A 138,749-nucleotide genomic window follows, 5' to 3' on the forward strand; every position below is an offset into this window, starting at 1 on the left:
GCAATTAAAAGTCTGTTGGTGATAGAACACATTTCATAGTCAGGCTACAATCACTAAAGTTTACCTCAGCTTATACAAAGCAAATTATGGCAATGAATTACTCAACTAAGATGTAGATGAGTTCTGCTGTGCTTTCTCACAGGTGAGAAAATTTTCATCCAATTTGTACAATTTTTTTTTTCCAAATCCTTTATTAAAATGTAGGTATGCATGATATATATTTTTGCTTTGTATGAGAAACAAAAAACAAAAAAATGTACAACATTTTTAAAGAAACATCCAACAATGCAGCAGTGGTAAAGTGTTTTTTTTCCCCTGTGGCTTGAACATCAACATAAACAGTTTTTAGCCTGAGGTGATAGCCATTAGGAAAGCATAGTAACAAAATGAATGTAAAGGTGTAACCATATCTAGGTCATAGTTAGGGAGAGACTGCGGGTAGAGAAGTATGGGAGGCTATAAGGTGTCACCTCTGTATACCTGCTTTACATTCTAGTCAATACTCTTCATGTCCATCCATAAGGCAAGACTCTCACAAATGTATCAATGTTTTTGCCAGCTACTCAAGGCTTCCCTTTTAATAGATCCAATTCTTGTAATATAACTACTGATGGTAATTATCCCAGGGTATTAAATGAGCTTAGCTCTGTGATTGCTTAACATCTTCACTTTTCAGGATTGATTGAGGTCTGCCATGGTGCAGAGGGACTGGCAAAGTGCTTCCTTTAATTAAAAAGGGATCCCGTTCTCAGCCTGAAAACTATAGGCCTGTTAGTCTGGCATCATCAGTAGTTGGAAAGTTTTTGTAAGGGGTAATAATACTTGAAAACATTGCAAATCACAACACTATGGGGCACATTTACTAATCCACGAATGTCCGAAAAGCGTCCGAATGCGCTTTTTTCGTAATGATCGGTACTTTGCGACTTTTTCGCGAATTACGACGTCGTAATGGCAATGAAAAAGTTGCGACAATTCACGAAAGTTATAATGGCAATGAAAAAGTCGCGACAATTCTCGAAAGTCATAATGGCAATGAAAAAGTCGCGACAATTCACGAAAGTTATAATGGCAATGAAAAAGTCGCGACTATTCGCGCAAGTCGTACCGGTGATGAAAAAGTCGCGACAATTTACGGGAAAGTCGTAACGGCGACGAAAAAATCGCAAAAAATACGAAAAAGTCGCAAAATGTTCGTTTTCCAATCCGAATTTTTCTCATTCGGATTCGTGGATTAGTAAATCAGCCCCTATAAGTTTGTGCCAGCATGGTTTTATGAGTAACTGATCTTGCTAGACTAAATTAATTGCCTTTTATGAGTGAGCAGGCGGAATGGCAGTGGATGTCATCTACTTGGACTTTGCTAAAGCATTTCATACAGTACGACACAGAAAGTTAATGATAACATTGAGAAATATTGGCCTAGAACATAATATTTGTACTTAGGATAGGGAACTGGCTGAAGGATAGAGTACAAAGAGTGGTGTAAATGGCATATTTTCTAATTGGGCCAGTGTGGTTAGTGGAGTACCGCAGGGGTCAGTCCTTGGTCCTTTGATTTTTAACTTGTTTATTAATGACCTGGAGGTGGGCATAGAAAGTACTGTTTCTATTGTTGCTGATGATACTAAATTTTGCCAAACTATAAGTTCCATGCAGGATCCTGACACTTTGCAAATTACACACTAAATGCTAATGTGTTGGAGGGATCCTTAATTGAGAAGGCTTTTTGGGATTTTTGTCTAATGCCAGGCAATGTCATTCTGTGGCTACTAAAGCAAACAAAGTACTGTTTTGCATAGAAAGGGCATTGACTCAAGGGATGAGAACATCATTTTGCCCCTTTATAGGTAAGGTAAGGCCTCACCTTGAGTATGCAGTGCAGTTTTGGGCTCCACTACTTAAGAAGGATATTAATGAGCTGGAGAGAGTGCAGAGACGTGCAGTTATGAGGTTAGACTGTCAGGGTTGGGGTTGTTCTCTGGAAAAAAGGCACTTGCGAGGGGACATGATTACTCTTAAAGGTACATAAAAGGGTGTTTTAGACAGTTAGGGGATGTTCTTGTTTCCAATAAAAGGATCAGCACGCCAGAGGCCACCCCTCACTGAGCAGGAAAGTAACTATAGGACCATTGGGACTTACAGGTCCCCTTCAAACCAAGTAGTCAGATTGTTCACCAAAATAGAAAGGACTGTAGTGTACAGGCAATACGTCACAATGTCATGTACCAAAAAAGGGTCATGCACCAAGGTTTGCCCATGAGCTCATGGGCCTTTAGATAAAACCTTGTTAGTAAACAACACTACAGCATTATAGGCTTGTATGTAACAGGTGCTCGACCAATTGTTTTGTTTTCAACAATTTTTAGTTTTATTGCTTGTCTGTACCAGTACAAAGCAAGTGCCTTTTAAGTGCAGTTTATGCTACATCTAAGGAATGTACAATGGAAAGATAGACTTCTAGGGTGGAATGGGGTCAGAGAGGTCTGCAGTTATGTTCGATAGTTGCTTACCTTGTTCACTTCAATAGCCAAGACAGCTGCTTTGAAAACATGTGATCTATACAGGGCCTTGAAGGGAAATGTTGACCTAGTGGCTCTTTCATACATGGTTATGCATGGACAACCTGCTGTATATGCATCATTGACATTATTAGCATTTATATTTAATATTATTTATGACTCTACTTTATGATCACACAGTAGATAAACAAAGACAGTTGTCCAACATGCAAAACTTCAGAAGTTGTTAAACTGCAAGTTCCAGAATCCCTTTGACAGCCAAGTTCTACAAGATGTAGAGGCCCACATGTCAGTCATCTGTGTTCTAAAGGTTTTGTTGTCCTCTTTTGCTTTATTTATCCTATATTTACTTGCTGTTACTAAAACAAAATTACTGCCGGCTACAAGGTTCTTTTTAATCAAATAATTAGCTTAAAAGGAGTGATTTTGGCTATTGGTTATACACTGTGCCAATAACAGAAATGTGCTACAAGGCCAGCCTCAACAGTCTCCTTGCAAGAGAGTCATGCCAGTCCTGCACTTCTGAAAACATGCTTACCTGTGATAGCTGTGAATGTGACTGGATAAATTGCCCACATACGCGCCACATGGATAACTAGTGCTTTAATTTTTTATATACCTGTAGGGATAGCACCTGTCCTGTAAATGATACTTAATGCCAATGTTTTCAATAGTGAAGAAAGATAACATTAGATCTGGATTTTCTTTCTAGGAAAGCTGGCAACCCTTTCTATATGTGTAATAAATACCAGTGGTACAGATATGTTATATTCTGTGCTATTCACTCGCTACATTTTATTAGTGTCTGATGGGTGGTTGGCAGATGGCTAACACAGGAGCTATAGACATTGGCTAGACAGAGACCTAGTGGAGGGTGGATGTGGGTCCTGTAACAAATGGAAATTGATTGAGCTGGGTAAAAAACTGAAATAGCAGAGTACAACAATGGGTTACAAATGTGTGATCCAAATGTTGGCCCAACATGATATCAGAGGGAGGTAAAGAAGCAGCCCCGTACATATAGTTTAAAATAGGGATCCCCGACCTTTTATACTTGTGAGCCACATTTAAATGGAAAAATTGTTGGGGAGCAACACAAGCATGAAAAAGGTTTCCTGGGGGTGCCAATAAGAGCTGTAATTGGCTACTTAATAGCCCCTATATGGACTGGCAGCCTACAGAAGGCTCTGTTTGGCTTTATACTTGGTTTTTATGCAACCAAAACTTGCCTCCTTACCAGAAATTCAAAATAACCTCCTGCTTTGAGGCCACTGGGAGCAACATCCAAGGGGTTGGGGAGCAACATGTTGCCTGCAGGCCACTGGTTGGGGAACACTGATCTAGAATGTGCAGGCACCCAATAACTCAAATGTTGAGGGGTTAATTAAGATTAAAAATCTTTTTTTATTGAAATCTACATGTCTATCAAAGAGTTCCATGCCTCAGCTAACATGAGATCACCCAGATGTGGCCCATCATTTGCGTGGCCAGACTAGAAGATCTCCTTGTCTGGGGATTCATCATTCTGTGTGTGACCAATTGATTGCAGGATTGCTATTCTGTTATGGCATCAGATTTTCAGTGAGTCTGTTTTGGGTACATAAAGCGACAGAAACTTCCTGCAGAATATAACAGAAAAAAGTCGGTGAAACAAATTATAATTTTTTTTTTTGCCAATTTTTAAATTTAACATTATCAATTTTGTCTGTGTTTAGAGAAAACGTAAGATGGGCACAGACACGCTGTAGGTACATAAAGTACATTTGTTTGCTCTCACACATACTGGACATTAATATGACTGAAGTTTGTTCCTGTTCAGGGAAATGGGCTACAGGCTGTCTAGCAGCAGTTGTGGGGTTGTACATTGCCTGGAATGGCACAGAGAGAAGAAAGAAAAACTTTATTTTCCATGTATTCCACTGAAATTCATTCTGTGGTTTGCGAGGAGAAAAAAAATGTGCTTTATATTTTGTGAGTGGAGTCACATGACCTGGGTTATGAATAGCAGATTGTAATGAGTTGGTAGTGTAAGTTTGAGAGGAGGCGAGAGCACACACACACACACACACACACATACACACGCTGTCTGTGCAGTGTGACCGACACAGACTCTAACACACACACTGCCAGGTACGTGTCGGGATCTTTTCTGGTGGATGCGCGGCTTGTGGACAAGGTGAGTGTCCTGTGGCTCTCGCTTCAGGGTGATGGAAAGAAGCGGGGTGGTGAGGGGGGGGGAGGACTTCTATTGTTTTCTTTTAGGGGATTTTAAAAGGAGGAGGAAAGAGTTCAGATCTCAGGAAGTTAGAAGAATTTTTTTTTCTACTCTAATTGAACCCGGCTGGTGCCCTTTCCATCTCCTCCCTGTCCTGTCCTCCCCTGCTCGCCGGTCAGTTGCGCTCTCCCAGCCCGGGAGCTCAGGGGCGCACACTCTCCTGACACGTTGCTTTTTTGTTTGGCTGAGGGAGGGCAGAGGTCAGCACTGTCACCGCTCTGCCTGCCCGGCTCTCTCTTTCCTGCTCCGCTTAAAGGGAATATAAACCCAAACAAAAGATAATTAGAATCTTTCTCAGAGTCCTCCTCTGAGCGCTATTCATTAGCTGACATATTAGCGCTTCCAGGCTGCTGATAGAAGGCTTCCAGCACTCCTAGGGTTAACGTGAGTGCCGGCTGCGCTAGGGTCGCTGACACTGGGAGAGTTAGCTGCCTGGGATTTGCAGTGTAAATCTCAGAAACTACCCAAATTAGAACATCAGTGTAACTTGCAGAAGCGCCCAGAAGGGCATGCATGAGGTTACATTCATATTCTGTGTGGGTTTAGATCTCCTTTAATTTCTATCCCTGTGTCTCCCTGTGCTCCATTCCTTCTCCAGGCTGGTAGCCTCTTTACTTTTTTCCAACATAATACTTCTTGTTGTCATTTATATTTTATTTTCCTCCAGTGTTTTGGACAGTTTGCCTGTCTGTCCTTCTCCACTTTCTGCATATGAAGATACTTTTTCCCCCCAAGTAATTGAAGTGCAGTTCCTGGCTCCATGTAATTGTTCAGGGCAGGGTGGCAGTGGGAGAAGGAACCAACATGGTTCAGGTCAGGGTGGCAGTGGGAGAAGGAACCAACATGGTTCAGGGCAGGGTGGCAGTGGGAGAAGGAACCAACATGGTTCAGGGCAGGGTGGCAGTGGGAGAAGGAACCAACATGGTTCAGGGCAGGGTGGCAGTGGGAGAAGGAACCAACATGGTTCAGGGCAGGGTGGCAGTGGGAGAAGGAACCAACATGGTTCAGGGCAGGGTGGCAGTGGGAGAAGGAACCAACATGGTAGGTGCCCAGGGTCCCAACATGTATCCACTTGCAGCCACTCGCCTTCTCTCACTACTCACAGTGTAGTATAGAGTCAGGGCTGAAAAGGGGGCCTTTTTGGGGGCACTGTGGGAAATAGTTTTAACCAGTAAACTTGATCCCTCCCCTGCTGAAGTTAAACTGCAGCTACCAGATTTGTTGGTCTGTGGGTGCCGGTAGCTGCAGTTTAACCACAGCTGTGCGGCAGCAGGTTGGGCATCCCTGATTTGTGTGATTTTTTATTCCCTCAGTTGGGGGCCCCAACCTTCCAGCAGTCCGCCACCCCCCAACCCCCCCCCCCCCCCCCGTCCCCACTTCCCTCACTTTGGTCTGGTATTTAATTGTAGCAGAACTGTGCAATTACTTCTCCCTTTCCCTTAAATTCTATTTAATGCTCTCCTTTTAACTCTTTATATGCCAAGGAGGCCGATTTGCTCTTTCCTACATATCACCACTCTAACCCTTTAAGTGGCAAAACCAGCAAAATATGTTGTGTTTCATAGTGGTCTATTTTTCAATTATAAAGGGGGGTCTGGTAAGGCAGCGCTTAAGGATTTTGGGGTGCAACGGGGGATTAGATGTAATCTAATTAATGATATTTGAAAATGTTGTATTTACATATTTATTGTTTGTTGAACTACCTAGTGACGCATGGTGCCAATTACTGACACAAGGTGGGGAGAAACTACACAGTATTTATATAGATTATGACAGAAAGCATATTAGCACTGTCAGGCATCGGGCATCATTTATTTTAGGTTTCTCAACGCACTTTCCATGTCTGCCAGTAGGAGTCCCCACTGTCATTCATCATTTTTCCATAGGCTTTAATATTTTTTATGGGGAGGAGTGGGTAGAAAGGGGTGTAAGGTTGGGGGATCGAGGTGAGATGAGGTGAACTCAGAGGAGGGGTTGGCTGCAGGGTAGTAAAAACAGCACCCTTTCCTGCTCCGCCCCTTACCCCCTGGAGCTGTGTCTGACTGTGGCTCTGTGATTTTCTGTGTGGCACCGTGGGGAGGATGGCTGCCAGGGGAGGGGTACAAGAGAAGAGCGCTATTGTGCGCTGTGATGTGGTTAGCTAACCACAGCATTGGTTTCTGTGCAGAAGATGCTGAGATTGTTAAGTGGGTTATAAAAGTGGTACAAGATGCTGGACTGCATTTTTGTAGGGCCAAATTTTCCTAAATTGCCTATTATTGAAAAGATTTACTAAGACGCTTCCATGCATATTGAATTACAAATGCTCCTAATGGTATTAGTGCGATTCATTCATCAATACTATTTCGTTCTTGGGGTTTTTATCCTTTCATTTGCCACTTCTACTTTATAATAGGGGGTGCACAGAATCCAGAATTTGGTCCAGAATTGTCTTAAATCCCAGCAGTTTTTAAAGGATTTAGAATTTTCCAAGCTCTTACTGTTTAGCTGTATTCAGTCCGAACTCTTTAAATCCTATGAAGGGGGTAATTTATAGGAATTTAGCTGAGATTTTAATGCACAATTTGTTTTTTTTGGGGGGGGGGGTAGAATTGCTTGGCACTGAGTTTGGGCTTACATTGCTATTATACAATATAATATTAATTGTGTTAATGAAACAAAGCAAGGTGTGGTGTGTTTAAAAGACAGGCGTTGGTGCAGATACAATGTTAATTGTTGGATTAATGATGGGGCTTTATTGTTACTCAATCTTTGGATTGTTCTAAAGGGTGCCAGGTTCATTAGCTTTCTATCATTTCATCAGTGTTGGCAGGGAGAAAAACACATTAATACTGTTTCTGTGTTATACAGATAATTAAATTGTGTGGTAATTACATTCTGGTAGGTCTGTGCCAATTGTGCCATTCAATCTACTTTACTGCTACAACTCCCAGCACCCCAGTATTAGCTAAGAAGTGGAAGGGGTGCTGAGAGTTCTGCAACATCCAAAGTTGATACTCTTCTTCATCAATTTACAGTGTACGTTTTGGGTTCAAAGCAAGGATCTTTATACAATTAAGAGAAACCGGATATGTATATTTTCTGCATATAAGATTAACTGTAGAATTGAAATGACCGATTAGTGTCAATGTATTATTTTAATCAAGCAGAGTAAAAGAAAGCCAGAGTAGGGTGCCGGCTGTGCCACAGGGTATCACTGAGCAATGCAGTTGTGTCTTTGGCACCTCATTAAATATAGAAGCACCTATCTAATTTGCACTTAGAACACTGGAGAACCCAGTTCTGATATCTGTGTGAGATCCATTACACTGGATTTAAGCATGTTACCTTATAAGGCAAATGTCCCACGGAGCAATTTAGTCCCGTGATAGATCTCTGCTACTGCGGGTGACCAATGCTGCGGAATGCCTTTCCACTGGCAACAAAGGCAATCGCCAGTGGAAAGGCTTACACTTTGCTTCAGTTGCACAAAGTTTCCTGCTGCAGGCATCTTTGCGCGACTTCGGAAAACCAAAGCAATGTATAGGCCTTTACACCTGTGGTGCCAGTGGAGATTAGTCACCTGCGGTAGCAGAGATCTATTGCATATGACTAACCTCTGTGTGGCACATCAGCCTAAATCCTGTTCTCTAATAGTGTCATTAGAGTCACTGTCTAATTTAGCGTACAAGTGATTGTCTTGGGAGTAGCAAATGTGCAAACTGATTTTAATTAAAGAATGACTTCTAAGACTTTTTATTAACATTTTACATTTTTTTCCCAGGGGACTGCTGTCTCAGGGGCATAAAAAAATAATAAAAAGAACATTTTTGCAAGTAATTAAATGATATATCACAATATATAGATCACCCTGACCACAAGGCATATTTTGTTATCTATACCTAATAATGATTTAATGTTAGAGAATTAACATATAGTAATAATTAAGTATGATAGGTGCTAAACTGCTAAAACTAAAGGTGGCCATAAATATTGCAATTACTAACGTTAAGAGCTGAATCGTCAGATATGCATGTAGAAACAAAAGAATTCTACCTTTATCTGACAATTTAGCATTTCGCTGATGTTGAAGGAGCCCAATAAAAATTTTACATCCTGTCCGATCAGCATGACGACCAATATCCAAGGCTTTTGCTGATATCAGTCGCCTCATCTCCCACCATACATGCACTGAATACCATACAAAACCTTGTTTGGTACGATTATATGGGTTGGTGTATGGCCACCTTAACTGTTGCTAGAACTGATAATAGACTATGCTAGGCAACTCGTCTTCTGCTATTTAGCATCTGTGTTCATAAATGTACCCTTGTAACTTCTCTGAATTCACATATGATGGACACAGGCCCCACATACTTGTGCATTCCAGGTTTTAATAGACCACACAAACATTGTTTTGCCTTAATTATAATTGTTATTATGTGCTTTTATCTTAGTGTTAGCTTCTAGTAAACATATGCTTAGCTTTCCATATTGTTCTGTCCTCTCTTGGGTAAGGCTTCTTAGTGGCATCTTCCACCCTTTAACCCATCAGATTTCTTTCTGGTTGTTCTCTTCCTCTTTTTCCTGCAAATGTTCCAGCATAATGGCGCTTCCAGTATATTGGATCTTCTAATAAACCCAATGACGTCATTACTTTTCCAATCCTGCTTCTTCATTGTCTAGTTTCCCATTCATAAAGAGGTGCAGTAAATGGCATAGCCTGGACAACTCTAATAACTGTGCCTTATATGTTAGTATAGTTGAAAATCTTTTTAGATCTTTTCTTCCTGCTTCTCCTGTGTGCCAGTGTTCAGCTTATTTCTTGACTGCCGGATCCTTTGTTGTTTCTGATTGATCCAAAGAGGAAAAATCTGTCAACGACTTCTCTATCCTCACCATCAACTCTAAAGTTGGCCGTCATTCCTGCTGCCATAACCTTTGTCTTCTTCACATTTAGCTGTAATCCCATATTTTTACTCTGTTCCTTAAATCTCCTTGAAAGGGACTTAATATCTTAAGTCTGTTCTGTCTTTAATTTGTGCATTATTAAGGTCAGTAGACTACTGTCTAGAGGCAAAGTGCAACCTGGCTGCTGTGCAGATATACTGAATAAACCTTTGTAGCAGTTTATGCCCACAACATTACTGTCACTCAGTTTGAGAAATATGATCCCCTCCTGTAAAGTTTTCTTTTGATTGCTATGAAATAGGACCTGGGGTTTTCGGATAAGGGATATTTCCATTATTTGGATCTCCATACTTTAAGTCAACTAAAAAATAATTTCAACATTAAATAACCCAGTAGGATTGTTTTGCCACTAATATCGATTCATGAAGCTTAGATACCATCAAGTACAAGGTACTGTTTTCTTATTGCAGAATAAAGGAAATCATTTTTAAAAATTACAATTATTTGATTAAAATGAAGTCTATGAGAGATAGCCTTTCTGTAATTCTGGATACCGGATCCCATAATTGGCTTTCCTTCTCTTGAATTTTCCTTTGTTCTATGTTTTGTTTCTCTTTTTATTGAGATAGTGTTGATTGGCAATGTAATGACAGTGGAGTCAGTGCTACATATTAGCATATTCAGCATGTATGTATGTATGTATGATGTGTTCAACATCCATTCATATATAATTGTCAGAGACCTATAGAAAAAGTTGTGACTAAGTGCATGCCTTGAATTAGCAGTACTAAATGTGGAGGGAAAATTAATATCAGAACATAAGTTTGGATGCATTCCATAGTGACACTGAACCTCTAGTGAATATCCAGAGTAAGCTTTTAGCTAACACAATGGACTTGGCTTCATGACATTTTCAGCATAGTCCATTTGCCCTTCTAGTCATATTCAGAAAGAGCCAGTGATTTCTATGAGAATCTTAGTAGACAATTTTGTTATCATGCAAGCCAGAGGATGATCACAGCTGTAATGGCTATGTATAAAGACCCTCAGCTTGTTAATACAATTCATTTATTCTAGATTTTATTTGATTATGTCCTGAGCATAAATAGACACCACCATTGAAGTCACTACTTGGACTTTGTCACAAGCACCAATGCACCCCACCACTCTGTTTGGATGAATCACATGCAGGGCACCTATTGATACTGGGGAAACCTGGACTTAGCGCCTACAACAGCCAGTTTCAGTAGACACAGCATACTTGTATCTAATAGATTAGGAGCAGACATCATTTTGACACTGAATCCCAGAAAGGAAAAAATTATCTTCTTTGTCCAGAAAACTGCAAATACTATGACCCATAGTGTGTTGTTTTTTACTTACTACCCTTGTCTCTGTAATGCCTTGCCCTTTAATGTTAATTTACCTTGACTAGACCTTTGTCTAGTGCTGTTTAATAATATTAGCAGTTTTAGGGCTCTGGCACACGGGGAGATTAGTCACCCGCGGCAAAACTCCCTGTTCGCGGGCGACTAATCTCCCCGAGTTGCCTTCCCCTGCCATCCCACCGGCGAACATGTAAGTCGCCGGCGGGATGGCAGACGCGGCGGCTCTTTTTCTGCGATTTCCCGAAATCGCCCCGCCACGTCTGCCATCCCACCGGCGACTTACATTGTCGCCGATGGGATGGCAGGGGAAGGCAACTCGGGGAGATTAGTCGCCCGCGAACAGGGAGTTTTGCCGCGGGCGACTTATCTCCCCGTGTGCCAGAGCCCTTAGCCATGGAGTCACTTATTATGGGATGACCCCTTATCCAAAAAACACCTATGGTTTTAAGAAGTCCACATACTAGATCCCACATTCTGTGAGCAGAATAATTCGCTCTGATATGACTGTCTGAAAAATAAATAAATGAAATAAAGAGAGAGAAAAATGTTCTTTTTGACATTTTCTATTTGACATTGCCTTTGGCTTTTTTCCTGCTTTTGCAGACAGATCTTACTAAGGTGCTGATTTCCAGCTATAGCTAGAAGGAGAATTAATTATAGAAATGTGCCAAATCTCTCTGGTTTGATGCTTAGCCTCCTAAAATCCTTCAGCTTCATTATAGTTGTATTTTTATAGTACAGGTATGGAATCTATAATCCAGAATGCTAAGGACCTGGAGTTTTCCTAAAAGGGATTATTCCATAATTTGGATCTCCCTACCTAAAGTCTACCAAAGAATAATTAAAACATTAGTTAAACCCTATAGGAGTGTTTTGCTTCCAATAAGGATTAATTATATCCTAGTTGGGATCAATTAAAAGGTACTGTTTTATTATTACAAAGAAAATAAAATTAAAAAAAATTAAATTATTTGCTTATAATGGAGTCTATGGGAGATGGTCTTCTCACAATTCAGAGCTTTCTGGGTAATGGTTTTCTGAAAAACTGATCCCATACCTGTTCTTGAATGTGCTATATACATGATGTTCCTGGAATTCCCCCAGTCATAAGGCTGATGCCACACCAGGCGTAGGGCTGATTTTTTCGGCAAGCGGAAAAACGCTTGCCGAAAAAATCAGCCCTACGCCTGGTGTGGCATCAGCCTTAAGGGAGCTATTGGCTGATTCTTGGCCTCAGCTCAGGTTACATCTTTCTGCATCTACGCTACTACCATGGCCATTCCTCTCCACTGCAATGCCCTGTTATACAGAAATGTAATTCTATCCAACTGTCCCATACACGTATATTTTAAAAATCCAGTGGTTTTAAAGTTATGTGCAAATGTATTTGCTGCAGATAGCAGTATCCGTCTGTCGTTTTATTCTCTCTGCACTTCTGATTATGACTTGTGACACAAAGTTGCAAGTCAGCTGATAAAAACACCAAGAGGAGAACTGGCTTTATGTTGCATTGTTTTAGGAGTCAGACCCATGGGAACTAAAAAGGATAAACAAATACTGGTTACAAATTGAAAATATATTTACAAATAACTCTAAAATCATTGAAAGTTGTATTATGAAAAGTATATTGAAAAGTTGATATAGGAATCTATAGCACTCTGCAGCTCCAACCTGGCCCAAGGAAAGTCTCCCATAGGGCTCAATGGCACTCTGCAGCTCCAACCCGGCCCAAGGAAAGTCTCCCATAGGGCTCAATGGCACTCTGCAGCACCAACCTGGCCCAAGGAAAGTCTCCCATAGGGCTCAATGGCACTCTGCAGCTCCACCCTGGCCCAAGGAAAGTCTCCCATAGGGCTCAATGGCACTCTGCAGCTCCAACCCGGCCCAAGGAAAGTCTCCCATAGGACTCAATGGCACTCTGCAGCTCCAACCTGGCCCAAGGAAAGTCTCCCATAGGACTCAATGGCACTCTGCAGCTCCAACCTGGCCCAAGGAAAGTCTCCCATATGGCTCAATGGCACTCTGCAGCTCCAACCTGGCCCAAGGAAAGCCTCCCATAGGGCTCAATGGCACTCTGCAGCTCCAACCTGGCCCAAGGAAAGTCTCCCATAGGACTCAATGGCACTCTGCAGCTCCAACCTGACCCAAGGCAAGTCTCCCATAGGGCTCAATGGCACTCTGCAGCTCCAACCCAGCCCAAGGAAAGTCTCCCATAGGACTTAATGGCACTCTGCAGCTCCAACCCGGCCCAAGGAAAGTCTCCCATAGGGCTCAATGGCACTCTGCAGCTCCAACCTGGCCCAAGGAAAGTCACGATAACGAATCTTGAATGAATCCGAAACTTTCATACTCGGCGCGACAATACGATTTTGTCGCACAAATTTTGTCTCAAGTACGAAATAGTCACGCAAAGTACGAAATAGTCACGCAAAGTACGAAAAAGTTGCGAAAGGTACGAAAAAGTTGCTGAAAATACACCCGGAGCGTTCGTGGATTAGTAAATGTGCCCCATTATGTATACACACTACACACAAAAACAATTTATGTAACTTCTGCAAAAACTACCTAGAAAACTACGTAACTTGCCTAGAAACTTACGTAACTTGCATATCAAGCAAAAGCCAATGCAGAAAAGTTTTGCAGGGACAAAAAAGACTTAAGGTAAATTCCACTGCCTCCAATGAACTGACTTATTAGCACATTAGTTCATTTTAGCTATTTATATGAACTTATTACAGAGTAACATCAGCTGATTATACTGGGATCCATTTACTGAATTACATGAATTTTCCATCAGGGGAATTACTGGTAACTAGGCCCCACAGCAACATCATTGGGCCCCTATGCTTATATAAATTATGCAAAAACTTACGTTACTTTCAAAGAAAATTACATAGCTTACGTATAAACTCCACTGACCCCCCAATTAAAATATTGACTACAACTGAATAGTTATTGGGCTCAACAGCAATATCATTGGGCCCCTAAACTTACACAGTTTAGACAACTTGTGCAAAAACTTACGTAACTTCCATATCAAGCAATGACAGCACAGAGCAAGGGCAGGCATTGGGAAGGGGTTAGAGTTAGGCTGATGGCAGACGTGGCGTATTCTCAGCAAGCCAAAAAACGCTTGCTGAAAATACACCCCACTACTGTAAATGTGTCCTATCTGTGCCTGCACCGAATGAATGAGATACGCTCGGGTGCAGGCACATGTAGCCGAAATATGCATAATAACGCAAGACTTTGGATTCTGCACCCAAGCGTATCTCATTCATTCGGGTGCAGGCACAGGTAGGACGCATTTACAGTAGCGGGGCGTATTCTCGGCAAGCGTTTTTCGGCTTGCTGAGAATACGCCACGTCTGGCATCAACCTTAGGGTATACTCCACTGACCCACATTAAACTGAATTACTTATTAGCACATTAATCAATTAAACTTTTTATTAACTGCTTATTTTAGAATGACATCAGCTGTTTATATTGCACACACAAGGGTGTGGCTAACATTTTGATACTGTACACTTGTGTTCATGGGGGGCCTCATATAAATAACTTGCGTGGGGTACCAATTTTTTTTATGGCGGCACTTATAATCTTTTAAAATTTAAATAATCTTTTAAAATTTGAATTATTTGATTAAAATGCAGTCTGTGGGAGATGGCCTTCCTGTAATTCACAACATTCTGAACTGGTTTTTAGATAACAGATCTTTAGACCTGTATAGGATGAACACAACATTAAGGGTACAATCAGACCAGACTGGTTCTTGGCCTGCGGATAAAACACAGACCAAGAAATAGCCTGATCGCTCACCTCTGCTCCATGCATGCTCCAGCCTAGGTCTGGGTGGAGACACACGGAGCAGATTTTGGATTGTAAATGCTGTGGAATGCATTTTTGTGATGAAATGTGTTCTATTTGTCTGCACCCATGCTGAGGCACAGAACTATCATGAAGCAGAGTTGAACCTGGCCTGATCACGTCCTATGTGGTTAAAGGTGCCACAGACATAACCCTAGTGGCAAAAACCTTAATGGAACAATCATTGAATTCTTGCCTTGTCTTCACTAGACCTGGTTGTCTTTACCCAACTTCCCTTTCTGGGTGCCCATCCTCTTGTCCTGGGCAAAAGTGTGCACATTATCAAAACCCCCAAACACATACATTGTCAGTACTTAATTTCTTCACCATCGGTATATAGTGTACTGGAGAGAGATGGAAGTGACAAAGCAAACCAATATGGCGGCTGCAATGGGTAGAGAGCTAGATAACTTCTCTTGATCAGTAACTGAGTATAGAGAAGATTTGTGAATTAAAGATATAATTCTCTGATAAGCATTTGAATGTATTTGTACCTTTCCATCTTGTTTAAGAAAGAAATTATACATTTTTGACCCATCACTCTTCATTCAAAACAAGTTTGGAGATTTCACGCTTAGTATATGTTCTTTTCTTGATCCCTTTGGGGGACTGATGTTATAGTAAGGGAATTATGACTGGAGGCAATAAAGTTACTTGGTGGTCTGAGTGTGACGGTATTAGAAAGAATTTGCTAGTAGCAAGATGAATATTTTTACAGACTTTTTTGTTAGTGAACAAATCCATGCATTCCATTCTACTAATATCCCAATAGTGATGTTGCATTATGTATAAATTAATATTATATTTATTGTAAATTATCTTTCTGCTAAGCCTCATTCACTGGGGGTGCCAATCTATTAGGAACCCCAAATGAATTTACTAGCTTACTTTTTTCTGTGTATGCAGGGATCATTTGTGTGTCAGTTAGACTGACTAGAATTGCATATTACAGTAAATTTTCTGACATATATGGTGTAGCACAAGGGCGTCTGTGATTTTTAACTAACAGCTTAGTGTTGCTAAATTGCCCTAAAAAGTCAGTGTAGAAGAAAACAAACAAATGCAAATGATTATAACAACCATTTATATTTTTTATTGCCCCTGAATGTCTAACAATCATTGGTGATTTAGATAAGGACCATTCATCAAATCAATATTGACTTCTAGGATCCTGTGGCTGCAGAGAGGTGTCATGAAATTGATTTCCTTATGCCTGTAGTTTGCTGCTCAGCTTTTCACTTTCCGAAGCATTAGAGCTAAACTCCATGGGAGGTTCTGTAGGATGGTGTTGGATCGACAAAACGCATCCTACAAGTTGGATGTAGTTGCATGGGTCAAAATATTATGGGACTGGTACAAAAATCTGATGTGTAAACTACATGAAAGATTTGCCATCCGGCACAACATGCCTGTTCACAATGCTATTAGTTTGTGCCAGCATGGTTTTATGCGTAACAGATCTTGCCAGACTAATTTAGTTGCCTTTTATGAGGAGGTGAGCAGGAACCTTGATGCTGGAATGGCAGTTGATGTCATCTACTTAGATTTTGCTAAAGCGTTTGATAAAGTACCTCACAGAAGGTTAATGATCAAATTGAGGAATATTGGCCTAGAACATAATATTTGTAATTGGATAGAAAACTGGCTGAAGGATAGAGTACAAAGAGTGGTGGTAAATGGAACATTTTCTAATTGGGCCAGTGTGGTTAGTGGAGTACCGCAGGGGTCAGTCCTTGGTCCTTTGCTTTTTAACTTGTTTATTAATGACCTGGAGGTGGGCATAGAGAGTACTGTTTCTATTTTTGCTGATGACACTAAATTGTGCAAAACTATAAGTTCCATGCAGGATGCTGCCGCTTTGCAGAGCGATTTGACAAAATTGGAAAACTGGGCAGCAAACTGGAAAATGAGGTTCAATGTTGACAAGTGCAAAGTTATGCACTTTGGTAGGAATAATATTAACGCGAACTATCTACTGAATGGTAGTGTGTTGGGGGCATCCTTAATGGAGAAGGATCTAGGGGTTTTTGTAGATCACAAGTTGTCTAATTCCAGGCAGTGTCATTCTGTGGCTACTACAGCAAATAAAGTGCTGTCTTGTATAAAAAAGGGCATTGACTCAAGGGATGAGAACATATTTTTGCCGCTTTATAGGTCCCTGGTAAGGCCTCACCTTGAGTATGCAGTGCAGTTTTGGGCTCCAGTCCTTAAGAAGGATATTAATGAGCTGGAGAGAGTGCAGAGACTGCAACTAAACTGGTAAAGGGGATGGAAGATTTAAGCTATGAGGTTAGACTGTCGAGGTTGGGGTTGTTTTCTCTGGAAAAGAGGCACTTGCGAGGGGACATGATTACTCTGTACAAGTACATTAGAGGGGATTATAGGCAGTTGGGGGATGTTCTTTTTTCCCATAAAAACAATCAGCGCACCAGAGGTCACCCCAATAGATTAGAGGAACAGAGCTTCCATTTGAAGCAGCGTAGGTGGTTTTTCACGGTGAGGGCAGTGAGGTTAGGGAATGCCCTTCCTAGTGATGTGGTAATGGCAGACTCTGTTAATGCCTTTAAGAGGGGCCTGGATGAGTTTTTGAACAAGCAGAATATCCAAGGCTATTGTGATACTAATATCTACAGTTAGTATTACTGGTTGTATATATATAGTTTATGTATTTGAGTGTATAGATTGGTTAGTATAGGTTGTGTGCTGGGTTTACTCGGATGGGTTGAACTTGATGGACAATGGTCTTTTTTCAACCCTATGTAACTATGTAACTATGTTGGAAGGGAACGCTGCTTACCACATCTTCATCCGACTAGATAAATTCTGATGGTGTCTCACAGACATTTTTCTTATTGAAATACATTGACTGTCAGATGTAGGAACAAAACACACCATCTGACTTTATCTAATCCAACTTTACATTATAGCCTATGGATATCAGAGTTTAGCCCTTAGCATTGCAGGTCTTCCAGCACCAGTGGGTTACAGCTTAAAGATGCGCCATGTACAGGCCCAGACTGGCAATCTATGGAATGTGGCAAATGCCAGAGGGGCTGCTGTAAGATACCATAGGCAGTCACTATTTAGTAGGCCTCTGTGTACTTAAAATGTCAGTGTCTATTTAAAATCCCAGTCCGGTCCTGGCCACATGTACCATTGTCTTAAATTAATCAAGCAGAGGGGTCACTTATCAGCTGCCTGAAATGTCAGGCCAATGTTTCTTACCTGCAATGTAGCTTTTTTTCCCATAAGTCCTGAGCTGTTGGAGTCAGCCAGGGAAGCTGCTCTTGACCCAATTGTGCTGACAATTCTGAAAATGTCTGATTGTTGGCATATTTGGCATGAGAGTGATGTGTGCACGCTATTGTTTTGAAACAACTGTGCCGCAGAGATTGCTGCAGGCTGTTGTGGGAACCCTGGCACTACCACCTTCACGGTCCCCCTTGCGTCAGTAGGTGCAGCTGCATGAATTTCAGAGCAGGAGGCTGGAGGAAGGCAGTGGCGCTAAGCGAAACTAGTGCAAGGAGCGCAGTTGGACACAAGTACCTTTAACAAATTTGTTTTTGTTTTTTTCATTACTAATTGATGTAGTTAAACTTAGCATAGCTTTGATGTGTAAATAAAATCTATTTTTCTTGCATGATACTATTTCTTCCATAAGTGATTTGCTCTTTTATCATGGTTTTCATTTATATTCCATTCGTTCAGGAAAGCCTTCCCGACAGTATCTGTCTGGGGCAGCAGGGTATCTATACATTTGCAGACGAGGGCAGGACAATCCTGTTCTCTCCGGCTGCTCCACTGTGAATGAAATGCTGGACTAATGAACCCTCTTGCTTGGGGAAAACGAGCTTCCTGAATTGCTTTCTGTGTGCTAACTTATGACAGTAGTGCCAGATTTATAGGTTTAGTTGCCCTTTACTAAGCGTTGGGCTCTTATACTATCTTTTTTTTCCTGCTATTTGAGAATGTAGTTTCAGATGCTCCTGGTGCTGTGTAAGTGCTGTTTGCTCTCCCTGACGGTACATCCAGTATGTATATTACCCCCCCTCAACCCCTGTTAGGATCTCCATGTCTGGAAATGCAGATTTTTTCCCTGCTCCCTGCCTAAGAATATTCCTTTTTTTCTGTGGGTGCCTCTTATTGCCAGCCCATCCCCCTACTAATAGCCCTTCTGGAAATCAGGATATGGGACCTCCCTCTCCCAAGCCAGACGTGAGCCACTAATGAGCAGCGGGTCTGGACTTGCCTGGAAGAAGGGAATAACGAGCATATATCACTTTATTTTATTTAACATAAGCCAAACATAAGAGAAATTGAGAGAGGGAGGACTTGAGTGAATAGGCGCCTTGTTCATTCAAGCCCCGGGGTTTATTTAAAGGGGGGACCTTGGACACTGAACCAGAGAAAGAAAAAGAAACAGATTTGCAAGTGTACCTGTACGTTGGTGTGTGCGCCCATTTATGCAGTACAACACTGCCATTGTTATTCAGACTTTTATACAATTAGGAAAATCTAAACCTATAAATGAATTTTGTTTTCAGAAAGCCTTTTTTTTCTGCCAGTGTAACCCCCCCCCCCCCCAAAAAAACCTCTAGATTGCTGGAAGAATGATGTAAAGTTTTCCTAAAAAGCCAGTGACCCATTCCTTTAACTGCATGAGGTAAAGAGACCAATCCGGCTTGGCGGAACATAGAGCAATCCTCTGAAATATGGTGTATCTCGTGCATTTCATCCATAAACACCTTTTTTAAGAAAAAAGTTTATGATTCATTTAATAGTATTACGCTCTCTGCACATCAGCACAAAGGAACCAATGTGAGGGAAGAGCCAGGCACTGGGGTTCTGGTACTGTAACAGCCAGGTCTTGCGCCAGCTGTTGAGGGAAGCGCCAGGTGATGCTTCACTTGGCATTAGTCAAAGCTTATTAATAATCATTGGGTCCAGAAAAAGGAATTTATGGCCATGGGGCTTTCTGTGAAAGCCTGAGCAGACTGAGGAGGGTGCTTTCACCTGTATGTAACTAGGGCAGACTGGGCTGGTGAGACACAAAAAAAACACAGTGGGCCCCTAGTGGCCAAGCCCACTTTTCCCACTCCCCCCGCGGGAACTGCACGCATTAACACTCCCCCAGAGCTGCATGTGTTGGCGCTGCCATCTCAATTGCTGAGTAGGGTGCAGTACGTGGCATGGGGGGGTAGAGGGGGGAGCGACTTGTGGTGGGGGGGACTGCAGGCGTCAGCCCCAGTGGCCCCTGACACCCCAGTCTGACACTATATGTAACAACTGACATGGGCTGATATAAGCTGCAAACTTGGCCGCTACAAACTGGGTTGCCGCTTATTGGCTGTGTATTGGTATCCTCTCAATGGCCTATCTGACATTTGGTGAAAAATCAGTCACGTATCTATTGTGCAGGTTTGAAAATCCCATTGGCTGAGGAACTAAGGGTCTGTTGTATTGTGGTTACACCACTGCGTGTAACAACATTATATCTGGTAAATGTTGGGCTATCAGAAACTGCTAAAAATGCAGTTGGGGAGGTAACAGGGGCCCCCGTGTAAGGGGGTTATTGATTTAAAAATGGGAGTGGGGGGTAATTAGTTCTCTTTTAAGAACTGGGGCCATGGCATCTGGAGCATTTTGTCTGCCACTGTCATTTGGGGAAAACAGTGGTGGAAAAATACCCCTCTGAGTCTGTCACTATTCCTAATGCTATACAGTGACAAGTGCCAAGGTCTGTCTATGTACTTTACTTTAGGACTGCAGCAGATAAATGCAGCAAATACACCCAACCTAGACATATTTGGCAGAAATACTGCCATCACTACAGATATGTCCATGTCAGTTTAAGAAGAAAATGTAGAGACTTGTCATAATTAGGGTTCTAGTGCACTTTTCTATCCTGTATATAACCCATTTGTAAGCTTTACATTTAAAAATGATTTTAAGATGCTTATATCAACACAACATTTTTCATTTTTTATAACCTTATTTAGCTTTGCACACAGACTTAAAAGAACAATAAAGAGTAAGTGAAGGTTTTTTTTTTTTAATAAGGTAACCGGGAAGCCAGCCAAACATATATAAAATATCCTTAAATGTTACGAGCCAGGAGAAAAGTTAAGGAGCTGTGGTGACTTTGCTCCTGGAAACTGCTGAGCCCTATGTAAGGGCATATAATGGAATTCACAGATTTATATGAAACCAGTCATATATATATATATAAATATATGTACCATAAAAATATAAAATAGAAATTCTGCTTAAAATGCAGAACTCATTTCAAAGGTTTCCTCAGCTGAAAATAGCGTAGACAATATCATATATTTCGTTCTAACAACTTGTGGAAAATGTTACATCTATTTTTGTGATTGACATGCCAGGCACTCTGAGTGCATGGGCCCTAATTTAAAGGAAAACTTTCAAATAAAGTAGGTCTCTATAAAAATATATTGCATAAACAGCTCATATGTAAAACCCTGCTTCATCTAAGTAAACCATTTTCCATATAGGTTTTTAGAAATATGTGCTAATGGGAACCCCTAAATAGAAAATTGCCATTTTAAGAATTAAGGGCTGCCTCCTGGGATCATAGGATTCACAGTGCACACAAACAAGCCAAGGCACACATACATGCTAGGCCCCATCAGCCAATTAATGGACAGAGTTCTGCCTTTTGTTTCCACACTTCTTCCTGTTACAGTTAGAGCTGCATCATTTCCTGTCAGGTGATCTCTGAGGGATTTTTGGGGTGGGGAATCTCTTACTTTTTTTTGCTGAGAAATGTTTGGTATTGGAAGGTGTGTGATTATTTGTAGTCTTTTAAATTATTTTTGCTATACCTATAAGCAGCTAATTACCACTGTATGATTAAACACTCTGGTGATTTACATTCAGGTGATTTGTGGCTACTAAGCATCTCAGTTGGGCAAGGGGTGTATGTATGTGCTTTCTGGCTCACTTTGCACAGCTCAGTTTCATAGCTCTTGTCTGTGTTATTATCACAAAAATAGCATCTCTACTATTGGGACCTGTTATCCAGAATGCTATGGACCTGGGGGTCTATTGGCGTTGGTCTTACGGATAATGGATCCCATTCCAGTACTACATAGGCTTGCCACCTTTTGGCGGCCGTAACTCCAGGCAGTGATGTAACATCACTGGGCAGGGGCGTAAGTTCATGGGCCGGGGCTATGAGGTGGCAATCACAGATTGGCCGATTGTCTCGTCAATTTTGTAGAGTCCTGTTTTGACCCAGTCAGCCCTTCTGAAAACCAGGCTGTATGGGTCAAAACCATACAGGTGGCAACCCTAGTAGGTCTCATTCTCCAGTTAACAGAAACAAACCATTTGTTATTCTTTTAGTGGATGACTTGTCCTACGAATAAAATGTTCTTACAGATTTGTGATTATAGAAGGGGACCAATTACTAGGAGAATATTGGGCTTTCTAACCAAGAAAAAAACTATTGGGACCTTTTATACCCTCCCTGAAGGCTGCCTTAAAGAAGTGTTGTGGAAAGCAGGCGAAGCTGGTCAGTAGACAAGCCCCAGGATGTTCCAATGGACTTAGTTATACAATCTTTAAGCCCATAGGATAGCAAAGGACAACAGAGAAGCTTTATATTTCTATCAGCATGTAAGTGTTGTTTAGAAGGTACTGCTGAGCTTGTGTGTGTGGCAGAATAATTATCCCCTGCTTTGTATGATGTTACAATATTCAGGTGGGGGAGATTTCCTTTTTTAAGAGTCTGACTCTTCCTGCAAAGCCATTATTCACTCTTATCTACCCCTCCTCTCATTGATTTAATTGATTTAACGGGCAGATTTGTCATGTAAACAGTTGGTCAAACAGGTTTAAAAATTGCAGTCGTGAAATGATAAAATCTGTGGATTGGCTCTGACATCACATGCTATAGCGGCTGTGGAGAGGTAGGCAATGAACTACATATATGGTGGTCATGTCCCCTAATATATGGACATCTTCAAACTCAGTCAAATGAAGATCCATCCAGATTCCTGACTTGCATTACTATTCCGTAAACCAGAATTTCTCACCAAACAAGAATTTAAGATATGCTCCCAAATTTGCCTAGCCACCAGATGCGGAATAACCAAAAAATGGAAAACAGCCCCTCTGCAACTCTCTGATATTGTAACCAAAATCTGGTGGATATCCACAATTGGTACACCACAAATTGAAAAACTAAGAATTGAAGAACCTTTGGTCCCCATGGAACTTATGGACTGAAAACCAAGACACCCAGAAGACATCTGATCCCAACACTTCAAAATTCACAATCACACAATCAACTTAAGTGATATATACCTGCTACCGGTTAGACACATATTATGCTCTGGAAATAAAGAAATTTAGCAAATGATTCAAAAATCAGGCAAGAGTCCACCTCCTCTTTCCATCTCACCTTTCCATCTACCTTCTTCCCCCCTTTCCCAGTATCTGATCCTTTCTTTTCTACATTGTTTATATGCAGTTTAAACTGTTGGAAACTAATCAATATAAAAAAAGATCTCTCAGTAGATGGACAAATAGATCATCATCGTTAAATGCTCATTCACTGTGCATGGCTTTATTTTGAATTGTTGGGTTAAATGCGGAAGTTCACAAACACACGTTCATACCCATGCTACCGAAAAGTAATAGCAGCCAATACAAATATACAGAAGGCAGACAGACAGGTTAATTTTTAACTTTAAACCAATTAATTTTGCCATAAAAAATATAAACATAAAATAAAAACACAAAAGTGTTGTAAACCATAGCAAAGTATACTTGAATAATGGCTATTTTGTGATTCTATATACTTATACTCTATACTTATTCAGTGGTAAACAAACATCAACATCCATCAACGACTGTACCGGTTATGATAAATACGTCTCTTCCTGTTTCCTGTACTTACTGCTTCCGCCATGACCTGATATTGTATTGTGGATGTACAATCTTTTTGTACCTTCTGACAATGAACCAGTGTTCAAGTCTGCCCGTGTATGGCCACATTTAGTGAGGTAACATCAGGTGGAGCTTTGCAAATTGGAAGCAGAAAACTGGGGCCCTTTAAAAAGTTTTATTACCACAGTTTCAGGTTAATAAATTGATATTTGGAAAGTAAAGGTATATTACTACAGAAAGATTTTTGTCTTTCTTAAAAGTCGTTCTGTGTCCCACAGTAAGGAGATCTGTACCAGGTGCTGTCACCACTTTGTGTATTGTTTAGCCTTCTACTTCAGATTCTCAGAGGCCACGTGTTATAATTTTCAACAGGGATGTAACTACAAATATTTTTCCCTGGGCTCTACCCTCTCCAGCTAAATAGTGGGTGACCCTCAACATGAAAAACACACAGGTTACCCACGATGCACAAAAAAATTGGATGACCACCCCCCCAATTGTTTCCTCCTTGCGGATCACCTTTGGGCCTCCCTACAGAGGAAGCAGCCCCGCGGCAAAATATCATCTGCAAAGGGAACATGTTGCAATTTTGTAGCTGTAAATGTCTGGTAATGTCGAAGGTACATTGCAAACCTCTACATTTTATCTGAAAGAATGACAGAAATCCAGATTCCAAGGGAACAGAAGCACAGTGAACATGAAGAGTTGGAGGAATGCAGTCAATGCGGCTGGTGCAAAGCAGAAATATGTAAAAATGCTGACCACTGAAAAGGACTTATGTGCACAGAGGTTTGAGGAACGGTGAGTGGCTACAGTTGCTGCATTCAACATAAATGAACTCTGTACCAAAAGTATCTGAATTTTAATATAAAGTTTGTCCTCCTTAACTCTATTCTTCTGGGAAGACTTTCCAGATGGAAGTGAAACATTGTTTGCTCCATTCAGCTACAAGAGTATGAATGAATCTGGGCATTGATGTTGAATGATCACACTAGGCTCACATTTAGGGTTCCAAGTCATCCCAATGTTGTTCCAACATTTGGTTTGAGCACCTAATTCTTTCTTTACCTCTCTTCTATCCCTTTGGACAGAAGCCTCACTTGCACCACTATTTGCCAATTTTTTCATGCTGTGAGCTGGTTACCTTTCTGGAAGAGTATATATGCTGAGGACTTCCCATACCAGTCAGTTGAACTGAAGAAGCTGCTCGGATGAGTAGTGAAACGTCTTCAATGATTACCAAACAAGTCCAGTTGTTTTAGATTTATTTATACTAGATATACCATGAACTGGATGAATGAAAATCTTCATAGACATCTTACCTTTCTGCAGCTGATAAAGCCTGATCCCTTATAAATGGAGTCAGTATATTTGTGTCCTAAAAGAAGATCTTTTAGTGTTTTGATAGCAGCTGGGTTTAGCTGCCCATACAGTAGCCTAAGTAATTGTTAATGGGCCCCAAAATATTGGTGAGTTGACCACTTCTACCAAGATATATTGAAATTTCTCCTTACTGGGCTCCCTACGCTACTGTGCCTCCCTGCAACTGCAAGGTCTGCTTCCTCTGTAGTTACACCCCTTTGCCCATACATGCACAGACTATCACAGATGCAATAATGCCAGTGGACTGTCATTGCACCAAAGTTGTTTACAGCAATCTGCTGTAAACTGGCATTTTATTGGTGAGTTGAATAAAGCATAGATGTGAATGAGCTACTATGTGACTGAACAGTCTCACTCAGCGAGTACCTTCCTCAGTCTAGGAGTAACATATGCTCACTGACTTGTCTCCAAGATATCAGCTCCATGGGGCACCCTGGGTGGCGGCAAATTCAGCCCCAAGCTCAACTCTTGATTAGATAAGGTTAATGCGTCAGAGATTTTTATTTGTCTATATTTGTACTGTACATCACTTAATTGCAGCTACTGGTCATATGCATGCAACATTATTACATTTAGCTGACGTGAGCGTCTTGTGCCACCCGGGAGAATCTTAGAAATCTGGATTCTAAGAATACCAACAGAACAAAATACAATTTTATATAGCATGACACCCACAGGAATCTGCAAACTACTCTCCATATGGCAAGGTTCATCTTCCTTTTAAACAACATTGTGTTAGTGAGGATGACAGCTTCCTTAACTATCTGTCTATCTCTATCTATCTATCTATCTATCTATCTATCTATCATCTATCTATCTATCTATCTATCTATCATCTGTCTATCTATCTATCTATCTATCTATCTATCTATCATCTGTCTATCTATCTATCTATCTATCTATCTATCTATCTATCATCTGTCTATCTATCTATCTATCATCTATCTATCTATCTATCTATCTATCTATCTATCTATCTATCTATCATCATCTATCTATCTATCTATCTATCTATCTATCTATCTATCTATCTATCATCTATCTATCTATCTATCTATCTATCTATCTATCTATCTATCTATCTATCTATCTATCTATCTATCTATCTATCTATCTATCTATCTATCTATCTATCTATCTATCTATCTATCTATCTATCTATCTATCTATCTATCTATCTATCTATCTATCTATCTATCTATCTATCTATCTATCTATCTATCTATCTATCTATTTATCTATCATCTATCTATCTATCATCTATCTATCTATCTATCTATCTATCTATCTATCTATCTATCTATCTATCTATCTATCTATCTATCTATCTATCTATCTATCTATCTATCATCTATCTATCTATCTATCTATCTATCTATCTATCTATCTATCTATCTATCTATCTATCTATCTATCTATCATCTATCTATCTATCTATCTATCTATCTATCTATCATCTGTCTATCTATCTATCTATCTATCTATCATCTATCTATCTATCTATTTATCTATCGTCTATCTATCTATCTATCTATCTATCTATCTATCATCTGTCTATCTATCTATCTATCTATCTATTTATCTATCATCTGTCTATCTATCATCTATCTATCTATCTATCTATCATCTGTCTATCTATCTCAGGGCTGGAACTAGGGGTAGGCAGAAGAGACAGCTGCTTAGGGCGCAACGCTTGGGGGGTGCCAGGCAGCCTCTCCTGCCTACCCCTAGTCCGCGCTCTTTAGTCATTGCCCCCGACGCTTGTCCTTACGCGGTGGGGGCAATGATGAATCGCAACGCGAACCCTGCGTTCAACTGCGCATTCGCGCCAAAGGGGGGTGGGGGGCGAATGAGGAAGGTGCAGGGGCGAGGTGGCCGATCGGGTTGCCTATGGTGCCCGGCCGCCCCTGATCTATCTATCTATCTATCATCTGTCTATCTGTCTGTCTATAATCTAATCTATCTATCTATAATTAATGAAATCATATAAACCACTGGAAATATAACTGTAATAAATCTGGTAAACAGGAATTCAGAAATATAAGGTAGTTTCCTTTTAAGGAAATGTATTATTAACAAAATATATGATGGAACATTATTAAAAGTCTGTTACTGATGTATGATTGAAAATCACTGCTGTGGGTATGGGAGGTCAGCAGATGAAGGGACACCTGCACCAATGGCCCCATAATTTAAATTTTTCAAATTTCAAAATGCTGAAACAATAACAATTGTTCTTATATTTGCTTAATGCAGTGTTGGACTGGCCCACCACGATACAAGAAGAACCCGTGGAGGGCCCCCCTGCTCTTAACCATTTGGCCTATTTAATGGACATCCATTTTATATGTTTGGTAACAAAGAGTCTAAATTGATGTAAAGGTAGATAATAGTAGGTAGAGACAAGGATAATAAAGAAGTTGAGTGAGGAAAGGAAAAGAGAGTGGGTCTATGGTATAAGGATTTCTGGTGGGCCCTTGGTATCTCAGCCCAACACTAGGTTAATGGATGTAAATATAGTGTGCATACTGGCACTTATCAGTTTGCACAGATATTTATAGAGTCACTAAGCCACCTCTGTATACAAATAAACAAACCTGTTTTGGCCTTTTATTCATTCTCAGCAAAGGTTTCTTTTGTACCTAATGAAAGTAAAAGAAGCCATGTGTAAGGCCTGGCCGTTAGAACAAGAGATGAACCAGACTGAGTCTGACACATAATAACATGTAATATTACATTTCTCATTTCTGCTTTTTATCTGTAAATGCGGTATAGCACAGGGGTCTATCTATACGGTACATTAAACTGTATATGCTTTCCATACAATTGTGGTTATTTAATGAATATTATCAAGTCAGGGCCCTGCATAAGTGTTAACTTAAAATGTAATTTATTATGACTTGGCATTGCTGAAGTCTGGGCAACCGTTGCACAGGGAGATAGCTGAAATTATTCATCACACATGTTACATTGAGATATATCATTTTCTGTGTCTATTTTCATTATTCTTCTGTATTGGAAGTCCAAGAAAAGATATTGGGGCTAATTTTAAAATAAGCAACAAATGTAAAAACAGCATAAATTATTAAAGAGACTGCTTAGGTGGCGCGGCCTGATGCTCCTTGGGTCAGTTAGGAACAGCCACACGCTGTGTGTACAGTTTCTGGCTTTTATCATAAACTTAAGTGAATCATTTATAACAAATTTGGTCACATTGAAAACTTTCTTGTCTATATACTGTCAGGGCTGCAAGGCTGTCTGGACTAGAAAGTATTGACTAAGAAGGAATCTGGCGCTAGGGAACAGACAAAACAGGCAAAAGTCCACCAATGTGGGAAAACAGAATTATAGGCTGAAGTTCAGGCACAGGCAGGCAGCAGTCAGGGTATACAGGTACAGGCCACGACTCAGTAACCAAAACAGAGACCTACTATTGGGCATTGCACCTGTGTGGCTTGTTGAGTTTGACACCAAATTGGAGCAGCGTGGCCCAGTGACGCCACAGTGTAACACAGATGCTATGGCATCAACTCCTATTTTTAAGTCATGTTGATGGCATGATTAGATTAGGGTTGCCACATGGCAGGGATTTCACAATACTTTATGACTATTTTGCCATTTTGACACTCCCCAAAACTTGCTTATATTGTTATGCTTATAGGGCAGTGTGAAAAGTGGGTTCAACTCACTCTTTACTATTTTATTAAAATGTGATTTATTTAAAGAGATACTGACATGAGAAATTGAACCATTTTTTTACATCTATTATAACACTTTATAATTTAGCCCAGTGTTTTTACATTCCCTATCTGATCCCCCATGTTCCTCTATGAGGGGTGGCCATATTTGTGCAGCAGTAGGCTGTTAGCATTAGAAGCTGTAACTGACAGCTTGAGAAGAAACAGTCATGTTGGCAAAACAGTCAGGTTTAGGAACATCAAGTAACAATTTCTTACAAAAGCTGACCTATCAGTGAAAATTGATTACCATGACCTATAGGGAACTTTCAATGTACATTAATATTTTGAAGAGTAGTTGTTTTGTGTTAGTATTGCTTTAAGAAGTTTTCCACTAGGAAACTCAAATGGTGCTAAAAATATGGCTGCAAATTGAGTCAACGCAACCTTTCCATAAAAGTTGGTACAGGTATGGGATCTGTTATCTGTAACTCGTTATCCAGAAAGTTCTGAATTATGGGAAGGCCATCTCCTGTAGGTTCCATTATAAGCAAATAATCCTATTTTTAAAAATAATTTCATTTTTCTCTGTAATAATAAAGTAATAAAAGATATGATTAATCATTATTAGAGACAAAACAATCCTATTAGGTTTAATTAATGTTTATATAATTTTTTATAAGAATCCCCTTATCCCAGAAACCCCACGTCCCAGGCATATTGAAAAACAGGTGCCATACCTAAATTTCAATTTGGTAAAGCATAATTTCCAGGTCTATTATAGTTTTAAGCTCCTCCATAAATTAAATTAAATAAAGATCCATTGTCCATGGTCACTTGCAAAAGCTAGTCAGTTGATGTATCAGTACTTGTACTCTCACCTTGCCTTCACAACAGTCTCAGTCTCAGTCCCCCCAAGAGACCTGTTTAGCTTATTAGTTAGAATTGTAAATGCAGATGTTGCTTGTTAAGTTTTCTGGGCTCTCTGCCAAAAGCTTACTTATTTAATTAAGTGTGAGAAACTTTGTATCTTTTTTAGCATTGTGTGCAGGAGATCAAAGAGAAATGAGGGACTGTACTGGTCTGAGCTGTTAAAATAGGGACTGTCCCACGAAAATCGGGACAGTTGGGAGTATCCAAAAGTATTGGGATGCATCCAAATAAGTACTTGGAACACGTGAGCAGTCTGGAGGCCATAAAAAAGTATTTGGCTTCAATCGGAAAGTGCTGCCTTAATGCTTCAGTTCCACTTTGTATCTAGATACCAGTAGGTCAAACCTTTAAAGTGGGACATGCCACCACAGAGTAAAAAGAGGGGTACATCGTGGAACAGATAAGCAATGCACACATTCTTTTCGCACTTTATTTAATCACTGTGTAAAATTAAATGATCTAGTACACAGCCCCCATAGGCTAAGAGAGGCTGGCCCAAGCCAATTCTAGCAATAAACTGGGAAGATATTTAATTTAGCAACATAAAATTCAGTAACATCTGAATCCGGCATATCTTAGCAAAAGGTATACATTTTTTCCCCTTTCAAAATACTTTCTTTCACTTTAAGGGTCGCTATCCTTTCCAGAACATTCTGGCTGGGGAACAGGTGAGTCAATTGCTGTAATTATGGTTTAGGCTGCCCTCTAATTGTTCAGTCAGTAAGGAACCTGGGGTTATATAAGGACTAAGTCAGAATTGATTTATATTAATATAATTTTAAAAGCTTACACAATATAGTACCTGTGCTGCATAATTGTAATTAGGTGTTTTCTTCCTAGTTTGATACATTCTGCTAACTTTTTATCACAATAAGTTGCAGGAGAAAGTAACCTTGCAGCTGGTGACAGATTTTCTTCTGGGGTCCGCTATGTAAACAACATGGTTGTTTGGACTGAACTGTTCTGGTCTGTCTATAAAGCTGGTGGTATCAGCATGATATTACCTAGGAGAAATGGAAGGGTTAGTGTACAAGTGGGCATGTTGCACTGTCTGTTCATTGGCCACACTGTATATTCATTGTCCACGCTTTACTGCAGCATGTATGGGTATGGGTATGTACTAAAGGTATTCTACAACGCTTGGCCAGATCTTTGATGCCCCCAATAAGCACACTATTGAATGGGACATGATCAGGGTGAGTAGCAGGTTTGGAATCCTGCACAAATAGTAGCAATCAGCGAATGCTATTGTACCATGGCCACAGACAATATTGAGTCCAACAAAAGTCTCACAACAACACAGCAGAATAAGAAACACATGACAGAACAAATGGCCAGCGTCTGCAAAGTATTTTTGCTTTATGAAGTATGAATTCTGTTCAACTGTTGGCATGATGGTATCACAATGTACTCAAAGGATCATATGTGTATCTTACACACCCCATAAATCTTTGATGCTTTAGGTAAATTTTATGTATGCGCAATGTAATTGTAATTCAATTGGAACAATGTTTATATATTTTACTGCAGTGCTCTTAGATATTACTGAGATACAAAATGCTCAGCGTCTGAACTGTACTAAAATGATAATGTCTTATAAAGATGTCAGTGAAGCCCTTACTTAGTTGGAGGGCCCAGAAAATCTACTAGTAATTATTGCATCTGGACCGCGGGTCTCCTGATGGATGGCCCTAGTTTAGTGGTTTATCACAAAAGGCTGTATCATCACTGTACCAACATCATCAGCACTGGTGCAGTTGTGATGAGTCTGGGGTGTCTAGTGGCGCCCCTTATTGTTGTCCATGCGAGGGGATCAGCTGCAAGCTGCAGGAATTTGTCATGATGATTATTGATATGATTTTTTAACAATATTAAAGAATCAGGCAATTTTTGGCGGAGAATGGACCTGGCTTATGACACTAGACATGGCTATCTGCAGATATCCCTTAAAACCTCGTATTTTAACCCTCTATACATACTGTAATACATAACATTTGTGAGAGGAATGCAGCACTGCTGGTTTGTGGTGCCACTTCTATATTTAACAAGCCAAAGGAATGGAACTACTGGGTTGTCCTGTTAACCCTTCACTAGATGATGGCCCATCAAAAATTGCTTTCATGAATGCATAGTTGAAATGGTTGAAAATGTTGTGCATGTTGATGCATGTCATTAAAGGTACCAAACCCACTGCTTCCAAGTATAATTGAACTAAGCAACATTGCATCCATCTTGCCTTTTGCCTCTGCTGAATCCTGCACAAGTTCACCAACTGACACTGGAGAGCCCTGTGGCACTACCTCCACCATGAACGTGGAACTAATCCCAGGGTTCCCATGCCAGGTTGTGGCAGTAGGTGCAGCAGACTTGCACCAAAAGAATCATCCGCTTATGCCGTTTTAATGTCACGTGCACACAGTAATGCAATCCCACCATGTAAATGTTAGCCGCAGCTTGTCTGAGTGTCAGATTCATGCAGTTGCATTCGTTTTGATGCATCAGGCGCAACTAGGCTTTAAATGTCATGACTACCTCTTAAGGTAAGCACACAGGGGGCAATTGTGTCTTGTCTTTACCAATATTATAAGGAAAATTGTGGCACAACACAATGCATTTCGAAGGATCAATTCCCATTACAGGCAGCAGGTCTGGTCTGGGATTCAAAATAGGCCCTGGCGATTAAAGGGCATAGAGGCACAAACAGACCCTTGCAGGTGCAATAAATGGTGATTATCTATGGCATCTTACTGCAGCCACAGCTTACAGAACCCACAGATTGCCAGCCCAGGACTGACAAGTAGAGGTGTAATGTTTGGAACACGGGCCTTTTTGGATAGAGGGTCTTTAGGTAATTTGGATCACCATACCATAAGGGAACTAAAAACATTTACAAAGTAACCTAAAAAATCTTTAAAGAATAAATATAGATTTATGCAGCATAGTTACTCTCATGTACAATGTGTTGTTTTATCATTACAGAGAAACAATTATTGAAAAATGAGAAATCGTTCCTTAAATAGAACATAATGGAAAATGGTATTTTGGTTCTTTTCAGATAAAGGGTTTCCAGATAATAGATCCCATACCTACACAAACAGTATCAGTCTATCACTTGGAATTTGGTAAGATTTAAAACTTAATATATAGTATTTTGGTTGCAATCAGGGCTGTGTATATATATATATATACAGTATAGGGTTGATTCACTAAAGGTCGATTAGTTTTATCGAACTTTTTTTTCGTTAAAATTGATGCAAAAAAATGCGCGATTCGCTAAAGTATTAACGCAGGGATTAAGTCGCATATCGAGTGCGTTAAATTCCGCGCTACCGCATGCGTTAATTTTTATTTTTTTTTTGCGCGCCGAAATAATACTAACGCATGATTCACAAACACTTAAGACAGACTAAATGTCGCATTTGTCTGTGCAAAAAATAACACCTACTTGAGGCAGGCGGTAATTATAGAAAAGTACAGTTAATGAGCTTTTGGCAATAAAATATGGACTTTGCAGTGGGATTTATTATGTTTATTTAGTTTTGTTATTTAGTATGTGTTGGCCCTAGAGTAATGTAGCCTCCAGTTTGCAGGGAAATGGTCATTTTCATAAAAGTAGTTTTACGAGCGTAATGCCATGTATGGCTAATATGGAGTGCGTTTTTTTCGCATGTGGTGACTATTTGTGCGCGATGCGTTGATTAGCGCGCGTTCTGTCAAATACCGCACGTCTTCGCGACTTAAATAACGCAAGCAGCATCGCTAGTATGTTTTTAGTGAATAGTGCGTTAAGACACGAAAAATTAGACGCGATAAAATTTTTAACGCATGCTATAAATGGCGCACGTTTTAACGCACTTTAGTGAATCAGCCCTTATATGTCTATATAGTATAAAGCCAAGAAGTAGGGACTCTCAATAATAAATGTCTATAGTTGCCTGGGTGCAGTCATAAAATGTCACCGAATAGATATTATTCAAACAGGAACCGCTTCACGCAGGTCTTATGAAACACAAACGTATTTTATTGAAGCATAACGAGATTGACGTTTCGGCTGTTATACCAGCCTTTCGCAAACTTACAAAACCAGTGGAAAGTGACCCCTATATACAGTATTTGGTGAGAAGCATAACAATGTGATGTAAAGTCATGACTTACATAAAGATATGTACATCACGACTTTACGTCACATCCTTATGTTTCCCCCCAAACACTGTGTATATGGGTCACATATATATATGAACTTGAGTCAATTTTTAATCAAATTCAATATGGATTAAAATTTTAAAAATGATTTCATTTTTCTCTGTACTTGATTCTAACTAAGTTTTCATAAACCCTAAATGTAGGCAAACCAATCCTATTAGGTTTTATTGATGTTTACATGATTTTTAGTACACTTAAGGTATGGAGATCCAAATTATGAAAAAGATCCCTTATCCAGAAAACTCCGAGCCCTATGCATTCTGGATAAGAGGCCCCATACCTGTACTATGCATACACAGATCAGTAAAGTGTGGCACTGTTGGCAGTCCGGTGCTGCCCTAGGCAGTGGGTGCTGGCTCCCTAGTTATAATGTGTCACTAAGGTGGCAGGAAGCATTAGGTGTTTAAATACAGCTAGGCAGTAATCATGCAGGGGTTGGGGGAGCTATTCAGAGAAAAGGAACAAAATTTTTGAGGGTTGGTGTCACTTCAGCATGCAACACCAAACAGTATTTTACGGCAAATTCCAGAAATGCCTTGTTTTACTGTGTTTTGCAAATGAATCTCTGCTAAGGCAAAACCGCAGACTTCAAATGACAGAGTGCTATAGGAAGAAATAGATAAGTTAGAAAGGGGAAAGTACACATATTAGGGGGGTTTAGCTGGCATTAGAACAATATTGTGAGAGCCATGCTTTGCAAGACATCATGAATTTTTGTTATTTTGGAGTTTGGACCCCTTCTGACATAGTTGTGGCCCACTAGGGGGACAAAAAAGGGTAGCACATAATGCAGAAGAGGAAAGCAAACAAGCAGAAAGTAGAATATGGCACAGAGTAAAGCTATTCTTTAATAAAATAATAAACCAATGAGCAAAACGCAGCACAGAATTGCTATAGATTGAAAGTGAGAAGGAGAAATGAGGGATATGGAAAAAAAGAAAGAGCCAGGGAAGGAAATTGCAAGGGGGGAGTGTGGGGTGCGGGTGACAGACAGGGTAGGGGGTGGGAGCGTAAGGACGGCACAGGGACAGAGCAAGCCTGTTGTGAGTTAGGAGTGCGGTTTTGAGTTCCATGTGGAATATCTGAGCTCAGTTTCTGCCCTCGGGGTGGTACAGCCAAAGCTGCAGCTCTGTGGGAGCCAAGCCTGCCCCAGCGTTGGCAGGGAGAACATAAGCGCTATTTATCTCACAGCCCAAAAAGACTCCTGATTTAAATCATATGGTGCGTGCGGCACACATTTCCACCAAGTCTGGACACGGCTCAAAAAAAGAGGGGAGAAAAACACACACACACAGAAAGCAGATCCACACCCTATTCTCTCATTCAGCTGCCGCCACTGCCGGGACTTAACCCTTCTAGCAATCAGTGTCTGGAGAACTTTGCTCAAGAACTCAGGGCCAGAGTAAAGAGGGGGTGCCTGGCATTGCAGGAAAGCTGGGGCCTCAGTCTGGAGGGGGTTGGAATACATTATTCAGAGATATTCAGCTTCCCGGGGCAGCCTCTGCTTGTTGGTGGATGCTGGGATTTGTGGTTTACCAACAGTCAATGGTTGCGGTTTGGACGTCCCTGTGATGTGAACAGTGAAAATATCAAACATTAATATGTTTACTTTGTATATATATATATATACAGTACATATATATATATATATATATATATATATATATATATATATATATATATGCTTGTAGGCCCTTTAAAGCTACCCTTTAAAGAACTAGCCTCCTTGTTTTAAGAAAAGACTGTAATAATTAAGTCATTTGGTAGGTGGTTCTGCTGAGTTTCATACTGATGGCTTATAATGGTTGGTTTTTGTGCAGTCCTACAAAATAATAATTTGCTGTTTTCTCCAGCAAGGAAACAATTAGCTGATAATGTTTGCACAGAAATGAAATAATTACCAGTACTTTTGCTGTTCCCCTGGGTATGACCCATTGGGGTCTGGTTAGGGGTAAGAGTTCATTGGCACTGTGTAGTTAGGGGTTCAGCACAGAGGATGAAAGACACCCAGAGATCCCTTATCACATACACAGGTGGATAGGGCGACTCCCCTTTTTCACTCAGAATATGAGTAGCTTCTGCTGAGAACATGGAAAGAGCACTGTCATATCTTTTATAAGCTGCTACCATGCAGTTTTATGGCCCAGCAAATTTTTTATTTTTTGCTTTGAAGAGTTTGAAAAAAAAAACATGTAAACCCTTCATTTTCCTACCATGTATATAAGTTGGGCACATCTTCCACACCCAAACAACACCATTTGTATTGCATATATATATATATATATATATATATATATATATATTCCTAAAACAAATAGCAGCTTTCACCCGGTTGGCCATTCAAGCATGCAGGCTTACACAGGCATAACTTACTTTGATAAAAAGTTCTGCTTGGATTGAAACAGGCAAGCTGAGCTCAGGACAGGAGGTTAGGAGACAAAACATGTTTCTCCAGCACAATGCACAGCTAGAGCAGAGTTTCTACGGAAACGAGCAATGCCTTCCCTTCATTGGCTGCTAGACTGGAGGGTGTGTTTGAAAACCTGAGTTAAGAAGTGAGCATGCCCTGTTAGCCAAGAGCCAAATTCAATTCCTAAGAGAAGGGCCGAGATAATTAGAAGAGGAGAAGGAATACTAAGTGATTAAGGGGATGCTGCAGCCTTACTATTAACCTTTACACATCAGGAGTGGCAGGTAGTTAAAGATTTCAAAGAAGCTGTTCACTGATTACATTTTTTGTGGGTGTGGTTTACATGTCTGTAGGGACCCATAGGGTTAAATGGCCCCTATGGCTTTAAATCCCTACAGGTTCAGTTCCTTTAGTTGCTGGGCAGAAGGGAATGTATCTAAGTGAGTTTATTTACATGTGTGCTATTGGTTAGAAGGTATGGCGACCACTTCCTTCCTCACTTTGCTGGGAAAGTAGTGGCATCTTCCTGTTTGCTTCCACCTGAGGAACAGGGCGGATGTGTGTTGAGAGCCCGGGGCACGGGCCCAGGCCCAGTTGAAGTCGGGGAACAGGACCCGTGAATGAGGCAGTAGATAGTGGCAGGTGTAGCTCCCTTTATAGTACACTCTAGGAGTGTAAGGCAGTTAGGGTTGAGCTAGAATGAGCAGCACTGAGCTCCTACATAGGACTTGCAATTTTGGAGATATCTCTCCCAGGCCACATTGCCTGTAGTGTAGGGATCCAAGTGAATAGGGAATCAGGAAAGAGAATTCCCTGAGGGATCCACTACGGGCTGTGTCGCAGAGGTGAAGGGAGATTCCTGCCAGTCTGCCGCAGGGGAGTGTCAGATTGTATTACACTCGGTATGTGTTGCCTGTACCACTGGCCTCTGAAGCTGCATTGTGAGTAAACCCTGTGGATGTTCAATAAACACTTATTACTTTGTAATTTGCAAGAGCCTCTGGCGCCCTCTGTTTTAATTTTTCTGCATAGCAGCAAGAGAGGTGTAGTTGCACAACACCCTCACCTTCCTCTTCCACTTAGCGAAGGCCCATTCTGGGTAAAAGAGTACAGTGTAACCCATGTTCTACTGGTACTAGTCCGGGAAAGCAGCTATTGAGCTGAAATAGAGGTTACATGTCCTTTCTACTAAAGCCTGTGTATCAGCAGCTGAAATGGTGTCATGCTTAGCTGCCTGAAGCTAGACACATGCCCCATGTTTCATGATGAATGCTAATATAAGCATATGGCTTGAGGAGGTATACTTGACTTGCAGCTCACTGCTGTGCTATGGGTGTAGTAGACCAAGAGCAATGTAGATCTTATAAACTGTGCCTAGCGATGTCATCAGTTACAATCTGTGCTTAGTGATGTAATTACTTACATAGGACTCACAAAAAGCTGTGTGTATATGTATAAGAAATAATGTAGCCAGTGTTGTGAAATATAAGGATATGAAAAGTCACCTTGGAGTTCCATGACCTCTATAAAAGCTTATCTAGTAATGGAATTCCGAGGTGACATAGAATATCCTTAGACAGGTGTGGGATCCATTATCCGGAAACCATTATCTATAAAGTACGAGAAGGTCATCTCTCAAAGACTCCTTTATAAGCAAATAATCATAATTTTTACTGTAATAATAAAACAGTACCTTGTACTTGAACCCAACTAAGATATAATTAATCCTTATTGGAGGCAAAACAATCCAATTGGGTTTATTTTATGTTTATTTGATTTTTTAGTAGTCTTAAGGTATAGAGATCCAAATTAAGTAAAGATCCCTTTTCTGGCAAACCCTAGGTCCCAAGCATTCTGGATAACTGGTCCAATACCTGTATTTTACAATATGGGGTACATTATTCTCTATATTATATAACACTACATGAGAGATGGATTGCACTCCATTTCAGTCATATATGGTTCTGGTGCCACCATAAAAAGAATCAATAAAAGAAAAGAATTAATAACTAGAAATTAATGGAGCACTCATGAGGTTTTATAAATGGTGAAAAATTCAGAAAAAAACGTATTCAGGCAATGTTTTTGTCTCATGGGAACCTTCCTCAGTAACAAAAAACAACACATACAACTCCCTGAAGGCTTTATAAACACTCCCAGTGCAATATATTGGAATTTTTATAATAATTACATTGGGGGTAAGCCTCGGGTAAATTGAATGTGGTTTGTCTTGAGGAGGGTTCCCTTAGGGAACAGAAATGATGACTAAATAAAATGGATGGATATTACAAAAGCAGTTGCTGAAGGTCACTCACAGTTTTTTCTGCTCTGAACAGTTCCCAAAGGGCTCAAAATATGGAGCAACCCCTCATTTATTTCAAAGCCCCCTAATGGATATTGTAGTAAGTCTCTTTAGTACAAATATCTGTGAGGTCCTGAATATTTCTGAATAGTGTGCCATGCCCAGGTGTGGCTACAAGAATATGCTGTAACATAATATAGGGCATATATTCTGCAAGGTGTGCTACAATATCTAGGTAGCTTTTAGTTATTGGGTGCAATAGCAGCTCATCAATTTATAGGGTTGCCTTAATAGTTAGAAAAAAAATTCCAATATTAATATATAAATATCAGACACTTGGATTCATATTATGAGGCAAACCAATGCGGTCATTCTGTTGCCAGTCCAATGAACGCTGTGTTGCTGTGTGTAAATGGATACGAAGTACAAATTACACTTACATTCCCCCAATGACCTGCATTTCCATCCAGAAAAATAGCCTTGCTGAAGATGTATTTGCATTTTTATTTTGAAAGCACCACTTAATATGCAGTTCTAACAATGGTCCATTACTTTTACTGCTTGTTTTAGTGCAGGGGGTTCTAACCTGTGGGTCACTTTTTGAATGACCAGTTTGCCAAAGGTTCTGGATGTGGAAATGCAGCAAGAACTTGAGCCTCTTGTGGTGCATGTAACCAGGATTTCAAACAAAGATGCAATACACTTAACGATACTAATTCATAACTGTGTTACTCTACAGGGAGGCATGTGAACACCACAACATTTCATTCTGGTGACATATGATCTTCTGCCTAAGGTGTATCATGGATTTATTGCTGAATCACTAAGCAAGACATTGGTACCTGAAGAAGATTCCAAGACAGCTTCTGATAGCACAAGTGAGAGACTGAGGGAGAACAAGACAATGGCAAACAGCAGCAAGGAGCGCCTTTGTGGGGCTGGGGCTCCTCTTGGACACTCCAATGGATTTCCTCCCAGTGTCTATCCTTTTGCCTTCAGTGGGGGAATACGAAGATCCCCACCATTTGAGGTGCTTGCTAATGGCGGTTTCTTCCGAAGCTTCCCCACTGACCTGCCCAAGGAGATGGCATCGCTGTGTGAGTATGCTTTTCTTTTTTGTGTGGTACTACGGATAGCTTTTTATTGGACTCCTTGCTATTTGTCAGTGCTTTTGTTTAGTAAATGACAAAAAAGTCTGTACAGAAACATTATAAACATTTTATAAGTGCACCTATTGTAGTCAAAGTGTGTACAAAAAGAGCAGTGACCCAGCAAATGAGTAAAACAAGCATGCATCTTAATGTCCAGTGTAACCAAGTGGATGGTTTTGGTAGCCTATGGCCCTGTGTTTTGTTAAGTAGCCCTCACTGGGTATGTAGCCTTTAACTCTGGCGGAAAGGATAAGGTAAAGAAAACAAAAACTGAAGTGCTTTAAGTGAGGGAACTTAAAAGGCCACCTGTGCTTACATCATGATCCACACGCATTGTTACTACACCCTGCTCTGGTATCTCAGAGCACTTTGTTTGACAAATGAATAGTCACACTTTCTTTTAATGGGACTCAGTCCAAGGATCACCTAGAGGACTAAAATTGTGGCTCTAAATAAAAAATGATCATCACTGCACTACTAGAGCTGCCTGTATTCTGCCCTCTGGTCCACATGAGTTCTACTCTCTTAGTAACTGTCATGTTGAAGCAAACAACAAATTAATAAAACTGCAATTCATAAGGTGAAACTTCTGTTGTGTACTGAGCCAGATATTTCAGGTTCAAAAACCAAAAAGTGAAGACCAGTTGCAAATTTATAATCTTATAATGCCACTCTCTACATCACACTTAAAGTTAATTTTAAGTTTACCTATTGCTTCAAGGCTACTTCAAGGGATTCTGCATTTGTTAGTGACAGAGAATGCAGGGAATTATAGTTCAGTAAAAGATTAGCAGATAAAGGGAGCGTATTACTAAACTGGGCATAAATTTAGGGAATATGAATGTGAACTGAGAGTATGCATTTTCAGCTATGCAACGCAAACTTGCGCGTTTTAGGGGCAAGAATGGGCTCCATGTTCCTGCCCATGGCAAATGCATTGGCTCCAGGTACAGGAAAAGGCTGATGTCAGCTTAGGGGCTGATTCTCTGCATTTATCAGGTCAAGAATTGGCCCCATGTGTCATTAGCCTTAAAGATGATTAAAATGTTTTTAGTGATATTAGTTGGACAGGATGTTGAGAGTCTACATCAAGTTGGGAATGCTTTGCTATACCGTGGATATAGGATTTGATACCCAATGTGAGAAAGGGAATGCATTTTTGTCAATGACATAAGGAATATGAAAACCTGCAGCAGAAACCTTTTTAGGTAAAATAGAGCATTAATAGATGGAAAGGTCAATGGTCAGTTTTGGGAGCTGTGTGTGCCCAACTAAGTGAATGCTGAAAGCAGCTTTCTGTCTCTCCTTTTTCATCATGTGTATGTTGGTGTGTGTTTGCCATTAACTATACCAGACAGTGAGTAATGGCGTGGTAGTACTACGGGTGTGTGTGCATAGATTGACACCCATGCCTTGGGTGCCAAAGCACACAACAAAGCATTCACTTTAATATATTTTAATTACTGTAGACTTTATTCATGCAAATATATTTAATAGCAGAGTCTTTTAATTGCTTCCTACTATCACTGCTGTTTATGGTACACGGCAGATAATAACTGTACCACACTAATTTCAACGTATGCAACATGGAACAGTTTTTTTTCAGAATGGAAGAAAATATCATATTAAGCAACTTTTCAGCATACATTATTTAACATATTTAGTGGTTATATTTATTTGTTAATGTGATTTTCATTTGCACTGTGTGTTTTCACTCTTAATACAGTATAGCAAATGTCAGCCCCCATCAGCCAAGACTCCAAGTTTCACCATGTCTTGCATGCTTTTTTATGTCTGGCTCCTGCTACATTTTCAGTCAGAATAAATGGTGCAGAGAATGGAAAGGACCTGACAGATGCTACATTAAATAACCACTACATTTTACAAATAACTGTAAGGGTAAGGGTACACTAATTGGATTGTCCGCTTTCCTCCACAAGCGTTTTTTATAGAGGAGGAGGAAAGCAGATCCGCTCTTATGCGCACACTCCCGTAGCTTCATTGATAGGCTCAGTGGGGGCCTGTGTGGAGCCACATGGAGCGGATATCGGCGCGCAAAAATGCAGTGCTTTTTTGTGCTGATATGCGATCCATGTAGCCACAAAAAGGCTGCTGCTGGGCCTGTAAATGGAGCTATGGGGGTGTGCGCATAAGAGCAGATCTGCTTTCCTCCACCTCTATAAAAAAACGCCTATGGAAGAGAGAGGACAATATGCTTAGTGTGCCCTGGCCCAAAGGCTTATGGCAGAGGGGTCATTTTCTCTACTGGTGTTTACATGTCAGTGAGAGAAAAACCAACCTGCTGCCTACTGCTTCCTGAATATGGGTGTGCCAATGCCAACAGGCATAGCATCAGCCTGTCAACACACACAAAGTGGTTTTCCATGCAGCAACACCAAAGTATGTAATTTCAGGGTTCCTCCTAGTGACTTGAGTCCATGGACACAATTGACTTGGACAAGTAAATGAGATGATAATTCCTTTATAGGTGTGATGCCGTGTGTTGTTGTTGCATCAGAGAAAGAACAGCAACTAATATATCAAAAGTAAGGCTTTCACCAGACAGTGCTGAATCTTGGACTGTGATTGAACACAGGCCAAGTATCAGCCCCTACGCTGACATCAGCATTTCCCTGTACCCATATCGGCCCGGGTGCCAGATTTCAGAACCAAAACACACAAGTATGCATTTTGGCTGCTAAATCTGCTCCGTGTAGGCCTTGAATCAGCCTGTCTTGCATTAACCTTATGTTTAGTAAGATCCAGCTCAGTAGGGGCACACACTTCAATATATCTGCTGCTGATTTATGTGTTAAGTAATGTATCAAACTGTAAAAGTTTAGCTGTGGCTTACTGAGCTGCTAATGAGAAAACATTTAGAAAAATGGGAAAGAATAGAAAATTGTAAGCGACCAAGAGAAGTCATTATTTGTGTTGTCCTGTTTGTAAAAGTGAATTGACCTTTTTACCATGCTTAGCATACATGTGCAACCTCTCATACGATAAATTATTATTAGCTTTCCCTACTGTTTCCCTACTGACCATAGTCAGAACCCTTGGTACTAATCTTCACCCAGATATAAATGGTCCTTATAAAAGGTATGAAAGTTGCTCTTACAAATGAGGCTTAAACCTTATTAGAATCGTATGTTTGCTTTTGCATCTTACATGCCTTTTGTGGTTGACATATTGATTTAGCTTTGTGTTGGATATACATAGGCCTAGAGAACATAAATGGAATTTTTTTTTTGTAGCCCAGTTAGCCCTTGATAGAATGTGTGGCTCCAGTAGTGAGATGGAATGCTCTAGGGTGAATAATATCTTTTATTGGACTAACATGTGGTTGAAATCACACATTCCCGAACCTCACAGAGTTCCTGTTCAGGTAAAGAGGGGAAAAACCCTGTGAGATTTGAAAGCTTGTAATTTCAACCATATGTTGGTCCAATAAATGGTATCATTCAGCCTACAGCATTCCATCAAAGTAAGAGGGAATCCGGCAATGGCTAATTTCCTTGTATTGTCAACACTCTCAGGCAGAACTAAATTGACTTCTGTAAGTATATGAGAAAATGCGCAAGGATTCTGTCTGCCTGTTAGGGCAAGGAGTTCTGGTATTTTATGTGGATTTTACTGGGTATCAAAAATTGTCTAATAAAATTAATAAAAATAAATGCTTATTAAATGTATATATACATGGGTATGATGGGTCATTTACTATGTCTTTGACCCTGGATTCAAGTGCCAATGGGCGCAAAAGCACAACTTAGTGGGCAGGAGGATGGACACCTACATGCATGAAACCCCCCCCCCAGGTCTGGTCTGGAAGTCAAAATAGGCCCTGGCTTTTTAAGTACACAGAGGCCCAAAATGCCCCCCACCAGCCCAATAAATAGTGACTATCTATGGAATCTAACAGCAGCCCCTCCAGAGATTGCTAGTCACCTACCCATAATCAATATATCACTGCCAAACACACGCTGTATTCATGGGACACATTTTTCTGAACTGCCGCAGGTCTCTGCACACATAAATGGAGAAAAGTGCAAAAATTTGCAAAAAAACCACAGCGTTTTACTTCAGTTTATTCCATTTTGCACCCTGCACTTTGATAATGACCCCTAAGGTGTGTTACAGACATGATTATACAACACAAGGAAGCAAAATAGAGAATTATTGCAAAAAAGCTAGATGATCAAAATTACAGCATAGACTAAAAAAAGTTTGGGGGGTACAGGTTTAAATTTTACATTGTGCTTTGCTGTGGCTGGCCAACTATTCTTCCCTGTCTGCCTGAGGTAACAGAGCATTGTCTGTTTGAGACATAGGTAGGTCTCAGCCAGTCCCCAAATCTAATTTTTTGGCATAGAAAGACTATTCCCTTGTGGAGAACCACACCCATGGGTGCAGTCTGATAGAGCTGTGATCTCTCAGCGTTTAATTATCTTTTTATTAACTATACATTCTTTCTCCCAGGCACTCCTGAGGGTGGTGCTGAGTATAATCTTATTGTCTGCACGTTGTGTACCTTGTTGTCTGTGTCTCCGCTGTTTCCTTCTCCAACTCTCGTGGTTATGCTTAGGCCTGTGTCACACTTGACGTTTGCTCCACTGGCGTAGATACTCCCCAAGATACCTGAAAGCCTGGTCTGTAGGTCATTTAGGGTGAAATATGAAATGAACACTTATTTACTGTTCTAGATATCCATTGTGTCCATGGTTATGTTTGCAACTTTGTTGCAACTTTTTATGAAAAAAGTAGGCCCAGAGTAAAAGTGAACCGAAAAATATTTAGTACATACAGGTTAACAAAAAGTACATTGTATGAAGGATAAGTCACAGATTTTGGAGCCTGTTGTGTTGGATCTGTCATGATAAAGTGGGGGATCTGAATTATCTACCCAAGGGTTTTCACTTTAATCTGACAGTCCATTTCTAAGCATCACCAGTTTGAAGCAACACTTCTGATATTACAGTTATTGTGTCTGTAAATGTAAAAGTTACACCGACCAATGTGCATTCAGAACGACATTGTAAGAAACCAGAAAATCTTTTGGACTGACCATTCTAGAACTATATATAAGGAGGGGTAGGGGTCCTCTGAGGCCTCACTAGATTTGCAAGTGAAGCCGGCCTCAAAGTTAGCAAAACAGTGGGTTACAGAATTACAAAATGCAGACTTGATGATTTGTTTGAGCTTGTCCCTGGGTTCCCTCAAGCAGCTACTGTACGAGGCAGGAACTGTCTGGGAGACAGAAGATTGCAATCCAGGCACTCCAGCTTCCTAGAGAGTCAGCTATTGTGCATACAGATTTGGTGTGTGTCTGCGTATTAAAAACGTTTTTTATTTTGTTTTTTAGCATTCGATGTACTCAATCAGTTTCATTGTCATTTAAATAAAACTGTGCTATTTTTCTTTGCATTTCATCTTCCAGTTTTCTTTTGTAGTCTGTTACACCCTGCTCTGTTCATACCTTTCACTGCAGACACAGTAACGGCATGCCCTCTGGCTGATTTACATGCCATTACAGGCAGTAAGGGGTGTTGCCTGGCAACATGCCCACTTTGCCACACAGATCAGGCTAGTACAGGAAGGCACCACCTCTTTGGAAAAATGTCACTTACACCAAACTGGCTTACAAGGTGGTAATTATAAAAATTAACCATTTCATCTCGATGTCAAGCCTGTAAATAAGAGTCAAACAAAAGGGTGTCCTCTATTAACTGTAAAAAGAACATTTTTATTCTGTTCTGTACAAAAACACCAATAGTGATAATATTCTGTTTTTTATTGGGAAAGTGGTAGAGAGACAAGTTAGCTGCCAGTCACTTTTAAAGAGCATAAAAAAGCTTATACATAAAACAGAATGAAGTATGCCATTTTTTTTACAAACCAATGAGGCTCTTGAATGGCTAGGAAGCCCCCTTAGAGCTGTTTTGGGACTTGTCAGGTTATTATTTTGTGAAACACTTGAAGCCAATAAAGTAAGTTTGGTTTCTACCATCTGATTTTACTCTACTGCACATGCACACAGTCCAGGGCAGCCATAAGGAATTGCTGGGACAGGAGGCAAGATGGTGTTGTAGCCCTTGATAGAATAGTACCCTGGGCCGGTGTGTTTTTAAATGAAGAGGAGCAGTGGCCCACTGCCACATATGGTCACCAATGCCCAAGCGCCCCTTTCAGGCTCCTGAACACTGCACATATACAGTAGAGAAAAGATCACGTTGTGAATTTTATGCTACTATGCTATGAGGACAGCACTTTTCAGCGGACAGAGGCACCAGCCTGGGGTATAAGGTTACCAATGTTATTCACTGAGGGCTGCCTTAAGGTGGTTATAGGCAGCACTCCATGATTTCATTAAAACACCTTTATTATCACAATGCAGGCAACAGCAATGTTTTCAGCCTAACTGGCTCTTTATCAAGCTTGATAAAGAGCAATGCAGGCATCAGCAATGTTTTGAGCCTAATTGGCTCTTTATCAAGCTTGATAAAGAGCCAATTAGGCTGAAAACATTGCTGTTGCCTGCATTGTGATAATAAAGGTGTTTTAATGAAATTATGGAGTGCTGCTTATAACCATTTGGAATCAAATGTCCTGGAGTGGAGGGACCCTAGTGGATGTGCACCCATTGTTCAATTTTACAGTTAAAGGAAAACGAAAGGCAAAATCACTTGGGGGTGCCAAAATGTTAGGCACCCCCAAGTGACTTTAACCGCTTACCTCGTACCCCGGGCTGGTGCCCCTGTATGGAGAGAACAGCACCAGCCCGGGGTACCTGGAGCGGATCGCTTCCTGCTTCCGTTGCTGAAATGCCAGCGGTGGGCGCATGCGCAGTAGAGTGAAAAGCCGACTTTAATGTTTAAGTTCGGCTTTTCACTCTACTGCGCATGCGCGCACAGCGAGTCAGGAAGAAGTAAGCGCCGGCAGCTACCCCGGGCTGGTGCTGTTCTCTCATCACAGGGGCACCAGCCCGGGGTAAAAGGTAGGTGGTCAAAGTCACTTGGGGGTGCCTAACATTTTGGCACCCCCCAAGTGACTTTGACTTTCTTTTTCCTTTAAGTGAATGCTACCCATTTGGTTTGTGGCTGCCTTAAGGTGGCCATTCATAGGAAGATTTGCTGAAGTTGCCAAACGAGCGGATTTTCTCCCGAAATGCTCACCTAGGGAAAAGCAATCAAATTACAATGGCGGGCATAGGCACCGTCAGACTAAGCACCACATCAACAAGCCCATGCAGTCCTTGATCAGACGGAAAATCAAACCTGCCTGATCGAAATCTGACCAATTTTAGGCCAGATATCGGTCGGGTAAACCTGTTGGGGTGCCCATACATGGGCAGATAAGCTGCCAAATCGGTCTGAAGGGCTAGAATCGGCAGTTGAAATCTGCCCATGTACGGTCACCTTAACACACTGGCTCAGAGAGTGCAGCATCAAAATGTGCAGCTCACCACTGTCCTTTGGGCACTTTCCTTTGGGCAGGCGGTAAGGACAGGGCTGTAATGCAGACTGACACTGTAGGGGTAAGGAGGGAAGGATGTCTATGTATCTCTGCACAGCCTAATGCTATCCATGCAAGATTCAAAGACCAGTCTGCAGGTCTCTGCAATCCAAAATGGAGAGCAGATGCCTGCAGGTGTGCAAATTGCAAATAAATGGCCTGTTGTGGCCTTTTTGCACTTTTAACAGGGACATTGTAAGGTCTCTACTATGCACCACATGCACTAGGATCAGTCAGGGGTGATCTGGGTAATGAATAATATGTATATGATTAATAAAGGATACTGCTTAAAGAAATCTAATAAGGTGATGGAGGGCTTTTTAGCAAGTGAGAAAATACAGGGTTACTGAAAATAACCATCGGTACAAAGTTGATCCAGGGACTGGTCTGAAGTCAGGAAAGAATTTTTTTCCCCTACAAACTTTCCCTAAAGACAAACTGGAGAGGCTTCAGAAGGGGTTTTTTGCCTTTCTCTGGATCAATTGGCAGTTAGGCAGGTTTCATACTAACATAAAAGTTTGACCTCAATGGATGTGTGTCTTTTTACCTAAGTTACTGTTACTATGTTAGTATTTCCATTTATACTACATGGCAAATAAAAACAAACTTTGATTTTCCACTCACCATCCATGTAGTACTTAATGGACTAAGACTCCTGCTGACACTAGTTTGTTTCCTGTTGCTGTAGGCAGAGGGCTGCTGAAATCAGTGTTACAACTCGGCTATTATGTGTCAACAATAAACTATGGTGATAAGGTCAAAGCCCTAAGAAGTACCCTCTCACCTTAGCCACGGTGCTGATGGTTACCAGTAGGGGAAGGGTGCAGACTGGCCTAGGGACATTGGCTCGACACATTTCCTGGCACCCTCAGGTATATCCAGTCTTTGTGACCCAGTGACCTTATCATCATTGAGGTCAGACACTAAAGCTTAAGGGAGAAGCCATTATTCCTTGCCTAGGGCATTTTCTAGCATATGTCTGACCCTATGTGTGTAAATACTATACACAGATATTTGTGTCAGTATGCCGTGTCACTATGTTTGCCCTAGTCTTGTATATGTTCCGGAGTCTGTTGCTTCCTGAGGAACAGGACTGCTCTGTTTCAAAGATATGTATATATGCTTTATATTCACCGTAACTTCAACAAAACTATCCACTAGGGCTGGCTACCTCTACATTTATGACTAATGCAAAATGGGATTATTTTTGTCGAAAACATCCTAAATGATATATGTGAGTCATGGCAGGGCTATTTCAGGGTGGGGGGGTCACTGCCAACATACCAGTCAGAAAAGTCCCAGCCAACCAAACGTCTGACATCCTGGTTCCACCGAAGTGGCTACAGCAATTCATGTAATTAGCCCGGGGACATTTTTGCATTCTGCAGTGTGCTGAATCCTCCACAAAAGATTTAGTAGAACATGTAACCACAGTCTGCAAATATGGCATAATCTTCCAACCACTAATTTGCATGCTTCAGTTTCCCAGTGCTTTAAAGGAAAACTAGACCCACGAACAATGTAGGTCTGTCTTAAAATATCACGTAAATAATTCCCCATAAGTTTTTTTCAGGAAAAGATGTTTTTTTAGTTAAAAATTTAGATTAGTATGTGTCATATTATAATCCCATAATTAAAGCCTGACATTTGAAGTGCTCAAAGGAAAACTATATATACCCCTGAACAATGTACAGTAGGTCTCTGTCAAAATATATTGCATGAATCAGCTTATATGTTAAACCCCGATTCAGCTACTTTTTAGTTTGGGCCATTGTGCAAGCCTAAATAGAAAATTGCCATTTTAAGAATGTAGGGTCGCCCCTGGGATCATAGGATTCATGGTGCATACAAACCAAGCAAGGCACACATACATGCTAGGCCCCATCAGCCAATTAAAGGGCAAAGTATTGCCTTTTGCTACCACATTTCCTCCTGTTACAGTTAGAGCTGCATTATTCCCTGTCAGCTGATCTCTGAGGGAGCGCACAGCCCATCACTAAATGGTGGCTCAAGGGAATGCCCGTCCCTCCGTTTTTCCTCACACACAAATCAAGGGCACACACACATATATGGTAGGTTACATCAACCAATAAATGGACAGAGCTGTGTATTTTACTCTTACAGCAAGAACCTGCATTATTTCTCGGCAGGTGATCAGTGAATGACACACAGAACAACACAAAATGGTGGCTAAATTTTTGCAAATGCCAGAGGAGCTGCTGCAAGATGCCATAGACAGTCACTATTTAGTGGCATGGTGGGGACTGTTTGGGTCTTTTTCTTCTTGAAATGTCAGGGCCTATTTTGAATACCAGGCTAGACCTGCTAAACAAAATGGCCAAAATGAATTGACATATAATGCATTCTTGTTCAGGCCGCCAACATCACCGCTTATATCAATATTAGCATATTATAAAGCCCAAGGTGCAAGTTTTGTCCAGGAACCTTGTGGCTGTAGTCATGCCAGCATCACCTCCCATCACTGACCTGACACAAACACAATATTCACAGTAAGATAAATTTCAAAATTTCTAAAAATATAGTAGCCTGTGCAGTACAGGGGGTTAACAGAGTGTTGTACTGGAGCTGCAGGTCTATGTTTGTAAGGGGCAGGCTGATTTTAGCTGTTAATTGTGTGTGACAGGCTTAATTTCAGTGTGTGTTGGCTCAGCACCTGGAAAAAATTACCCATCCTGCATCAGATGTAGCTCTTGCTGGCTGCAGGGACTCCTTTTTATCTGCCAGTTATTTGTGGTTATTCCACAGATTCTCCCAGTTATAACTCTGATTGGTGGTGACAAGTTCTCCGAAAATTGTCCTACCCCCCTGCAAAAATAGCATAGCCTTATTGTATTGTGAACAGAAGGAACGGCAGAGGGTACATCCAAGGAGTGTGTTTTAGCAGAGGCAATTCTCAGTATTGTGTGGATGGTATTTTCTGGTGTTTAGTACTCGTCAAAAAGTAGCTGCTACTAGGAGCTTTGTGTGTCTTCATCCTAAAACTTTAGGCAAAAAGTATGTTCAGCACAAGCTTTATACATTGAACTGATGTTGAACAAGAGGGTATACTGCCCCTTTAAAGTATTTGTGTAGCCATTGGCATTTAAGAGTGCATTTAGGAGATCATTTGTTTTTGTATTTTGCATTTTTTTAGGTGTTACCACCGTATATGCGGTTGCTAGCATCACAGACCCTAGCAACAAAGTAGTGGTTGCACCTGCAAATATGATGAATAGACGAGAGCCAGAATGAAAAATAAATTAAAGGAACAGTTCACATAAACAAAACTAATTGATTTAATATTTTTTAATATTTTACCATTTTTCTAAAATGTACATTTTATAAATAATTTGGTTTTGTTTACTGCCCCCTCTCAGTAGATTCATTTCTGGCGTTCACAGGAGCAGCCCCATTAAGCTTGCTCGCTCAAAACTAAAAAATGCACTATTTCTGTAAAACTGTTTGAAAACAATATTTTTTGTGAAGTCCTTTAAAATACATATCAAAAATAAAATCTATCTCCACAATAAAGAGTTGCTTGTATCACAAACTCCCAAGCTGGAGAGAGGCAGAATTTATGGATAAATCAATGGATTTATTAGGAAAACTTCCCCTTAAAGGTACTCTATACTTCCCCACTTCAGAAACACTAATACTTTGGATACTTTGAATACCTGCATTCCTCAGTTTTTTTTATTTTTTTCTGTTAAATATAGAACATTCAAGTTATGGAAAACATAGTTCAAATTTTTTTTTAACAAAAAAAAAGATTTAAACATTGATAAATCAGCTCCTTAGTTTAAAATGACTTCTTTGTAGAGAGAATTCTGCCATGTCTGTGACTATTTCAGCACTAGAGGTCACTCTTTCACTTTTAAGGCTAAGCAAGAATCTAGGAGGGGGTTTCATTTTGCATGACATATGGGGCTTTATATAACATCATGCTGGGTTTGCATCTCACCTTTACAGAGATACAGCATAAACCTATGCCTGTATAATCATCCCATTATACCAGTCAGTAAAGTATAAACCGGAGAGTATAGTAGCACAAAACGCGTCAGGCGTATTATTTTAGACAAATAAATAAAATTATGTTTTAACCGACATTGACTGATGGTTCCTATGTGTGATTGATGCTGTCTTTTTTCAAAGATGGTGACATGACACTTACTAATGGCTGAGGTTAGTAATTATAATCACTGGGTGATTAAGCCTTTTCTTTAAGAAAATGTTTTACTGAACCTATGTATACTGTTCTTTTAAATATGCAGTCTTCAGAGTAACCAGTAGTTACTTCCTTACTTTTGATTAACAGTAACATGCAACTAAGTATGTTCTACTGGTCAGAATAAACCATGTGATTGTATTGTACTCAACATAAATACATTGTAGAAAATGAATTGAATATTGTCCCTATATAGACCCTGTGCTAGTACCAATGTGTCTGTTAAAAAACACATATTTATACCTATATGTAGCAGTTCAGTTCATTCCTCTTGAAAATATTATTTCTTTATGCATCTGATCAAAACATTGCCAATATCTTTACCGTGATGTCTAATAAAACTGAAAAGCATTGCATATAAATCCAGCATTCACATTCCTTTTAGGAGTAGGTCTTTAGGGTGCAGTGTTTCACACCCTGGTATTATATATTACAATAGTCATGTTATGAATGCTTCCTTATGAGAAATTTCCTGTCTGTGTCTATTTATGTGCATATATATATATATATATATATATATATATATATATATATATATATATATATGTATCCAATGTAAATCAGTCAATTATTAACTTATAAAGTAGACAAGCTTTCAAAAGTCGGAAAAATATTTAATTTTTATTAGAAGGATCTTCCATTTGTTTCTGTGAAATACACAGTGAAATATAAAGGCATGAATCTTTACTTTTTAGCATAAGTACAAATTATTGGGCTCCACCAAGCCCATGCAAGCATTAGGAGAACATAAAAGCTCCTTGCAGATAATGCCCTGCCTGTACAATATAGGATCCGTTATCTGGAAACCCATTATACAGAGTTCCGAATTATGGAAAGACCATCTCCCATAGAAATTATTTCCTTTTTCTCTGTAATATTAAAACAGTGCCTTGTACTTGATCCCAACTAAGATATAATTAACCCATATTGGATGGAAAACACTCCTATTGGGTATATTTAATGTTTAAATTATGTTTTAGTTAACTATGGAAAGATCCCTTATCTGGAAGACCCCAGGTCCCGAGCATTCTGGATAACAGATCCCATACCTATAATTGAACCCAGGATTTTAGAGCCACAAGGAAGAGATGCCAACCACTTTGTCACCATGATTCATATGGCCTATGGCAGTCCTTTGAGCACTATGGCTTACTGGCAGGTTACAGCACTAAGAATGCCATTGTATTCATAGCCGATTTGGTGGTGTCTTATTGAGTTCAAGCCGCCCTTAGAGGGCTAAACTATGTTCATAACCCTCTTATTCCATAAAACAGTTATAGATATATGAAACTACTGCTGTATCAACTTTAGTTTAAAAAAAAAAAAAAAGTTTCCACCCAAATTCCCACACTAATTGAACTCTTACAGGCTATTCACCTTTGAGTTAACTTTTACTATGATGTTTAGAGTAATATTCTAAGACAATTTGCTGTTGGACTTTTTTATTATTTGTCGTGTTTTTTTAAATTTTACTTTTTGCTCCGCAACTCTCTAATTTGGAATTTCCGCAGTTATCTGATTGCTAGGGTTCAAATTACCTTAGCAACTAGGGAGTGGTTTGAATGAGAGACAGAAATTTGAATAGGAGAGGACCTGAAAAGAAATTTAAACAATAAAAGAAATTAACAATAACATTGCAGACTCACAGAGCAAGAGTTGTTTAGGCATCTTGGGGGGTCAGTGACTCCCATTTGAAAGTTGGAGAGTCAGAAGAGGAAATTATTTTATAAAAAAATAATGAAGACCAGTGGAAAAGGTGCTCAGAATTATCCATTCTATGACATAATAAAATTAAAAAAAAAAAAATAATAATAAAAAAAATAACTTAAAGGCATACCACCCCTTTAATTGTGCAATGTTCTTCCATTCTGTTTTTATCATCTCCATGCCATGAGCAGACTAACATGTTAGCTGCAATCAGCAGGCATGTAACACTGTTGTTGTTGTGTAAAAGTTACTTATAATGTAATTGCAGATACCAATGAATTTCTAGGCAAAGCCCCTGAAGGAGTGAATTGCTGGTGGGTTTTGTTAGATTGGTTAGTTAGATTTAATTAGCAAACGCTGCACTCCTTTTGTGAACAGAAGTTGCTGTTTGTTTTCCTTAAAGACGCCTGGTGACAGGTAATGGGGGGAGATGACTTACTGTGTGTGCCGGGTGGGAGAGACCCCGGCCGCTGATTTTATCTGACAGATTAGCTCTCCTAATTGTATTAGAAGATGAATCTCTTCTTTTTCCCTGTGGGGGTTCTGTTCAGTGAGCTGGAGTTGTGCAGCCATAGTGCTAATGGTGCTACCGCAGACGTGAGCAGCGAGTGGCCAAACCGGGGTGCTGCAGAATTCCTTTTAAGTGATGGCATGAACCTGCGGAAAGCCAGGCCGAGGGGTGGAATGATCTCCCGCTTCTCTGTTTCCCTGCCATGTGTTTTAAGCCTGATGTTTATTAAAAGGAACAAGAGAAGTATGCAGCCTCCAAATGAACATAATGAGAGGAAAGGGTTTCGATTACATGCTCGTACTAGGATTTTAGGAGCCCGCTCTGGAAAAGGGAAAGAAAGGCATTAACTCAGTCTGTGCTGGAAAAAATCTATACAAAACAGCGCTCCACAGCGTATTTCCCACCGAGCTGGGGTTTAAAGCAATGTGGCTGGAGTCAAGTATATTAGTCAGTGGATATGTCATTGATATAGTCACACCTGGGCCAAACATTGCTGCCCACTCCACTGGTCAAGAATTGACAGGGGCAGCCCTGATTTACATGTCTGTGGATCCATTGAAATGTGACGTGCAAATAAACACAATTGAGACATTATGTTCTTACTCTCAGGCCTCCGTCTGGGCTTTTACAATGTAATTCTGATTTCCTTTTTCTTTGTATGGTCATCATCTTCCATTCTGTGAAACACTTACCTTCCTGTCTGCTTATCTAGATCTGCCTCTAATTCCCCCTCTATGCTATACAGTGTCCCTCACCCTTCTTGCCCTCTCTCACAATTTGACATTTAATCCCAGGAGCTCCCTCTCTTTCCATTAATGCTGTTTATTCTGCAGCTAAAGGTAGTTTGGTTTGAAGATTAGCTTCATCTCTATCCCCTAAAGGCTCATTGTTGTTCTACTCCCACCTCCCACTTTTCAATTAGTTAGCAAAATACCCCCAGAGAAGAGTTGCACATCTGGAGTAAAGGGGCATATTGGGTGACGCCATGTCCAAGATAAGCAGACAGGCAACATTGATCTTTTGATTTTATTATGTTACAGTATCAGCTTTACCTGTGTGCTTCTCACATATAGTAGAATAGTCTGTTCAACCCAATGTTCAGACAAGCAGGTCATTGGCTCATTTGAAAATAAAAGAGCACACTAAGGGCCCGTATCCATAGCCAGTGAATAATGGTCCAGATCACATGGTTGCACTATGCAACTTTTTCAGCCAATAGCTGATTGCATTTACCTGCAGGGACTATGGGGCACATTCAAACGCTCCGAGCGTATTCTCGCCGAATTTTACGGGCGTCCACACGACTTTTTCGTACGCCGCATGACTTTTTCGTACGCTTGCGTGAAAAAATCGAAAAGGTTTTACTGCTGGTTCGGTAGGAAAATTTTGTGACTTTTGGATCTCCAATACGATATTATCGTGACTAATACAATTTTTTCGTAAGCATTTTCGGGATATTTGCGATCTTCAGAAATTTTAGTTTCCAATCCGAATTTTTCCCATTCTGGATTCGAATTCGTGGATTAGTAAATCTGCCCCTATGTCTCCTAATGCTGTCTTCAAGCAACATTTCTGCTTGAAAAAGTGACTTTTTCTTATCAGCACTCTCTTTTATTAAAGGGGTTGTTCCCACCTTAAAAAATGAACTTTTATTATGATGTAGAGATGAATAGTCTGGGAAAATTTGCAATTGGTTTTCATTTTTGTATTATTTGTGTTAACTTAAATGTAAACTACCCCTTTAAAAATTTAGAATTTATTTGATCACATATTGTTTTTTTTTTCAATGTTTTGGTCTTCATTAGGACCATTATCAAAAATAACAATTAGTGACTCTACACACATTAAATACCTACTACATGTCATATGCTACTTAACTGCAGCAACCTATCATCATGATGTTGCCAGATACATTATGAGTGACCTATTGGGAAAGGAATTGATGTGAGGCAACCTGTGTCAGTTCCAGTTATGAAAGACAGTTCTTGACAGGGGCTGAGCGAAATATTATTGCGAATGCAGTGGAGCATGTTGTTTGTCAAATTCTGTAAATCACTGTGTGTGTTTCACCATAGGCAGATTATGTTAGGGGGGCTCAGAAATTCAGAGGAACCCAGAGATGTATCTGCCTTATCCAGACATTGGGACCAGCTCCCTGCTCTTTTAGTGGTGATATTTGTAGTCACAGGATAAGATACAGAAGGACTGAATGTAAATATTCAAAGCTGGTTGTACAGTTATATGGGTGCTCCCTACGTATGCCTTTAGGCCAAGGCCTCCTGTGTGACTAACTTTTGTGAGGTGATGCTCTCTGACTTAAGCTGGCCATACATGTGGCGATCTGACCGATGGTCGCACGAAACATCGTCAGATCCGCCACACACCATTCAGGGCTGAATCGGCAGGTAAGGAGGTAGAAACAATAGGATTTCTACCTCCTTCTGCCGATTCAGTGCTGAAGGGAGATTTTGGTCAGGCGCCTTCTATGGCGCCCGATCAAAATTTTCAAACTGGTCCGATCGGCGAGTCGGCCGATATCAGCAGCTTCCTGCGATATCGGTCGACTCGCCGACATACCATACACGCACCGAATATCATACGAAACAAGGTTTCATACGATATTATCGGTGCGTGTATGGCCACCTTTAGTTTACTCTGACGTGCAAGCTTTCAGGCTATGCCTATGTGACTGGGGGATGTCAAGAGCTACACCCTCAGGATCATTGTGCCATTTAGGCTTGTATTGCCAGAGTGGAGGCTGGTAGCTTGGTGTATCCACAGCAACAATTGTTGCTCAGTCTGGCTTTAAAGGAATACTGTCATGGAAAAACATGTCCTTATAATAGTGCTTCTCCAGCAGGATCCTGCACTGATTCATTTGTCAAAAACAGTAGTAGTTTTTTTTATATTTAATATTGAAGGTTTAGATGGGGCTAGCCCTATTCCTTATTTGCCAGGGTGCCACAGCCATGTGACCTGTGCTCTGATAAACTTCAGTCACACTTTACTGCAGAGCTGCAAGTTGGAGTGATATCGCCTCCCCCCCAGCAGCCGATCAGCAGAACAATGGGAAGGGAGCAAGATAGCAGCTCCCAATAGATATCAGAATAGCACTCAATAGTAAGAAATCCAAGTCTTGACTTGTAACTCCTCCAGTTATATGGGAGGAAGAGAAACAATAGGTTACCTAAAAGCAGTTTTAATGTGTGGCACTGACTCTTTCTGAAAGCTAAGACTCTGAGATGGCACCTACCCACCAATATTACAACTAAAAAAAATACATTTGTTGGTTCAAGAATAAAATATTAAATGGTAGAGGGAATTATTTCCTATGTAAACAGTGTAATTTAGAAATAAAAAGTATACCATAAAAATCATGACAGTATCCCTTTAATAAACAAGTTTCTCTGCTGTTATTTATTTGAATGGCTGCAGCCATAGCTAGTGATGCAAAACATTTTGGCTTTGTTTAATAGCAAAATGAAAGTTACCTTTGTGTCCTTCTCAACATCTTACTTAAGTTATAGGACAATACCTTACTTAGGTGATGGGACACCTTACTGAGGTAACGGGACAATACCTTACTGAGGTAACTGGACAATACCTTACTGAGGTAACGGGACAATACCTTACTGAGGTAACGGGACAATTCCTTAAGCTGGCCATACATGCCCTAATATTATGGTACGAAATGAGATTTCATATGATATTCGGTGCGTGTATGGTGGAGTGACAAGGCGACTGATATTGCAAAAGCCTTGGAAATCAGTTGTCTTGTCGTTTGGACGGGACAAAAAATTTTGATTGGGTGCCATTGCAGGCACCTGGGCAAAAGCAAGCATTTAGGGATAAATCGTCAGATAAGGGCAGAATTCTGATTGTTTCTACCTCCATATCTGACAATAAAGCCCTGAACATTAGTGGAGGGTAAGAGCGATCTTTCTAAAGGTATTTTACCTTACTGAGGTAAAGGGACAATACCTTACTGAGGTAACAGGACAATACCTTACTGAGGTAACAGGACCATACCTTACTGAGGTAACGGGACAAAACATTATTAAAGTTGCAGGACAATACATTACTGGGGTAACAGGACAATACCTTACTAAGGTAATGGGATAAAACCTTACTTAGGTAATAACGGGACGATACCTTACTGGTGTAACGGGACAATACCTTACTGAGGTAACGGGACAAAACATTATTGAAGTTACAGGACAATACCTTACTGGGGTAACAGGACAATACCTTACTAAGGTAATGGGATAAAACCTTACTTAGGTAATAACGGGACAATACCTTACTGGGGTAATGGGACAATATCTTACTGAGGTAATGGGACCATACCTTACTGAGGTAACGGGACAATACCTTACTGGGGTAACGGGCCAAAACATACTTAGGTAATAGGACAATACCTTACTGAGATGATGGCACAATACCTTACCAAGGTAACTGGACCATACCTTACTGAGGTAACTGAACAATAACTTACTAAGGTAACTGGACCATACCTTACTGAGGTAACTGAACAATACCTTACTAAGGTAACTGGACAATACCTTACTAAGGTAACGGGACAATACCTTACTGAGGTAACTGAACAATACCTTACTAAGGTAACTGGACAATACCTTACTAAGGTAACGGGACAATACCTTACTGAGGTAACTGAACAATACCTTACTAAGGTAACTGGACAATACCTTACTAAGGTAACGGGACAATACCTTACTGAGGTAACTGAACAATACCTTACTGAGGTAACGGGACAATACCTTACTACGGTAACTGGACAATACCTTACTGAGGTAACTGGACAATACCTTACTGAGGTAACAGGACAATACCTTACTGAGGTAACTGAACAATACCTTACTGAGGTAACAGGACAATACCTTACTGAGGTAACTGGACAATACCTTACTGAGGTAACTGGACAATACCTTACTGAGGTAACTGGACAATACCTTACTGAGGTAACTGGACAATACCTTACTGAGGTAACGGGACAATACCTTACTGAGGTAACTGGACAATACCTTACTGAGGTAACTGGACAATACCTTACTGAGGTAACTGGACAATACCTTACTGAGGTAACTGGACAATACCTTACTGAGGTAACTGGACAATACCTTACTGAGGTAACAGGACAATACCTTACTGAGGTAACTGGACAATACCTTACTGAGGTAACTGGACAATACCTTACTGAGGTAACTGGAAAATACCTTACTGAGGTAACTGGACAATACCTTACTGAGGTAACTGGACAATACCTTACTGAGGTAATGGGATAAAACCTTACTTAGGTAATAACGGGACGATACCTTACTGGGGTAATGGGACAATATCTTACTGAGGTAATGGGACCATACCTTACTGAGGTAACGGGACAATACCTTACTGGGGTAACGGGCCAAAACATACTTAGGTAATAGGACAATACCTTACTGAGATGATGGCACAATACCTTACCAAGGTAACTGGACCGTACCTTACTGAGGTAACTAAACAATAACTTACTAAGGTAACTGGACCATACCTTACTGAGGTAACTGAACAATACCTTACTAAGGTAACTGGACAATACCTTACTAAGGTAACGGGACAATACCTTACTGAGGTAACTGAACAATACCTTACTAAGGTAACTGGACAATACCTTACTAAGGTAACGGGACAATACCTTACTGAGGTAACTGAACAATACCTTACTGAGGTAACTGGACAATACCTTACTACGGTAACTGGACAATACCTTACTGAGGTAACTGGACAATACCTTACTGAGGTAACAGGACAATACCTTACTGAGGTAACTGAACAATACCTTACTGAGGTAACAGGACAATACCTTACTGAGGTAACTGGACAATACCTTACTGAGGTAACTGGACAATACCTTACTGAGGTAACTGGACAATACCTTACTGAGGTAACGGGACAATACCTTACTGAGGTAACGGGACAATACCTTACTGAGGTAACTGGACAATACCTTACTGAGGTAACTGGACAATACCTTACTGAGGTAACTGGACAATACCTTACTGAGGTAACGGGACAATACCTTACTGAGGTAACTGGAAAATACCTTACTGAGGTAACTGGACAATACCTTACTGAGGTAACTGGACAATACCTTACTGAGGTAACTGGACAATACCTTACTGAGGTAACGGGACAATACCTTACTGAGGTAACGGGACAATACCTTACTGAGGTAACTGGACAATACCTTACTGAGGTAACAGGACAATACCTTACTGAGGTAACTGGACAATACCTTACTGAGGTAACGGGACAATACCTTACTGAGGTAACTGGAAAATACCTTACTGAGGTAACTGGACAATACCTTACTGAGGTAACGGGACAATACCTTACTGAGGTAACGGGACAATACCTTACTGAGGTAACTGGACAATACCTTACTGAGGTAACTGGACAATACCTTACTGAGGTAACTGGACAATACCTTACTGAGGTAACGGGACAATACCTTACTGAGGTAACTGGAAAATACCTTACTGAGGTAACTGGACAATACCTTACTGAGGTAACTGGACAATACCTTACTGAGGTAACTGGACAATACCTTACTGAGGTAACGGGACAATACCTTACTGAGGTAACGGGACAATACCTTACTGAGGTAACTGGACAATACCTTACTGAGGTAACAGGACAATACCTTACTGAGGTAACTGGACAATACCTTACTGAGGTAACGGGACAATACCTTACTGAGGTAACTGGAAAATACCTTACTGAGGTAACTGGACAATACCTTACTGAGGTAACTGGACAATACCTTACTGAGGTAATGGGATAAAACCTTACTTAGGTAATAACGGGACGATACCTTACTGGGGTAATGGGACAATATCTTACTGAGGTAATGGGACCATACCTTACTGAGGTAACGGGACAATACCTTACTGGGGTAACGGGCCAAAACATACTTAGGTAATAGGACAATACCTTACTGAGATGATGGCACAATACCTTACCAAGGTAACTGGACCATACCTTACTGAGGTAACTAAACAATAACTTACTAAGGTAACTGGACCATACCTTACTGAGGTAACTGAACAATACCTTACTAAGGTAACTGGACAATACCTTACTAAGGTAACGGGACAATACCTTACTGAGGTAACTGAACAATACCTTACTAAGGTAACTGGACAATACCTTACTAAGGTAACGGGACAATACCTTACTGAGGTAACTGAACAATACCTTACTGAGGTAACAGGACAATACCTTACTGAGGTAACTGGACAATACCTTACTGAGGTAACTGGACAATACCTTACTGAGGTAACAGGACAATACCTTACTGAGGTAACAGGACAATACCTTACTGAGGTAACTGGACAATACCTTACTGAGGTAACGGGACAATACCTTACTGAGGTAACTGGACAATACCTTACTGAGGTAACTGGGCAATACCTTACTGAGGTAACTGGACAATACCTTACTGAGGTAACTGGACAATACCTTACTGAGGTAACTGGACAATACCTTACTGAGGTAACGGGACAATACCTTACTGAGGTAACTGGACAATACCTTACTGAGGTAACGGGACAATACCTTACTGAGGTAACTGGACAATACCTTACTGAGGTAACTGGACAATACCTTACTGAGGTAACTGGACAATACCTTACTGAGGTAACTGGACAATACCTTACTGAGGTAACTGGACAATACCTTACTGAGGTAACAGGACAATACCTTACTAAGGTAACTGGACCATACCTTACTAAGGTAACGGGACAATACCTTACTAAGGTAACTGGACCATACCTTACTAAGATAACGGGACAATACCTTACTGAAGTAATGGGACAATAGGTTACTTACTATGGGGTGTCTGTTTCTGAAATTTTGGTTGGAGCTCAGGTTAATTCATTTGAATAAATTCAGATATAATATATCTTAAATGCATGTCCTTTTTTTAAGGTGCAGCTCATGAATATCTCCTGCAGAGGGAGCAAATTGTCCAGCAGATTCTGAAAGGTAACCCTTTTGTTGCTGGTGAAACTGACAGATTTTTAAGCTACTCTTTTCACCAGAGGAGTGGTTTAGAGCATAGTGTCCTTCCATTGAACCTAGGCGGAGCAGGATAGGAGGGGCGCCACTGAGGGAGTTTGCCAGGGAGGTGGGGGCAAAATCCGAGTCAGAATAAGCTGTAATACCAGCTTCCCCCCTCTCAACATACATAACAGCTGTTCCAAAACACACTGTTTCCTTTAGCCGAGGCTTCCAATGGAGGAAACTACATAGGCTGCATGTGGAGAAGACTAAGTCTTAATATTCCTTTGCTGAGCCAGCCACATACAGCTCTTCCAGTGTACCTGATCTATGCTTTTTAGCTCTTGCCCATACTGCTTCTCCGTTACTGGATGTAGGATCCTACACAACCTTTAAAACCTTTAAAACATGGAAGCCTGATACTTACATTAGCTACTTTAAATTCAGTATTCCCCTCTGTTAGAGCTAACGGCAGTTGCCATATTGCTTATCGGCACTAGGGGCTGAAATGCCCCTGAATCACACAAAAACATTTTAACTAAGCAATGTAGTCTATTTTGATAAGCTCCCTAGATGAATAAGTCATCATGTTTATGGTTTCCAAGTAGATGCTGCCCCTCATATACTCTGGAAAATGTGCCTCAGTCTTTAAAGGGACACTGATTGCCAAAAATAAGTTGGGGTTGGGGGGTGGGCTGCAAACTGTAGAAATGTAATAAACATGAACAGTACATTCACCTTTCAATAAGGGCCTAAGTCCAAAATTCACTACGTTCAAGCTGACAGTCAGGGTTTGATCCCGTGGAGATTGATAGGAACCTTCTAGTCAATTACAGGCTAAGATAAAGTTAACGTTTGATTGGCCTGTAAACCCAAATGTTAAAATTGTGTTGCCTCATTAGGTATTTTTCAGCCTAGTCAGCTATTACTGTCCATTTATGGAGACCTGACGTAATAAAATCCAGTGAGACTTATTATCCTCATCTGCCCATGTATTGCATCAGTGACTGGCCTGAGAGCATGGATGACCACAGTTCCCAGAAATCCAACTGTTTGGGCTATGGAGCAGAGCAGTTGTGCCATAAACTTGTGGTGCCAAACTGCGTTGCGGGGTTGGAGCATGTTTTATTTTTAGTGGCGGACCCATGTTTTGATGGGAGGATTCATGGGCATAACTTGACTATGCTATATGTTGGAGTAACAGAACGGACTTAGCAGCACCTCCTCACTTCTACCCCATGACTGGTTACCTAAGGCAATAATAATAGATATGCCTAACCCCTACCCCAAATATCCTACTGTTCTAAAGCTGACCCCACTGCATACTGATCTGCCAGCACCAGCCCTTCCAAGGAATACATTTTTGTGAAAACACAGGAAATTGAAGCAATCTTAAACATATTCAGGATTCTGTTTTGTCGTCCAAGTTCTCTTTAGAGACCATAATGAGCATTTAATCAGAATTGGGCTCTAAACCCAGCACACATAAAAAAAAAAAATCACAGACGCCATTTTTCCACCATCCCATAATGGGTGGATCTGGGCTGCTTGACAACACATGCTAACAAGTGCAGCTATGGATATTGCACCAAGATATTTTTCTTTTTAGTGTGTAACAACATTTCTTATGGTCTTGTGCAGAATAATATATGGAGTGTAAAGGCATAAAGCAGTATAACATAAAGGGGCAGTTCACCCTTTAAATGAGATTTCTGTATTTATAAAAATGTTGCTATTCCACCAGCAGTTGCATCTCATGTCACATTTTTTGAAGCTTTAAATTCAAGAAGTATTAAAGCTACTGTCACAAATTACATTTTCTCAGCCAGCGGATAAGCACCAGCGGAGAAAATGCCAATGCACATTGAAATGGCAGACCTAAAAATGTATACCTACCAGTGTATAAAATAACACATGCCACAATATCCTAAATGTTCTAAGGCAATACTGTCCAATGTATTACATGTAGTGGGACGATTTTTTTTCATACAACATGTTTGAGGGCCAGATAACATAAAAATGATGATGTCATACAGTGGAGTCTATTGAGCAGACTGGGGGCTATATAAGAATGGCCACATCCTGCCCATGGGCCTCCAGTTGGTCAGAATGTTTACTATATTGGTCTATAGAAAGGGTATTTTAAAGCATTTTTATGCCTGCCCACAAATCATGTTATGTTCCATTGTGTGGCCTATATATATATATATATCATGATTATCTGATTGTTTGTACCAGAAGTACCCAAAATGTAATAATATTTTGGAAGGAAATAAGGATAACACTAACATAATAAATTTGTTTTCTCCACCTGTCATTATTTTGGCAACAACTGCATCAGTTGCACACAAGATTGGGCTCACATGTTACCGCTTACTGCCATAAAGGGAAGCAGATGGGGTATAGTCACTAACATCAAACAGTGTCACTTCTAGAAATAGGTTTAGATCTTAAAGAGGTTTAGATACCTTTGATCAGCAACCAGCTGCTTGGTGATACAGGCACAGGCTGACATTGGTACTCACCATGGATCTGCCATGCTATAATCTGAATCTGCAGATGTATTTTCCTATATGTGTATAAAGGTTTTCTTGGCAGCTTTCCTTCTTGAAGTCTGGAACAGTGAAGGCCAGTTATGGTGAGATATGGAGAAGCTAAATAAGCCATGAGAGCGCTGTTCTACTGCATTTTTAAGACACATTTCATCTTAATTTTCAATGCCTATTTCCATTATGGAAACGTTGGTTTGCCATATGCACTCATACAATCATTTAGCAATGGAAGCAAGAGTTAGACCACCAGGGATGTCTTTAACATAGATGGGCATTATGGGCATTCTGCAGTTCATACAATAAGTCATTACTTCTGCATGATTATTCAGCTTCACTTTGTACCTATCCTTGGCTATCCAAGTTGCCTATACAGTAATACAGCCCTGGTCCCCAGATGTTGCTGTACAACAATTTCTGGCATGCTTTAAAACTTGATTACATGTTAAAGAATGCTGGACGTTGTAGTAAATTATTTTACTAAATGTACTTTTAGTAAAGTACATGGTAACCTTGTCAGACTGAGAGAGCAGATATATTTATATGCACTAAAATGGTGTTTCTAGAACTTCCAGATCTAAAATGTTAGATAACATATTACCTTATCTGTTCACCTAGTTATAAATAGTAAATACTGTTTAAAGGCTTATTTTTTAAACCAGAAGTGTTGCAAGTAATAATGACTCGAGTCATTGTACGCTGTAATTGCTTCAGGCTGCCTGCTTACCTCATTCTAGCAGGTGATTTTTGTTTTTAAGAAAGACGTCATCTTAGAAGAGCTTGTGTGCACTTATGCTCTTGCATTTAACTCTTCAACTTCCACACCTCACATGTCACTTATCCTAATGGGCCGTCTGTCTGCAATGGGCAGCTAAAAGCTGCCATTTTGTGGTACATTCATAGATTTTATGCTTTTCTCTGCAAAATGGAAAAAAAGGTGGATAAAGTGGTTCTTCAGCATCACAGAGTGTATACTATGGGTCATAGTATGCTGCTCATTATTGTACTTAATGTATGAGCTAGCCAGTTTTGCCGAAGTTCAAATATGCAGCAATAATATTGCTTGTTTGTTTTATCAATCTGACTCAGGCAGTTATCAGGAACAGAAGTCATATCACTTCCAGCAGTGGGAAAAGATGAGCTGTCTGCAAGAGTGTTTATGCACAATGTGCAACCTTTGTCTGGCTAACTCTACATCCAAAGTATAAATGTGAGGTAGGGGTAAATGAAAAGGTGTTCTTCTGTTAGGAGTATTTTATTTCTTGAGGAGATAGATTCTGGTTGGGTTTAAATTATATAAATTTTCAACCACTTTTGGCTCATTTGCTTGTTATTCTGTTACAGGTATAACAAGTCCAGGCCTGGGTATAACTTTAGCATGGTTTCTTCTCCTTCAGTCATAATACCCCTGAAATTTTGTTGCCTGAGTGCTAGTGATAAGTAAAGTTGCGGTTGCGTCAAATGAGTTGCGGTGGTGTCAAAAAAAGTGGTGGTTGCGTCAAAAAAGTCACACGCCTCAAAAGTCATAGCTATTCTTCTATTCTAGCTGAATTTCGTAAATTTTTTGGCATTTTGCAAATTTTCCAGCAGTTTCAGGATTACTTGCCATGTGAACACCTAACTCATGAAGCTATAGAACTCCATTTCCATGTAATTCTTTCACAGCACTCTGAGAAGCTATGAACACACTTGCAGTTTATATTCCTAAACTTTGGTATAATATTTGTGATTATAAACCATTTTCTGTGAACCACAATCTGAGAAGTAGCCATGGAGGGGTCCCATGGCTATGACCAATGAAGGCAAAGGCTGTAGAAATTTATAGAATTCCATGGTGGGACTAAAGTTTGTGTCTTAAGTTGGGCAACTTTATACTGGTAGCATGGGTGGTACCAGGCATCTTACTGTAGTTTAAAGCATTCAACTGGAGGGGTCTAATCTGAATGGCAATAAGGATAACGTTTGGTGTGTATTCTGGAACTAAAGCAAACTGACTGTTACAGCATGTTTACACTGCAAGCCAAAAGTTCCACCACAGAAGAAGGCTTAAACTTAAAAAAATCTGCTAATCTCTTCTTCATAAATCTCAGTTGTCCCCATGGCCACTTTATTAATTCACAGGCCTGGTGAAATAATTAAATAAAGACAAAAGCTTGCCTAAAAGAGCTAGTTTGGTTCCATAAAATGCTGGTGTGTATGCAAATGTCTGTGACCAGCTCACAACCTTTATCTCTTACTTCCACTAGTTTACAAGTTAATTTCCCTTAGCCAGTTTTAATTATCTATTTTTTGCTAATAGCATATATCTTACTGCTGACGGATGAGGAAACTGTAAAAACTACATTCCGAGTACATTGTACTATTTAAAACAACACAAGTTCAATGTGTATGTGACAAGCATGCAGAAGTCTTCCGTGTCCAGGATCAGTCACGCCAGTTGTCTGTCAGACTGTGCTATATAAACACTGAGCACGCCCTTCACCCTAGATGACTCTCTGCCCTTCATGACCCTTCATCGCTATAAATGGGTTTCTTAAACTTTTTTCTCAGGGGACCCAAATGAAACTAGGGAATCAGCTTTGTGACCAAAAAATATGATTTGAATTCATTTAATACCTTGTTGTAAATATTAGTCAAAATTGTAGGCAGGAATTAAGAGTTAAATAGGAATATGGAGACTCACCCTAAACAGTCTAAAAAACCCATATTCAGAATATAAAATATATATATGCCAAACATGAGACAAAACAGCACCAACTCCACCAGCTATGCCAGGATATGCACTCCCCTTTTATGTAAATATGGACTAAAAATGTGCTTTTTGTAAATTGAGCCATTATGTTCACCTAAAAGTAAGCTGGAGAGTAGAGCATGCATTTGTGCTTCTGAGGAAGTGGCTAAGGGCCACGAAACGTGTCAAGCTGAGCAGGGTATGTTGCACAGCCAGTTAGCAATTATGCTTGTACTATAATAATAAAGACTTTTGCTTGAGACTAGTATTGTGAGAGGCGATGCCCAATGAGGGGTACTGCATGTGTACAGCACCGGTGAGTACTCCTGTGTATATTTTTCTTGCTGAAGATGCATTTGTAGAGTCTGCCAAATAATCAAGCCCAGATTTGAGGAAAGACCACAAAGGCCAGGCCTGGGGTGGCACAAAATTAGAGACAGCAAGGAGTCCCTAGTACCTAGTGGTTGAAAGAATAACCAAGGTATTGGGTGGATTGGGGGGTGGTGCAAGGAGCATTGGGTTGCTGGGTTACCAGGCAGATGGGTTGCCAGATAGGTTGTCAAGCAGAATCTTTATTTTATGCTCCTTTTGCACAGCCAGTTAGCAGTTAATTTGTACAAAGGATTTTTGTATGCCCAAGGTCATATTTATATACGTATATATATATATATATACTAACAGGCAAGCAGTTTACCCTATACTCTAAGAATTCATACCACCTTGTAGATCCAGTTTATTGTTGTAGGAGGAAAACCAGCTCAGGGAACCCTGGAATTACCCAGGAATTACAATCTAATATAGGATTGGTAAAGGGCTTCAAAGTACTGTGCTGATGCTCTCACCTTGAGTGCTACCCACTAAACCTGTGTCTGTGTTAGGTACCAGCTACCCCCTGGGAGACAAGGGAGTGCAACCCTACATGTTAATAAAATATATTTCTGATTTTTTAAAAATATGAGATTTATATGTGACTTCCTCAGGGACAAACCAACAGACTGAAAAGCAGCACAAACATTTAAAAAAAAACAAAACCCACAGATATATGGTATACCTATCTGTGTGTTTCGAAACACCACATGAAATAACAATTTCATTCTAGTTCTCATCCCCTGTGGACATCATCCTTTATTACTCAGGCCCTACATGCTGTGCCTGAACAGAATGGCAGATTCCCCTTGATCACTGATTTTATGACCTGTCCTTTTTTTGTCTCTTGCTTGGACTTGTCCATTTCCCCTTGAACCTCACATCTGACCTGAAGAATTTCTTCCCTTTCTCCATTTGGTCAAGAGAGAACATCTATTTTCCTTTTGGCTTCATAGAATTTCCCTCCTGCCTCCCTTCCCCCCAGCTATTGCCCCCACATTATAAACCAGCAGAATGGAGCCTGGAGGTTAACAGCCTCCCTCCCACATCAGACATCTTTATGACTCCAATTCAGGCTACTTTAGTGCCTCTTTTTACAAAGCAGAACTTCCTGTATTTATGGCTGTCTGGGCCTTTTCTCAGCACAGGTGTCCGACACTGTAAAAGTTCACATGCTGATGTAATGGGCAGACCACCAATCTCTACATTCAAGCTCACCCACTCTAATATTTATACAGAATTCGCTGGCAAACTCAAGTTTCCTAGAACATTCCGTAGTAATACATAGAAATGTTAAATGCGCCATTAACAAGGAAAAAAAGGGAATTGTATATACTGTATGTAACAACAGAAAGTACCAGCACACTGTCTGTGTTTCAAAAGAACACATGTTCTTACAGAAAAATGCATGAAACATTCAGTTTTTGTAATAGATAGCACTGATCAAAATTTTCATGCAGTGAGATTTATGGCGGGTGACTAACTCGCTCCTAAGGCTAAGGACCCATGGAACGATTTAGTCGCCTGCGATAGATCACTGCTACCACGGGCAAATAACCGTTCCAAAGTGCCTTTCCACTGGCAACAATAGGAGTCATGGTGGAAAGGCTGATGCATCGCTTTGACGTTCTGAAAGTCACACAAAATTGCCTGCAGGAGGAAACTTTAGGCAACTGGGAATGGGCCCTTAGGAGGTCCTGCCCAATCTAAAACTGACTAAGGCTAATGTCCCACGGAGTGTTAGTCGCCCGCAATGAAATTAACTGCTCCGAAATGCTGGAAAGGCCTTTGCATCGCTTTCCGAAGTTGCACAAAGTTATTAATATTATCTCCCAGAGTTCAAATGACTGGGTCATCCTGGTTTGCCCCACCACATTAGTAGTCAAATCCACTTGTTTGGCAAATTGATGGTCCTTACTATGTATTCACAGTTTTGCCCTAACTGTTTCTCAGGCTAGGCCTCCAGAGATATCTAGCACTCACATCAATTTTCACTTTAAGTAAGCATCTGGGAACCTCAGGCTTATGTTTTATTAGAGATTGCCTTCCACCCCACTAATGTATGGCTTCAAATTATATCCATTTTAAAATAATGAATAATAAAGCAATATATTAAATAGTGTGAGTGAGCTACATGTAACACCGAGACCTAGATAATGTATTACTTCATTTTACTTTCTCTGTTTTCTGGATAACAAATTGTTGGCATTTGGAGGATACCAGGCAAGTTATGTTTTTTGTAATGAAGCTGCTAATGTTCACTTCTTTGTTCCTTTTATAGTTGCTCTTTCTGTACAACTCACATCCCTGTGCCATTGGCTTTATTGGAGGAAGCCACAACTGTTGACTTGTGCCATTGACACAGCTGTTCCCACTGTACATTATGAAGGATGTAGGCATTTACCAACTGATGAAAGGAGAACTTTATGAATGGCAATTTCCAGGTAGTAAAAGGCAGTGATGCTGTCTTAGCACTTGAGTGACCATATATGGGTCATTTAAAATTACCATAAATAAAAATTTACTCAATGCCTTTACCTGCGAATCCTAACATAGCTCAAGTAGCTTCATTTTTCATTGTCTGTTACACAGTTATGATCGGTGTAGACCAGTTTGTAGTTCCATGGGAAGTATAGTTCGTTATCAAGTCGTTAGACAGACTATATGCAAAGACAGTAGGCAGATTACCATTTGGAAGGTCATTATCTGGACACATAATACTACTGTTATAATAATGGCCATTAATCTGCAGATATTGTTGTATGGGTAGAAACATGATGGACAAGGACATAATTCTAACTTGTCCAATCACTTGTCCAACAACTGATATGCATTGTATTATAATGTCATGATATTCTGGTAAATGGGACTTGTTTCAAGTAATGCTAAAGTGTTTATCATTCAGGTTAGGCTAATGGTTCTCTGGTTGATTTCCAGGACTCAAGAGAGAATAGTGTGTACAAGCAATAATAAATTGCTCACTGTTTCCTACTTTTGTATAAAAGTTGGTGGAAGGAGAACCACAACTTTTGGTGCAACTGTATGAAAGCCATTAAAATCTTTTAAAACTTCATTTTTTTTCCAGTTCACCATTCCCAGTGTGTTCAATGTGGTTGAAAAGGTCCATCACGTGCAGTCACCTAAACAGAACATTACTTGTATATTCTTATATATTAAAACAAATTTGTGGTATGTATAGTCCCATGTACACTCTTTAGAGTTAAATATGTTTATCAGCCCTCTTCTGAATTTAGGCAGCATATTTCTGACCTTAGGAATAAGGATATTGTGAGCAGGTACATAATAAATGGTACGGCAGACCCAAAGGCTGTTTGATATACCAGGAATTTGGAGGGCCATAGGGTCATGACTGATTTGCACTTTCTAAAGCTGTTTGCTACAACTCTTTGGGTGGGGGGTGTGCCCTAAAATGTTGCTTTTAGTTATTTCACCGATTAGGACACCAGTAAGCAACCTGTGGACTGTAGTTCATGTAATTATTCATGTTTTTTCATGAGAAAGGCTTACAGAAACCCGGAGGTGCTGACAGATTGGCAGATCTTAATAAAACAAAGGTGAAATGGATTTTCTGCTCATGTAGAGTTCCTTTATAACTAAACTTATTGTGGACATTACATGCTGTTATGATTACTATCATAACAGCATAACTTCCTTAGGTTTATTTATATTTTTTATGTTGACAGCCCTATATCTTTTGTTAATATATGCTGTTTATATTCACATTCCTTTTGCATTATTCCACTATTGAGTTTCCTTTGCGCACATATGTATTTTTACCTTGCTGCTTATGTATATATACTTACATCCTCCAATGAATATTTAGTTAATGAAGTCTGTTTTGGGCTGGTTGGTAGAATGTTATTGTTTTAAACCCTTATCAAGGAATTACCTTTAACCAAGTTACCAAGTTATTACTTTTATTTCCAAGTATGCACTTGGCCGGTTTATATGTGCCCAGTGTTTATAAATGAGCTCCATTAATGTTCACCATCCTAGGCAAATTGAAAAAAATGAAAACAATAAGGTTATAATATCTCAGCTGGACTTCACACCAGTGAAACAACTATGCACTGGGCTTTATTCTTGCAGCAGAGAAGTACTTTATTATGACTATTATATGTTAAACAGGACATTGTAACATATTGTATTTTTTTTTCATTACAATTTAACTTGGTACATTTTTGCCGACTCCAGGTACCCAAAATTGCCTCTGACTCTAAAGGTGCCCATACACGCGAGGTCGCCAAGCTAGCGGATCTTCTTCCGATATCCCCACCTATGGGTGGGCGATATCAGGGAAAATGTAGGCTAAACGATCAAATTATTATGACGGCAATGGGGCAATCAGTTCGGGGACCGCATCAACGAGGCAATGCGGTCCCCGATTGGTTTTAATCTTTTAACCTGCCTGAAATTGGCCAGATATCGGTCGGGCATGCCCCTCGTTCCTACCCCTACAGGGGCCGATAAGCTGCCGAATCAGTCCAAGGGACCGATATCGGCAGGTACAATCGGCCCGTGTATGGCCGCCTTAACTCTACAGCTCTTGTAGTAATCTTTATTTAATTGGTGGTTTTAGTGGTTTTCTTTGTTTTTTTTTTCTTTTGTAAGACTAAAATGCATGGAAATTCTTACAGATACAAGGATTTCAAGGTTTCCTTATTCCTATTCGAAATCTTTTTTCAGGTTTTTTCATTTGTGCTTATTATTAGGCTGTTTTAATAAATGACTTGACATTCGTGGTTTTAAATAATATGGTGGTTTCAAAAATGACTATAATCATAATGTTTATAAACGGGCCTCCCAGTGTGTCCATTGTCTGTATTTCCCTTTAAAGAGGAAAATGTAAAAAAAAAATACATTTGCAGAGGTCTGTCAAGATTTTTCACAACCCAACATCAAGTTATCCTCAGTAAATGTACCACTTTAACAGGAAATGTTGGAAAGAATACACATGGTGGTATGCTAACAATGCATCGTCTATACTTATACTAAACTAAAGTAGAATATTGAGAGATATAGTGCAACTCTAACACTATATCCAACATTTCTTGTTGTGCATAGTGCAGCTGTAATTTTTATTGTTTGTATTATAACATACCTACATTTGCAGTGTCACATAGGTAAGTGCCCTACTTTGATCTTACCAGTACCCACATGACAGCTAGCAGATTACTGACCTCTAGATGTCAGTTTAAAATATTCCTCCAGATACTTTCCTCATTCATTCCTATCATTTACACCCAAGCAAATGTATTTGAAAAAGCAAATAACTGGCCTGCTGCCTGCTTAGTGCATATTATGGCTGTAGCCAACCTTGAAGATAAACATATCCAGATTTATTTATAGATTATGTATATTGCCTCATTTTTAGCAGCTTCACCAAAAGAATCTGATTTAGAAGTTGAACAGATTTGATTAGGACTGAGTCTGTCCTTGTTGGTAAACATCTACTGGTGGTCACAGTTGCTTATTTCTAGTGGAGGTATTTCTATGTTTGATCTATGGCAGTATCATTTTTGATACAGTAACACAGTAAAGATAATATTTAGCTTTTCCTATGAATGTTTCACTCCAGTCTGGGCGCCAACTATTCAACATCTTTCTAAGTCTGTTAAGCGGTTCTCATTTAGAAAGCTGAATTACAATGTTTCTATTAGATACAAACAGAGAATATTGAAATGAAAAATGCAAGACATCAAGACTTTTTTTTTCATCAGATGTTATATCTCTTTGGTATTTAGTATGGTCAGACTTCCTTGGCTGATCTACCACAGTTTGACTTTTATGGGATAACTATAACCACTGTACATAAATGGATACAATGCCTTCTGTCTCACATACCTTTTTGCAGTAACCATGTCATGTTCTCACAGGCAAAAGTTATTTCAGCAAAAATATTTGTAATTTTTTTCTCGTAATTTGTGGGGGGTTTTTTTTCGAAGAAAGTGAATTGGGTGATGCAAGACCTGTTCTTCTGCAGATGACCACAAGTAATTTTCAAACAGGTTTGCTCATATCATAGTCACTTATTAGAGAGCCTTTCCTTTTAAAAGGAAAGTTACAGCACAACAACATTTGTAGCGGAGATATTTTTGAACACATTTAGGGCTGTGACAGATGGGGAAATTAGTTGCCGCGCGACAAATCTCCCTTGTCGCGGGCAACTAATCTTCCCGAAATGCCATCTCACCGGCTAGAATGTAAATCGCCAGTGGGATTCCTCTCAAGGCAACTTCCGCGATTATCATGGCGCCACATATGCCATTGCAGCTGCGATTTACATTCTAGCCGGTGGGATGGCATTTCTGGGAGATTAGTCGCCCGCGAAAAGGGAGATTTGTTGCACGGTGACAAATCTCCCCATCTGTCACAGCCCTTAGGAGAATATGTATGAAATTGCTATGCAATGCAAGATACACCTTTGTTGCTCTGTAGAGTCCATCACATAAAAGTAGGACTTCTTGAGGAAAGATGATGTAGCAAAAGGCACCTCAACTAGGGTGCCACCTGGCTGGTATTTTACTGGCAAGGACAGTAAAAATGCTGCTTGATGCCAATGTTGTTAATAGGGAAAACAGATAAAATTATAGGAAGGCTGTTTTTTTTCCAGAAAAGCTGGCAACCCAAACCGCAACTGATCAGAAGTCTGAAATTACCCTCTGGATTTTTTTTTGCATTTGCCATAACTTGTGCCAAGTGCCCCAATATGAATGCAAATAAGCAGTAGCAAATTGCACACAAGCTGCATCACATGCCTTTCTCACTGCATTTGTGTTCTAATGCCATCACATCTGGCACAGCATCAATAACCGCATACCCATACCAGGCCCAATAAATAACAATGTATTCTGTACAAGTGCATCATTTTCAAAAATAGGGGTTTTTAATTAATGATCATAGAGTTTCTAAGCCACCATGCCACATCAGGGTAACCCCATATGGTGGTCCATTTGTTATCAAACAGATACTCTAGTAGAGACCTGTGAGGGTTGTACATCTATGGCACACAGGACATATTCTCAGTCAGCAGAGAAGCACCCCCTGATGATAGCCATTTCTAAAGTCACTTCTTTAGGAATCTGAACAAAATCTGCTAAATCTGGTAGTCACCAGCAATACAATTTAACTGAAATAAATGACAGATGGAAATGCAACCACTGGACTTACTCAGTGCACCTGCAAGTTACTTAAAACGCATACATGCATTACTCACAGCACAACCAGCCACCCATAGAATAACAAGTTGTGATGTTACTATGGAATATGACCAGCAACAGGATACTCAACTGTGCAAAACTATATCGGAAAGAGGGAGTAAGCATTACAGATACATAGTTTAGATCTAGTGAATCTGTCAGTGAGACCAAGAACTTGCTTTGCATTAACAGGAAGTTGTTACAGGCCAATATAAACTGCAACGTCTTTGCATTCCAGCGTACGGCTTTTTTTTCTTTAGATTTAGGGGCAATGGCACATGGGACATTTTGATTGCGGTGCTCCTCAGAGCCTAGCTGCTGGGTTCCTGTATGTGAGTTGCATGACAAGTTCTCCAGGCAGTGGGGCATTTATACAATGGTCTAATAAAACATTTGTCTGATTGGATGCTTTGAGTTACTGCACTTGTGCATATTTTCCCATTAAAGTAAAAGGGAATTAGAAGAGAAGGGTATTTTGATCAAATGAACAACACCATACAGCAGGCCCAGAATGGCAATCTGGCAAAATACCACAGGGCCTACAATAAGATGCAATAAACAGTCACTATTTAGTGGACTTGTGGGGGGCTATTTGGGTCTCTGTGTACTTGAAATGCCTATTTGGATTCCCAACCTGGCCTGCCATACAGGATTTTAGGTGAGAATATCAAGGATGTTGAAAGATCATATTATGCTTTGCACACTAAAGCAAATCTTATTCCCCACACACAAAAATTTGCATTTTCGGCTAAAATTTGCCTTCACTGGTCCTCCAAATGTTCTATGTGCCATAAGCACAAAAACATGGTATTACATGGGCATGGCTGCGGCGGCAACTCACTAGGTCTGTTAAAAAAAAATATAAATAATATATGGAGATAAAGCTACCCCCGACATATTTCCCTATACCAAAAAAAAATGTAACTTTGCCCTTGGCATTCTGGGCCATGCCCACGCATCAACCTGTACCCATAATCACCAGTGGCTTCTCTTTCATCCTGTATCTGTTTTGCATAGGGCTTGTGGACTGCACTTATTGGGGTGAAACATCTATTTGTGCACATAGGCACCACCATGTTCCTGATGTGATGGCAACCATAGCACTGCTAGTAGTTACTTTTATGCTTGCTGTGCTTCTGCTCTGTGCATCCCAATCTGTTAATGGACAGGGTTTTCTCAGCTCTGCTCTGTGGTGGCATTGTACAGTCAGCATAAAAACTTCTATAAGGCACTTAGGGCATGGTCTTATGCCAAATGCAGCAGTCCCAGAGCCAGCTCACTACTAGTCAGCCACAAACACTGAACTAGTAATGCACCGAATCCAGGATTAGGTTTGGGATTCGGCCAAGATTTGGCCTTTTTTAGCAGGATTCTGATTCGGCCGAATCTTACTGCCTGGACGAACTAAATCGAATCCTTAAAACCATGTGACTTTTGGTCATGTTAACACGGAAGTAAAAAAAAATTGGTATTTTGCTGAATCTCAAAATAGTGGATTCGGTGCATCCCTACACTGAACTTTGTAAATTTTTTGTTTACTCTATAATTAAATGTCTTGTAGATTGTAAGCTCTTTTGGGCAGGGCCCTCTTTTATCTGTTATTGATTGCTTTATATGTTACTCTGTATGTCCAATGTATGTAACCCACTTATTGTACAGTGCTGCGGAATATGTTGGCGCTTTATAAATAAATGTTAATAATAACAAAGTGTAGAGACAAAAGCCTAGGACCAGGATGTGAAGAGACACTTTACATTTTCTTGTAGACTTGTGCTTAGTACCTGTATAAGGAAATATCTGTGCTCAAACTGTTTAATTTCATCTGGGTACACTGGGGTATATTTTTCATGCTGTGTAAAAAGTGGAATAAAACATTACGGTGATGTTGCTCATAGCAGCCAATTAAATGCTTTGCTTTGGTTTTCTAACTGTTGACATCTAATTGCTGATTGGTTGCCCTGGGCAACATCACAGGTAATGCTTCACTCTACTTTTTACACAGCATGATAAATATACCAAATGTTAAATGAAGAAGAAAAAACCCTGGAGTGTCCTTTCATTCCCAGACCATTACAGTTCATAACACAGAATATGCATGTGCAAAACATATGGAGGAAGTGGCAGTTAAATAAAAATTACTCTTTGTTGATATGCATTAAAATCAAAGCCATGGGAAAAGGGGGAGTGACGGCCCCTTGATTTGCCCTTATTTCAATGATTATCATTAAATGTCGAATGCCCATACTTCCTCCATATGTTTTCATCAAAACTTCCTGTGTTTTTATATAATGGGACAGGTAGAATGTTGGGACAGGCAGAATGCAAAGTTAAATGTATGATTTGTGTCACAATAATTTGGCTTCTTCACAGCATCTGAGTTGTAAATGTGCTCCTGAGTTAATTAATTAGCTTTTTTAAAATCAGTAATTATCATATTTTTTACTTTTCTTTTTTAAAAAAAGGGAATCCTAATTAGAGTTCCATATTTATTACACATGGATGTTCTGTTACTGTTATATTTGACAAGCTGGCACAGAATTTCCCTCACATACATTGTTCATGCTGTGAAACCCACTGCAACACATTTTATTGACACTGTAACCAAAAAGAAAGAATTGTATAGGTGTCTGAAACAACATGGGTACAATGAATAAGGCTTGTGTTGAACCTACTTTTTGCCTATTGTTTTTCAATGAAGAAAAATCTGTGTTTATTTTTTGAGCTAAACAGGAAAAAAAGAGAAATTGAAACGACTCAATGTTTCTAACTTCCTGGTTCTTAAATTATCGACACACAGATAATCCCCCTACATAATGGACCCCTGCTTATCTGTAAGCCAACAATCCAAAAACAACAATCCACACTCAAATAATAAAAGTTGAAAAATGACAAACTTAATTAACACAAGAATATATGAGGCTAACGCATTTCAACCCATAAAGGGTCTTCATAACTGGCTGAAAAATTTAAAAAAAGGGGCTGCTGTTATTAGTAATTGTTACTTGAAGTTCCTAAACCTGACTGTTTTGTCAACCTAACTGTCACTTCTTAATCTGCCAGTTTCTAAAGCTGGCCATACACGCACCGATAATATCATACGGTACTGATATCGGTCGACTCGCTGATCGGGTGGGTTAAAAGATTTTTATCGGGCGCCATAGAAGGCGCCTGAGCAAAATCTGCCTTCAGAGCTGAATTGGCAGAAGGAGGTAGAAATCCTATTGTTTCTACCTCCATATCTGCCGTTTCAGTTATGAACGTTAGTGGCCGTTTGGAACGATCTTTCGTGCGACCGAAGATCAAAAATTGCCACATGTGTGGCCACCTTAATACTAACGGACTCCTGCTGCACAAATATGGCAGCCCCCTCATAGAGGAACATTGGGGATCAGATAGGTAATGTAAAAGCATTGGGCAAATACTTTTAAGGCAAAATTATAAGTAGCATGCAAAATTTTTGCTGTCAGTATCTCTTTTAATTTTTAGTTTCTGATACTCAGATTCAAGACTACAGGTTTCTGCTATTTACACCACTACAGATTAATTAGCGAGGTGCATAAGAACAAAAGGAACAGGTAGAGGAAATAATGTAATTACCCACTCGTATCTTTACCTCTCCTGCTATTTGCACCTCAACCCCCCCACCCCAGCTTGCACCAACTGCCTCCTGCTCCTACCCACCAAAGTGCAGAAGTGGCCCTAGTCGTGGGCCCTTGTGGCCTTTCCACAAGTCTGGCCCAGAAAATAAAACCCTGCATGGGACTATTTTTATGTATATAAAATGCAAATGACAAAAAAAGTAATGTTTTTATTGAGAACAGAGACTGAGAGTCAGTGAGAGGGCAAGTGAAGAAGCACAAGAGATAGTGTAGTCCCAGACCAATATGGATTTGTTTAGAACAGGAAACCTGTATTTTCTTTCTCACTCTGCACTGGGCGTGTGGGGAGACAGCCTGTTCACATTCTCTTCAGAAATACGTCGTCTGAAGGACTAAGCAAATCCCATGGTGTTACTTGCTTAAAACTAATGCTTCAGTGCCTATTAAATCAGGGATGTCAAATATAACTAGCTTTCCAGCCACTGCAGACTAGTTCTGGCTAGCTGAGGATGCTGGGAGTGGTCATTTATTTTGACATAGTTGTATTAAATTATGCTCCAGCTCTAATAAATTTCTATAAGTAATAGAGGGATCTGGGATCAGATATTAGGTCTTATTGACATTAAACTGTAAGCTCCACTGAAGACTAATGTGAATAGCATATAATCTCTATCAATCACTATGTCAGCACTATTTAAATTATGAATAATAAAAATTCAAGCACCAGTCTTTATGGGTTATTTAACCAAGAGATTGTAAAAAGCCGTACTCCGTTCCCCCAGAAGCACTTCACTTTAGTGGCAATCTGCTATCTCAGTGCGGCAGTGAGTTGGGGCATTTCTTTGTGGTGTCTGGGTCTCACTGGCGGGATGTGACGTCTTGGCAGATGTTGGGCAGGGGGGTGAGAGAACGTCTCGATGTGTTCATAAAGGCACCGGTGTTTGCTGCAGAAGGGGAAAATAAAATCTGGGTTCTCACCTTTACTTACAGCTCAGACTTCTTTCTCCTCATTTCCTTCTGCTAACAATTACTGGCCTCGCTGCTCCAGGGTACCACTGACCTTTGGCATGCCACTTCTTTAACCCCTTCATCCCTGTCAAACTTTTTTGTGGCAGCAACTAAATGTAATTGAAAGTGACAGTTATATATGCCTGAATACCAAAGTATCTGGGATCACATTGGCCTGCAATGTACTGCAGCTCCCTTCAGGCTCGGCCAGCATGCGGTTGCCAGCTTTTCCTAGCCCTGTGCCAGTTACTCTTTGTCTCTGTAAGCATGCATATAATGTAACTTGCATGCTCGGGATTGACAAGAGCAATCAAAACATTCTGGGCCCCTAAGATTATAAATATTTGAAATACTAACAATACTGCTAGAGTGTGTGCACACGTCCCTATGTGCAAAGCTCATAAGGAAAGTCATTTAAGATTTTCTGATTTAAAGCCATATTCTCAGCTTTTGTCTAAAACTTAATAAGTCCCTGCTTGGCATCTCTGACTGTCGCTTTCTTTGATGCAAGCCACAGCTATTCCCTCCCCTATATACACACTGTCACGACACATCAGATTCAAAACTCCTTCCAGATGCTAATGATTTCTTTTTTTTTTCTTTGCAAGAGATTTCACCCCAAGGTGCCAAAAAGCCTTCTCCAGACTCTAACTGGTTCCATGTGTGTGACTGGAGACATGAAGTGGAACTAGTGAGGGCGCGTCATTCCTTGGGCGTAGTACCACTTCTGGAAATACCAACTTCTGCTTTTCAGGGTGGTTACGATGCATGTGGATTATACATTGACCAATGCATGTTGCTGTCCCTTTATTGTACCACTTACACTTTAGTGGCCTGCACTCAATTTATGTAGGGTGTAGTAATATTTTTCTTTCTTTTTTTTATTATAAAACACTAACAGATTTTTTAACCTTACTGCTGCCTTTTCCCTTCTCTTGTAATGGAAGAGTTTGTTTGAATAAAGATAATCACCTCTGTATAAACATGCACCTCTATTACTCTGCTTGCTGTCTCAGGTTTACAGATTAAGAGGACCTCATTATACAGGGGGTTTAGAGCAGTGGCACAAAGGACAATACTGACTATTCTGTCTGTCATGTTTTTGTAGCCAAAATGCAAAGAGCCAAAATCCCTATCGACAAAAAAAGTGGTGGGGAAACTGCCCCAAATCACTTAAAGGGGTGGTTCACTTTTATGGTAACTTTTAGTATGTAATAGAATGACACATTCTTAGCGATTTTGTAATAGCTCTTCATAATTATTTTTTTTAATTTTTTGCCTTCCTCTTTTACATCTTTCCAGCTTTCAAAAGGGGGGGTCACTGACCCCGACAGCCAAAATTCTATTGCTCTTTCAGCTTACAATTTTATTATTATTGCTACTTTTAATTCTTTACCTTTCTATTCAGTCCCTCATTTATTCATATCGCAGTCTCTCATTCAAACCTCTGCCTGGCTGCTAAGGTAAACAAGACCCTAGCAATCAGATAGCTGCTGGAATTCCAAACTAGAGAGCTGCTGAGCAAAAAGCTTAATAACTGAAAAACCATAAAAAAGAAAAATGAAAACCAATTGCAGTTGTCAAAGAATATGAATGTCTATGCTATACTCAAAGTGTATTATTACTAAGATATAATTAATCCTTATTGGAAGCAAAACAATCCTGTTGGGTTCAACTAATGTTTAAATGATTTTTTTAGTAGGTATGGAGATCTAAATTATGAAAAGCCCCCCTTTCAAAAAAAACCATATTCTGAAAATTCAGGACAGCAGGTCCCATACCTGTACTATAAAATTCATAGTAGAAAGTATGTTCAATGCAAGCACTCTTATTATAGCAATAACAATATATTTACCCTTTTGTCATTTAAGAAATGTTCGACAGAATGACTAAATAATAAAATAATATTAGATCTCTGTCTGATCGTGGCTGGTCAGACACCGCCCCATAAATCAATGGGAGTTGATAGGATGCTACCTTAGGACTGACATCTTTGTTTCCAATAAAAGTAGCAATATGTTTAATATGTCTGTGCACACTGGGAATGCCTTGCAGCTATATTCTGCCCCACACATGGTGCTCACAACTCTTACAGACATTAGCAGCAACTATACTTTTATCAGCCGATACTACAGGGCTTTATTAAACATAGCTCAGATATAAAAAGGTGTACTGCTGTGGGTAACATATTCAAATTTGTTACTGATTTCTCCCATGACTAAAAATATAATGGTGACAAAGGAAAGTTATTCTCTGCTTATTGGAAACATACTTATCAAAGAGTCACTACTGAAGGAAGTTGTCTTCCAAAGGCTGATATTGCAAGGGATTCCCAAAAGGGATTGGATGCAGAGGGAAGTTTCACAAAATGTGGCCAATTTCTCTGTGCAGAACAGGTCCTCAGACTTTTTTTGATTCTGGCACCCCATTTGGATCAAACTTTTTTTGGGGCCATCACTTGCTTACAACAAGGTTATAGATACATAAAATGTAGTCAGAATATTAATTTTCTAGAAAATAAAATTCCAATTTAATTGTCTTCTTTATTCCAGGGCCCACTAAGGCTTTGGAACCTCTGGTACTTATACAAATATCATGAGAGACATACTCATGCGTACATTCCAATGCCTAGAACAGTGACCCTCAAAAGCCACCAGAAAAAAGAACTTGCAGTCTATTGTCTTTAGAGGCCCAAGCCACATTTGGGGGACCAGCCCCATAGTTAAGGGGAAAGCGCTCTAGCCTATAACATGGGTAAAGAAACTATTAGATCTTTACCCATATTGTATATTCTTGCAATCTCTCTCTCTCTCACTTATTTTCCCACAAATAACTTTTATCAAGCCTCAATTGCTTTAAACCCTTTTTCTTTTAATTAGGCTGCTTATTGTATCTGAACTGGCTTCAAATATCAAGTCAGTTTATCTCCATAGTCACTGCTGTCGCTCAAAAGCAGATTTCGCAGGAGAACAGGGTGAGATGAGAAACATATGGTAGGAGAGAGGAAAGGTGAGAAAAGAGAGAGAGCTTAGTTAAAGAGACTGGGAGGAGAGACTGGGAGTGTGGATATGTTTGCAGAGGGGGGAAAATAAGTAAAACAATAGAGCATCCCATGAGTAAACAGAAGAATAAGGGAACTTGTAGAAAGAGAATGTAGAAGGTTAGACCTTTATTGAACTTTTATGGCAGATGGGTAAATTGCATTGCTTTAGTCTCAAGTACCAATAGCCTTGACTGTTGCTGGGGTGCTTAAAGTTTTAGTTATATAAAAGTTACATAATACCCAACCCTGCCTTAACCCATCATAGTGCCCCATGCAGATGAACTGAGCATGAAAGACACTTTTGGAGATTATTTGTTACCTTTGCATGAATTGGCATTTAGCAGATAGGGGAAGCTGGTATCTTTGCTCTGTGTCTATTACTCCTTAATATGCACAATCGTGTCTAGTATCCAATAAGCATATTGGGAATACAATGCATTTAATAAAAGAGAGGAGAAGGAGAGAGGTGCAGCTTGTGGGATGAATAGAAATGCAGGAAATGACAGAACAAACAAGAGAGAAATAAAAAGGCAAAAAAGTTTGCTCCATGGCAGCTCAAGTGATTGAGAAAATCAGAGCAGATACATGGCATGATAAAGTAATAGGGAGAATGTACCAAAAATGGAGCCAGTGAATGAGAAAGGGGGAGAAGAAAGGGAGCAGAAAGTAGAGGGGCTGAGTTTGGGAGAGCGGGAGATAGAGGGCAGGCATGTAATAGTATCAATGCCTTGGAAAATTGTGAGCAGGCAGAGAAGCAAGGACTGACACAGGGCTGGGTCACATGGAGGTTACTGCACCCAAAGGGGGTTCTGGCAGGGTTCATAGAGAGCTGGCTGCCTGCATTTAACTGACAGGGAGGGGAGAGAGAGGAAAGAGGGGGATGAGGGAGGGAGCTGGATTCCCTCTAACAGGCAACTCAGACTGAAAGGAAAATGCAGAGTTTCACGCCACAGGAATGTACCACTGTATGCTGACCCAAGGGGAGAGTTGAAAACACAGAGAGAGAGAGAGAGATGGAAGGACAGGAAAAGGGAAAGGGTGATTTTACAGCGTGCATGGCGGTCTTAAGAAAGGATTGGAGAACTGGTAACAAGACTACAGAATAGGAGAAAAGGAAAACAGATAGTATACTTATTAAGGCAAGAGGAATCAATAACTACATGGCATAATAAATAAATGAAAATTAAAGCATTTGATGCCAAGGCCCTCTTGCAAAGTGGCCCAGAAACTAGAACTAGAGGGAGCAATTCTCTATGATTGGTGGCCATGTTATTTATACACGTACTGTATCATTACAGTTCACTGTTCCCTCAGCAGTAGGAGCTGCTGTGCAGCTACACTCCTAATCATACACTGGCCTGCCCTCTTTATGTGAAAATATAACACTCAGTCTGTATTTATTAGCAGGGATCATCATTCTTTCATTTTATTTCTATAATAAAATTAATGTTTCTTGTGTACTTATTTGCACTGGGCCCCCAGCATCACAAAGCCTCTTTTGAAAGAACATAAAAATATATTTGTAACTATGTAGTAGTGTTGTCCACCCTGTGGCCCTCCAGCTGCTGTTGAGTTAGATAAGCAACTGCTGAAGGGTCACAGGTTGGACATCCCTGATTCACATTGATTTTATTTTATCTTAGATTTGGGCCCAAGACACTGAAGAAGGCTGACACTAGCTTTCACATTCTCCTTTAGAACAGTAAACAATATGTAACAATTTCTTGTGTACTCCCAAGTATACTTTTCTTTAGAAAGACACATCATGATTACAGTATCCCTTTTCTGTTCCTGAAGGTAGCTATAAATCCATGAATGCTGCTATTTTGCAACTTTGTTTCAGACCTCTGTAGAGTGTATTGCTGAGGCTGCTTGCGTAACTATATATATATATATATATAAATATATACACATCATTGCCTTATGTGACATGAAAAAGCACTTCCCTTGGCTCATATATAAATTACACTTTCTTTGTGGAGGGCCCAGAGTCTGCTGCTACACACTCAGGTTCAGGGGCCAGAGCATACTGAAATAATCATGTAACATAAAGGAAGTCTGGGGGCCACCATAAAAAGTTCCTAGAGGGCCACATATGAAACCCAAAGGTGTCCAGCTGGATAGGTTTCATTTAGCTATTGGGTCTATGGAAAGGAAAAGGTTATTTATTGTGTAGTTAAATAAAGAAAAACAAGAAACACCAATTTACAACATGGAATTAGTACAATTTTCTGCAAGCTATAATGATACAAACGCCATTACTACTGCAACTGCAATGCTAGCATTTTGAGGGTTCTTCTGGAGCTCTACATCAATTTTCCGGTGGCATTTTTACATGGCACACAAGGGGGCACATTTACTAAGACACGAATTCGAATCCGAATTGGAAAAATCCGATTGGAAAATGAACATTTTGCGACTTTTTCGTATTTTTTGCGATTTTTTCGTCGCCTTTACGACTTTTTCGGAAATTGTCGCGACTTTTTCGTTACCAATACGATTTGCGCGAAAAAACGCGAGTTTTTCCGTAGCCGTTACAATGCGCTCGTATTTTGTCGCGACTTTTTCGTAGCCTTCGTGCCGAGTACGAAAGATTTGGATTCATTCAAGCTTCAGTATGGTGACTTTACTTGGGCCAGGTTGGAGCTGCAGGGTGCCATTGAGTCCTATGGGAGGCTTCCAAAATCATGCTAAGTCTGAAAGTTTCGCCCGCCGCTTATGAGCGCTCAATACGAAAAAGTCGCGACAAGATACGAGCGCATTGTAACGGCTACGAAAAACTCGCGTTTTTTCGCGCAAATCGTATTGGTAACGAAAAAGTCGCGACAATTTTCCGAAAAAAATCGCCAAATACCGATCATTACGAAAAAAACGCAATCGGACGCATTCAGCCGTTTCTTGAGTAAGTAAATGGGCCCCAAGGTGTTGGCAACACTTTGCATGGCATGCCATTAGCTTTTATGCATCTTTTGCAGAAGTGATAAATATCAGCATAAATACCAGTGGCTCACAAGGTGTAATTGCTTGGGGGAAGTACAGCCCATTAGCCACTGAAGGTTGGTAATCCAAAGTGAATACAGGCATAAGGCAGTTTTACAAATTGATCATTCATAATAAAGGCCAAGAGTTGCGTTAGTTATAGCAGCAGTCCAGTTGTCCTAGTCAAAAACCTTGAGTTTAGAGAGTAATAGAGCCTTTGCCATACTTGTATGTATGTATGTATGTATATCTTTATTTATAAAGCGCTACTTATGTACGCAGCACTGTACAGTAGAAAACATTAATACAAACAGGGTGTTAATAAGATAATAATAGATAAATACAAAGTATAACAATAAATATAAGATAAATACAGCTGCAATAAGTTAAGAGTCGGGGACACAAGAGAAAGTAGGTCCATGCCCCGTAGAGCTTACACTCTATATGGGAGGGTAACTAACTTACATAGAACTGTCTTAAAAAAGTATGACTCCATGCTGTTGTCACCCAAGCAGGTATTGGGTTAACTGTACATATTGGTAAACTACCCCATTAAACCACTGTCTTCTGATATCCTCTCTTTTTTTTATTGTCCACAACTAAGGCCAATGACCACCACTGTTCTCAGATGGAAAACTGCAGTAGCTGAATTGCCCCATCTCCTTATCACTGCTTTCCATTGACATGATTAGCAAACATTATCTGTTTCTGAGTGGCTGAATATGGGTTATTTGAATGTAGCTGTTTCAGCCTCAGCACAGCAGTGGTCAAATTCCCTGTGTGCCATAGGCCTAAATCCATAAACCTAGCATCAAACCCTTAAAAACCAGTGACAGAGTGATGAAGGTTTATAGCCTGTGCTGCCATGCTTGGGATAACCAACTAGTACATGCAGCACTCAGGTCATTAGCATTTGCAGAGACATCAGCTTATAAAGGTGAGAAAGCACAGCTAGTCCCAATATACAGTATAACTCTGCAGAGCCAGCACTGGGTCATTATGTTACTTATGGCATGGATTACACTGACATATCTCCATTTGTTACTTCACGTACTGGCAGCAAGTTTGGCCAAAATAAACTTTAAATGCACACTTGTTAAAAAAAGCTACTGAAATATGGCAGCATACCCAGAAACCTAGAATCTGCATTGCTAGCAACATAGATTCTGATATGGCAGGCAAAGAGTTACACCAAAAATGTTTTTTTTTATTTTTTACTGATTTGCTTTTTCTCTGTAATAAGATGGACCTTCAGTGATGCTTAATTTTGAATCGACAAAATGAACTTTCCAAGCCATGATCTGTGGTCCAAGATGACCCACTTGCAGTCCTAGCTGGGGTCAGACCCACAGGCTGGGCACCACTGTAGGGCTAGGAGATTGTATTGTCCTGGTTTCAGTCATTAGCATGCTCTGTACATTTTATTCACTTATAACCAGGGGCAGAGGACACAAACTTGCAGTGACTTAGCTGTTATGATTAATCCAGCTTTGTTAGTTTGATATCCCTGACTTAGTAATCTCAACAAATGGTTAGTCCTGCTCAGTTTTTTATTTTTATCTTTTTAAATTTAGAACTGCTTCTTCTGCCTTTGCCTTGCAAAATGACCATTATAATAATGGAGGCTTCCATTTGTTTTCTAGCATTAACCATGGGTGCAGCAGAGAGGAGTGCACACAGTGATTGTATCTCAAGTGAGTTATTAATCATTTAGTCTGTTTTATGATAATTCTCTGTGTCAATACTGTAAAAAAAAGTAAATTTTTATTACTATTTTAACTAGCATAGTCTCATGTTAGTTTTCACAGATATAGTACTACGTGGTGTACATGATTGCCTGCTGGTAGTATGTGCATGACTGTTTGTGTAGGATGGGCGAAAGCCCTAGAGATTGTATGCTGCACATTCTGAGTAGGTTCAGTGGTGACTACAGTTTTCCATGTAATGGGCCAGATTACATTTAAAAAATAATGTTATGTAAGTAAATCTGCGTAGCCTTTAGCAATCTGGGGGCCCAGGCCCATAAATATTACATCCAGCAAAGGAATCTCCAGTTAGACAGAATGGCCAGGTTAGATTAGCCAAATTCCATAACTGAATGTTTGTCAGTCCTGAAAAGTCTCTTACAAAGTAGGGTTTAGTGGCTTAGCCAATCAGAATATTAGGATGCCAGGTAAAAAATGTTTCATAAAATAAATATTTCTGCTCATTTGTTAGATCACATGGGATTAGGATCGGTTTACCAAATTGATTTACTGTATGAATGTAGTTAATAAGAAATTGTGGAAATTGTAGACAACCACAGTCTGAAAGCCCTAGGTTAGAAACCTGATGTGTTGGACACAGGAATTAGCTCCCCATAATGAGCTCTGTCTTTCTTTTTCATGAATGTCACTACCTGCAATTCCATGGTGATAGATAAGTAGGGAATTCTCTGTGTGAGAATGCTACTTTTATGTGTGATTATGGGCGTAGCAATACCTTTTTCTAAAGAGCAAGAAATATAGCCTATGATAAGTACTATTCAACTTTCCTTTTCTTTATATAAACAGTAAAATGTGATGATGTAGCATTCTGTATTATATTATATTTGTGTTTTAAATATTAAGTAGCTATTAAGTACCTATGGCTTCCCATGTGATATTTGCACTCTTTCTATTAGAGAAAGTCTAAGCTCATGTTGGTAGTATGGCAGCTCCCACTCATAAACCTATGAAATATGTTAATAGATGATGCATTCTGCCAATAAACTTTCTGCTTAAAACCTTGGAAGCCAGCATTACTGCAAGGGGCTCTGAACATCACTGAAGCTTCCATAGGATTCTTATTCGGGCCATACACAGAAAGTTCCACTCATTTGGAAAGGTGTTATCCCTTGATCCCTGATTAAGAACCAAACAATTTGATCAGCATGATTTGGCCATCACCTGTGTGACCTGACCAGGCAGATTCACTCATTTGGTTCGCAGAATAAGATGGCCAACTCATACGTATCTGAATGAGCCCTTAAAAATAATGATCAGGCAGGTCATCATTTGGGGCCCAGCAAAAAAATCCAGTAGCACACTGAAGATGCAAGCCGTGAAAAAATTGTGTTTTATTTGCCCAAGTACATATAAACAAGCAAAGAGCAACGTTTCGGGACCCTCTCTTGCATCTTCAGTGTGCTACTGGATTTTTTTGCTGTTGGATATTGACCCCCATGCAAGGTGAGGTTCTTCCAGTATTTGCACCTGATACCCGTTTGGGTAAGTTAACAGAGGGTTGAGCTCCCCAATACTGCTATTGCTATCATTTGGGGCCCATACATGGCCAGTATGAATGGGCCTGTGAATGGGCACACTTAGCCATATGGAACATATAGTGCTTTGGGTCATTTTGCCCATATATATATAGCCATGCTCAAGACACTTCATATTGCACCCCCGTTGCTCCCTACAGTAATTCAGTGAGATTAGTTTAAATTATGCATGATTCTTCTGAAATCAGGAGTGTAGTTCCATAAAAAATGGTGGGCAAATGCCCTATGTTAGTTAGAATTGGACCTAAAGGAATCTATGGCAGGAGAATGCAGATAAGAGTGGCATTGCTTGTTTTCTTTGCATACAGCTTGGCTACTCACTATATAATGCACATTTGCCAAGGGATAGCTATTGGGGTTAATGGGGGTACCTCACTGTTTGGAACCCCCAAGTTTTCTACACTGTAGTCTGATCTTCTATACAACATGCCCAAATTATATGAAAATAATTAATACAAAAGAGTCTGTCAAAGCAGAACTATGTTAAACGAAGTAAAACTATACAGCACCTTTGAAAAAAAGTGACTGCCCCTTTAAATAGAAATCCTCATATCTCCCTGCTTTATTTCTACTAGAAAATGAATTTTATTATTCCTTCTTCTACAATATTTATTAGGGATGCACTGAATTCAGTTATGGCTCAGAATTTGGCTGAATCCAAACACTTTTTGTATGATGCTGATTTGGCCAAACCAAATGTAAACTATTAAAGTCATGTGATTTTAAAGTTCTGTGAAAAGTGAATGTGACAGCTTTTGTACACAGTTGATGTTTTTTTTAGACCACCATTCACACATGCATTTCTTTATAATTGTGTTCAAATGATATAAAAGATCTATCCATCTCACTTTGGCATGTGGGCTATGAACCCACTAGCCATACTGCCACAAGGGGTGGGGTCATGGTTACTTAGCCAGATGATAAACCTGTAGAAACTGTTTTGGAACAATAACATCAGTGGTAGACTATTTGCTTTGTTCTCTGTTCCATGGAACATTATAAAGTTCCCTAATTGATCCACAGATTCAGATCAACACATATAGAAATATTGATAGCAACTTCCAATTAAACCAGTTCTATCAGCCATCACTCAGGGTGTATGAACAAACCCATTGCCTTCAAGATGAACTGGAATGGCAAGGGGAAATCCAGTCTACGTATTTAAAGGAACAAAGAGAAAACTATCTGTGAGACCTGTCTGTTATTGTATAGGCTAACTAGTTCATAAGGTAGCTGTATACTTTTCTGCTGCAGTCCTCTAAATTTGCTCTTTTCACCTTCTTTGCATGGTGCTGTTGGATCACCCACCCTCTGGTGATATTTATCTGGTCCGGTCTGGCCTGTGCACAGGGTACCCCAACCACTGAGAGCTGCACTGAGCAGTCCCAGGGCCCTGAAGGTACAGGAAATGCTAAATAATCCAATTATGCCAAAGATCTCATAGAACTCTAGCTTCCCAATATGTACATACACACTAAATAATTAAGATCTGGCCAGCATGGCCCTTTCCTCAAAATGTTTGTTTGTTTGTTTGGGAATGTTTGCTGGAAACAGAAAATGACCAAGGAGAGTAAATATTTGGGCAAAGCTTTGAACATTATCTTTAAAATAAATATTTGTGTTGCACTAAAAGGCATCATCACCAGTCCTAACAATGAAGGGCAACTTAGTACTTATAGGCACCCTAATCCATGCGCATTAGGGATATTCCATTACTCTTACACAGAAAGTGCGCTCTGCAGCAGCTGCCATAGAACTTAATGTAATTCTGCTTTCAGAAAAAAAATACTGTGCCATATACCTGGTTTCACACTTATCCAGGATTTTCCTTGCCCTACGTGCAGCCTTACTTCATAATAAATATACATTTTAAAGGGGTAGTTCACCTTTACATTTTTAGTATGTTATAGAATGTTGTAAGCTGTTAGGGGCAGGGCCCTCTTTACCTCTTGTATTGGGTATTGGTTGTTACTTTTGTATGAAATCTGTATACATAAACCATCTATTGTACAATGCTGCAGAATACATGTTATTATGAATAATTATAAATGTCCTGTTATAGCAACATTTTAATTGGTCTTCATTTTTATTTTTTTTTTGCATTTTTTTTAATTATATGCCTTCCTCATCTATCCTCGTTTCAAATGGGGGTCACTGACCCCACCAGCCACAAACTATTCCTCTGTGAGGCTACAGTTTTATCATTATTGTCTTTTATTCATCTCCCAATATATTATTCAAACCACTGCCTGGTTGCTGGGGTTAATTGGACCCTCGCTACCAAATATCTGCTGAAATTCCAAAATGCAAAGCTGCTGAACAAAAAGCTAAATAATTCAAAAACCCACAAAAATCATGACTGATTGCAGATTGTCTTATAATATTGGATTAAAAGTTAAATTATAGGTGAACTACTGTTTTAATAAATAATGCATGATTTATTCTTACTCTAGTTATGGATGTCCCTAGCTCATGCTAGCATAGCCAGCTTGTCTTTCGATTTCTTGTATAGCGATTTGCCTGGCTATGGCCATCTCTGCGGTGTTGCAGTGTTTCTGTAAAACTGCACTTTTTGTGCCTGCAATATTGGGTCCCTATTGCTCCAGGCCCAAATGCAAGATTGATAAGCGTGATAGTTTGAAGGGGAGTAGTATTGGGCTGGTGGTCCTTGAAAGTCACCCCTTTAAATGATAAACTGTATAAATGCATTAACCTTTACAATTATATAGACAGTGTTCTGGGACAATTTGCAATTGGTCTTTATTTTTGTATGTTTTATGAAATGCTATTCTGCTTGCATATTTCCTGCTACACGGGGGCCTTTCAGTTTTTTTTTCCAGTCATGTGATTCTAGGTCAGTCTTGTTTACAAAAAAAATCAGTAGTCTAAAATTACTTTTTTTCTCTCTCAGAAAACGAACTCAGAAACCTTTAAAATAGATAGCTTAGCAAACATTGGCTCAGCTGACATCTACTGTTTATTTGTACATGTACTAATAATTGAGATAATTTTTAAAAAATGGAGACCACTGCATACAATGACTGTGTGCCTTTACCTTTTTTTATCTCACCAGGGTGCAGGCCTTATAAGGCCAAAAATAAGTGATTTAGATAAAATCTATTTGTATCAGTTATTGATTGCTTTATATGTTACTCTGTATGTCCAGTGTATGAAACCCACTTATTGTACAGCGCTGCGGAATATGTTGGCGCTTTATAAATAAATGTTAATAATAATAATAATCTATTTAACACATTGTTTTTGGGTGTGATGCACATACATAACAGGGTGTAAATGAAATCTTGTATTTATTAGTTTATTCTGGGGTTATATGCATTGGGACAACCTCAAGAACCAAAAACTGAGCGGTATTAGTGACTTTTCAGTTGCCCAACCCAGCCTGCTGGCCATTGTACTCATAGGATATTGAATCACCAATACAGCATCTATTTACAGTGAATCACTAGTGTGAAGAAACCTTATACAGTAAATTGAGGCAGCACTGATTATGCAATGATTGAGTGCTTCCATATCTTTGTTCTGTAGGGCCACCAACATTGTCACTGACACAAAAAGTTCATTATATATTTTTTTTTCCATAAAATTGGTTTTGTCAGGATACTGCCTGCAGCAATATATACAGAATAGGCCATACTGTACTTGTAATTGCCTTACCAGACAGAAATGGTATCAGTAACCCCTTTTTCTCATGGCATTGAAATACATTTTGCATTCTATGAAAGGTTGAATCAAAAAGGGAAAGAGATACAGCAATTAATATTGCTCTTAAAGGTACAGTTTGCATTCAAAAAGATGTCTCATGTTTAAATAGTATACCACAACCAATAAGATATTTGCTTTTAAACAGGTGACCAGAAAATTCTACCTGCTGATTGGTTGCTATGGGTTACTGCTCCTGGGCAAACTTAGTGCCTTTTTTTGCATAACCCTTAAGACTATAGTAAAGCTTGGGGTGCAGGCGCATTATTGGCTGCCATTTAATGTCCTAAACTAATGTATTAGATTGTAACAGTTAAACATGAGAGGGGGCAAACGTGCATCTAATAAAAAACAAAAAAATCAGTTAAGAAAAATATTTGTGGCGTACTATCTGAAGAAAGGGGAAGTTGAACTGCCCCTTTAATCTGTTTTTTTTCAGTAATTTTAGCCAATGAGGTGGTTTTCTACCACAATTTTTTCATTTGTAAAAAGGTGCAAGTGTACCTTGGTATCACAGCAATACATTTAGTGTGTCATATATATACATATATGCATAAAACATGACTGTTACATTTGTGAATAATTTTTAAACATTTTGGTGGTTTTCCTGTAAGAAACAAAATGATATATTTTACTCTCCTAGCCAGGCATCCAATGTGTGGGCTTTAAAAACAAGGACGAGGATACATTTTTCTTTTATGGGAGAAAATAAAATGCAATATATATCATATACATCTGACACATTAGGGATTCTTATGAGAAAAATGTATACTGCTGTACTAACAAGACTCCCTGCAATTTAACATTATGTCACATCTATAAAATCACAAGTGTAAACTAGTCTCTGGGATTTCCATGGAGATCAAAAGTGACTGAAGAATTTAGGCACATAGCAGAAAGTAAAAACAAGTTAACCCTAGCACAGCCACAGTCCTTCTGGTACACTGTATGCATGGGGAAACAGGAATTGTGTAATTAGGAGAAATAAAATAAAGGAGAAATAAAGCCAACTACAGATGTTAGGGTCCCTGCAGTAGTACCCCTCTCCAACCAGACATCTGAGTACAAGCCTGTACCATACCTCCTAAGGCAAAGCAAGGTTGGCAGCTGCCATGATTTGCCCATGCCAGAACTAGGGGAGAGGTGACATACCTTGGGTACAAATAGGGGGAAAGCTGGGGCATAATAATAAGGGAAGCAAGCATGCAAAGCCTAGCAGTGAGGAGACAGCAGTGGTAGTGCGGACAGAATAGCAGGGGGTTCAGTGTACAGACTGAAAAGTTGGCTCATTGATGCGGGCCTCGGCCCCACGGCACCTGTGCCATAGAGCCAAATGATCAAATAAGCCCAATATATATGCATATGGGGAGAAGATCCACACGTTTGGTGTCCTTAAGTGGGGCTGGATGGGGGCGTGAGTAAGTGGGTGGGGGCATTCAGGAATGACACTGGGCGAAGTAAAATGTTGTATTGACTTGGGCGCCAATACTACATGGCCCATTTTTGTGGTTGGCCACTTCACTTATGGCCCAGGAGCAGGTTCATATGTTTTTATAATAATAAATATAATGAAATTAATAATAGTGTAGAAATGTAGAAATTCAGCAGTTGCCAAGAGCCAAAAAATCATATTCAGATCCTCGAACACATTCTGCTCTATTTAATTGAATGAGTGCATAGAGATGCTGTGCAAGTTCACATGTATTGCAGCCCTATGCATCTTTAGTTATGGAACTCAGCCCCCCTCCTCCCTTTGAGGTTTGCTAAGGATAGAGTTCAGAGAACTGTGATTTTAGCTGGACGGGTCTGTCTATATGGAAACAGTACAATTTAATTTGTTATGGAAACTGAAATACACAGTAAGGTTTCAACATAACATCTCATATAAAAGCAATAAACAGTATGTTTTTAGAACAAAATCAGTTGAGTAAATTTATGAAACCTGAATTTGCTAGATTGTTTGCTATTTCGCTATTTTTCCATCATACTTTTTTGACCAATTTCAGTGGCACCATAATATTTTTCAAATTTTTTATTTTTTTTTTATATATCAACCCCCTGATCTCACATTGAAAATATAACATGTTCTGCTTACTGGAAGACACACTGCACTGCTATTTGTTTGATACAGTCTCATATTTACAAAATGTTCTTTTTTATATTTGCCATTTTAACAATTGTTTCAAGGTAGAGCTGCTCTGGAGGCTATGGCACACCAGCCATTTTGCTCAGTTCTAGTAGCTGCAATCAAAACACAAAGCGCACCATAGACTTTACTTGTAACATTTTTTACATTCTTGAACTATACTATAACAGGACACATGGTGCTGAAACATGTCTTCTGTGCTTATTGAAAAAAAAAACAAGTTTAAAAGGACAAGACATATGAGCGAAGTATTTGCTGCCATTAAAATAAATAAAAATCCTATCATTTAGGATGCAAGCCATTTGTGTGACTTGTGGCCTCTAATGTTGTGATCATTTTTTTTTAGGATTAAAATGTGGTTGCAAATAGTTTTACAGTGCACTTTTTCATAAGACATGTCTTTAAGCTTAAGGGCCATTTCACACATGGCCTTTTATTTGCTGTGGTGTGCTGAGGGTGGTCTGAGGTGGTCAAATTTCTTTCAACTGCCTCTCACAGCTCCATTATAGAAAAGCATGTGAAACACAATGCCCATTGCAGTGACCGATAGGCACAGAGACAGGCACCAGTCAATAACATTCCCTCCATTGTTTCTGAGCACTACCTGCATGTCACCCCAGAAGTCTGCCATGGACATAGTTCTCCTAGATTGGCTTCCAGCACTAGTATCCAGGTACTCCAGTTTCCTTCCACACTTCACACATACAAGGTGCTCAAATGGCTCCTGATAAAACTGACCATAGTGTATGTGAATCTGATAGAGACTTGGACAGTACCCTCCAATGGGAATGATCAGGGAATGATCTGTAATGTCTGTAAAGTGCTGTGGAATGCAAAGATTGCATAGTGCAAAGACACACACGGCGATTAGTAGCTGCGACTTTTAAAAAAAAAAGATATCATCAGGGTATAGGTTATCACTCACTTTAGATTAAATTGCAAGCACAAGCAGCCAATATCTGCCAACTAACACAAAACTTTGGTGAATATTGGCTACGTGTGCCAGCACCCAGGCAGACACAATGCTTCTGGGTGCTGGCATAATGAGAAGTTTTTTAAGTGTATGGGCAGAACCCGCCTTGTGGGGCCTTCTCATTTGGCAAGGTCGCCAAATGAGCATATCTTTCCCCAATACACCCACCTTGAGGTGGGCAATATGGCACAGAGGGCCAAAGTTTCAGATCACAATGACAGTAGATGCACCATCCCCTGCCCTGTAACAGCTTACAGAGAACTGGTCTATTAAGTAAACTATACATAGCACATATGAATATACATAATATAATGCCATATGGTGGCGGAAGATGGTATTACAGCATACGATCCCTACAGCACATATTGGGGGAGTTCCAGGCACCTGCAGTATTCATTAAGTGCATTCCTTCCAGCACAAAAAGGGAGACATACAAAGTATGTGACTGCAGAGATTTCAGCGCAACATCCTGCATAATAGGGTGTTTAAATATACAGGTATAGGACCTTTCTGTAATTCGGATTTCCGTACTTTAAGTCTACTATAAAATAATTTCAACTTTAAATAAACCCAGTAGGAATGATTTACCTCCAATAAGGATTAATTATATCTTGGGATCAAGTACAAGGTACTGTTTTATTGTAACAGAGAATTTTTTTTTTTTTAATGTGAATTATTTGCTTAAAATTGAGTCTATGGGAGATGGCCATACCGTAATTTGGAACTTTCTGGATAATGGGTTTCCAAGTTACGAGTCCTATACCTGTATAGGTTTTTGTCTGTATTGTTGACCTGCCTTTTGTTGTCAGTTGTTACTGGGAATTGTAGTCAAGCAACAGCTAAATTGAAGCAGTATGGTGATCTTTTGCACATAAAGCCCATAGGAGGTCTGAGGACTGTCAGAAATGATACATTTAGGAACACCACCCCAATGCACTGTGAAATGTGTATTTTCCTTTTTAGACCAAATGGAAATCAGTGCATATAGGATGCAAATCACTTATTGCAGAAGGTGTAAAGAGATGCTAATGCCCCTTTAAAATGAATTCTCTTTGCTGATGGCAGTTCTGCTTTGACAACAGTCCATGTATATGAAACTGTGGCTGACTGATATTGATATGCTAATATGTATTAACTACCTGCCTTTGTCTTGGCTTTAAATGGCCACAGCACTAGTAAATGCTAGTGCTTCACAGGGCCTTCCTAATGGAGATGTGGTGCTTTAGTAAATCAAAATCCATAAAGAATCTATACTAAATATTTCTTTGGGCATAAAAACAAACACACCTAAGCTTGTTATATTGTGTGTTTAATTGAACCCAGCACCAATCTCTCTTTTTGGAGGGTCTTCCCAGGCCTGGGACTGGGATTCAAAATAGGCCCAGGCATTCCAAGTACCCAGAGGCCCAAACAGCCCCACCAGCCCAATAAAGAGTGACTGTCTATGTCATCTTACAGCAGCCCCTTTGGCATTTGCCAGAACCCACTGATTGCCAGTGCAGAACTTGTATATGTGTGTTAGTTAGGGTTGCCACCTTTATTTTTTACTTTTTTCTCTATTGATAACAGTGGTATAAAGTAAACTGTTTACTATCCAGGTTGGTAAAATAGTAGCCCCTTGGCAACCCTAGTGTTAGTGTGTGTATATGTTTGTCTGTGTGTGTATATGTGCAGGTCTGTGTGTGTATATGTGCAGGTCTGTGTGTGTATATGTGCAGGTCTCTGTGTGTGTATATGTGCAGGTCTCTGTGGGTATATGTACAGGTTTGTGTGTATATGTGCAGGTCTGTGTGTGTGTATATGTGCAGGTCTGTGTGTGTATATGTGCAGGTCTGTGTGTGTATATGTTTGTCCGTGTGTGTATATGAACAGGTCTGTGTGTCTGTCTATGTATGTCAGAGCATATCTGTGTTTAGGTGTAATATAGGGGTTTCAGACAGGATTTGGGTTTATGTAGACAGTATAACTATACAGAAACATTGCCGTGTTAATGTTGCAGCACTGTCAGTGTCAGTGTGTTTGTATGTATGTGTGTATGTATGGGGGGATGTTGTGTTAGTATGTGTATGGGATGTAGGAATCCGGCAGCAGTGGGAAAGCACTGCATTGTTAAACAGATTTTGGAATAGGTGGAAAGAAGGGGTAAAACTTTGGTGCGGAGGAAGCAAAGAGTAGAAAGACTGTTGTGTAGTGAGGCCCATCCCTCTCTGGCTCTGGCCACTCCCACAGCCCCAAGGCAGCTTGGCTATTTGCAAAAGGTATGCCACAAAGCAGGCTGTGAGAGTGGAGGGAGGGAGAGAGTGGGAGAGCGAAAGCAGGGGCACTACTATTACTACTCGGAAGGTGCCAATCTCTGTTATCAGAGCCCACACTGCCGGCTTCCCTCCCTCTTGTGAAAGTTCAGTGCCCACTCGCCCTCTCCCGTACAGCCAACATGTACGACTGCATGGAAGCCTTCCCTCTGATGCCGCGGCCGCTCTATGACATGAGCCCTCAGGGTCCCTGCATGCTGCGGAAAGCCGGCTGTTTTGGGGGGCTGGACCCCTTTGGATGGATGCAGAGCCACAGCATGCAATGTAAGTCCCACTTGGTGTTGTGTGTGGGTCTGTGTGTGTGACAGTACGGCAGGCAAGTTGCTTTAACTCTGCCCTGTTTGTTCTTGTTGGTCATTGTGTTTTCCTGTCCATGGATATTGTGTGTATCATCTGTCTATATCAGCCTATTCATTAGCAGCCCTAATTGCCTTACTACAACCATTTGCAGTCATTTTTCTGCTTATAAAGCGTCTTTGCCAATGTTCTCCATCCCACAAGGAGCTGCTCCTTTTGCCCATGGCTGTGAGATACGTTACAGTTTCTGACTTCCCTTCCTACATTCCAACATGGGATACACAGAGCAGCAATTGCCTTATTATTTCTGTATATCAGTACCATATGTGCACTGAGTGTGCCTGGGGTGTGCATTGTACAACGCATCAATTACTGGGCATACAACTAAGTGGGCGACTCCGTTCTTTTAAATCTAGATTCAGCGTCTGTATTTCTTCCTGCTGACATTCTAATAATGTCTTTTCATGTTAAGCTCTTTAAAAGTGTATAGCTAATGAGATTTGTGTTTATGCCAGTGTGGGTGGGAAATCACACTATATTCATGAACCACTAAAATGTAGGATGTGCCTGGCTGAAGTAAAATACAAAGCCTTTATTAAGTGTTAGTGTTGTTAACATACACACACAGTATCAAGCAGTCAATATGCAACACAGCCCTTAGACTCTTATCCCTTATGCCTCTGTACATTGCATGTTTTTATCTACACTGACGTCTGCGAGCAAGAGGTTAAAGTGTTCTTTGTTGCAATTCTTCTCTAGAAATGCACACAATACTGACTGTCCCAGGGGACAGAGTGTGTGGGATAAGCAGCTACAGTGAAACACTGAGATTGCGTGTGCAGGAACGCACAGCCATGGCAAGGTGTCAGCACTGTGGGTGTGAATTTGGGTCTAGGTATGATAGCATGCGCCTTGTGCTGACAGCATCAACGTTTTTATTTTCCGCTTGCTGGGCGGCTGATTTCTTTCTTGTTTAATTACACTTTTTTGTTCATATGGAAATCTGGCCTACTGCCACTGAACTGATAAACTGGAAAAAATATTAAGTAAGGGTACTAGCAGATTGGGTTTTGTACCAAGAGCGTAGAACATTGTGTGCTGTACCTATCACTTTTACTAGGGATGGCCAATCTGTGACTCTCACTCTGTTGCTACAGTTCCCAGCATTCCATTGCAGCCATAGAATGTCAGGGGGCCAATGGGAGTTCCAGTTCTGCAGTGGCCAGAGACCACAGGTTGGACATAGCCACAGTAGTGCTTGAATCTCAGTGTAGCTAAACATGAATTTGTCACTGTGAGTCATATTGGAGTGTGTCAGTATTGCTTTCCTGTTTCTACAATTCTTGCATTTTTGGCACGCAGTCTCCATTGGTTCCACTGTGTGGGTTTTCCTCACAGTTTCCTTGTTTCTCTATATATTGTTACACCTTTATTAGGAATTTTGTGTAAACGCAGCATTCCAGACAGAGCGATCCCAACATTTACTATTAGATCTCATATCTAATATTAGGGTGTTGCTCCTGACATTTTGTCACCACAAATATCCCATAACCCAGAATCAGTTGTCTCTATGATAAATCTAATTGGTAAGATGCATAAATGTGAACATAATGCATGTTAAATCCCTTACAGGATTTCCCCAGTCAGCTCAAAATGTATTCACCTAGGGTGTGCAACTTTTATTTATGTGTGACAAAGCAAACATGTGGCAAGTACCCCAAAACATATGTCTACTTGAACCTACTTAGCTGGATCATCTTGGAAACACTCTCATACTTTGTGCAAAGCTCACCAGCCATATCCCTTCTTCTAGGCATCCATCTGGCCTGGACTGTGATTCAAAATAGGCCCTGGCATTTCCAGTATAAGGAAGCCCAATCCACAGATTGCCAGTCCAGGCATGGCAGCCATTAAAACCTGTGCTGCTTGGATTTACGCCTATATACTTCATAAAGGAAAGTTATAAACAAAAGTACTCCATAATATTGTACATCTGCACTTTGTGATTTGAAAGTTGTAGATATTAAAGGTACAACTTTAGAGTAAGAGTGAGCCTTTTTTTGTTGATTTTTTTTAAAATATTTTCAAGTGATGGACTTCTATAGTAAGAGAACCAAAAACAGTTAAGAATGGGACAAATTTTTATGCAGCCCCCTAACATTACATTCCATATGAGTTACTGACAAAGGTTTTTTATGTTAGTTTCTTCATGGCTTACCAGAATGCCTGCATTAGGGACAAATGGCAGTTAATAGCCTGCCTAGGCAGTTAACATTTTATGGCCATTATAAATAGTTCTTTCTTTGAAGTGCAGTGCATGCAAAAACTGTTTCCTCCATTTTAGATATTTGGGCTAAAAAAAAAAAATATTTTCCCCACTCGTTCCTGTCTCGAGTTTTTTCAGAGCTAGATTTTTATGAGTTTGCAGAGGTGGGAACTGGGTAAATGGGGCCTTCAAGCTTTCTTTTATTTTCCTCCCCTTGATGTGTTGATTCCAGTCTGGGTCCCTCATAAAATGTCCCTTTAAACATCTTAACTACTTTTCTCCATCCCCCTTTCCCCTTCACAGCCATAATCCTTTGTATGCGGTATGTGCTGCCCTTAACAGCAGCAATTATTGGATACCTTTATGTTGCCTTGCAAAAGTTCATGGCTTATCTGTACTTATATATGCTTTTTTTTTTTTTTTTTTTAGAATAATTACAGAGTCTCAAAAAATGAAAACTTTTAACCAGTTTAAGCTATTTAGCCAGTGTCAGGTCATTGTGGGTAGGGGAGACTGGTGTGCCAAAGACTGGCATAGGTGTTGCTTTTCATATTTTGTGATGACAGAAATCTACATAGCAAAGCTTATCATTCTTTGCAATAAAACTTAGCTATCTCTTTACTTGTTGATGCTATGTGTTTCTGCAGCTGAATAACAAAGACTAAGGACTCAGGCTAATTTCCCCTTATTTTAGTTTACCTATTAATTCTGAGTTTCCCAGGGTGCTAATTCTAGTTCTCTAATTATTTTTTCTTTGTCCTGTCTAAAATATTTCTGTCTTAAGTACTTTTTTCTTCTCAGCCGTGCAACTTGCATATCTTACTTCCTCCCATCTCACGTTGGCATAACTGAGTAGGAGAAGGGGGTTTTGCCACCGCACATGAGTGACGCGTGTGTGAGATGGTTGCGATAGAGGTGCCTGTCAGAGGAAGGAAGTGAGGCAGACCAAGTGGCGCTGTGACATCACATGGTGCATCTACGTGAAGGTGCAGGATTTGTCACATCATGGTTGGGATTTATCACACCATGGGTGGTACAGATTGCTTCATGTGGCCCTGCACTAAATTCATTGTGTATTCACACAGGCAAAAGACACAAAAAAAGAATTCTCAGTACTACTGGTATGTAGTAGTCATCTCTATCTTTAATCATGCCAATTGCACAGTACAAATGGTGTCGTAAATCATTCTGGATTTAGTTTAGGCAACAGTAGGCAGACAGGATCTTATTATCAAGACACAAAAGAACACTTGTATCTTACTGGCATATTTACCTGCATGTGGGTAAGTTTGTCTATGTGTGGGTGTGTGTAGTACATTCTTAAGATCCGCATTGGTTTAAACCCTCACTCATTTCATGGCTATAGTATCTATACCTCTATAGAATTAGCATTAGCTGTAAGCTTTTCAGACAGCATCTGGTTTTCATGGTAATAATAATAAAGGAAACTATACACGCACGGACACCTGGTTTCGTAAATATTCGGTGCGTGTATGGTGGGTTGACGAAGAAACCGTTATCGGCAAAAGCCTTGGATATCGGTCATCTCACCGAGGCAAATTTTAATTTGGCTCTTTTGAAGACACCTCAACATCGGCAGTAGGTTAATGTTGAATCATCAGATAGGGGTAGAATTCTACCTGTTGTTGTTATTACCTGCATATCTGACCATTTAGCTCTTGACATTAGTGGAGTGGACGAACGAGTGGTCATAGGAAAGATTTTTATTGTAACTTGTATGGCCGCATTAATAGTAATGATAATAGAGAATGGCTAGCCAACCGAGCGAGTCCAAGGGTGGTGCATTCCACAGGTGTGTGCTGCCTTGCCTTTATCACCATCACCGAGATCAAATTAAAGTGAATCTCCCTCTCCTCCCCTGAAGGGCTGATTGTTTTGTTGTGTTCAGAAGCTATTAAGTAGGATTAGGCCCTGGACTGTAACGAGATATGCCCAGGAAATGGTACAGCTGATAACCAGCCCTACCAACAGACTTTTAGTTATGGAAATTTCAGCTGCCCTCTGTGGCCCCTCAGGCTGTCTCCATTTTGTTGTGCTCAGTATGCTAAACCTCTAATGAATAGGATTTACTTGGTTTCAAAACATACAAGAACTCTGCCTTTTCTTCATCCATATCCAAATCATAAGGCCCAATACCCTAGAAGAGTAGCCAAGCCAAACATAACTGCACCTCTACCAGAAAGTAACAGTGATATTGCAGGATCAACAACTCCAAAGTCGGCTCAGAAGATTCCATGGTGCCAGTAGTCACAATAAAAACATTCACTGTGAAAATCAAGTCAGGCACTACCCCACCCCTGCCTCTGGGACACTGTTCAGCTCACTCTGCTGGTTCCCAGCTGAAGCTGTGTATGACCAGCAGACCAGCAGATGATATCATCTATATATCACAGCATTTTCTCTAGAAGGGCAATGTTTCTTCCAACTTTTTTTGCCCATGCATAACTTGTATTTGCTTTTATTGTGCTACTGCATGTGTTTATACACACTTCCTCTGAGTGTGCAGAACTGATTGTAATGTGGTTATTTTTGTGGTGTGATATATGTATTTTCTATGTCTACGAGAGTGTCTAATTCTGGCTCGGTTTAACTAACACTGACAAACTGAAAGCTTTATGCAGCCAACAAAGGAGCAGAAGATGTCATGGCCCATTGTATGATTGTGGATTTCTGTGAGCAATGTGTCACCAAAAAGTACAGACTCAGCAGAGCTACAGTGAGATATGCAGGAAAGGGGCAAGCCAGCCTTTTGTAATGGATCCTTTATTGTCATGGGAAGAGGATTACTGCAGGGACTTAGGGCCCTTATTCTGTGATCCAGTTAAACTTTAATGATGTCAAGTGCATGTTGTGTGCACAAAAAAGGGGGTGGGGGTGAGACAGGGGAGTTATCTAAGGAATTTGCTGAAAACTCTCCTTCCTTCATACATTGGGACAATACAAAACGGAAGAAGAGACTCTGTGTGGCTGCATTATCTACTTTTTACTACGGAAATATCCTGTTATTTTACTGCAGTGTTCTAGATTTTAACACCACCCTTAGGCGACTGATCTGACAACATTGCCAGCTTTCCTGCTCTAATAACAAAAGGGGTTGTTGCAATATCTCACTGGACATACTACTTTTCCAGGGCTACTATACTGTTGACCTGTTGTCTGCTTTATCATGTGGTAGGCTTTAGGCCACTGTAAAATAAATGGTTTGACCATTCAGCCTACCTCTGGCATAGCACAAACTATCATAGTTTTAAAGGCATTCCCACCAACCAGCCATTAAAAGCTCTGGGCCAGCTTCACAAGTTGGGAATGACTGTGCAGGTCCTGTATAAGCTGGCAGTTTTCTTTGAGTAAACTCACCACCATCCCTAATAATGTTTTCTTGTGGCTACTTTCTGATTATAATAAGGTTGTAGGATCTTAGGTCCAGCCCAAAAGTTTCATTTTATAGGTTGTATTTAATGGTGGTTTATTAAAGGGCTGAAAAGGGAATTTACCTTGCACCACCGAAGCTGGTCTAAGCAATATTGGGCAATTATTCATTTATTTTTTACAACTCTCCAATAAATGGTTGCCCATGGTTACACAGCATTGTATACAGAGGTAATTACATTTTAGGCTGAAGAGACATGATATGTTCCTGATTTTCCTTGGTTCCAGTGTCCAGTTTGCTATCAGTCCACTGACCCACTATTTTCATTTAACCTTACCTATCCAAAGATTTAATTATATTATATTTCAGTAGCAAAAAAATATGTATCTTACTAAGGTTGTCTGTGGTGTTATCAGTCATAAGAAAACTCTCACTATTACCATAAAAAGAAAAGCAGTTCTCTGGTTTTGATTCATTTTGCTTGGTGCAGCCCCCATTGCCGTACCTTCCAATAAGCTGGTTACCCCAGGCTCCAAATGGGTATATCTACCATAGTACTGGCACTGAATGCTTGTCTTATGTGACAGGCAGGATCATAACTGTTAATTAATTCAGTAAGTTCTCGCTGACCCGAGTTAACCCCACAAGTGTCACATCAGAGCAGAGCCACGCGTGTTATATTCAAGGTCACTGCAGATGAATATAATTAAACTGTTACTACAAAAGAGCCTCCCATTAGATATTTCATGTAACCAGTCGGCAGTGGATGATGGGTTTGACCACTTAAATTGTTTCTAATTCCACTGTAGTAGCTTCAAGATATGCATGTGGAGATCAGTACTTTTTGGCTGGAAAGATAAAACCTTTTTCTCTCTTCGCTTTGCCATGTATTATATAACGGCAGATATTTGATTCAAGTGCATACAGACATACATATACACAACACTAAGGAGTTGGGAAACCTAGTTTAACAGTGCACTAATATACTTGTTGAAGGTCTTTTGTCAAGACTGTTGTTATTTTGTGACCATTCAGCATATCATATTGATTTATTAAATGGACACTAATGACTTGTTTTCAATGGAAATGTTGTAGCTGTGCATTAGTTTCATAATATGACCCATTAATCGACTACCAATGATATTCTCTGAATGTCGGGTATATATTGGCTCTAGGTTACTCAGCATGGCTTAGTCTCATACAGCTAGCCCCACTAGCAAGCCAGTTACTTCCTTTAGACTAGAGTTTAGAAGCTACAGGGGTGGGCAAATCCCCATGATATCAGAAAGGACATCACAGCAATGTTTTCTGTGTAAGCCTCACAACTAAGTATTTCAGTGATCGTTAATCTGATTCCAGTCATGCACCTAGATCAGAAATGGGCATAAACATCTTGCCCGTAACATAATAAAAAGCACTGTTTGCCCAGTAGCAGTAGCCATTATCAACCAATAAGATGTTTCCTTTTAAACAGGTGACCAGTAAATTCTAGCTGCTGATTGGTGCTGTGGGTTACTACTCCTGGGTTAGTACATAACCCCCTTAGTGTTGTGCCAATGCACACTTCTGCCCTGCCGGCACACCCTAATGCGTATACATCTGAAGCAACTGCCACGCTCAGGAAATGCAGAGCATGAACAAAGATTAACCACTTCTTTTATTTCTGATATATTCTGTGCATGTTTTGTGAAGGCTTAAACCATTCTTCATTATCATTGCATGTTTACAAAAGTAAAAACAGTCTAGATTGTATATAATAATTGCACTGAGGTTATTGGATCTAAATATTTGAAACAAGTGGTGACTTACAGCTTATTACCATAAAGAATTATAGAGGCGATAGGTCAATTTACACACATAAATATACAGTTAATAAATTTCCATAAACTTGGACCTAAGGAGCAGGGAGAGTTTACACCCACAATGTCATGTATATAAATCCTCTATACATTACATTACGCTTTTAAATTTAGACATCTTTATTGTGTATCATTATTGCAAAATGGGATACAAGTAAATGATAGCTATTGTGTTACGTCTGTTATTGAGCTCTTTCATACTTCTGTGTGTGTTTCTATTCAGTAAGACTGGTTTAGCTGGGCCTTGTAGTTTAAAATCATAAAAATGTTTAAAAAACAAACAAACATATAGTAAATAAAATAATACACACAGCTAAGCTAAATACCAACCCTTATAAATGATGCTATCTGGCAAAATGTCAGCCGGTGGCTGCCTGTAAATCTGCTAAGCACTATCTGTAAAGAAGGAAGAAGAAAATATTGTGTAATCATTGTATACACAAATGAAAAACCCATTATACCTGATAAGGTCTTGCTAACATAAAGGATTCCTGCATTTTTATAGTCCATATTTACAGACACTTTCTCTGTAATAATATTTCCATCACATTCTCACCTGTGTTCTTAGATCATACCTAACATTAGCAGTAGACCTCACTGAGCCAGTTTACCTGTTTTGGCTAAGTGGGGAGTAAATAGGGCTGATACAGTTGCTGTGCCCTTAGCACAATGATCACATCACACTGATGGCCCAATGCAGTCTTTTTGAGAGTGGGTTTGAACTGAATCCAGGATTTGGTTAAATTCCATTGGATTTGGATTTAGCTGAGCTGAACTGGATTCGAACCCTTAGTCTACACTGGGAGATAGTGTCACGCAATAAATCTCTCTGCTACCACGGGTGACAAATCTCCCCGAAATGCCCTTCTACTTACTGGCAACAAAGTGAATCGCAGGTGGAAATACATGCAACTTAGTTTTTCCAAAGTCGCACAATGCCTGCAGGCAAGTTCCAACAACTTTGCAAAACAAAACAACACATATGCCTTTCCACTGGTGATTCACTTAGTTGCCTGTGTAAATACATTTCGGGGAGATTAGTTGCCCGCGGTAGCAGAGATTTATCATAGGCGACTAATCTCTCCTTGGGGCATTAGCCTTAAAGGGCTATGGAGTTTATGTTACCTCTGACTTACCCAAAATTGCTTCCGACTCCACAGCTCTGGATAAATAAAGGCAACAATTTTTTATCCACACCAATATTTGTCAGTATGTATATTAGGCTTTGGTTTTGATCAAATCTTTGGGAATTCATTTTAGTTCTGACCCAGATCTTAAAATGATGGATTTAGTGCATCCCTGTTTGAGAAAAGATTGGTTTCATGGCTCAATGCAGTTCTCAGCAGCCATACATTCTTCTACATCAGGCCTGTTCATGTCTAGCACCTACTGCGGTCACTTGGTAGTCCCACTATCTATCTATCTATCTATCTATCTATCTATCTATCTATCTATCTATCTATCTATCTATCATTTAGGCTTGATGTATCTAGCATGCACCCATCCAGCTTTTAATGAACTAGAGTTCACAGCATCCCTCAAGAGCCTTTAGCTGTGCCTTTTTAATTCAGCAGCAGCTGGAGGGCTGCAAATGGGATAGCCATGAATTTTTCAACCTGTCATCAGTAGAGGAGAAGCCTAGCTCCAGCATTCCCCATCCCTCGCTCCAGTCGTACATCATTGTCATTGGCCAGCAAGCCCATTGTTCTGAGATGCGGCATATGTTTGTCCATAGCTGTTTGTAATCCCGGGCAGTGTTTCATGTGGGAATCCTTCAATGTCACAGATGTAGTTTTTGTTTAATGCGGCTCACCCCCAAATTTCCCCGTTTGCCTTACATCTCAATAGGCTTAACAGTAAGACTTTCCTCTGTCTTTGTGCAAATAACACACAAGTACAAAGAGGACCTGCACTTCAGAAGGATGCATTGAGAGCAGGTCCCAGCTTGTAACACCATTTTTGATTAGTATTTGGTGTATTTGTGGAATCTGTTGCTGTGATTACCAGTACTAGCATGCATAATGTAGATTTATACCAGCAAAATTTACAGCAAAATTACCCCTCTTGCAAACACAAAATGGGCAGAATTCTTCAAAAGAAAGGGTAAATGTATATGAGGTGCTTAGGGGATTTGGGGGCTCTACTGCTGAGATGATGGGAGTTGTAGTTCTGCAGCAGCTGTGTTACATATCCATGTTTCTCGGAGCACACAGTCACGGCCCATGGGATCATCACCAACTGACTTGTTGCTTGAGGTCTTTTTGCAGAGCTATGAATATGGTTCATGTGTGAATGTGTCTCTGGGTGTAGTCGTGCTCCGTAAGGTGTGTGTGCATGTTTGTGTCTGTTCCAGTGCATGCCTGTATGTTTGTGTTTGGGTGTGTGTGTATCTGGAATGCTCTATAGGGCTTCACTCACTGACAATAGGTGAAATGTTCTAGCAAGGCTAAGCTGAAAATCTTTTCAACACCTGGGGGGAGAGCTCTCCCTCTCTAATGCAAACACCCCTCTCTGGCCAAATTGAAAACCAACATAACCGGTCCCTCAGGTAGAAGTAGCTTTTAACCCCTTCTTTCCAGGAGAGAACCCTGCATTTGTCTCATTCATGACATATAACAACACAGGGCACGATTGGAGTCTCCAACAAGATACTTGTATAAAATAGGCGACTATGGGAAAAGTACCTATAATAACTTCTTATAGATTAAACCAAACAGTGCCCTAGTATGGGTATAGCTAAACTGCTGCCTGGGCCTGGGCAAATTAGACTGTAACTGGAGTCTCACAGTGAAAACTGAAACTGCTTTGCTGAAAATCTCCGGTGATTATACCCATTCCAGTGGATGCCTCCACCTCTTCCTTTCTTTCATCGTTTTTTTTTTTCAGCAACAATGGAAGCAAATGATAGATAAGGCAGGCACATGTTAAAGAAGAGTTAGGCAGAGGAGGTGGTTACTCACATGTGGTAAAAAGGGTGCTTGTGACTTGTTCCCCGCGTACAGTTGCCACCTCACCCCTTTAATACCGGTCACATATTAAATACACGTCCTGCATGCCTAATTAGCAATTAATTTAGATCAATGCTGAAGACTGAACTGATTCATGTCCAGCCATGCAGCATGCATCTAAATTAATTGCCAACTAGCCATGCCGGATGCCTGTTCAATATGTGGCTGGTATTAAGGGGGCAACTCCTACCGCGATGGCAGTGTTGCAAATTTGCAAATGGGACTAGGCTTGGCATGAGTTTATGACCTAAATGACATGATTTAATTTCAGACTGTAAATATGGCAGTTGTTAGTGTTTGGTATTGGCCACTGAAACTGGAGAAGAACCTGCAGGGGGGGGCGAGATGTGTCTTTGAAACCTCACCTCATCACTTCTGTCTTTCCAAGTAAATAGACCCAAGAAGGGGAGATCTTAATCAGCAATTCTCTGTAGACACTGCTTTGTGTATAAATGAGCAAAGAATGGAGGTTCCACTCTTCCTGCTGAGAAATTCAAATGCTGCAGGACAGAGGTGTTTGTAGTGGGGGGAAGGAGCTGTTGATGGAATATGAGCTATTGTCTTATCTTTAAAGAGGTGAAAATCAGGCAGCTTTCAGTGCATTGTATGCCCAATCTGTGTTGTTTTACATAGTAATTGCATGCCAGCATGGGCGGGGGAGGCAAACCTGTATTAAAAGAACCAAAGAAACTGACTCCTACAATGGAATGGACAGGACAGAAGCCTAAGCAATGGGCCGTTCAGAGATAGTCATTTATTAATCCTTCCCTGCTGATGTGTTCAGCAGCACTTTACTGAAATGTGCCTTTTTAATTAAGGTGACTGTAAGAAATAGCTTCTGATACCTGAAACTGCATTCATTGCAACCCCAACTGTTTGTCTGTGGCCTGAACTATATGAGCACAGATTTCCCCAGGTCAGCATTGTGCAAGTCAGATATAGTCATACAGTGAATAATATCACTTAACCGACTGTTACATCTCTGCTGTGAGCTTTTTCCATAACCATACAGGCAGGTTAACTTGCGCCTAATAAAATTGACCCTAGTGTGTGTGTGATAGGGACTTAGATTGTAAGGCTAATGCCACACGTAGCGTATTCTTGGCAAGGTGAAAAACGCAAATTGAGAATACGCAGACACACACAGCTGATATACGTCAAAAAAAGCATGACTTTCTATTTTTGACGGATATTGGCTACATGTGCCTACACTGAGTGTTTTCAGTGCTTCCCGGTGCAGGCACAAGTTTTTTCAAGCGTAGGGGCGTATTCTCAACGTTTTTTGGCTTGCTGAGAATATGCTATGTGTGGCATTAGTTTAAAATCTGTTGATTAAAATAGGAATCAGCTGAAAATACTGGTAAGCGCGCAAATATTGCACAAAGACTTTTTTTTGCGCTCATAAAAGCCCTGGTTGCTATAGCCATAAGTAATTTATTGTCACGAAAAGAACAAACTGGGCTGTGTGTCACACATTTGAGTTAAGTTTTTAGCATGACATAGAGAGTAATATCCGGAGACCGATTGCAGCTGGTGTTCATTTTTTATTATCTGTAGTTTTTAATTATTTCTATTTTATTCAGCAGCTCTCTAATTTGGAGTTTCAGCAGCTATCTGGTTGCTAGGGTCCAAATTACTTTAGCAACCATTGAGTGCTTTGAATGAGAGACTGGTATATTAATAGGAGAGTACCTCAATAGAAAAACAAGTTATAAAAAGTAACAAAGAAACTGTAGCCTCACAGAGCAATAGTTTATTGGCTGGTGGGGTCAGTGACCCCTAATGGAACACTGTAAGGAGTCAAATAATTCAAAAATTATAAAAAAAATATATAATTAAGACCAATTGAGAAGTCACAAAGAATTGGCCATTCTATAACATACTAAAAGTTAACTACCCCTTTAACAGACTCAGACTAATATATGTGCTTTCACGTCAGTTTGTAGTTTTCCTGTAAATCTTATCTGTTGAAATGTGTTTTCCTAAGTATTTTGTATTTTAAAAAGAAAGAATGTTTTTCAAAATGATCTGTACTACTTTAACCAAATGTTTAATTTGGAAAGTATATCTATTTAGTGCAAGAAAATTCCTTAGGCATACACTTTATAGGAGATGTTGTCATTTAATCTCAGTCTCTGCAGGGGGAGAGAGCAGTCTGCTAAAATAGTATTTTGTTATAACACCTTTGTAATTAAGGGTGCGGAGAAGTGGCAGACTATCAGGGGGAACTCACACACTACTCACTGCAGCTCTAGCTGGGAGGGGGCACAATGGAGAAAGAATAGCTTAGGACAATTTAACATTCGGCAACCAGATAGCTGCTGAAATACCATACTAGAGAGCTGCTGAACAAAATGCTAAATAACAGAAAACCACAAAAACTAAAAAGTGAAGGCCAGTTGTATATTGTCACAGAATATACTATATATAAATATATTTAGAGATGAACAACCTTTATTTGTCACTCTAAAATTAAAAAAGCAGATATTTCTTGCCAGATATCAGCCAGTATTGTCATTTGTAGCAAAGGTCAATAAAATACATTTTTGGATTTTCAGGATTATCGGTTACTGTGCCCTGTACCTCACTTATAATTCATTGGGTCAGCACCCAACGCTATTCCTCCATTTATATGGTGGCTTTTTAAAAAACCTTTTATACTAAAAAAACTGCTTCACCTTTAAAAGGGAATAACTCTGTAACACAATCAATCAATCAATCAGGTCAATTGATAAATCTCTAGGTGTTGGAAATACCAGACCCGCAGGACAGAGAAAAAAGTTTCTTTTTTTTGCCTGTGTTATAATAGGCCGTGCTGTCTTCATCCATTCACTCCTCCTTTGTGTGCTTCTTTCTTCCTTCCCTGTAATGTAAGCCCTTCTTCAGTGCTGCCGCACTTTGTCTCTGTCTCCCAGTGCTGCGTGGATGAAAGAGAGGTGAATGTCAGCAGGGGGAATAAGAGAGAGAGAAACACTACACTGTGTCTTTGATTGATGACTTTCTAAGTGCTGCTAGCAATCTTAATGAAGTAATGGGAGCTAAATGTCACAGTGCCAGGGGCACAAGTATTTTAATGGCTCATTAAGGTTATTGATAGGGCAAAATAAAATACCAATAAAGCAGAACCCATGTTTGCATGTAAACGTGTAGTAATAGTGGCTCAAGCAATGGCTCACAGTGACGCTACAATCATTGCCATACACTAGTATGTGGCACAGTTGTGCAGTAATTGTAGCAAATCCATCAGTAACAAATCAGTGCAGCCAATGGGACACCTCAAACAGTAACAGAGACACATAGTGAATGTGACATAAATCAGTGACATGTGTAGTGTGTGGCACCCCATCAGTAATACAGTCATAAATATAGAAACTATGGACATATGTTTGTAAATATAGCACACCCATCAGCACCAGAGCCTTACACTGAATATGGCAGTTAGTAACAGCACACAACTACACAGCCTTACAGTAAATGTGGCCAGGCCCAGACTGGCAATTTGTGGGTTCTGGCAAATCCCTGGCAGGGGTCTTTTTGGGCCTCCATGTACTTCAAATTTTGAATCCCAGTCCATGCCTGAATGTGGCACACCAGTCGGTAACACAGTCTAGTAGCGGAAGTGACACACAAATCAATTGCCACAAGCACAGCAAGCATGGCACACTAGTCAAACACATCAAGTAGATCCAGTATATAACACAGGTTTTCTGGGCATGTGACACTGTCTAGTAGATACAAATGTTTAATCCATAAATTTAATACATAAGAAGCAATAGCAATAAAACGTGCTGGGATCTGTAGTTCAATTACAGCTGACCAGGCGCATGTTAGTGGTCCCTCTATTAGTAGTCTATTACACTAACAAGACAGAAACATGAAAGTAAAAAAGAAAGATGAAAGGTGGAAAGCAGTGTGTGTGTGTGTGGTAATTTCAGCTCCCTGGTTCATAGCTGTATGGGATGGGGTCTTGTGGGGTTCACATTTGCCCGCAGCTCTCTGGGGATATGAAGTTGCTGGAGCCCCCACCCCTCTAACCTGTTGATGCTGGAATGCACATTCAGGGCAATGTAACAGGAAATTCTGTGTGTTGAAAGCTTGGATAGAAAGCATCTGCAAAGCTGCCTCGGGGGGAACGCTCTCAGCCTGAGGGGGCTGCAGGGGCTGGGTTACATTAGGGTTAAGGCTGCCTTCTTTTCCCCCTCTGCTGGTTATTTTGGGCTGCACTAAATTAGTAGCACATGTCTCTCTGGATGTTCACATTTCAACTTCCTTTAGTCAAAGGCTTTGCCTAATAACATGGGGGGTGGGATAATAAAATCCCCCTGTATTAAGAAGCCTTAGATGATGTAATTAATGTCCATCTCTTTAAACTCTCTTTTACTACCTGACTCCAGGTATTGAGATCTCTCTGCCTACACACGGGTGGGGGCAGCCTATATTCCTGTGAGTGTTTCCTTAGCCTTAAATAAATCCTATTCCCGACTTGCGTTGTCTCACAGTAATGTGATTGAGCTCATTGCTGGGCCTGCTGCCTCCCGTCTCTTCTTGTGTTGCACAAGCCAGGGTATTTGCGTTGTGCTGCGGTAATAATAGACTGGGAGGTGAAAGGACCAGGTTCAAGGAAAAGTAGATCTCAGATGGATAAGTAATGAAACACCGGGCATCTCAGTCTCTCTCATACTTCCACTGTTACAAATCACACATAAATTAAAGATGGCTGCTCTTCTGTAACTCAATAGCTCTAGCCTGCATTTAATAATCAATGGAGGCCAGTTGTGTTTCAGAGACTGTAAGAAAGTTTATTCTTGTGTTCCTAAACGCCCCATTCTCTTTTTTTCTTATGTGTGCTCAGCTGTAGAAACACAAAGTACCAGCTCGGAGGAAATGGTGCCCAGTTCACCCTCACCACCACCACCTCCACGTGTTTACAAGCCCTGCTTCGTCTGCAACGACAAGTCTTCGGGTTATCACTACGGGGTCAGCTCATGCGAGGGGTGCAAGGTGAGACACCTTAACTGTTTTCTAAGCTTCTCTGGCCCTGATAAAAGTTGTATTAGAACTGATGTGTTAGTGACCTGGAATTTGCTATTTCCTATCAATCCCTAGACAACAGTTATATTTATTTTTGTGTGTTAAACTGGCAAAGAAGCAATGTGAGATATGAGCCTTAAGTTGACCAGAGACCAGCTGACATTGTCTGCTGATTCACCAACTCTGACTTGGCAGTTCATTGGCTTGTGCATTGGAACAAAGGAATCAGGCAATTGCAATTTCAATGGGACTAACACTGCATCAGACTGTGCTAGATGATCTGTGTAGGCATCTATTGCAATATGATCCTTGGCCAGGGGGGCATCCAGTTGTATCAGTGCAATTTGGCCTACAACTCGGGTGGCCCAACCCTAACTCTAAAAAAAACAAGTTGTTTAATATTTACCATTTTGTTCCAGAGCAGAAAATAATACTTTCTTTGAATGCAATAGCATAGCAAGGGCATGGATAATTGCTGAGCAGCGCTGAACTCTACATCCCCATAAGGCATAATGGCTCTCAACTGCTTAAAAAGCTAACAGTTGCCAAAATGTTGATATATCCAAAAACCAAAGACCAAAAAAGACCAAATCCTTTTGGATTTCCCTGTTCTATCTCTGATAAATCAATAAAGCTTATTTCAGCCAATGGAGAAATACCTCAATCTATCTCTGACGCTTCCATTTTTACTGGGGGGATTTTTTTTAGCACATATTTATAGAGTTTTCTCCACCTGGCTCCTTCCTTTCCCACCAAGCACAATTTTTTTTTCTGGGAGTATGTGATCCTCCTTCAGGTATTCTGTTCCTCACTATTGAAATATGCCATATACTGACAACCCAAGGCCCCAAGCATTTTGGTTAGTAGGTCCCGTACTATGATTGATTTCTACAACCTTCTAATGCTTTATTTCTTATAATACCTTTATTTCCAGTTCCAGACTTCCTGCCTCTGGTTCTATTACTGTATTTCATACTTTATCCTCTGTTTCTTTCTTTTTTCTTATTATCCCTGACTCTTCACCTCACTTCATTAATCTCTCCAGTTGTGTTATATCTTTTTATTTCTTTCCATCCATTCATCTCACACCCTTCCCTCTTTGTGACAGGGCTTTTTCCGACGCAGTATACAGAAAAATATGGTATATACATGTCACCGGGACAAGAACTGCCAAATCAATAAGGTGACACGGAATCGTTGCCAGTTTTGCCGACTGCAGAAATGCTTCCAGGTCGGAATGTCTAAAGAGGGTGAGTTCATTGTCAGATACAGTATCCTAAGCACTTCCCAATGTACAAAAGTTTAAAGCTGCTTATAGCCTTTTCCTTCAACTGTCTTGAGATGGTTAAGACTGTGAACTCTGCATTCCTTGTAATCCCAGCACCTCATTTTGTCCCTTGGGTGCTTGTGTAACTAGATTCTTTACACGGAGAGGCTCCTTGGTTCTGAGTTACAGAAGTATAAACAAATGCTCAAGGAGCCATCAAGCCCTACTGCTATCATCAAAGTAAGAGGGATTTTTTACTTAAATGGGATGGGGGCACCCAAACCTTAACTGTAGAAATGAAGAAAATAAATTTAAAAAGAGAATGTCACCAACAGTCCATCCCTTAGGGGAAGAAGTAAATTATCACTATGGGGCATACTCTTGACCCTTTATAATGTTTGCAATAACTGTGTAAAGATTTATCAGCTCGAATTTGGTGCAGAATTCAGACAAAAACCATTTGAATGGATTTGGTCTATATAATTTACTTACCCCCCCATAAAACAACAAACCCATTTCTGGCCAGCTAAAAGTAGGTGTTACTAATCCATGTGTGTGACTTAAGCCTAACAGCTGGAGGGCCACAGTTTGAGCATCACACTTTGCCTTGAGGTGGTCTCGATTTAGTTCAAAGAGGGTGATGTAAGAAAAGATACCGAATTTGCACCAGGCCTAGTAACCCACAGGAACCAATCAGATATTTGCTTTTAAAATTTTCATGTTTGTGTCTAATCTTAATTTTACACACTTTTTTGCCACCATTTCTTGAATTTCTCACCCCCTTCTTACATTGTGCCCATCCTTTCCCCCTCCTTCATTCTCCCTGCTAAGCGTCTGTGCCCTTCTCATTCTATAATTGGGTTTCCGGCGCCTGGCTTCCTGTTGTTAGGGACCCACACACTTTATCCCGAGGTGAAAAGGAAGTTCATTAGGAAATGTGTGAGGAAAGTCAGGACACAAGGGAGGAGGGTAAGGGAGATAGAGAGGAGAGCGGTGAAAAATATAATAGTTGGCGCAGAGAGTCGGCATGATACGCCAGTGACTGGTACATTAGAAGGTTAGGCATCAGGTTAATAACAACATTAGATTAAGAGGATTTCTCATTTTAAAGAAAAAAGCCCTTTATTCTACTCCCTCCAAACACTGGATAAAACCTACTGCAGTGGTTGCCAAGCTGTGGGGCAGAAGTCTTGAAAGAGCAGGGGGCCTAGACTGACAAAATTTGGCAGCCCACAACCAGTACGAGCTGCCCAACCCATGTGTTAAGGGCCAGCCTGTGCAACCCTACTTTAGACTTATAGTATAGTGTCTATTAGAGCCATTTCAAGTGTGTGGCCTGTTATGGGATAATGGGAACCCAACCAAATGTTCAGCTGCAAATGGGAAGCCTAAACCCAAAAAGTCTCAAGAACTCTTCCATACAATGTAGATATAAAACATGTGATTTTTGCAAAGTTACAGTATCCAGAAATCCTGAGGTTGTAGATCACTACTTTTATACATAGGGTTATGGCACTCTGGGGTCACCTCTCTTTGACTAGAGTGAGGAGAGCTATTTATTTAAGACTGGAGCAACCATATTTTATCTAGGGGACAATAAATTAATCCATGGGCAAATAAATCATTTCTTTTACTTTCAGCACTTACACTTGATATACCTATGCCTTTTGCAAAAACTGCCTGATATGTGTGTATGTGGAGGGGACAGGGTATAAGCTTTCCAGAGCAGAGACATGATCCATCACTGTCCCCGCTGTGCTCCAGCCCCACCACCTGCAGGCAAGGACAGAGGTCACACTGGAGGGTTAAATGCCAGGTCACAAGCCATTTAGCAACAGGCATTAGACAGCAGACACAAGGCTAGGAAATCATTCAAGTAGAAAAGAATTGCTTCTGTTTACAGGAGTTTCTAATTAATAATCCAATTGTAATACTTTTGGAAAAGTGAAATCAATATATTTACGCAGTAGCTTGTAGCTCAGAGCTAACTATACAAAAAAAGGGAATTTATAATTAGTGAAATATACTCCTTTTATAAGGGCTTACAGATTATTAGTTAGCATTGTAAGTAGTAATGTATTTATCTATTCTTCATACTGTATATTGTATAGCAATAGTACGTGCTGTAGTCTTGTCAACAAACCAATGAAAAAGGAGGAGAGATTCAGGTTTATAGAGCAAATGCAAATGTAATAAAACAGGAAGGTAAAAGTGCCCGCTCATAGGCTGTATATTGTAGAATTACATTACTTATTACACTTAGTTCCATTTTTCATTTATTTTTCAAACTGTATGATTATTGTTGACAAGCGAACTAGGCACTCAAATTCTGAAGCACAGCCAAAAGGAACACCAGATGAATTACTGTGATCAGCACATGTATCATCAGCAAGTCCAAATTTGTTTTATTTATGCAAAACCACATATATTCACTATATGACCTTTATAGCAGTGCTAATAAACCTATTTCCCTCTTGTTCACTCTCCTTGCACTTTGACTACCAAGTGACTATCTTTTGAAGGACCATTTATTACTGGTGGGAAATTTAATGGGTGTAGGTTTCTAGGGTCCCTATCATTCATTTTTTTTTCTTCATATTTTGTTTTTCACAGCGGTGAGAAACGACAGAAACAAGAAGAAGAAGGAAATAAAAGAGGAGGTGGTGGTACCAGACAGCTATGAGATGCCCCCGGAAATGGAAGAGCTTATTCAGAAAGTCAGCAAAGCACATCAAGAAACCTTTCCTTCTCTCTGCCAGCTAGGCAAATACACCACGGTAAGAACCCTCTCGGCGGGCTTTGAACACTAGCCTCCTTGTCTCACTGTGAGTTCGGACCATCCTATTCATAGCAGGCTCGCTTTCTTGTTTGGTATGTGGTAGAACATGGTTCTGATGAAACAACTCCAGCATTTGTATTACTGATTCATTGAACTAACAGCCACAAGTGTGTGTAGTGGATTTTAATGGCAGTTAAGATTTAAAAAACACAAATCTCTTGTGAATGTAAATGGATATACATCTTAAGATGTTGTGTGCTTTTAAGTAAGCAGGCGTTAATTGCTGTATATCTGTTCCTTCAGAACTCCAGTGCTGATCACAGGGTACAGTTGGACTTGGGCTTGTGGGATAAATTCAGTGAACTGTCCACCAAGTGTATCATTAAGATTGTGGAGTTTGCCAAACGTTTGCCTGGATTCACCACATTGACCATCGCTGACCAAATCACCCTATTGAAATCTGCCTGCCTTGATATTCTGGTAAGAAGAATTCTCAGCCTGTGGGACAGTAATATATTTGCCCATAATAAAGCTAATCTTTACCTTAACTAAGACTTGTCCTCCACTGTAAATATATCATCAGTTTAGTGGTTAAAAGCTATAGAGCCATAAAGCATATCTCGGTTAAGAAAATGTCTGCTGTCTTCTGTACCCCCACCCTAATTCTAAAAACTCTTTAATAAAAATCTATGCTAAAAAAAGAAAATATCTGCATGTTATATGACTTACAGGCAACCAAGGACTGGATCACCACAGGGTTCTGTAAAATGCCAATAGCTCTATACCACAAATGCACCATTGCATTCCTCAGCTCCTTTGATATCTAAGCAAACCATGATCTTGTTCCATAAAACCTGCTGCCACGTGTGGCATTACCCATAGGTAGGGTAACTGCTTTGGTCAGTAACCCTATGGGCCAATATACTGAGTAATTGCCATTAGATGTCTGCCTGTATGTGACCACCTTTGTGGGGGAGCTTAGTAACCATTTAATATAGAAAAGTTTAAGAGGCTATTATGCCAATGGAAATATATACATTTTTATGTCTGGTATGCTTACAGTCAAAATGCCATTAATAACCTGTGCAAGCATGTAAAATAATTGTATTTTCTATTACAGATGCTACGGATTTGCACACGCTACACTCCTGAACAAGACACCATGACCTTCTCAGATGGCCTTACTCTAAACCGTACCCAGATGCACAATGCCGGGTTTGGGCCTCTTACAGACCTGGTTTTTGCATTTGCAGACCAGCTACTCCCATTAGAAATGGATGACACAGAGACTGGACTTCTGAGCGCCATCTGTTTAATTTGTGGAGGTATTACAACTTTGTCAAGTTCCTTGAATTTGGCTGAGGGCTCCTGCCTAAAGGCCAACTGAGAGTTAATTAAAGTGAATATGAATATCGAGAAATGTGATGAAACCTGTTTGAGATTCCTTGATACTTAAGAGGTATGGTTTGCATGTGATTTCTTAACAGATCGGATGGATTTAGAGGAGCCAGAGAAAGTGGAGAAGCTACAAGAACCACTTCTTGAGGCCCTGAAGTTTTATGCTCGTCGGCGAAGGCCTGACAAACCTTACATGTTTCCTCGTATGCTTATGAAAATCACTGACCTGCGCGGGATCAGTACAAAAGGTAACTTACCAAATAAGCAGTACCAGTAAGGATTAAGTAGATATATTAATGTATTAAAGCATGCTAGCAAGAAGTGGCTGGTATAAAATAATGGCTATAACAACAGAAAAAGCAAGCAGTGTGACACTAATGAGTGTACAGAGGTTAAAAATATGCTAATCCTGGATAAAAGGGGAGCTGTGCAAGCAGTATACTAGTGGTGGTTAACAGGCAGCTTTGAAGAGCAAGCAGTGTAGTAAGGCTAAGGACCCATGAAGCAAGTTAGTTGCCCGCAAAAGATCGCTGCTACCGCTCACGACTAACCACTGAAATGCCTTTCCACCGGCAACAATAGGAGTTGCCGGTGGAAAGGCAGACTCATTGCTTCGGCTTTCTGAAGTCACTCAAAGTTATCTCCTGCAGGCAACTTTGCGCAACTTTGTAAAGCTGAAGTGATGTGTTGCCCTTTCCACCGTCAATTCCCATTGTTGCCGTATTTTAATACTTGGTACATGGGATATTTGTAGGAAGTAACAAAGCCCAACAAACTTTGAGGGAGGTACTTTTCACCAGGTAACAGGAGGTACTATGTAACAGCTAGCAGGAGTTACTATTTACCAGGTAGCAGGAATTTGGCAAGGGGTAACTAGTGAGGTGTTTGATTGGGGCACACAATATACAAAAGAGCGATTGAGGGACAGTGTACTGGAACACTTTGCTTGACACTCTTGACTCTAACATGTATAATGTGTGACAGGTGCTGAGCGAGCAATCACATTGAAGATGGAGATACCAGGACCAATGCCTCCGTTGATTCGTGAGATGCTGGAGAATCCTGAAGCCTTTGAAGATGGTGCTGAGACCCCTAAACCCAGCGAGCGTCCCTCCAGTGAGAGTAGTGATGGAAGTCCCACAGAAGAAGATAGCAGTGGCTCCAAGACCCCCTAATTGTCCTTGAGATACTGGGGAAAAGATATCCCAAAGCCAAAACACTTTGTATGAGCCACATCAGTTCTACCCATTATATGAGGCATTCTGGGGTACCTCAAATCAAAGCAGGGTTCTGTAACCATTCTAGTGGCTCAATAGTGCTCTTATGTACTGAGGCAAAAAGCCTTCCTCTTTAAGAGGTTGACTGGAATAGACTGTGTTCTAACATCTTTTCCTGAGGACCCTGGAGATTCTTATGCGTTCCTTTGCCATGTCAGGCAGCTGAAATGTCTAAAGACTCGTTGCAGTACAAGCGCAGAAGTCCCTGATGTTACAGGAGAACTTGGATATTTCTAAGGAGTCTTCTCCACCCTCAGCATTTTGCCAAAGATTATGATGACCTTTGACCCTCCAAAAAGAGAAATAAAAGGTCTTGCAGCTGAATGGCACAAGCATCTCAAGTAGAATAATACCAGCAGCAGAGAGACGGCCTTTATCTCTGAATGGGTCTGAAGCACATTGCTCGGTGTGTGTGTGTACATATGCATATACATATTAATATACAAGCACACACATTTATATATAAATATATACACACATGTATGTATGTGCGTTATTAAATATATTTGCTATTGCATTGTTTTTATGCTTTTTTTTCCATTGGCTGAAACGAGGTCATATGACTATAAATAAAGCCTGTTAATCATTTGCAATGACATCATTGAATGTGCGTTGAAGTATGAAATATTTTGCACAATAGAAGACACATTTTTCAGCATTTGGTACAATAACATACATTAATGTAATACAGTGTATAACCTAACCATGGTGGAACTGAAAGTATACCCCAAAACACTCCTATTCATTTATACTTCATGTTACTGAACTTTTGTAGCCATTTTGATGGGACCATATGGGGGCAATTCTGGATGCTTAAAATAATCCCAGGATGCTAAACATTGTGTAATTTTGTAACTTGCAATAAATTAAATGCATACGTGCATTCCCTGTATATTGCCTTATCTTAGGTATTGCAGTAACCTTAGACCTTGGAGCCATGCAAAGCATACTGGGGCCCAGCCTAGCCATGGAATCCATAGTCATGTTTGATTGTCATCATCATTTCAATGTAATTTGGGCTACTGGCCCACCTTGCAGTGTCAAATCGAAAAATTCCTGTTACCCTTCTATACTCTTGCTTTAATAATCTTTCACAAAAACCCAGTAGGAACATGCTCCCACACTTTATTATGGCCTGTAAAGAGATGTGTTATACTAGCATGGGATTTCCCACAAAGAAGAATTCTATAGGAAAAAAATAATGTAAATTGTCCCTTTATTGGAAAAATGTGCCTGATTGTAATTATTCATATTTCAGTGTGATGTGGTGGTGTCTTACACAATAATTCATATGGGAGTGTGGTGCCTCAGCCATGAGATTAATTCATATCCCAGTATAGAGGTTTAGCAATAGGCTCTGCTTACACATTACATTTCATTCTTTCTCTTGTACTAATTCACACCCCAGTGTGGAGACTTGCAGTCCTCTTAACCAGTGTGGGGCCTAGCCCTGAGACTGGCTTATAATGATGAGTTTTATTTCAGTATGAATAACCACTTGATATTCATATATTGCCTTTGCTGTTGGCTTTTATACAGGTGCGCTGCTGCCATTTACTAGGGGCTTTTTGACGCCCTTAGTAAATTGCCAGGCACTGCACCACTTGGCAATTTATTAGGGGTGGAAAAAAGCCACTCCTGGTCATTTAAAGAACCAAAATCCAGATTTTAAAATCAGAATTTTGGCTCTTCTAGTGCAGAGAGCGCTATTGCATATGGCATCAGATGTCCAAACACATGCAACAAATCATATGTAGTCACATGTATAAAAATACTGTATATTGGGACTGATACAAAAATCAGATGTGTAAACTACATGTAATGCGAGCTTGGCATGCTGCATCATAATACATTGACTGTCGGGTGTAGCAGCAGGAACACTACATCCAGCTTTGTCTGATCCAACGTTACATTACATTACAGCCTATGGAGATCAGATTTATTAGGATCCTACAAAATCTCTTGCTGTTGCATGAAGCATTAGATTAAACCTGTCCCACAAAATCAGCTGAAAAACGCTTGTGGAGATTAGTCCTAAGACCGCTTTCAGATTTTGTCTGTCACAGGACATTTTAGATGAAATTTTAATTACACTTTTTTTAAATTAGTCTTTGTCTCTTACTTTGTCTTTGTCAATCTTTTATCAGGTGACTCTACTGTACTGTACTTGTACTAATGAATATTGATTGTGCTTTTTAGAAGAGAGATCTCCTGTCCCCTTTAAAGGCCAGTATGGTAGAACACACACTTTATCATAATTTTAGTTAGCTTCGTTAATTCTTAATCTCCCTCAGGTAGGCATATTGGGGAAACATCCGCTCATTTGGGGATCTCGCCAAATGAGTTAATCTTATGATATATGGCTGCCTTTACAGTCAGTTTTATTCCATCTTAACATTTACAGTCATGGTACCAGGCCAGGACTTGGATTCAGAATAGGCCCTGACTTTTCAAGTACACAGAGGCCCAAACAGCCCCCACCAGCCCAATAAATAGTGAGTGTCTATGGCATCTTACAGCAGCCCCTCTAGTATTTGCCAAAATACACAGATTGCCAGTCTGGGCCTGCATGGTAGGATTCAACCAAGTCTAATGTGGCTCTGAATATATAAATGCAACACTTATATGGCTGGGTAATGAAATCCCAATGGGCAGCTGTGCCAACAGAACCTTGCCTGGACTTTTAAAGAAAGGATTGAGTGGGTGTGGAAGCAGGTTTTTCAAGCCTCAGTCTCTAGCTAGAGAAAGGCGCAATTACCATAGTGCCATGTCTGCGGGCGTTGGTGGGGGGGAAAGCTGGCTTTGTCTTTAACACCTTCAGCTATAAAGAGAACATGTAGGTACTGGCAGGGAGGAGGCTGGAAACTACAGACATATGTCAGGAAATTAACAATTACAAAATGCATCTTTATTGTTTTGCACTTATTAATAATAAAGTTTATTCAGTCTCCTTAAACAAGATTCCTCTAACTAGAATAACTCCCAGGCAGCTGGGTGCACCCGCTTTGGCCCTGGTAGTTACACTACTGTGGGTGCCAGTTTAAAAGCACTACATTGTTGGACTGGTATAGACAGGCACTTGGTCATGCTTTCAACACTCTGTGTGGGAGGAGGATATCAAGATTGTAATCCTGTGTCAATCATTCGAATAATACAGCTCTGCAATACCCATAGCAGGAAACAGGGCATCATCTTTATATATGTATGACTGTTGCCACTATCTGCATCACATATGTTTATACAACTTCTTAATTATATGTGCTTTAAACAAATTAATAACTATATTTTTATTTTAATGTGGAACAGATGTTGAGTATTTTTGGCCACTGTGTCATTGCCATTGCAGAGGTCTCTCATCTGATTTAGAAACCCAGTGTCCAGGCTGGTTCTTTCTATTGGCAAAAGTATTCCTGCATTCTAGCAGGCCAGTAACTAGGGATAGCAGACACGCATGTGCCCAGACTGGCAATCTTTGCTTTAGTTTGAGATGGCATAGATTTATCCAGGAGGTAAATCTGGATATCAACACCATGCAACTGAATCAAATGTATGGATGAACAAGGAGAAAAGGACTATATAGTCTTGATGCACCTTAACCTTCGTAAGTATACAAAACTAAAATGGATGGATTAGAAAGGTGAGATATGCGGCTTGGTTTCTCATAACAAGAGACTCTGCATTAGAAAGAAACCTTTGGTTGCATCAACTACAAGAGTGTGGAGAGAATAGTTATTTGGATTTGGGAACCTGAGGATCATTTGCAAGGCCACAAATGACCAGCGTCTACTGTTAGCCCCCATAAAAGGCATATTGTTTAAAGGTACATCAAAAATTATGGTTGCAACTCTATCATTAAAGGCCCTAATCTAAGTCATCCAACTACAGGAAAAAAATACAGCAGAGAACCTGTGATATGTGTTCTGCTAGTTTTGCAGTATTTGTTCTGAAATGGCCTTCAGGCATGAAAGCAAAACTATTAGAGCTGTGAATACTAGGATCAAGACCAGTGGCTCATAAGCAACACGTTGCTCGCCACCCCCTTTGATGTTGCTTCCAGTGGCCCTAAACTGGGTGTCCATTTTTTCAATTTGAAAATTTTCACATCTGGGTGTGGCTCACAAATAAAAGAGGTTGGGGATCCCTGGTTTAGAGAGTATCTACCCTAAGGGGATGAATGAACTACTCAGCTTGATATGTTTTCTCTAGTTGGTGTATGCATCCTGACTTTATACTTTCTTTTGGTCAGGAAATATTGACAGCCTTCAAGTCATTAGTCACGGATCTCCTGCCCTATCCAGTATTGGCGAGTCAATAATTACAGGAGAATAGTTGGTAAATGCTGGCAGAGTTCTGTTTTACTGCTGTAATGGGATCATATTAACACTGTTTTGAACTAACTACGTGGTTTCAATAAGCCATTGCCTGGATAGGCTTAACTGCAATTTCTCTCCATACACAGGTTAGGCTAACACAAGCAGTGGCCTGTTGGTAAAAGCCAATGGAAATTATAGGCTCTGTAATTGGACTTATTCTGAATGGGTTGTTTTACCCCACATTACACCAAGTTGGACTTTTATGAATAGACTTTTCGTTACGCTGTTATCCACTTAGGGTTGCCAAATTTATTTTGTAATTAATACCAGCCTTTACATTGGGGGCAGTCAGTGATGTAATTTGGGGGCGTGGAAATAGGCAGGCTAGGAAGGGGGATGGGCAAATGGGGCAGGGAAATGTGTGGGGCAGAGGCTGGCCCCTATATAAGGGTGAAGATACATGGGTCGAATAGTCACCACAAGTACGATTGCAGCGAGTACGATTGTGGGGACTAATCACAGCGACATGTACACATGTACAAGTCACCACAACTAGTCCTTTGCAGCACTGCAACTTTTTAAAAAGTGTCAAGGAAGCGAGGGATTATAGGTACGGTTGCCACGCTTACAAATTTAACAGTATTTGTATTGCATTCAATTTGTAAAACTGGCACGGGCCCTAGCTGGCAATTTGCTGGGGCAACCCTATATCCAAACCTATATCCACCTTCTCAATAAAACACTCTGCAGTCAAGCTTACTGCTTTCTCTTTTGCTACTTATTGATTACCAGTATAGGTTGAAACTCAGACTGCACAGATATTCACAAGTTATCAGACTGAATATATATATAATCAGTATTTATAAGGCCAGTAGTAGAAGTTCTAGAAACAAGGGAAGAGTGTAATGTATGGGTAAAAGGTGGAGTAAGGACAGCGGCACTATGAGAACATAAAATGAAGCAAGCAGTTTGGGAGTGGGGTGGATGAGAGGAGCTGACAGGCTTCAGAGTGAGTCACTGGAGAGAAAGATGCAAAGAACAAAGAAGGGATTTTAGGCAGGAGGAAATAATTAATATTTTTGGAGATGGGGATCTTCAAGAAGTCATTTCTGTTACCAGTGTTGAGGGATGAGTGATTCTAATAGTGAGCGATGCAGAGAAGCAATCAATATGAAAATCAAACGTCATACATTGAATGTTATTGCTTCTGAGTATACTATAGTAATCTTGCCTGTGCCAATAGAGAGAGCATAACTGAGACATGATGGGGTATATTATAGTGCAAAGACCTTGGGTACAGGACTCCTCATACTCCCCATACACTCTACAGATCTTACAGAAGAGGATAGAAATTATATTTGTGTTTTCAGCCATAGGCAGTGAGTTTCTAAGGGGACGTAGGTGTAAGTTTAGGAGCATTTGGAACCAGCACAGTAGCCAGAGAGTTTCAGGACAGAGGCAGTAAAGATGGTCAACTGAGAAAGGCATTTATCACTAGTAACAGTGTACAGAGTTGGGCTTTTAGTGAAAACCAAATTTATATTTAAGAAATGGCTATTTTAACTTGTGCTTGTCTCTGTCCACTACAGGAGGTGTAAGGAGGAGGGAAGGAGAAATAGAAAAGAACAGACAGAGTTAGAGAGCAAAGATTCAAAGTCACAGAGGCAGGCATTTGATTTGGTGAATGGAGGTCTGTAAGTAAGCAGCAAATATACAGAGAGAAGGTGGAAGAGATGAAAAACTTGCACCTCAAAATGAATGGATTGAAAAGAAATGAGGGATAGGGAGGTGTCTGAAGTGGCAGTAAGTGCAGAGGAAAATACAAGCCAATGATTTGTAGCATAGGGAAACTGTTCGTGGGGTTAAGGTGGCCATTAGGAGTGCACCAAATCCAGGATTCGGCTGGGGATTTGGCCAAGATTCTGCCTTTTTCCTCAGGATTCGGATTCGCCTAAATCCATGCTCCTGGCCAATCCGAATCCAAATCCTAAAAATCACATGACTTTTTGTCACGTAAATATGGAATTAGAACATTTTAAGCATATGCTAAGTAGAATTGGTATTCGGCCCTTTACGAAGGGATTGGGGGTTTGGCTGAATCCGAAAAACTGTATTCAGTGCATCTCTACTGGCCATATACATATGCTGTGGTCGCCAAATAAGTGGATCTTTGTCTGGTTTGGGCCAGGCCAACATGTTATGTGGCGGGTGGTTTGGCAGGTACAAGGGCAGGTACAAAGAATAAGCTTCTGGCATCAGGGCAAGATGGGAGCAGTAGGGCAAGGTGGCTATATTTACACTGTACATCAGGGCCATTAGAGTTAATGACAGCCTTTGTTGGGTGGGCTGGTGATGAGTAAAAATAAGTTGACTTCAGGAATGGTTGACAGATAAACATTTTTCATGTTATTTGACACAGAGCATAGTTATTTAATGTACTGTAATATTAGTGGAATTATTTGGTCTTTCGGTTCCCTTTGTAAGGCTAGAAATATTAGGGGACTTGGCTTGGGATGGAGGCCACAGATCTTGTGCTTTTATAAAAGTCATGAAACTCCAAGATGACTTCCAATTTCCTTATATTTTATATTTATCATAATACACAAAGTTCAGTGAGTCATGGGACAGCATTTACATTCTGCTCCATCACTAAGCACCATTTTTAAGGATATAATTTACAGGACACTTATGGCTTCTGCATATTATAATGTCATAAATGACCCATACCTGCTGGCTTCACTTGCCAATGAGCAGTTTGAGTGCAGACGTTGAGTCCCAGCAAGAAAGCCGAACCCTGACTTCACTGCTTGCAGTAAAGGGCCTTACTAAACTAAGAGGCAGTTTGGTAGGCATTTCTCAGTAGATGGTAGTTGCTAATGTCACACTGATCTGGAAGCTTCTCATAGGTCCTGTAAGGAAGCTTCTGTTCAGCTATACTACCCAATATATAACATACACCTCCTTGCACCCTTATTCACTGGGGTAATTTTCTCATCGCCCTGTGAGCAACTCCAAATGAATAGGAGGCAGAATTATACAAGTGCTCTGATCTCTGCCATAGTAGGAAACCGCTGCCTTTCTGTTATGGAAAATGGATGGTGCTTATCATGCAGTTCTGCTGTACAACAGATTTGCTTTGAAGTGACAATGTTACTTTAATGTTTTAATGTGAAATTATAAGCCTTTGAAAATACATCTAACCGTGGCGCTGCTTTAAGGGCAGGGGGCCCCTTGGAGAGAAAATGTCCTTGAAAAAATTATAAGTAACAAATAACATTGTGCAATATTCTTTATGTGTAATTGCATCCAGGATGTCCAATCTGCGCCTGTCATGGGAATGATGGGAGTTTGTAATCAGCTGGAAACTATGGGGGCCCCACTATTCTTGTTTTGCCTGGGGCTTTTCTTTCATAAGTCTGGCCCTACCAATGGAGTCAGGATACACAACCATAAAGCAATGAATAGAGGCCAGGTTCTCACATGATGTGTGCTATGCTATAATATACATTACTGCATGTGGTATAAATAGCAGTTCTGGGAACCACGCACTGTGGGCATCTTCTGCAGCCTACATACACGTAGGTATTTTCGCAAAAACCCTGCAGCAAGGAAGTGGTTAACCAAAGACCTTTCCCGTCATTTCATCTGTGCACATTTCCCGTGAGCATTTAATGCCAGCTCTCTCTTGGGGCGGGCGGGGGGGGGGGGGAAACCTTACCTAATTAGTAACAGACACAGGAAAAGACGTGATTTGTCGCCTTTGCTTAACTCTTTACCTTCGAATAATTCCACCGTTGCCCTAGTTTGATAGTATACAAACAATATATATACCAGCGTATAGTTTGCACCCTGTTTGTATAAGCTAATTGCCTGAGTGCCAGAATGAAACAACTATATATCATAGGTCTTGCAAAGTGAAATGGGTAATTTATTGACCCCATTTTTTTCACTTTGCAAGACCAAGTGCACTTGGTCTTGCACTTTGCAAGTACAGTTTTATATTATGCTGTACAGATGTATATATATATATGTACCATTCAGCATTACAGACAGGGGCTTATGGAGCTTTACATGGTATCATTCTGTACCCAAGAGCTGCGTGCCAGGCTGGTCTACATGATGCATGCATTTTATACCAAAAAACTGCTAGAAGTGCGCAAATACACAGAAGCTATAGCTATAGTGCATAGAATAATATGATTTATATATAGAACACACTCTGGGCCTAACTCTGAATCCCTAACTGCATAACACGATGGTGCCCAAACTTATAGTAAGATAATGAAACAAGCTTGCCAGGCCTGTACTGGAATTTAAAATAGGCCCTGGTACACAAGTACAAAGAGGCGAATCCAGTCCAAAACCTGTGTCCATAGAGGTGGGCTGCACAGCCTGCACCCGTCAGTACTAATTATGTTCCTGGAGTGTACCTCCCAACATTTTGAAACCGGAAAGAGGGACAAAAATGAATGGCACACGCAGCACAGCAATTTTTTTGACCACGCCCATTTTTGCAACCACGCCCCCTAAATACCACTCCCATTTGACTAAATTTGGCAGGTTATTTAAAGTTTAAACACATTTCTGGGAGCTTTGGGGTCCTGTTTTATGTGTAATTGCCCTTTAAGTTGCAAGTCTCAGTTTCCCTATGAGACCTGTTTAGCTTATTAGTTACAATTGTATCTCAGTGCAGGGGGGGATTTTTACCTTTCTGGGCTCTCTGCCAAAAGCTACTTATTTAATTAAAATCGAGAAACAATGTATCTAAGTGCAGGTGAAGCCTGTTAAGATTTCTGGGCTCTCTGTTAAAAGCTACTTATTTAATTAAAAGTGAGAAACAATGTATCTAAGTGCAGGTGACGCTTGTTAAGATTTCTGGGCTCTCTGTTAAGGCTGATCTCACACATGGCGTCGGGCTGATTTTTTCGGCAAGCGGAAAAACGCTTGCCGAAAATCAGCCCTACGCCTGCTACTTGTGCCTGCACCCGAATGAATGGGATACGCTCGGGTGCAGGCACATGTAGCCGATATACGCATGAAAACATGTGAGAATGCAAAGTCTCGCGTTTTCATGCGTATCGGCACATGCCTGCACCGAGCGTATCCCATTCATTCGGGTGCAGGCACAAGTAGCAGGTGTAGGGCTGAATTTTCGGCAAGCGTTTTTCTGCTTGGCAAAAAAATCAGCCCTACGCCACGTGTGGCATCAGCCTAAAAGCTACTTATTTAATTAAAAGCAAGAAACAATGTATCTAAGTGCAGGTTAAGCTTGTTAAGATTTCTGGGCTCTCTGTTAAAAGCTACTTATTTAATTAAAAGTGAGAAACAATGTATCTAAGTGCAGGTGACGCTTGTTAAGATTTCTGGGCTCTCTGCCAAAAGCTACTTTTAATTAAGTTTGTATCTTTTTTAGCTTCAGCGCAGGCGATCAAAGGGGAATGAGGGACTTTTCAGTAAGAATCCAGGACTGTGGGTTGAGCTGTCAAAAGAGGGACTGTCCTGGAAAAATCAGGACAGTTGGGAAGTATGTCCTGGACCTTCACTATATGTCCATCTATATACAAACCCTTTCAAAACAGGAGTTTATCGTGGGCCCCCTGCACCCCTGGGATCTGCCCTTTAAGTTATGCCACTGCCTGCACAAAAATACAAAAGGTAGCAGAACCAATTCTTGTCCATTGCCCCTGTGCCCCCAGCACCACGCTGAACTGACAAACCAGGTAAGAAGGCAACACACAGCATCTCACCTCCTTTCTGTGGTTCAGCGTGGTGCCCTGGATACAGGGACAGGCCTGGATTTGTGGGAAGGCCTAGGGCCAAGGGCCACCCAGGCGCTTCTGTGATTCTTTGTCCCTACAGACACCTGGAGCACTGGGGACTGGATATGTCAGGTATTTAAATTTCTGACTCCTGTCCTCAGAGCTGCGGGGGTCTGTAGGAACTGAGGCCAATATGCGCGTGACTGGAGCTCATAATGTGCGCACACACATGTTCCGGCAGGGGGAGGGGCTTGAGGGGTGGGAGAAGATTGGGCCCATTTTAGTGATGAGGGAATTGGCCCGCTTTGCCGAAAAAATTTGTCGCCTGCGGCTATTCTTTTGTCGCCCGCGGCTATTCTTTTGTCATGCGGCTATTCTTTTGTCGCCCGCGGCTATTCTTTTGTCGCCCGCGGCTATTCTTTTGATGCCCGCGACTATTCTTTTTATGCGGGCGACAATTTTTGGACGCACTGCAAATTTTTCCACAGTGAATTTTTTCATCCGTTTCATGAAACAATCCGCCAATGGCGAAGCGTGGAAATTCACCGTGAATCCATGCCTGGCAAAACATTTCGACCATCACTACCCATTTCCATGCTGTGGAATGCATAAAAAAGCCACCGCATGCCAACGTGAGAATAAATGCTTGTGTGTAAGGCAGGGATCCCCAACCTTTTATACCCGTGAGTCACATTTAAATGGAAAAAGTGTTGGGGAGCAACACAAGGGTGCCAATAAGAGCTATAATTAGCTACTTAATAGCCCCTATGGGGACTGGCAGCCTACAGAAGGCTCTGATTGGCATTATATTTGTTTTTTATGCAATTAAAACTTGCCTCCTTACCAGAAATTCAAAATAAGCTCCTGCTTTGAGGCCACTGGGAGCAACATCCAAGGGGTTGGGGAGCAACATGTTGCTCACAAGCCACTGCTTGGGGATCACTGATGTAAGGGCACTAACAGGCATGGGCGAACTGACATAGTTTTAGAAGAGGGACAATTCATTGAAGGAATTGACCTCTTCATTTAAAAGACATCAACACTCAATATTTATATATATATATATATATATATATATATACAGGGTTGGACTGGTGGGCCCTGGCAGCCCAGACCTGATGCCTGTTGCCACACCCTCGGCCGCCGGTATCCTCCCCTCATGCTTTTCACTTATGCACACTCAGGGGAGGATGCTGGGACGGGGCGCGTCGGGGGACAGAGAGTGGCAGGGGATGTGCCGGCGGGGGCACCTTGGGGGGGCCCTGCATCCCCCAGTCCGACTCTGTATATATATATATATATATAAAATCAATAGAGAGGTCTGTGTAATGAAATTTTAATCTGAGCTGTCCTGGGGTTGTATATATGGGCAACTGCCATGGCCCTGTGGCCCTATTCTTGGGCTTGGGAGGGGAGAGACTTGGAGGCCTTACACTGTTGGCAAATTTATTTTCCTGTGTCCACGTGTATTTTAAAGTAATACCAATAGGTCATGTTGATAATTTTTCACCTATAGGCTTGGTTTTGTAAGTAATTGTTATTAAAAAACCTGACTTTTTTGCCAACCTGACTGTCCCTCTCAGCCTGTCAGTTACAGCTTCTAATGCTAACGGCCTCCTGCAGCAATTTTATGTCAAAATGATAAAGTTCATGCAAAGACAATGTTATTACATATTTAAGTTTTAGGTGTCAGTAAAATGTATCAATTTACAGACCTTTTTATTGATTTAATGTATGTTGTAAATGTTGATCCCATCTCAGTGAAGAGGTTAATTGTCCATTTCTAAAACTCTACCAGTTCCAATATGCCCTTTAGTGCCCTTACTTTTGGGTGTTTACCCTTCCCATGTTGTGGCTTTGGCCTGCATTGCACCACACAGGAATACATATGAACCCCCCCTACTGTTCTGTCAGATTCTGTAGTTGGGTTATAGTCCTACAGTACAGTCCTATAGTTTAAATACAGGGTTTAGCGTTACTAGGGGATCAGCTGAACCATGGAAGGGGGCCTGTGGGTGCAATGAAATCACTGTGTGCCAGCCAGAGTACCATTCTAAGCACCTCTGCTTTATACTACAGTCATTCAACTTCAACTGGATCGTAGCCTGTACTGTAGTGTAAATGCCCCTGAGAGGGAATGAGGGGTTAATAATGGTTCTGCTTCAGCCAGAAGCACATAATCACATATAGATATACAGCACAAGTGCCTTTGTGTGGAGGCTAAGCCAAGCCTTCATTCTTTGCTTGTGCCACAAGTTGATTTTCATAACATCTCTGCCTCTTAAAAACGGGCGAAATGAACAAAATGTGTACGGGGCAGCATTAGTGCATCGCGGTTAAACCAATGAAGTCATGCACAGTACATTTGCTTTTAAAAAGGGGGATGGAAATCCAGCAAATCAAAACATTTCCCCCCCTGAAGCCACGGCTTCTTCCTGGCCCATTACTCATAAGATGGCATTTGGATTCCCCTAGTGGCTACTTTGTAGAGCAGCAACTTGTAAAAGGCTAGAAATCTACTATTTGGGAAAAACTGGATTTGGAAACGAATTCACATTAGAGATAAAACCTAGAGGTTACTGACTACACATTTTGTACATTTCAGCTTAAAATAAACCAAAAATAAAAAAAATGAAGACCAATTGCAAACTGTGTCAAAATAGCACAGTTTACATTATACTAAAAGTTACTTTAAAGGGGAACAGCCCTTGCATCAGGGCAAAGATTAAAAAACATGGTGCACCTTGCCCCATGCAATGTAAAGTTTGATAATAGATCACTTGTCTGAGCTTAGATTGTAGGGCGGTTCAGCCTGGGCACCACTAATATGCAGATAAAAATGGCCGACATTCTTATCTATAGCCCACAGTTTAACCAAATCACTAGTTAGTATATTGCTATTTCTACTGAACCATCTAATACTGAATGACATTTTGAAACGTAGGATAATAGACTGTATAAAGCAAAATAGTAATGACAATGCCCCCATAAGCAGAAGGTTTAGTCTCCTTAGTTCTGATGTAACATTTATATGTCAATTTGGCTTTGCCGAAGTTTAACAGGGAAATGTTAAGACCTTTATTCAATTGCATAGGAATTATAGGGGCATATTTATTATAGGGTGAAATATAGATATTTATTTAATACTTGAGCAGCACGAGTTCTAAGTCAGGGGTGGGCAGACTGCGGAAGTGCAGTGCAGCGTACGTATGCATTCACGCAGCACTTCCGCATCGCCAGCTTGATTGCGGTCCACTAGAAATCCATGGGGTATCGACTGGTGGACCGTGACCACTGTATTGGCCACCCCTGTTCTAAGTTAAGTCCCCAGGAGGGTATGCACTTTATCCACTATGTATTATGTACAAATTTCTGCTGTTTTTAACTTGAAATAATAAGGGGGGGTGGTGGTTTATTAACATTTATTTTTTTTTCACGATTCTTATTTTTGGGCCAAAATGCGACCATGTACAAGTCAATAGCAGGTGTCCATTTTACAACTGGAAGATCTTTCTTTGCTTTGTGGTTTTAGAGGTTTTCAGGTTTCTTTGGCGCTTTCATTTCTGTGACAATAAGAAAAAGTTGCAGCTTTTGTGTTTTTTCGTTTAATATGGATTCGGATTGTATTAGTCACTTTGACTTTAAATTTGCAATGCTTGCTGGGATTGATGCGAAGGAAATCCCCTGTGACTAGCATCTGATTATCCAAACTTGCCACTGGTTGATGAGAATAAGCCAGCAGTGAGGAGATCCTGTTAACCTTTTTGACTCACATACTCTAATTTTTGCTCCCCTGGCAAAACTGTCCCTGTCGTGTGTGCGACTGTAAGGTGATAAGGACCTGATGTGTATGATTTTTAATCTCTGTACAGCACCACTGAAATGTGTCAGCTTTATATATAAATATATATATATGAATACATTCCTATATATCATAAATAACTGATGTGAATACATTCTTGGACTGTTATGTTGTGAGGACTCTAGGGGGAGCTATTCCCTTGCACATCCCACTTATTGTTCCGCACTGTAGAAAGTCAATCTCTTGGGATGGAAGTGAATAAATCAAACAGAAGCAGGTTCCATAGACTTGTAAAAGCAGCTGTCGGTGACAGGACTATGGATGTGGTCCTTCATAAGACGACTGTGGCTAGCTGGTGCTGATCTGATACAGCACAGTAATAATTTTTGTACCTTCCATTTGACTGAGCTTTGTCCAATGCCAGCAGGTAAGTACCATTGGGAATTCTACCCTAAACAGGCATTACCTTTTTACCAAATTATTGAAATTCTTTACTTTTTACTTCTCACATAGACAGTACATCATGTGTATTTATTTATGTTGCATTTTCCTCCTCTCCCAAGGTCAATGAAGTTATAAAATCAATCCACCCCTGTCGGGTACAGCATAGACCAGGTTAGTGCCCTCATACAACTCTCTGTGGCAGGCAATTCCACAGCTTCCTGTACAGTTAGTTGCAATACCAGTCTGGAATTGCGACTATCTACTAGGCTTGGCCAGGTCTGCCCTCGTTATACTGGCACATCAACCTCGGTACTGCCCTATCTTGTAGAAATGATGGATCGCATAAAACTTTGTCCCTGCCTAGCAAACTCCTGCTACTATCCCATTCATGCCTATTATGGTGGAAAAAGATGGGAAGATTGGGTTGGTGGAAGAAGGGTTAATCTCTCCTGACCGACACCACTCTACACTGGCAAAGTCTGGCACCAACTTGCCAGCAACTTTTCCAGGGAAAGATGCAATTAGTTGCTTCCAAACCAATTTTGGAAAATTGATCCGATACCCCCTGTTGCTGCATACTCCGGAACACTTTAGACGGCGGCCAACTGCTGAAAACCTTGATGTTTATTCATGAGGGGAGACTTAAGGTGAATGCAGCCATTCATTGGCATGTTGGTCTTGGCCTGGCATGTAATGAGTCAGTTGGTGCACAGAGAGCATCTCTCACTGCGGGTGCCTGGGCAAAGGGGCACGGGATGGCTCTGGCACAAGCGTCAGTGGGAATACAAGGTGTGCATGTCATTTCTGTTTGTGGTGTTTTTCCTGCTTTCACTCCTTTTTATATATAAGGGAATGACACACTGTCACAGTCACTGAATTGCGCTTTTGTTAGGATTAAGCACATTTTAGCCCCACAAGCACACGCTCCCATTCTTCCCACACAAATTGCACAGAATGAACCAATATCAAGGGCAGAAAACTTTCACCTGATGAGGAACAGTTGTGCTAACACTGACGCCCCAATGTACAAAGGCCTGTTTGTGTATTATGAGAAGCCCCATTGTTACAGTGTTTACATGAAAGGCTGTTTTACTGTTTCCTTTCATCTGCGCCGTGATACAGCCAATGGGTTCCCACTGTGCGTCTAATTGGGTTTTTATTTAACAATCCTCAAGTGACCTTTTAATAACCAAAAAGGATCTGCATCCAAGCCTATCACTAAGCTCATTTTATTCAGTGCTTTGCAAGTCAGATGCAAGATGAAAAACTGGGCTACAGCCGCTCCTTCCTTGCTCCCCAGAATGGTGTGGCCTGTGGCTATTTGCACAATACCCCACACAGTTAGCAGACGGCATTGGGCTTTGTGAATGAGCCCTCTTATCTTAACTCTAATGGTCTCAGCACCTCCTCACCACTCACATTAAGCACCTTGAACAGCACTCTGATAGGCACCCTGAGTTTGTGAAAAAACAGTATGAAAGCTTCTGGGAAATCTGTATTTACAGGCTATGAGAGCACTGAGAGAATTTGAAATTTCCAATTTCAAGGTCCATTAAGGGCCTGCTTGACTGGTGTAATGCCCTAGTATTGTCACACTTCCCTCAGCTTCTAGACAACACCATATCTGAGTGAGAGAGCACATTACAGTGGCATCTAAGGGAAGGCTAAACTGCAGGAACATGAGTATACATTCCTTTAACTTAATCCAAACATCAAATAAATCCAAAATTCGATTTCAAATTGGGTGTCAGGTGTTTTAATTTAAAACTATTCAGGAAAATGTTGGCTGCACCAAACAATAATGGTGGAAGTCTGGAGCTGGCATTAAATTAAGCGTAGGGGAAGTTATTCTGTGTCGTTGACAAGTTCAAATCTCAAGGAGAACCTAGTTACGTATAAAAAACAGAAGGTGCTTTCTACTATTACACAAGTCAAGCATAGCCGGCAAGCACCAGGAAATGAGCGATTAGATGAGCGATTAGACGGTACAGGTGTCTAACGGCCATTAAGCATATGTTTCCTGGCATCTCACCAACATGCTGGAGATGTAATCAGGGAAGGGAATGCCCAATATATATACATATATACACACACACACATACATTATAAAAACCCTTCTGGTTACAGGTTAAAAAATCCAGCAGGCAATAGGAAGCGACTTACCCAGTGATCCAGCAGGCACCATACTCTCTGTGCTGTTGGGTTCCTCCAACACTAGCAATGAATAAATACCCCAATGCTTGCTTCGAGCAGCCATTCCCAGATACTGGAAAACCCCAACTGGAGGTTTCAGGACGTGTAAATGAAGTATAATGAGAATGGAGGAACCGAGAGTGATAGGGGATATTAGGTTAATAGAAATTTGGTCTCAGTGATGGAATATACAGAACTGAAAAGGTACAAAACTCCAGAACAAAATGGTTTGGATCTTAAACCTGTAACCGACGAAATGTAATGCAAGTAAATGAGAAAAGAAAATGCTATTTTATTAACTGTGAAGCTAAGACTGAGTTAAGCATTCTTTCTCCCCACAAATAACTGTAACCCATACCTCATGTACAGGTATAAAATATGAGGATTACCATGTACAGGTATGGAACCTGTTATCCAGAATGGCACCTGGGGTTTTACAGATAATTTGGATCTCCATACCTTCAGTCAACTAAAAAATAATTTAAACATTAATTAAGCACAATAGGTTTTGCCTCCAATAAGGATTAATGATATCTTAGTTGGGATCAAGTACAAGGTACTGTTTTATTATTACAGAGAATAAGGATTATTTGTTTATAATAGAGTCTATCGCATTGTTTGCTATTTATGTATATTAGATGTTTTTGGATCAGTCTGTCTTTCTTGAGAACTGTGTGCTTTTAGATTAAATATACCATATTAGCATTTGTACAGTGTTTATTACATGCTCTGAATTTATTTCTCCACCTGGATGATTTTCTGCCTGCAATTTATTATTTGCCACGGTGGCTCAGATTTTATCACTGCAGCTTTGCAAATCTGTAGCCTGGGTTCAAGCAAGTTATAGGGGTCACATACAACCATGGGGGTGCAAGAGTGTCCCCCTTAGTGCTCAACAATATTCCCTCTAAGCAGTGCAGATTTTGTGGCCAGTGCACACAACACTGTGTGAAAACAATTTAAAAAAAAAAAAAATCTGACCTGAGCACACAGTATTCAAAAATGTGCACACCCAGGCCCAGATTTGTGGAGAGGCCACAAAGGCCCGGGCCTAGGGCGGCAGAAATTTAGGGGTTTTGAATTCTGCTCCCATACGGAGGAATGGGGACCTCTCCCCACTGCTCCATATGGGAGTTTAAATGTATGGTGTGTGCATGCGCGCTTGTGCTCTCTGCTGCGGCCGGGGACTCGCACTCTCTGCTACGGCGGGGGGGGGGGGCTTGTGCTCTCTGCAGTGCCGGGGGGGGCAACCAGTGGGGGCGGTCTAGGGGCACATAACGAAAAAGGAATTAGTGAACATTGGCACTCATTTACTAGCAATTGTGCCCCCAAAAAATTGTAGATCCCTACAAAAAGCTTTGGATCAAAAATCTAGTGCTTGGTGCAGAGAGCAACACCAGGAGGTTCAGTTCAGCCCTGTCATTAGGGCCTCAAGGCAGGCAGTATAGACAGGGCTCAGTAGCCGGCTGCACCTCCTGCCTCTCCTGTTTTGCACCTCAGAAGGACTCAAAAAGTAGGGGCAGGTAGGTGGTGGGAGGAAGGACACCTATGTGCCTCAGAGACCTGAGCTGTTTTTACACTGCCAATTGCCAATTGTTCCTTTTTTGCATTTAGCACAGTGCGTGATACATTATAATCGAGCCTTAATATGTTCTACCCATGACTGTGTGGGAGTCCTGCATTACCACAATTTCCTCTCACACTCCAAAAACAGACAGGCAGATTAACTGGCTCCTGATGTGACTCTAGTATGTTGTATGCATGTGCTAGGGACTTAGCTTGTAAGCTGC

The 138,749-nt window shown here is 40.4% G+C and overlaps 1 protein-coding gene across 5 annotated transcripts; it reads left to right on the forward strand.

Moving 5' to 3' along the window:
• The first annotated feature begins 4,569 nt into the window (after positions 1 to 4,569).
• rarg (retinoic acid receptor, gamma) lies at positions 4,570 to 121,331 on the forward strand. 5 transcript variants are annotated; one of them, XM_031897206.1, is made up of 11 exons: positions 4,570 to 4,698; positions 39,507 to 39,864; positions 61,857 to 61,913; positions 87,067 to 87,117; positions 113,549 to 113,697; positions 114,836 to 114,977; positions 117,608 to 117,771; positions 118,077 to 118,253; positions 118,894 to 119,098; positions 119,261 to 119,419; positions 120,156 to 121,331. In XM_031897206.1, exons 2-11 carry the CDS (start codon positions 39,672 to 39,674, stop codon positions 120,344 to 120,346), a joined length of 1,488 nt encoding a protein of 495 aa, XP_031753066.1. In that variant the 5' UTR covers positions 4,570 to 4,698; positions 39,507 to 39,671; the 3' UTR covers positions 120,347 to 121,331. The 5 variants fall into 5 exon arrangements, with proteins under 5 accessions (XP_031753066.1, XP_031753067.1, XP_002936679.1 ...); XM_031897207.1 differs by having other exon boundaries at positions 61,863 to 61,913; XM_002936633.5 differs by lacking the exon at positions 61,857 to 61,913 and having other exon boundaries at positions 4,571 to 4,698.
• Positions 121,332 to 138,749: the final 17,418 nt, after the last annotated feature.

The sequence above is a fragment of the Xenopus tropicalis genome, chromosome 2, assembly GCF_000004195.4.
Source record: "Xenopus tropicalis strain Nigerian chromosome 2, UCB_Xtro_10.0, whole genome shotgun sequence".
Classification (NCBI taxonomy): domain Eukaryota; kingdom Metazoa; phylum Chordata; class Amphibia; order Anura; family Pipidae; genus Xenopus; species Xenopus tropicalis.

Excerpts from the sequence above, each read along its gene's own strand:
- rarg (XM_031897206.1), top strand. The coding sequence starts at position 39,672 with ATGGCAAACAGCAGCAAGGAGCGCCTTTGTGGGGCTGGGGCTCCTCTT. Across the intron at positions 118,254-118,893 it reads CTGCCTGCCTTGATATTCTG|ATGCTACGGATTTGCACACG; the intron begins GTAAGAAGAATT and ends TTTCTATTACAG. Across the intron at positions 119,420-120,155 it reads GCGCGGGATCAGTACAAAAG|GTGCTGAGCGAGCAATCACA; the intron begins GTAACTTACCAA and ends AATGTGTGACAG.